General features: G+C 40.4%; 4 protein-coding genes across 7 annotated transcripts; 3 read left to right on the top strand and 1 right to left on the bottom strand.

The window, feature by feature from the left end:
* Positions 1–13,765: 13,765 nt before the first annotated feature.
* Positions 13,766–74,321, top strand: IL12RB2 (interleukin 12 receptor subunit beta 2; the record flags this gene model as incomplete). The annotated part of the gene is made up of 15 exons (XM_080931863.1): positions 13,766–13,841; positions 14,881–15,207; positions 18,339–18,453; positions 19,362–19,555; positions 20,495–20,637; positions 23,745–23,895; positions 34,575–34,654; positions 47,680–47,896; positions 56,556–56,756; positions 61,524–61,622; positions 61,704–61,862; positions 65,887–66,024; positions 66,456–66,546; positions 69,348–69,447; positions 73,175–74,321. 15 exons carry the CDS (start codon positions 13,766–13,768, stop codon positions 73,694–73,696), a joined length of 2,613 nt encoding a protein of 870 aa, XP_080787989.1. The 3' UTR covers positions 73,697–74,321.
* Positions 74,322–79,147: 4,826 nt separating this feature from the next.
* Positions 79,148–98,468, bottom strand: SERBP1 (SERPINE1 mRNA binding protein 1). Of its 4 annotated transcripts, none has more exons than XM_080932216.1 (8): positions 98,052–98,468; positions 94,283–94,433; positions 93,584–93,724; positions 93,383–93,454; positions 92,659–92,733; positions 88,017–88,194; positions 84,382–84,555; positions 79,148–82,412 (listed from the first exon to the last, which is right to left on the bottom strand). In XM_080932216.1, the coding sequence occupies exons 1-8, from the start codon at positions 98,362–98,364 to the stop codon at positions 82,356–82,358; spliced, it is 1,161 nt and encodes a 386-aa protein (XP_080788342.1). In that variant the 5' UTR covers positions 98,365–98,468; the 3' UTR covers positions 79,148–82,355. The 4 variants fall into 4 exon arrangements, with proteins under 4 accessions (XP_080788342.1, XP_080788340.1, XP_080788341.1 ...); XM_080932214.1 differs by having other exon boundaries at positions 92,659–92,778; XM_080932215.1 differs by having other exon boundaries at positions 93,383–93,472.
* Positions 98,469–130,890: 32,422 nt separating this feature from the next.
* LOC308432818 (eukaryotic translation initiation factor 3 subunit I-like) lies at positions 130,891–131,301 on the top strand (the record flags this gene model as incomplete). Its single annotated transcript, XM_080932637.1, has 1 exon — positions 130,891–131,301. One exon carries the CDS (start codon positions 130,891–130,893, stop codon positions 131,299–131,301), a length of 411 nt encoding a protein of 136 aa, XP_080788763.1.
* Positions 131,302–131,307: 6 nt separating this feature from the next.
* On the top strand, positions 131,308–131,868 carry LOC308432817 (eukaryotic translation initiation factor 3 subunit I-like; the record flags this gene model as incomplete). The annotated part of the gene is made up of 1 exon (XM_080932636.1): positions 131,308–131,868. The coding sequence occupies one exon, from the start codon at positions 131,308–131,310 to the stop codon at positions 131,866–131,868; it is 561 nt and encodes a 186-aa protein (XP_080788762.1).
* Positions 131,869–144,179: the final 12,311 nt, after the last annotated feature.

The following is a 144,179-nucleotide window of genomic DNA, read 5'->3' on the forward strand; positions in this document are numbered from 1 at the left end:
ATAATAATACACGAAATCGAAAACCATAACGTAAGAGCAAAAGACCAATAAGATGTTTTTAATGCTCAGACAAAACATATGTGACAAAAAAAATCTACACAAGCACAACTGAGCTCATTATTTTGTGTTAGTCATTTTCTGCTGGGCATAAGGCCCAGCCTTATCTATCCACTGGAGAAAATGAATTTGTCCCTTGTAAACAAGTGTCAGTTGGGGATAGATTCTTTGGTAGGAATGGAAATGGCGTCCACTTCCACATCTCAGCACTGGAAACCTGTGTGGCTTGAACCTGTGCTGGCCCTGTGTATGGTGCCATAGTCTCTGTGGTTTCATGTGTGGATCAGTCCTGCTGTGCCTGGTTTCCTAAGTCTCTCAATCTCTAGCCAATGCAGGTAAAGTCTCCAGTTAGGCAACATCTCACCTACTCCTTGTTCAGTAAGACGTGTCATCTTCAGCAATCGATTGTGCAGAACCACTAAAAGCCTTATAGCCTGGGTCTCAACTGCTTGGAAATGTTCATGGGTACCTTTTTGCCAAAAACTCAGATGTTTCTTGTCACTTAAAGTTTCACTTGGTGGCAAAAAGATATGTAGTTGGGGCATTGTCTTCCCTACTATCTGACTTTATTTAGGTTTATTTCATGCATTACGTAGTTTGAGAAATGTATATACACTAACAGTTTCCCATATAACCAGTCAAATGGCCCTTAGTGTTGTATGTCTCTGCATTCCCTCTTTACTCCCACCCTTGTCTATAGGATGAAAATTAAAGGTTGCCGTTTTCCTAACCCGATTAGTTTCCAAATAATTGAGACAAATCCTGGTGATTTCTTCGACAAGTTTTAAGCACAATAACCGAGCAGATATTCCTAACGTTCTATGTTGTCCACATCCCAGCCACACACCCCAAGTTACTTGCAGCTTAAATTGCCCTGGTTTGCTCTTCTCCATGTGTGTACTCATGGGGAACTCCCTTGGCGACTCCCTTTTCTCCGCCTCAAGGCCCTTCTTCTCCTTGGCCCTCACCTGCCTCCTTCACTCTTCTCCCTCTGCTGCCCCCTGACTGGGATTTGAAGTCCACGCTTTCTATCTCCTCTGTCAAGTCATTGGCTGTTCGGTCTTTTATTGAGCAATCAGAGACCATTGGGAAGCTTCCCTTATACCATATGGTACAGGAGCAATTCTTCAATACCCAGTGAAGTGTCCCTGTCCAGACTGTAACTAGATTGATCTCAGGCACAAAAGTTAGCATCTGAATACACAGAGTACAAAACCACCTCCAACACTTCTCTCTTCCTCCTTGTTTATCCTTCTGTTCCATTCTCCCTCTTGTCTCACCATAGCTACATATTCTATGTCCTCTTTCTTGTAAAATCTCTCCCTCCCACCCAAGTCCCTTACTAGCTACCTAATTTCTGTAGTTATGTGAATTGTAGGGTACCTACTTAAGGGTTAAAGGGCGCTTGAACCACAGTGTTCATAGCAGCCCTATTCAAAATAGCCAGAAGCTGGAAAGAACCCAGATGTCCTTCAGTAGATGAATGGATACAAAAATTGTGGTACAAATTACACAATACTACTCAGCTATCACGAAGAATGACCTTATGAAATTCCTAAGAAAATGGATGCATCTAGAGAATATCATCCTGGGTGAGATAACCCAGTCACAAAAGAACAGACATAATATGCAGTCACTGATAATTGGATACTAACCCCAGAAAGCTCTTAACACCCCAGATACAACTCACAGGCCATATGAAACTCAAGAAAAACAAAGGTCAAAAAAAAAAAAAATGAAAGCCTCAGTCCTTCTTAGGAAAAAAAAAATGTATAGCACCCTCTCAGAGCGTGGTACACCTGGACCTTATATCACTAATAATCCCAAGAGCTAAGAATATAGCCTTGTGGAAATTTTTGGTATTCAAAGATCATTATGCTTAATCTATACATACCAAGAAAACTGTTTCTATGTTACATTCTGTCCTACATGTACTTTATGTTTATGGTAACTAGTGGGATTTCAGTGCATGCTATCAAACCTCTAAAAGAATTAAGTACTGACAAAAATATATTCATATAGTGTTATGCCAAAATGCATTTAAAAATCTGTATATGTATTCCTCTTTTTTAAAAAATAAAGTTTTAAGAGAGAAAAAAATGCCAATATCCACTTACAAGAGAAGACATATTACATTGGCTGTTGGGGATCTGGGTTTTCTCATTCTGAATAAACTTTATTTTTGTTTTATTCACTCTGTATCAATGCTCCCCATCCCAATCACTCCCTTCCTCAACCTCTCTTCCCTATCCCACTCCTCAGTTCTGAAATGCCTGGACACTCTCCCATCTAGCATATCAAGTCTGTGCAGACTTAGGCACATCCTCTGACCCAGGCCAGACAAGACAGCCCAGCTTAAAAAAAAAAAAAAAAAAAAAAAACATATCCTACAGACAAACAACACATTTTGAGAAAGCCCCCACTCCAGTTGATTGGGACCCACATGAAGACTGAGCTTCACATCTACTACATATGTGCAGGGATGGGGGTAGGTCCAGCTTGTGTTTGCTCCTTGGTTGGTGGTACAGTCTCTGAGAACCCAGGTTAGTTGATTCTGTTGGTCTTTCTGCTGAGTTCTCAATCCCCTTTGGGGCACTCAATCCTTCCCCCAACTTTTTTATAAGAGTAGTTAAACTCTATCCACTGTTTGGCTGTGGATCTCTGTATCAGTCTGAGTCAGGTGGAGCCTCTCAGAGGACAGCCATGCTAGCCTCCTGTCTGCAAACATAACAGAGTATCATTAATAGTGTCAGGAATTGGTGCTTACCCATGGGATGGGTCTCAAGATGAGACAGTGATTGGGTGGCCATTCCCTCAGCCTCTGCTCCATCCTCCATCCCCGTATTTCTTCTAGACAAGATAAACTTTGTATCAAGAGTTTTGTGGGTGGGTTGATGTCCCCATTGCTTCACTGGGGTTCCTGTGCAGCTCCAGGAGGTGACCTCTTCAGGTTCCATGTCCCCACTGCTGTGAGTTTCAGCTAAGATCACCCCCATGGATTCGTGAAAGCCTCCCCTATCCCAGGTTTCTGGAATGTCTCTGGGATGCTCCTCACCTTCCCAGTTGCAGATTTCTTTTCATTCTCATGGCCTTCAGGCTATCTCTCCTGTCTTCCCCACCAATTCATGAACTCCAGAATTACCCTCCTGATCCCCTCTCCCACCCAGCTCCCTCCATCCATCCACCTTCTATGTCTATTTTATCCACCCTTTCAAATGAAATTCAAGCATCCTTACTGTTTCATTTCTCCATTTTTAGCTTCTTTGGGTCTGCAGAATGTAGCATGAGTATCCTGTATTTTATGGTTAATATCCACTTATAAGTGAGTACATACCATGCATGTCCTTTTGGGTCAGAATTACCTCATTTGAGATTCTCAAATTCTTCCATTTGTCTGCAAAATTCATGGTGCCTTTGTTTTTAATATCTGAATAGTATTCCATAGCGTAGATGTGCCATATTTTCTTTATTCATTCTTCAGTTGAGGAACATCTAGGTTGTTTCTAGTTTCTTGCTATTACAAGTAAAGCTGCTATGAACATAGTTGGAAAATTGTCCCTGTCGTATAGTGGGGTATCTTTTGAAAATATGGCCAGGAGTGATGAGGCTGGGTCTTGAGGTGGAACTATTTCTGGTTTTGTAAGAAACTGCCAAATTGATTTCCAAAGTGGTTGTACAACTTTGCACTCTCACCAGCAATTGAGGAGTGTTCCACTTGCTCTACATCCTCACCAGCATGCTCTATCTCTTGAACCCTTCTGATTGGTATAAGGTGGAATCTCAGAGTTGTTTTGATTTGCATTTTCCTGATGACTAAGGTCTTTGAACATTTCTTTAAGGGCTTCTTTGCCATTTGAGATTCTTCTCTTGAGAATTTTCAGTTTAGGTCTGTACCATATTTTTAATTGGATTATTTGGGTTGTTGGGGTCTAATTTCTTCAGTTCTTTATAAATTTTGGATATTAGCCCTTTGTCAGATGTAGGGTTGGTAAAGATCCTTTCTCAGTCAATAGGCTGCTGATTTGTGCTATTGACAGTGTCTTTTGCCTTATAAAAGCCTTTCAGTATTATGAGGTCCCATTTATCAATTGTTGAGCTTGGAGCCTAAGTCATTGGTATTCTGTTCAGGAAGTTGTCTGCTGTGCTAATGAGTTCAACAGTATCTCCCATTTTTCTGTTCTATTAGACTTAATATATGGCTTTATGCTGAGGTCTTTAATCCACTTTTACTTGAGTTTTATGCAGTGTGATAGATATGAGTCTGCTTTCATTCTTCTACATGCAGACATACAGTTAGACCAGAACTGTTAAAGTTTTCTTTTTTCCATTGTATGGTTTTGCCTTCTTTGTCAACAGTCAAGTGTCCATGGGTGTGCGGGTTTATTTCACGGTTGAAGTGGAAACTTAAGGGTTCTTTGGCAAGTCAGATTCGTAGAATGGTGTGTTGATGGAGTGGACACAGGTGTAAAAGGATAAAGCAGACTTGTGAGGGACGTTTTGCTGAAGCAGACACAAGAGAGAGAGAGGATGTTCTGCTAAAACAAACACATGAAAGGACACGTGATGTATTCTTTGCTAACAACATGCATGTACCACCGGTCCACCTTACATTGCATAGTTGAGCAGCACTTGTCAGAACTCTATGGAGAGAAACACACCAAAAAAAATTTTTTTTTTCACATTGTGCACCACTTCCACGGACTTGGGCTGATTGCATGCAAATGCTGAGGCAAGGCATGCGAAGGACACCTGATGTTTGGAGGATATAAATAGGACGAGACTAAGTGAGGGAGAGAGAGCTTAGCTTGCTGGTACAGACGGCTAGCTGTTCAACACTTACGGGTCTCGGATCTTCGCCAATCTTCACTTTGCTGAGAGCGGCACAGTGGAGAACTTCCCCTTGTGTCCTTATTGGCCATATCACTGCTACTGCTAACCCGTCTCTACCAACTCTACTGAACTCGACTGTTGGTGTTTCCATGAAGTGTTTGCAAGTGGATCGAGCTGCCACTGCCACTGACCTGTGCACTGAACTGCTGATTTCCAGACAACACAGACGGAAGTTGCACCAAAGAACCTTTCTAAACAGGTCCACTCCCCACCCTATCTTCTCTTTTTCATCTCTGGTGGGTGGTGGGCTAAAAGGTAAAGCGTTTAAGAACTGTCATTAAAAGTAAGGGTTTGAAAAAAGTTACACAGGGTTTTCCATTCAATTCCATTGATCAACTTGTCTGTTCCTATACCAGCATCAAATAGTTTTATTACTATTGCTCTGTAGTACTGCTTGAGGACAGGAATGGTGATTCCTCCATAAGTTCTTTTATTGTTCAAGATTGTTTTCAGTATTCTGGGCTTTTTGTTTTTCCATATGTAATTGAGAATTGCTCTGTCAAGGGCTGAAAAGAATTTTGTTGGAATTTTGATGGGAATTGCATTGAATCTGTAAGTTGCTTTTAGTACGTTGGCCATTTTCACTATGTTAGTCATACTGATCCATGAATGTGGGAGATTTTTCCATCTTCTGATATCTTTCTCAACTTCTTTCTTTAGCAACTTGAATCTTGTCATCCAGGTCTTTCACTTGCTAGGTTAGAATTACACCAAGATATTTTTATATTATTTGTAGCTATTGTGAAGAGTGTTGTTTTCCAAATTTCTTTTCAACCCATTTATCATTTGTATAAAGGATGGCTACTGATTTTTTTTTTTTTTTTTAAGTTAATCATGTACCCAGCCACTTTGCTGAAGGTGTTTATCAGCTGTGGGAGTTCCCTGGTAGAATTTGGGAGCTCACCTTTGTATACTATTATATTATCTGCAAATAGTGATACTTTGACTTCTTTTCATTTGTATCTCTTTGATTTCCTTTGGTTTTCTTATTACTCTGGCCAGAATTCCAAGTACTACATTGAATAGATAGGGAGAGAGTAGGAAGCCCTGTCTTGTCCCTGATTTCAGTGGAATTGCTTTCTCCATTTAGTTTGATATTGGCTATTGGCTTGCTGTTTGTTGCTTTTATTATGTTTAAGCATGTGCCTTGTATAACTGATCTTTCTAAGACTTTTAACATGAAGGGGTTTTGGATTTTGTTAAAACATTTTTCAGCATCTAATGAGATGATCATCTGGTTATTTTCTTGCTCAGTTTACATAGTGGATTACATTGATAATTTTTTTATATTGAACCATATCTGCATCTCTGGGATGAAGCCTACTTGATCATGGTAGATGATGTTTTTGATGTGATTCTAGATTCAGTTTGCAAGTATCTTATTGAGTATTTTTGCATCAATGTTCAAAATCAATAATCATGATAAATTATTCTGAATTCTCTTTGTTGGGTCTTTGTGTAGTTTAGGGATCAGGGTGAATATGGTTCCATAGAATGAGTTTGTCTAACCAAGCCAGCTCAGTCAGTCAACAGGGACTTGAGGAAGAGAGCAAGGATTACAGAAAAAAAAAAGAGAGACAATTAGACAACATTATAGTATGACTCCAGAAAATGCTGAACCAGTTTATTTTTTCCAGTGTGCCTTTATATCATTCTAGGTACATGTAAAGAATAGGGTCATTTCTAAGGTATAAACAAAGAAGTCGAGTAACAAACAAAGCATAAACAAAGGTTCATGGTCACTGTATTCAGGGACTTATCAAGAGTCTACTTCCTTGTCTTCACCCAATATCAAATATTCTTGCCAGTTTCCTAGAACCAACATCAAAAGCTCTATACATCTCCCCCTTTTTATTCCATAAACAAGACTGCATCTGTCTTAGGTTGCTCTGACAAGAATGCCTTCCTTATGTGTCATTGAAAATGCATTATTCAAGGTAATGCATTTCTGTCTTAGGTTAGTAAGACTCTGCAGGCTCTTACCATTACTGACTGCCAGCCTGTTAAACTACTGGCTTTGTTTGGGGATCAGTTTTAAATTTCAAGCCATGTATTTTGGCCACCAACATATTGATGTCGTTAAGGGCAAGTTTTATTAAAATGGGCAGGAATAAAACAATTCCCAGGACAGGAAGGGCCAAAATGATCAACCTATTCTTGAAGCTTCACCAAGATGAAAATACTCATCTTAAGCCATACATAATTTTATCAGCAGTATCCACAGTATCAAAACTCAGTGGAGCAGCATTCTTTAAACTCATAATCTCAGTATACAAAGTTAAAACATTCAGTGAGGTGTTAGAATTATGCCAAATATCCTGCAAGTATTTGAATTTTGTCCCAATTATAGTGACTGTCATTGTAAATCTTAGAAGTGACACAAATTTGTTGGTATTCAGACTAACATTCGAGATGGCTTCTTACTCGTAAACTATGAACCTCCTCTCCAATAATTTGAATAGAATTATAAAGAGCATCACTTTTTTGTTCCAAATGCCTATTCAAATCCTTTTGAATACTTTTGAGCATTAGTAATGTTTTTTGCTAAATGATTAACGAATGTGGCATCTTAATTTCTCACATCAAAGCAATTCCAGAAGCAGTGGCACTGGCTATTAATATAATCAAAACTGTTATACCAGCAATAATCAAGCCCACTACCCTCTTGTTTCTTCTTAAATTTTGACTCACTTCTTCCAGTATTTGTAGGCTATTTTTTTAATACAAAGGTCCTGTTATAGTTAGAGGCAATAAAACAAAAGCTGGTTGATAGACTACCATAACAGACATGCCAGATTTCAATACATTAGCACAATTAGAAAGTGTATAATCAATACAAATTACATTAAATACCGTAGAAGAAACAAAAGTAATTTTAATATAACCAATTAATAATAGATTAGGAGCCTTAATACATTCACTAACAGTTGTTCAAAATTCAGATCCTGTCTCAATTTTGTCTATTTCTAATGTAACTTCATAGAGAGTTGTATCTAACTTCCAAATATGCCAGTGAAAATAACCTGATTCAGACTGCCAAAGACCTACGGACATCTCCTTTTGACCAATATTTGACTGATACCTAGACCAATCAGTAAATCACATATTATTGCAAAGATTAAACAACATTGGGGATTGATTATAACATTCTTTCCATCTTACATTTTGGTTAAATGCCAGGGCCACGTTCTCTGTGGGTTCAGATCTACAAGGTCGTATCTCATGAGGATCAGGGGCAGATCCCTCATAATGTTTAGGCATGCCCCCCTCTATGTTGTGAGTTACAGTTTGTGAAATATTTCTCTTCCAATTTTGAGTGAACACAGAAATACACCCATCATTCACACTATTCCTCACAAAGCAAACAGGAATGCCATCACCAAATGCACTGAAAGTCAGGGTCTTATTAGTGGACTCCTTTGTCCAAGGAGATCTAAGAAGTTTAGTATTATTACTGGTCACGAGAATCTCTGGTGTGGACCGCACTACTGGATAAATGGTGGATCAGGAATACAGGTCCAATAGACTCCAGTGCACATGGGAACCATCATCAGCATTAGTGAAGGAATCAGTGGGAACATGGGATTGCTCCATTTGTCTCACTAGCCTTTCTGGCAGCCACTGCACTCCATTTTCCTCCTGTGAAAAACACAAACATGGCCATATGAGTACAGGGTTGGATCCGTGCCATTGGCCTGTCATAGAATCCTTCCATTTTACAACAGCATATGTAGTGGAAGTGTGAGGATGCTAAAAAAACATTCAGCCGCTGTTTATCTATGAACATCCAAATTTATAATAAAAAGATCAAGATTTAAATAGTTTTGTAGTGTGTAGGGATATAATTCCCTCTTTTTTATTTTGTGAAGATATTGTTTTAAATTTCCATGGGCCCATTTTACAATACCTTGTTCTTGAGGAGTATAAGAAATTCGAATAGTATGGGTAATATTTAATTGTCAAAAAAGCATCTCAAATGTTCAACTGCAATAGGCAGTCCCATTATCTGTTTTAATCTGATCTGGAACACCCACCATAGAGGAGCAACATAGGCAATGAGTAATTGAATTGTTAGTTGCTTCTCCTGTCAAAGCAGTTACAACAAGAAAGCCTGAGAAGGTGTCAATTTTCACATGTACAAATTTCAATTTTCCAAAATCAGAAATGTGAGTAACATCTATTTCCGATAATTGATTAGGTACAAGTCCTCAAGGATTAACACCATTTTGTGGTACAGGAAAATATTGAGGACATTCAGAAAAATCGTTACAATTTAACATGCACATTCTATAGAAATACCAAAATGTCTCAAGCTATTACTATTTTGATGATGTAAACAATGAGATTGTTTGGCTAATTGTTCCTGTGTTAGGCCTATAATCTGCATGTTATGCAAATCTGCTGTGGCACTGCCCTCACTAAGGGGTCCAGGCAATTCAGTATGAGATCTTAAATGTCCTACAAAGTAAAGAAACTTAAGTTCTCTTAAACTGAGTTGGATTTGCATAAACAATTGCAAATTTTGAGAATTAGCAGTATGTAAAAATGAAACCGTCTCAAGCAATTGTAAACCAAATATTCTGGCCAATTCCCTAGAATCAGCACCAAAAGCTCTCTCCACATTTGGCAGCATTTCTTCTGTTTCTCTTTTGCAGAACAGTTTGAGGAGAGTTGGTATTAGTTCTTCTTTGAAAGTCTGGTAGAATTCTGCACTAACCCAGCTGTCCCTGGGCTTTGTTTGTTTGTTTGGGAGACTTTTAATGACTACTTATATTTCTTTAGGGATTAAATGGTTGTTTAAATAGGTTTCCTGATCTTGATTTAACTTTAGAAATTGGTATCCATCTAGAAAATAATTCATTTTATTAAGATTTTCCAATTTTGTGGAGTACAGGCTTTTCAAATAAGACCTAATGGTTCTCTGAATTTGCTCAGTGTTTGTCATGTCTTCCTTTGCATTTCTGATTTTGTTTATTTAAATATAATCTCTCTGTCTTTTGATTTGCTTGGCTAAGAGTTTATCTATCTTGTTGATTTTCTCAAGAAATTAGTTTTTGGTTTTGTTGATTATATTATTTTTCTTATCTCTCACTGATTAGTTTCATTCTTGATTTTAATTATTTCTTACCTTTTACTCCTCCTTGTGTGCTTGCTTCTTTTTTTCCTAGAGCGTTCAGGTGTACTTTTAAATTATTGACGTGAGAATTTTCTAATGTCTTTATGGAGGCACTTAGTGCTCTGAAGTTTGTTATTAGCACTGCTTTTTTCATTGTGTTCCATAAATTTGGGTATATTGTGCTTTCATTTTCATTGAGTTCTAGAAATTCTTTAATTTCTTTACTCTCTTTCTTGACACAGAGATCACTGAGAGCTGTTCAGTTTCCAGGAGTGTGTAGGGTTTTTGGTGTTTCTGTTTTTGTTCAAGTCCAGCTTTAATCCACAATGGACTGATACAATACAAGGCATTATTTCTTGTATCTGTTAAGGCTTGCTTTGTGACCGACTATATGGTCAGTTTTGGAGAAGGATCCATGAGGCACTAAGAAGAAGATGTTTTGTGTTTGGGTAAAATATTCTATAGATGTCTGTTAGGTCCATTTCATTTATAATATCTATTTCACTGTTTCTCTGTTTAGTTTTCATCTGAATGAGCTTTTAGTTGGTGAGAATAAACTGTTGAAGTCTCCCACTGTGAAATTTAAGCAATGTTTCTTCTACAAATTCAGATGCCCTTGTGTTTGGGCCATAGCTATTCAGAATTGAGATATCATCTTGGTAAATTTTTCCTTTGATGAGTGTGAAGTGTCCTTCCCTGTCTCTTTTGATTAATTTTGGTTGAAAGTCTATTTTATTAGATATTAGAATGGCTACTACAGCTTGCTTCTTTTGCTTGAAAATCTTTTTCCCAGGACTCTGAGGTAATGCTTGTCTTTATTGCTGAGGTGTGTTTCTTCTTGCAATAGAATAATGGACCCTGTTTTCTCATCCATTCTGATAGCCTCTGTCTTTTTGGGTGGAAATTGAGTCTAATGATGGTGAGAAATATTAATAACCAATGATTGCTAATTTTCATTATTGTAATAATGGTGTTGTTAATAGGTGTGTATGTGCCTGTGTGTGTGTTTGTGTGTGTGGGTTCCTTGTTTTGGTTGGTATGGAATTACTTCTTTCCTCTGTTTTGGAGGTTTTTTTTTTGTTTTCTTTTGTTTTTTTTTTTTGTTTGTTTTGTTTTTTTTTTTTTTTTTTTTTTTTTTTTTTTGGATTCAGTTATTCCTTTTGGGTTGGGGTTCTTTTTCTAGTATTTTCTGTAGTGCTGAATATGTAGATAGATATTGTATGAATTGGGATTTGTCTCAAAATATTTGTTTTCTCAATCTACGGTGACTGAGAATTTTGCTGGGTATAATAGCCTAGATTGGCATCTAGTTATTTGGGGGTTTTGTTTGTTTGTTTGTTTGTTTTTGTTTTTTAAGGTTGTAAGATATATGCCCAGGGTCTTCTAGCATTTAGAGTCTCTGTTGAGAAGTTGGATGTAATTTTGATAGGCCTTTGTATGTTACCTGGCCTTTCCCCCTTTTCCCTTTTAATATTTTCCTTTCTACTGTAGATTTTGTGTTTTGATTATTATGTGGTAGGAGTATTTTCTTTTTTTTTTTTTTTTGATCCAGTTTAATTGATGTTCTATAAGCTTCTTGTATGTTTATCAGTATCTCTTTTGGTTGGGAAAGTTTTCTTCTGTGATTTTGTTGAAAATATTTTCTGGGCCTTGGAGCTGGGACTTTTAAACTTCTTCTGTTCCTATTATTCTTAGGTTAAGTCTTTTAATGGTATCTCAGATATTCTAGATGTTTTGTGTCAGGAACTTTCTAGATGGAACATTTTCTTTAACTGGTGTATCAATGTCTTCTATTGTATCTTCTATACTTGAGATTCTGTCTCCTGTCTCCTGTATTCTATTGGTGATGCTTGCATCTGTTGTTCCTGTGGGTTTTTCCCCCTAGGTTTTCCATCTCCAGGATTCCCTCATTTTGTGTTTTCTTTATTGCTTCTATTTCTACTTTCAGGTTTTGTACAGTTTTATTTATTTACTTCACCTGTTTAATTGTATTTCATTGAGGGATTTATTCATTCCCTCTTTAAAGATCTCTATTATCTTTATAAGTAAGGTCATTTTCTTAAGCTTGGGTTGTGTTAGAATATTCAGGACTTGCTGTAGTAGGGTAGCTGTGCTCTGAATGTGTCATATTGCACTGGCAATATACAATGCATTTATTGTATTCTCTTGAGGGCCATTAGCCATTTGGATAGCTTTGGTCTCTGGATGCTCCTATTTTAGTAGGTATTTGTGGGAGGGGGTAACCTCAATGATCCTGGTGTGGCAGACCTCTTCTAGGTACCCTTGGGTATGGTTCCTAATCAGCAGGTCTGATGAAGGTGGGCCAAGAGGTAGTAGGGGAATGGAGGTCTTCCAGTTATATGCAGGCTGCTCAAGGAAGCTTGGGGTGCCCCAGAGGACTCAGGGGTCAGGGAAGATGGGTAGGGGAAAGGAATCTAACATGTATGGTTCAGGATTTACAGGTCTGATGAAGGATGGGAGAGTGAAGTCATCTGAAAATCCCTAGATAAGCTTTCCTAACTCCATCCATTAACCTGTGAAATTTATAATTTCATTTTTAGCATTTGAATAATAATTCCACTGTATAAATGTACCACATTTCTTTATCCACTCTTTAGTTGATGGACATCTAGGCCATTTTCAATTTATGGCTACTATGAATAGATCACATAGATAAGCAAGTGTCTCTGTAGTAGAATGTGGGGTTCTTTTGGTGTATGCCCAAGTTTAGTATAGACAAATCTTGGGATAGATCTTTAAATTTGCATTCCTATTAGCAATGAATATGTGGTTGCTTTTCCTCATATCCACACTAACATGGGCTGTATAATAGGAGCATATTCTCAGTTAAGAGTCTCTCTTTCCAAATGACTCTACCCTGTATCAAACTGACATAAAAATTATCAGAACACTTGAACCCAGTCAACTTCATAAATACTTTACTATTAGGTCATAACCTTCACCTTCTTGGTTGTCCCTATCAACTCATTAATCATATTACAATATAAAACTTTTTTAAAAGAAATCTCACAATCTTTGGAAATTCAAACACTTTAATGTTAAGCCTTTTTAAACTATCTAAAGTCTCTCTAAAATTCCAGAGTCTCTTAATTGTGGTTTCCTGTAAAATCAAATATACCTTCAACATGTTCTTATTCCAAGAGGGATAAATTAAGGCATAGTCACAATCAGATCAAAGCAAAACCCAAATCCAACAGTATAAAGCTCATGGTCATGTTTCTGTGACTTATCATCTTCTGGTCTGTTTTGTCACAGCACCAACAGTGTCTTATGGGCTCAATATAACTTCAGTACAGAGGTCCTGCTACTTTTGTCATCATACCATGATACTAGCATCTCCAAAATTTTGGGGTCTCCACTGAAACTGAGCCACACCTTCTGGGTTTTCTTTGTGGACTCACCCTGCCATTTTGTGCCAAGCCTCAGCAACCTGACCACAATGAGATACCCAGCCCATTCTTAGTGTCTGCTCATCCCCAAGATGGTTCACTGAGATTGGAGGCAGAAAGTGGCTATGATTCTTCAGTGTCCCAGTTTTACAGTCTTAACAATATGAGGAACAATAGTGCTTGAGTTGTTCTGGGAGGTTGTGGTTCTGCTATTTTCTGAATGTGCTTAACATGAATGCATTTGTCTTCTTTTACAAGGAGAACGAGAGTTGCATTCTGGAGTTGACTACTCATGGCACACACTGTTAGAGAATGCCCATTGGCACTTACTTTTTTGTTCATGTGGCTGTTGATTAAAGCAAACATAGGTAAGATATAAACTAGTCTGTGAAAGGAATTGCAGTTTAAATTCTCAGGTACAATCAAATTATGCATTGTGGTAAGTGTTCTAAGTGAAGTTTGTAGTCAGTCTTTTACCATTTAATGGATAAAGCCGGTTCTGTAGTACTACCTTGTTTAGTTTGATAATTAACATAAATATATAATCATGCATTTACTCTTTAGAAACTGCCTAAGAAACATGAAGCATAATGGATGCATGTTTTATATTAAGATGCATTTTAGAACCAGAAAGATGCCTAGCAGACAAAGGCACCTGCTGTGCAAGTCTAACCACTTTAATTTGATCCTGTAAACCCACATACTTTAACCTCCAAACAAGTTATGTGGCACATGAACATACACATAAATAATAAATAAAATTAAAACCTAATTAGTGAAGCCCCATTTCAGCCTCCTAAGTGCTTGGATTACAGAGCCAGACCTGGCTTCTGATTTTCATCCATGATGCCAATTCAAAACACTCCTGAGCCTTTGAGTATTTATATTGCTTATAAAATGATGTTACTAGTTATACATAATACAGCTGATACATTGAGAGAAGAAAATATTTCTACATGTGCTTCTAAAGTCTTGTAAAATTATCTTTTTAAATATATTTATTACAATAAGCATTTTAAATCACAAAAGTGAGTGTAAACATATAATTTATCTTGAAAAGCTCTCCTTAAGTGGTTTGGTGTGAAATATGCATCTGGAAAAGTCCCAAGAGAGATTTGGAACTGCATACCAACAGTTCTTTCAGTGCTGTTTTCTTCCTACTTTCCTCTTGTGATTATGATTATAGCATGGATGTTTTGAGAAGTATATATATTTAATTAAAATACACTTCAGTATGACTGTCTCCTGTTCCCCAGTATCACCAATGCTGCTTAAAAAATGTACATTATTACTAGTTCTATAATCTAATGAGTTTTAATTTTACCCTGCTGGAGAGACTGAACAAACTTTCTCTCCAAAATGGATGTCTTCTTTCCAGCTGAGTTTTGCATTTGTCTCTTCCTGCAGATGTGTGCAAGCGTGGCACCGTGACTGTCCAGCCTGCCCCTGTGATTCCACTTGGGTCAGCTGCCAATATTTCCTGCTCTTTGAATCCCAACCAAGGCTGTCCGCATCATCCCGGTTCTAACAAATTGATCCTCTTCAAGTTTGTCAATAATGTCTATGTCGGAAGTCTCCATGGCCAAAAAGTCCAAGACCACCCTGTTCACTCCTCCATTTTTCAAGTAACCAACCTGTCCTTTGATATGACCTTGTTTGTCTGCAAGTTAAACTGCAGCAACTCTCAAAAGACACCTCCACTGACAGTGTGTGGGGTAGAGATCTCAGTTGGTGGTGAGCATTCCTTTCTGAACTCTTAAGAAGTGGCAATTTGTGTGTGTGTGTGTATGTGTGTGTGTGTGTGTGTGTGTGTGCATATGTGTGTGTGTGTTTGTCATAAAGTAAAAGAAACCCAAATGCCAGACATATTTTTGTTCTCCTATGACATTAATTATTCTGTTTTGAGAGCAGCATGAGAATCTCAGTGAAAAGTCCAGAAATCAACAGAATTAGGATTTTACTCGGCAATTGAGTCTATCCCTAGCTCTTGGCTTCACTCTCTCTTACTTGTTCTCCTTCCTCCTTTTCTCTTTCTCTGGCCATCAGGGACATTTGCTAACTCACTATCCTTGGTTCTCTGAAGCTAGATCCTTATATATTGGGAATATTGGTTCAAAGCTACAAGCTCTTAAAGAGCTGCAAGAGTCTCTTCCAACTCTTACAGCTCAGGCTGTCAGAAAACAGCTGAACACCCCCTCTTCCCTTGCTTACTGAACAGCAGGTAGTTCTTCCATCTCTACTGGCCCCTGATGAGTGGTTGTCACATTTAAGAGAGGCTTAAATGGACTACCACCATACTTAGGGTCCTTTCCTGGAAATTTGCCCATTGCAAAGCTAATAAGCTAATGCTTCAAGAAAGGAGCTGAGAGAAAAAGGAGTTAAGAAATACAGCTAATGCATCATTTCGTATTGGAGTAGTTCTAGAAAAGTCTCATCAATTCCACCATTGTGCAAACGACATAATGGATACTTAAAATAAGCTAAATGGTACCAGCAGGTGACAACATCGCACAGGACCACTCTCAGAAATGTGACCTATAGACTGAAATACCACTATGTATACCCAATGGAACTGCATAATAATGTTACTAAGCAAGCAATAACCCTAGCAGAAAAAAACTGCACACATTTTGTTCATTTATGGGCATTCCCAGGAGAAGTACATGGGACTACAAAAGTGAGGAATGGGAAAAAGTATTTAACTACCTCCCTATTAGTTCACATTTATCCTATAGAAACTCTTTTGTGTTACCGCCTTGCATGGTTGGTCCTTCCAGACAGATGCTGAGAGATCTGGGAGGTATGTATGCCTAAATAAATGTTTATAAGGAAATGCTTATTATTTTAACAAAAGGAATAATTTATTATTTTATTAAATAGAACCATGAGAGCTCTTCTCCACTGCTGGTGGGGTTGTAAACTGGTACAACCACTCTGGAAATCAGTCTGGCGGTTCCTCAGAAAAAATGGACATAGTACTACCTGAAGACCCAGTTATTCCACTTCTGGGCATTTACCCCAGAGACGCTCCAACATACAACAAAGACACATGCACCACAATGTTCATAGCAACTCTATTTATAATAGCCAGAAGCTGGAAAGAACCCAGATGTCCTTCAGTAGATGAATGGATACAAAAATTTTGGTACATTTACACAATGGAGTACTACTCAGCTATCAGAAACAATGGCTTAACAAAATTATTAAGAAAATGGATGTATCTAGAGAATATCATCCTGAGTGAGATAACCCAGTCACAAAAGAACAGACATAATATGCAGTCACTGATAACGGGATACTAACCCCAGAAAGCTCTGAACACCCCAGAAACAACTCACAGACTATGTGAAGTTTAAGAAAAATAGAAAAATATATTTTAATTAAAATATAACTGTATCACATCCCCCTTTCCTTCCTACAGCCCCTCCCAGTTTCTCTCCTATCCCCTCAAATTAATAACCTCTTTTCCTATATTATTGTTACATATATACATATGTGTATGTATATGTATCCACAAATACTTAATTATAACCTTAAAATGTATTCATATACTTTTATGCAAAAATGCTTAAAATTTTGTACATTTATCTTTGTTTTTTAAAACAAAATTTAAAAAAAGAACCATGAGAGCTATATATTGCTATAACATTCAATAGATGAAATTAAATGCTGAGATTTTAACTTGTCCAAGGCCACACATTGAACACTACTGTGCATATATGTGGTGGGTTGGATAACAAAAGGGGAGGAGATTTCAATCAGTTACAGCATTGGAAGAGATTTTGCAATGTACATCTTTTATCTTGCCTGCATGGGAGTCTCTGTACTATAGTAAAATGGGATGGCTGAGCAACTAAGCATTTTCTGAAAACCCTGCATTGATTCTGTTCTTGCAGAACAACTGGATGCAAGCTCCAGCACCCACATTGGAAGTTCACAACCATTTGTAGCTCCAGCAACACCCTTTTTTGCACTCCGTAGGCACCAGGCATACAAATGATGCCTGAATACACATGCAGTGTAATTCAAAGATACACTGTTTAAAAATAGACACCTTACTTTGTATGCTTTTATTTTGACAGCTAGACCTATGCCTGGCCAATGGCATCTGTGAACATCTGTATGCATAAGAAATAATCTATAGCTGTTCATAAAGAACTCCAGGTGATACAATGCCTTGGCAGCCCACTCCATGTGCATGGGCACAAAGACAGTTTCTTTACATTGACATTAGCAGAGATTTGTTTGTTTGTTTTTCTTCGTTGAGACAGGGACAAACTACATAGCTTAGGTTGTACTTGAAGTCATAATCTTTCTCCATTAGCATCGTGAGTGAAGGAATTACAGGTGGGTACCACCATGCCTGGCTTGAAGTTTTCTAATAACGAGTTGGTATTTCTCTGGTACTATGGGTTTACCTGGGGTAAAAGATGTTTGCCTTTCCAAAGAGAGAGAGAGAGAGAGAGAGAGAGAGAGAGAGAGAGAGAGAGAGAGAGAGAGAGAGAGAGAGAGAGAGAATTATTGCTTGCCAGTCACATCTGGATCAGAGCCTTCAAAGTTTTGGACTCTGGGTCAAATATTTTGCCTGTCTTGGTTTCCTCTTTGATAATATGAATGCTCTGGCTGAGAACTGTTTATAAAACACTGGGCATGGGGCTTAAGTCATAGAAAATGATCAATAATGCTTTAATTATTAGAGAAATGCATGCCTTGGGAGCAAACGTGAACATGATAGAATATGGCTTCAGCTAGATTTGTGGGACATGTGGAAGGTATTATCAATATACTGACAAACAATTGTACTGCGATCTTGATGTCACCTGCGGAATATATCTAACATAAAATCTTGCTCTTCCTTTTTAAAGTTGCTCCAGAGCCACCTCAAAACATATCATGTATACAGAAAGGAGAACATGGAACTGTGACCTGCTCCTGGAACTCTGGAAAAGCTACTTACCTGAAAACCTATTACACCTTACAGTGAGTAAAACACTTTGTGGCTGTTCTGTGTATATTCTCTTACATGACTTTCAGCAATATCAAATGTCTGTATTATTTGCCAAGAAGCAGCAATAGACAGCTTGCCTAGAATTTAAGTACCATTTCCAGTGTCTGTCAATGAGAACTGCCTCAGGAGTTAGAAACTAAGAGCCCTGATATCTCAGCTCTACTGTTTCATTCAGGGTTTTCATCGGATCCTCCAAGGCCTTGGCTAAGATATTCTCCCTGCAACCAGGCTAAGCTGTCTCTGTAAAACCCCACCTCTTTGGCAGTCACACACTTTTGGGCATTGTAAATATATAAATGGACCCCTCCTTGGACAAATTGCTTTTTAAAATACAGTTGGCTGATGTGAGAGTCCACAAGAAGAGGGAGTATGGGAGCCTCTCTTCCTGGGATAGATTTCACAGTCTCATCACTGGTTCAGCTGTGCCTAGGTGAGCAAGAGATAGAAAAGGCACTGAGACCAGGATTGGAGTCCTCCTCCCTACGGGATGGAGATACTGTGAGCTCACACTATGTTTCGATTCAATATAAGTCACATGCTCACAAGTCTTTTGGATAAAGGTTAGAGCTTCCCCGAGGAGCCAAGATGACAGCCATGGTTTAGAGAATTGAACAGGGTAGGCAAAATACCCCTTTATATAAACATTCAGTTAAAAAGATTTCAGCTGTATAAAAAAAAAAAAAAATGGGGTGAGGAGGAAACATGACCCTATCCATAAGAACAGGATTCAGGGATTCCCACAGAATATCCTCTGGTAATAAGACCAGCCTTAAAATGTCTGTCTGGAATTTTTGATGTTAGAACAGTTTGTTCTTTTGTGGTGATTGCAGGACACAGTGTGAAAAGTATATTGCTAAACATGATTTTGTTTGGGTTACAGGTTAACTGGACCAAACAATGTGACCTGTCAGAACCAATGTTATTCTGACAGTCGTCAGAACTGTACTCATCTGGATCTTGGGATCAATCTAATCCCTGATTTAGCTGAGTCCAGGTTCACAGTCCATGTCACGGCTCTCAATGATCTTGGAAATTCTTCTTCACTTCCACATGTGTTCACGTTCTTGGACATAGGTAAATTCTACTGCAGTTCTTCAGCCGTCATTTACTGGCACATAAACATTATTTTAAAACTCATTCACATCTTCTGTATGTAGTTCCTTTAAAGGAGACAGGAGGTAATGGAAAGTAACCAAAAGCCACAGGTGAAGTACAAGACTATTCTGATGCATGTAAAAGGAAGCCTGGCCTGTAGCCACATAGAAGCCCAACAAAATGGGACTTTCAGAATCATTCTCTTAGAGAAAGAGGCAGCCACCAATGACGCCATTGGCTGAAGGGAGTTCTGGGAGGTCATACAGGTGGCTTTTCATCTCACTGGCTAACTCACTGTGTACACTGTGCATATAATATGCCAAGATACAAAAGTACCCGCTATAAGAATGCTAGCCACATTTTTTGGTAAAGATGAAGTTTGGTTAAGGGCAATTATTCCAATGGCTGAGAAGTGAAACCAACATCTTTTTTTCTTATTCACTTTATGTCCTGCACACTGCCCCCATCCCAGTCAACCCCCATGACAAACCTTCCCCCTTGTCACTATCCACCTTCTCTTCTGAGAGGATGAGGGCACCCCCGGGTATCCCCTCACCCTGACATTTCAAATACCTTTGAGGCTAGGGGCTTCCTCTCCCACTGGGGCCAGACAAAGCAGCCCAGACAGAACATATCTAAGTACAGGCAACAGCTTTTGGGGACAGCCCCCGTTTCAATTGTTCAGGACCTACATGAAGACCAAGCTGCACATCTGTTACATATGTGTGGAAGGCCTAGGTCCAGCCTGTGTGTATTTTTTGGTTGGTGCTTCAGACTCTGAGAGCCTCCAGAGTCCAGGTTAGCTGACTCTCTTGAAACCAACCTTTTCAGTAGCCCGTGACAGTACTTAAGCAATCTCTGATCGCAAAGCCTGACTTGCACTTTTTTTTTTTTTGCACACTTTGTCTTGGTTACTAGTGAGACCTCTCCCCCCATGGGACATCAGAATCGACTTTCTAAATGCTTCTGGGAGGAGGTGTACACTGCAGTGGGAAGATGAGAGGCAAGTGGTACTCAATCGACTCAGATACCAGCCTCTTAACAGCACGTCCTGGAATATGGTAATAGTCTCAAGAGGAATGGGAGAAAATCCATAAGGGCCCTTGACATTGTTCCACAGACTCACATACTCACGTCAACTAGTAATTAGTTTAAGAACCTTCAGCCTGGAAACACATAACTTGAAATCTATCAGGAGGCTGTATGTACCTGTCTACTTTTTAAATTTTTATGTGCACAAGTGTTTCCCCATATGCCTTGTGTCCCTGGAAGCCAGAAAAAGGCATCAGATCCCCTGGGGCTGAACTTGCACATTGCTCTGAGCCACCATATAGATGGCCGGGAACCAAAACTGGGTCCTCTGCAAAAGCAGCATGCATTCTTCATCACTGAGCCATGTCTCTGTTTGTTGAGAAATATTGACATTGGAGAGATTAGTCAGTGGGTAAAGGGTTTGCTAAGCAAGCACAAGGGTCTGCTTCTGGACCCTCAGCATCCTCACTGAAATGTGGGGCATTACAGCCTGACCGTGATTCCAACTCTGAGGTACAGAGAAAGGAGGATACCTGGAGGGCACTGGTCAGCCTGCCCAACCAGTCAACAAAAGGCGGGTTCGGTGAGAAATGTTTTCTCAAATAGACAAACCCTGGATAAGCAGTTGAGGAAGACACCTAGCCTTGGCCTCTGGTCTCTACATGCATACACATGAGCATGCAGACACACAAACATACAAGAACTATGCTGATCCCCGTCTGAGTTGTATTTTAATCTTTTACTTTTGTTTACTTGAGTGTGTGTGTGTGTGTGTGTGTGTGTGTGTGTGTGTGTGTGGTTGTGGTCAAAGGCCAAAGGAATAACTGATGGGAGCTGGTTCCCTCCTTTCACCATGGAGATCTTGGTGATCAAAATCAAGCTGTCAGACTTGTCAGCAAGCCCCTTTACCCACTGAGCAATCTCACGACTTCACAGAAGTCTTTTCTTTAAAAGGCAGTTTTGGTTGTTTTGTTTTAGGAGGTGCTGGGAACTGAACCCAAGGCCTTCCTGTGCCACTCACCTGTGCAACCACCGTGCTACTCCTGACTCTTACCTTTTATTTTATGATTGTTACTGTTAGTGTGTGTGTGTGTGTGTGTGTGTGTGTACACATGCGTGTGTGCACGAATATTCCACATTCACCTTGTTTAATAGGGTGTGTTTGCTATTCACAGACACTTATCCCAAGCCAGCCCATACCCCAGGCTAGCAGCCTGTGAGCTACTGGGATCCTCCTGTCTCCACACTGTACTCACTATCGGAGCCTGGGACTACAGGTGTTTGTGTGTAGATTTACACAGGTCCTGGAGGCTTGACTCAGGTCTTCACATTTACTCAGCAGGAGCTCAACCTGCTGAGCCATTACCTGTCATTACCATTTTTTATGATTAAAAAAAAAAAGTAGGACTATGGTTTCTTCAAGAAGTTTATAAAGTACCGTGGCTTATAATAATATCAAAGGATTGGCTCCAGATGTAGTTGATACCCAAAAGACTGTAACTAATGTTTTTTTTTTCCCTAAAACCAGTTTTATGTCTATGTTGAAGCATTCATTGTATTGTTAATTATATATAATATAGAAATTTCTCTACATGGCTTTAAAAACTGCTACATTTTTGAACTAGTGTAATGACATATACCTATAATCCCAGCATTTTAAATACTGAGAGAAAGGCTAGAGGTCCAGGACAGCCTGGTGTGTCGTTGTGTGTGCCTGCTGTGTTGTGTATGCCTGGTGTGTCATGTGTGCCTGGTGCTTACAAGGTCAGATCCTCTGGGACTGGAACTGCAAGTGCGAGCCACCATGTGGGTGCTTGGAATTGAACCGCATTTGTCTGGAAAAGCAGCTGGTACTCTCAACCACCGAGCTCTCTTCTCAGCCCACGACAGATAGGTTATTAATCCCTAGAGAATTTTTATTTAGAAACTCTTATATTAGGTTAACTTCCCATATTGAGTAACCCTAACATTATTTATTCTCATTATTTATGGTAGATCTGGAGAATGTAAAAGGTCATCTTATCTAGTTTGCCCTTTCATGTCAAAATTCTCTGAATGTGGATGGGGAAATGCCCCAGCAGCAGAGGACCTGTTTTTGGTTCCCAGCACCCATGCTAGGTGGCTCTCAACTGCTTGTAATGCCAGTTCCAACTCCTGCACACACACAATCCATGTACAAACTCACAGGCACACACATAAGCAAACAAAGAAACAAATGAATAAATAAATCTTTCAAAAATTCTTATATTATCCTTTGACTATCCTTTCCGAAAATGAGTTTGCCCAAGCTAAGGGCAGCATGTACTACCAAGCTACTTCCTCTTTCTATCCATTTGCTATAGGAACTTAATAGACTCTGTCCTGCTCTTTCGTTCTGTTCTACAAGAGTGCCTTAATGAGTAAGAACCTGGATTTGTCACTAGAGCCTGGGGAGGGAGGGAGGGAGGAAGGGTTGTCTGAATTAGGAGTGAGGTCAGTCTCACCCTTAGCACAGTAACACCTAACAGCTGAAGTAACCTCTGAAGTACTTCAGCGTGGTCAGCAGTGTGAATTCCCATGAAAATGCTTGCTATTTTCAGTTGTGTTTTTTTTTTAATATGTATAATTAGTTGTTTCACCTGATTTACGCCTGAGCACCACATGCGTGCTTGGTGCCTGAAGGGGCCAGAAGACAGCAACCAATCAGAACTTCTGGAATTGAAGTCACAGATGGTTGTGAGCTGCCATGTAAGTCCTGGGAATCAAACTCAGGTCCTTCGTAAGAATACCCAGTATTGGCTCAGTGGTTAAGAGCCTTGAGTGCTCTTCCAGAAGTCCTAAGTTCAATTCCCAGCAGCCACGTGGTGGCTCACAACCATCTTGTAATGGGGATCTGATGCCCTCTTATGCTGTGTCTGAAGACAATGACTGTGTACTCACATACATGAAATAAATATATCTAAAAAAAAAAAAATACTCAGTATTTAGTCACTGAAGTATCTCCAGTCTCGAGGCTTACTGTTTTATGGGAATGGAAGGCTTGTCTTCTTGCTTTGGCCATTGCATACTGTGTGCCCGTTATGAATTGTCACAAAGCTCTCTCTATATGTATACACAAATGTTGCATCTCAGTGAAGCAAATCTCATCTGATTCAAGGTTAATGCTACAAATGCCAAAGGAAGATATGACCTGCAAGATCTGAGACCATTTACAGAGTATGAATTTCAGATCTCCTCTAAGCTACATCTCTCTGAAGGAAGTTGGAGTAATTGGAGTGAATCACTGAGGACACGAACGCCAGAGGAAGGTAGGCATCGAGAAAGAAAGAAAAAGACGGGGGAGGGATCAGGGAAAGGGGACTGGAAGAGGCCAAGTCTTCCTTGGAGCAGATTCTTTCAGTACATGCTATACAGAAACTTCCCGGAAGGTAAGTTGTATGATGCTAAGAAGTTTAACAGGCACAAAGAAGTCCTGCCCCAGTCTGCCATGAGTCAAGCCACCATGTTACTACTGTTAAGTTAAATTCGTTCTTACTTCTCCTACTGCCTCAGTGACTGCTATTCACCAAAGCTGCAGCCAGAATTAATCTCACTGCTTTTCCACATTTTTATCTCTTTGGTTCTTTGAAAATTATAAATTATAATTTTGAAACGATAGCGCACACTAAAAGCTAGAAAGAACTTCTGAAGACAATATCCTAAAAATAAAAGTGATGCCCAACAATGTCTCTTTTCTCTTAAAATTATAAATTATAATTTTGAAACAATAGAGCACACTCAAAGCTTGACAAAAACTTCTGAAGACAATATCCTAACGATAAAAGTGATGCCAATAATGTCTCTTTTCTCCAAATGCTACATTTCGCTTCTTCAAGCCTTCCATGTTACACTGCTCAAGGGAGGCCCGTTGTACCAGGGCCAGGAGACCCATGACAAATTCAAGTTTTAATCTAATGAATGGGCTTTTCCTTTTGATAATTACTGAGAAGTCAGTATCACTGAAATATAAGCAAATATTTATTGAAACAGAAATTCTTATATAACCTATCGTCATATTGAAAATGTTTTTCTTGTTTTTATTAGTTCTTTAAAAGTCTGATCAGATTCACCCTGCCTTCCCCAACAACTCCTACCAGATTCATAACTAACCCACACAACTATGTCCTTTTGTTCTGTTTGTGTGTGTGTGTTTGTTTTTAAAAAACCAAGTACAATTTGTGCTGCCCATATTCTAGATGGCATGGCCCTCACTGGAAGGCAGTCAATCCACCAAGAAACACAAGCTTTGAAGAAAACTGACTCTCCCTCTCCCAGCAGTTATCAACTGCCAATGGCTCCTTAGCAGGAGGTGGGCATGATGTCCTATCTCTCCATGCTGGAACTTTGTCTATCTGGACATGCTGTCTCAGCTGCTGTGAACTCAAATGTATACCTGCCATGCTGTGTCTACAAGACACTTCCCAATCATAAAAGCCTTTAAATTCACAAGAATAGTCTTCAATGTGTGTGTGTGTATGTGTGTGTGTATGTGTGTGTTTGTGTGTGTGTGTGTGTGTGAGAGAGAGAGAGAGAGAGAGAGAGAGAGAGAGAGAGAGAGTTTTAAGCACTTGTTAGTGGCATAGTATAGAACTTTTCATACAGTGCCGGGGATCCAACCAGAGAAAACTGTTTGGACATGGGTTCAAGCCAATAGAAAGTCTTTATCTGCTGGCTGGATACAACATTGGGTGTTTGGGATCCACAAGGAAAGAAGGAAGGAAGGAAGGAGGAAGGGATGGAAGGAAGGTCCTGGGTTAACACACTTCAGCTAACAAGAACCATTAACCAGAATCAGAACTACAGAAGCTAAAAAACAAAGGTACTACATGTGAGACATTCCCAGAACTATATGGATGCTAATGAATTAGGCCTTTGTGTTAGTTTGGCAGGTGATGCTGTCTAAGAGTTGAGTTTTACAGCCTAAATGGTACTTCCATCATGAAGTCAGTTGTGCTAAGGTCTGGTGACCTGCCAAGTTCTGGAGCCCTATTACAATACTTTGTGTAAATCACAAAGATAAATTACTGGCATATAATCAATGGATTATTACTATCTAGAGTTTTATTTTGTGAGACAAATTCTTACTGTGTAACCCTGGTTGACTTGGAACTCACTATGTAGACCTTGGTAACTTTGAAATCAAAACCATCTGCCTGCTTTGCTTCCATCTGCATTTGTTGAGATGCCCACTCGTGTGAGTGGCTAGAACTTTTATAACATTAATGTGAACATCTAAGTGGTTCTTTGTGAAAGTGAGGTATGTGTGCATAAGAAGCAGCCTTGTGATTGGCCTGTACTCTTTGAGCTCCTAATAGTTGGGGGCGGGGGTGGGGTGGGTATTGGTCTTTTTGTCTTGAGACAGGTTTTTACTGGTAGTTCTGTCTAGCCTGGAACTGGATATGTAAACCAGGCTGGCCTTAGACTCAGAGACCATCCTTCTTCAGCCTCTGCCTCCCCAGTGCTGGGATTAAAAAGGCTTGAGCTACCATGCCCAGTCTCTTAATAGTCCTTTGGTAAGTGATGACACTTAACAGGGATGAATTGGTTGGCATCCAAGGCCCCAGAGAGCCCTGACACCTACTATGAGACTATTATACCCAATACAGAGTGTGAATAATTATTTTCTTGTCTTCTGATAATTGCATTTCTCCATGTAAAAAAATATTTTAAATGGATTCATCTAGCATGTGGTAATTTTCTGACTAAATGCTACAGTAGTGACCCACACGACCTCTCTGTTGTCCAGAGATTTTTCTTAGCACTATTTAATGTATTTGAAGTAATTTTTGTTGTTGTTTCTTCTAGACAAGGTTTCTCTGTCTGCCTGTTTCCCTGGCTGTCTAGAATTCACTCTGAAGATCAGGTTGGCCTCAAACTCAGAGGTTTGTCTGCCTCTGCCTCCTAAATACTAGATTAAAGGCATGTACCAGAACACCCAGCGTAAAGTAATATTCTCTTTAAATACCTCATGGGTTAGATTTTGTTTGAAAATGCTGGTAAGATTTTCCAAATTGGTCATATTTGACATTCAAATTCAAGATAGTAAATGGGTCTACAGTATTACATCCAATGGGGCTGAGCTACAAGCTACAGAAACTTGGGGCTTTATGAATCTTTGTCATTTTACACTGATTAGTGACTAACTTGGATTCTTTTTTTTCTTCTCTTATTTTCTCAGCACTTATCTGACAAATTAAAACCCCTCCGAGGCAAACCTAGTAACCCTAATATGCTGTAAATAAGCCACCAGTCACTGTGGGGTGTTCAGGGCAGAGCAGGCACTGAGAAAGCAGAAACATGGCCCAGCTCACCCGGCTTGCTTCCTCTCCGTGCCGGCACCTCGCTTTTCTGGTTTGATCTTTCCGTGGGCTGTCCTGCACTCCGCTCTTACTTGCAGCTGTGTGGTTTACACCCCTTACCACCCTCTTGTCATCAGTTTCCCTTTGAAACACCAACTGATGCAAACCCAAACGTGTGAAGTTTTTTTTCTAACACTTCTTCCCTTTAACCCTTTGAAGTGTATAGTCCCACGTAAGGCTCCGAAACTGTGAATGATTTATGGTTCTTTTTTTCTGTAGCCTCAGCTTCTAAAAACTGGGAGGAGCAGTATGGTATCCCCTGGCCGCCCTGGAGTGGCTATGTGTGTCATTCCACCTTTGAGGAGGCTCTCTTCACTCCACGTGGGCCCCTGCCTTTGCTGTTAAATCTGACTCCAGTCATGGTATTCCAGAGAAATAACCGCTAAGGAAGGGGAGAAGAGAGGAAACCATGTGACTTTCTGAGAAACAATCTATAATTCTGTACCCATCAAAATCAGTCCTGGCTCACGAGGATCGAAGCTGTATTTTCTTTCTAGTAAGGGAAAACTCATGAATTCGAACTCAGAAGTATCTAGACCTGTGTGTACTCATCACTCGAAACACCTAGCAGGAGGCTCCATTCCGATGAGTAAGCCTTCTATATGTGTGTCTCTCAGCTCGCATTCTGAGTGCCCCTCACCTCACATAATTTGGGGAGTTAACTGAGGGGGCATGGACTGCTCATCTTCAGCCCAGAGGGGCAAAGAAGTGCTTCATGTTATAGTGACAACACATACGAGTGAAAAATATCTTAAGGGAGAGATGCAGAGGCCTATTAAAGCCACATCTCCTCACACTGAATAGCTAGGAAAATTCATTCATTTCTTCATTCATTCCTTCATATGTTATACTAACCTATTATCGCCACTGAGATGGAGGTGAACAGTCTAATACTAGAGTGATCCCAACATCGCAGAAAACAAACCTTTCATCACAGTGAAGCTTGGGAGTTTGCAGTTTATCTGCAAATCCAGAGAGTTAAACCATGGATCTTTGTGTATTGTATAGTCTCTGGAATTATTAAAAGTTGTTCTTGAAGTGTCTGAGCAGTCAAATAAAGACATGGCTGTGCTCCGAGAAAACTCCATGTATGAATATCAAAATTTGGATTTTACAAAGTTTCCGTATGTTACTAAAAATTCTATTTCTCACTCTATAATGTGTTAAAAATGCCAAGGTATTATTGTTGCTGTTTGCTACTGTACAAAAGTAGGCACCAGGCTGGATTTGGCCCACAAATTACGGTTGTCTAACCCTAGAATAAGCTCAAAGATTGTCATACGCCCATCCCTTTGCCTAAGGCTGAAGAAAATGAGAACAAAGTGATCCGTAGAGTACTAAAAAAATTCACATGCAAACATTTTATTAAGGAGGAAATCATTCGTGATTTGGCCAGAAAACCAACCTTTGCCCCTTCTTTGGCCTTTCTTAAGCATGTTACTCTCCCTGAAGACGAAAATGCCTGTACATTATTTAGTAAATATTGGCCATCCCACTATTGAAAAGTGCATTCCCTTGAAATAGAAATAAGTTTGCATCAGCACCAACACCAGGCCATGGGACATAATGTCAACCTGTAAGATAAAAATAAATCAATTTGCATTCTTCTTCATGCAGACCACCAGTTGATCCAGTACTTTTTTTCTTTGGTTTGTTTATATAATAAAGTATGTTGATGGATTTCCATATACTGAACCATACCTGCATTCCTGGGATGTAGCCTACTTGATCATGGTGAATAATAATTTTGATGTGTTTTTGGATTCGGTTTTCAGGAATTTTATTCTTTTTTTTTTTTTTTTTTTTTTTTTTTGCATTGATATTCATAAGCAAATTTGGTCTGAAGTTCTCTTGTTTTTATTGGGACTTTGTGTGGTTTTGGTACCAGCATAACTGTTGCTTCATAAAACAAATTAAGTAGTATTCCTTCTGTTTCTGTTTTGTGAAATAGTTTGAAAAGTATTGGCATTAGGTCTTCTTTGAAGGTCTGATAGAATTCTGAACCAAACCCATCTGGCCCTAATTTTTGTTTGTTTGTTTGTTTGTTTGTTTGTTTGTTTTAAGGGGATTTGGGGGGTTTGGTTGGTTGGTTTTGGTTTTGGTTTTTTGGGGGGTTTTTTGTTTGTTTTTTTGGGGTTTTTTTGTTTGGTTTTTTTTTGTTTGTTTGTTTGTTTGTTTTTGGTTTTTGGTTTTGGTTAGAAGACCTTTAATGATTGCTTCTATTTCCCTATTTCCTTAGGAGTTGTGGGACTGTTTAGATACTCTATCTGGTTCTGCTTTAAGTTTAGTACCTGGTAACTGTCTAAAAAATCACCCATTTCAAGCTATATTTTCCAGTTTTGTTGAGTATAGAGTTTTGTAGTAGAATCTGCTGATTTTTTTAGTTTCCTCGGTTTCTGTTGTTATATCTCCCATTTCATTTCTGATTTTGTTAATGTGGATACTGTCTCTGTGCCCTCTAGTTAGTCTGGCTAAGGGTTTAGCTATCTTGTTGATTTTTTCAAAGAATCAGCTCTTAGTTTTGTTGATTCTTTGTATAGTTCTCTTTGTTTTTACTTGGTTGATTTCAGCTGAGTATATTTTCTGATTTCTACTCCTCTTGAGTGTGTTTCCTTCTTTTTTGTGCTAGAGCTTTCAGGTACACTGTTAAGTTGCTAATGTAGGATTTCTCCAATTTCTTTATGAAGACATTCAGTACTATGAATTTTCCTCTTTGATCTGTTTTCATTGTGTCCCATAAGTTTGGGTATGCGGTGCCTTCATTTTCATTAAATTTCAGAAAGTCTTTCATTCTTTCTTTCCTGACCAAATTATCATTGAGTAGAGAGTTGTTCCATTTCTATGAGTATGTGGACTTTTTGTTGTTTTTGTTGTTATTGAAGACTATCCTTAGTCCATGTTGATCTGATAGAATGCATAAGATTTTTTCAGTCTTCTTGTATTGGTTGAGGCTTGTTTTGTTTTGGACAAGGTACTATGCGGTGCTAAGAAAAAAAATATATTTTTTTGATTTAGGGTGAAATGCTCTATAGACATATATTAAATCCATTTGTTTCCTAACTTGTGACCTAAACATTTTGTTTACTATGTGGAAGGAGAAATTTCTATTTGGTGTTATATAGGCTTCTTGAATACAGTTCAGGGTCATCTCTTTCTTTAGGTTAGGGAATTTTTCATCTATTTTTTTTTGTTTGTTTGTTTTTTTTTGTTTGTTTGTTTGTTTGTTTTTTGAAGATGTTTTCTGGTCCTTTGAATCAGAAGCTTCACTCTCTTCTGTACCTGTTATTTTTAGGATTGATCTTTTCATTGTGTCCTGCATTTCCTGGATGTTTTGAGTTAGGAGTTTTTTGCACTTTGTATTTTCTTTGACTGTTGTGTCAATATCTTCTATGGTATCTTCTACACCTGAGATTCTCTCTTCTATCTCTTGTATTCTGTTGGTGATGCTTGCAATATGTAACTCCTAATTTCTTTGCTAGATTTTCCACCTCCAGGGTTACCTCCCTTTATTATTTCTTTATTGTTTCTATATCTATTTTCAGATCCGGGATGGTTTTTTCAATTCCTTCACCTGTTTGATTGTGTTTTTCTGTATTTCTTTAAGGGATTTATGGTTTCCTCTTTAAGGATTCCTACCTGTTTACCTGTCTCCTCTATTTCTTTAAAAGAGTTATTTATGTCCTCATTAAAGTTCTCTATCATCTTCATTAGATGAGATTTTTAGGTCAAAATCTTGCTTTTTCAGGTGTGTTAGGGTATCCAGGGCTTTCTGTGGTGGGAGATCTTGGATCTGATGGTTCCAAGAGGCATTTGTTTCTGTTGATTATGTTTTTGTTCATGCCTTGCCATCTATTTGTCTCTATTGTTAACTGGCCTTGTCTCTGACTGGAGCATGTCCCTCCTGTGAGCCTGGTTATGATACATCTCCTTGAGTCAAGCTGTCACTGGGTGTGGCAGGGACAGGGGGAGCTGGAACACCTGATCTGGAGTGCAGTTGCAGACCAGAAGAACATGTGTCCCCTGCAGGATAGATAGGTCTCATATCCTCTGGGTCCCATAGTGGTCCCAGTTAGGTCTGGTATTAGGACAGGGGATCTCACCCATGATCCTTGCTGTGACAGACCTCCTTGGAGTCAAGATATCTCTGGGTTTGGGGGTGAGGAGGACTGGAGCACACGATCTGCCCCAGACTGGAAAGAAGATATGTAGGATATGGGACTTTTACCAGTAATTGGGTTATGAGTATGGACCCTTCATGTATGGGATCCTTACCCTCACAAGAAGCAAAAACCAGATCTGTCTCCTACTCTACCACTTCCTGTTTGAGAGTTCAGCAAAAAGGCCACCACACCAAGCAGGCATTAGATCTGACAGCACCTGAATCTTTACTTCCCAACCTCTAGAACCATATAAATGGATTTGTATTATTCAAGCCATCCATTCTACGGTTAGTTCCTGGGTTTCTTCTTTTGTTTGTTTTTGTTGTTGATGTTGGTTTTTGTTGTTGTTATTGTTGTTTGGTTGGTTGGTTTGGTTTGGTTTGGTTGTTGTTTTTTAAGAGCTGTCTGACTTAAGATGCTTCGTCTGGAATTTATAGCCTTCAATATCTTGTAGTGAGGAAAAAAAGATATTGCCCCATTGTTGTTGATATTGTTTTATCCCTTGTGCTGTCTTTCTCTTCTCAGTCTCATTTGTAATCTCATTGAGAGTAGGGGAGCAATATTAGTACTTCCAGATCCAACATGTCTCAAATACCATTACATTACAAATATGTTCTTAACCTTGTTATAGCTTCCCACTGGTAGCACTGTCCTGGACTGTACATTTCTCACCCATGTGTCTCTAACAACATCTAGCTTTCCTTGTTTGAGCTTTATGGAAGTTGCATTCTCTGTATAACCTGCAACCCACCTTTCCTCTTAGTACCCTAACAATTCCTTCATTGTAGGGTGGGTGACTCAGCATGAGAAAACTTTGTTCCTTCATTTTCTCACATATAATTGTGTCTCCAAAAAAATAAAAAAGTGACAACCACCTGACTTGGGATGCTACAAAATGCAATGATATAAGTGCAGAGAAGTGACCTTTAAACCTAGTGAGCTGGACAGCCACACAGTCAATGCATGTGGAGAAAGGGATTTCACACAGCATGGGCTGGGAGAAAATACAAAGTGAGGGAATGAAGACAGCAACAATTTCTACCTCTTTCCTAAAAGTTCAGTGAAAGGCAGACATGTGGGGCAGTAGCTGAAGTATATGGTACTAAAATTTTCTTTGTTTTTTTTTCTCTTGGGAATCAGAAACAATCCAGTTTATGTGTAAAGGTATGACAAGAGTCCCGGGGAGGGGCTATGAATGATCCAGGGATGGCAGTCTGAGTCCTGTGCAGAAAGAGAATACCACTAGAACTTTACTTGTATTTGTTCTTGAGTTTCTGGAGGGGACATAAGTGCAAAATTTGATTCCTAGTCTATAATAGTCTGTTAGGTGCTGGATCTTTAGCAAGCAATCCAGTGAGTAATGCCTTCAAAACTGTTGCCAATATGTAATTAGCTGAAGGCATTACTGAGAATAAGCCAACTGATTTTGACATGGAACACACCCAGTCCTAATTACACGGTCAATGCCTGGACTGTGTAATTTGTGGAATTTGTTCAAGACAGCAAAATGCAATGGGAGAAGCAGGCTCTTTGGTGATAGGAAGAGTGGCCTCACTTCTCAGCTTTGCCAGTTATCAGATTTGAGTCTTGTCCAACTGGTTTCATCAAGTTCCTTGTCTACAAGTGTGCAGCAGGTGTTACCACGTGAGACATCTGTATCTGAAGAGGGCTCAGTGAGACCATGCGCATGGTAGAGGCCAAACTTTATTTTGTACTATGCACTGGCTAGTGTCGGTTGCCTGTACTTTGCACCTGGACTATCAGATCTTGTGTCACCCTTCCACATCCTGAAGAACTAAGACCATTTCAGAATGCTTTATGAAAGTTTTTTTCTCATCTTGCAATCCTCACTGCGAGGGCTATGTTACCCCTAGTGGGAAAAGAAGGAGAAGAAAAAAGGATTTGGGTTAAATATAAAAACAAAAACAAAACAAAAAACCCACAAGTAGATTGTTAAGAAAAGAGGAAGAGAGGTAGATGGGGAGATGTGGGAGAGGGGGAAGGAAGAAAGGAGGAGAGAGGGAGGGTAGGAGAGAAGTGGGGACTGAAGGTTACAAAGAGAATAGTTAGAGAAGAGGCCCAAAGGCTCACCTGATAGAGAAAACAGGTTTTACAGAGAAATCGAAAATGTTTTCAGAGCCAAGTCACTGCATAGTGCAAACCATCCCAGACCGGGCTATGGAATAAATCAGACTTATGCTCAGAGGCTGATTTCCATAACTATTAATTCTCAGTTTCTTACTCACTCAGCAATTCAGTTTTCAAATGAGAAAATGGCAGCAGCGACATTTCCTAGCAGTTTGCCCTGAGGTAGCATTCTGCTCAGTTCTCAAGACAGCCACCATTACAGTTACCAGCTTCTGTTTGACAGATAAGGAAACCCACTAAAAGGAATATTTCTTAATGATCATGCAGCAGCATTTTGTGGCAAATAGCCTAGCTCCTTGATAATCCTTGCACCATGTCTAGTCCCATGAGGCCATGAGGAGGATAAGAGGTGTTGCTGAGAAGAGCCCACAGGCCCTTAGACAGTGTTGGCACAGGGCTGCCCCAGCTTGGTCTCCTTTTCTCACAGCCAGTCTCTCCCCAGCTGATTTAGCTTTTGCTATCCAGGTAGGTGACTGGTGTTAATAGTTTGTAAATTTTGTTCTGGTTGAGAAGAACTTTATTCCAGAAGGAACGCCAGTGTAGCCTCACTTCAAACACACAGAGATAGAGAGAGACAAACAGACAGACAGACCGCACGGTTGATATTCTATCATTTTGAAAGTGTGTTTACCTTTCTTAAGTTCATTAATTCTATATTCAGACATTGTCTTAGAGCATCAAGTTCAGCTTGCGTCTTGAAATCAAATACCTACCATTGTCTGGTTTGTTCACGTATCACTGAGCAATGCTTACTACATCCTAGTTACCGTCCTAGGTACTGTGACTTTTCAGGGAAATAAGATGTGCCGTCCCTCCATGTAAATCACACCAGATAACCACACTTCAGTCTAAGTTTAAGACTGGGGTGAAGATATTTCTTGCCATTTTTATTTGTGTTTTATGTTCTTATGATACCTTGATTTTACTTATGTTTTTATTTTCCAACATTCTAATAAAAAAGAGAAAAAGAACCATATATACCTTGATTTTTTTACCTTGAATAATTATGTACAATGAAACATGAGTCAATACATTTTAAAGGTAAGTCAGGAAATAAATTTGCTTCTCAAAATTTTTAATTGTTTTCAAAGTAGCCATCTTTTTTGTGCCAAAAGTATACATGTTTGCTTTTAAGAAAAAGAAAACAGAAAATGGTAAATTACAAAGACCTTGAAACTAATCTATCATAATTCCAATAGCCAATAATGTTATTGTTGACTTATTTTTCTATTGCATACATATTTATGTGAAAATGTGCTTTTGTCCCCTTCCTCTCATCAGAGCCTGTTGGGACATTAGACATCTGGTACACGAAACAGAACATCGACTATGACAGGCAACAGATCTCTCTTTTCTGGAAGGTAAGCTTTCCATGTGAAACTCCAGGAGACTATTAGCTTAAGCGAGTCTGAGCACATGTCCCTATGCTTCCACTGTGATTTGGAAATCCCCGCTGGGAACACGGGAGCTCAGAGAATTCCAGGGTACCTGCTCTCACGCCCTCAGCACTCACCCACCTCTGTGGCCAGCATTTCTGCCTCTGTATTATACCTTCCCCTTTAGCCGCCACTCTTTCAAAAGTGTGCTCAGCAGAGACTTTTTATCCTGTTGAGTCATCCTTGGGGAACAAAAGATGAGAAAGTGGTGGGTGTGGATGTTCAGGAATTTTTCCCACAGTTATTGAAAGAGCAAAGGTTTTTAAGTCGTTGAATTATAACCTACATGGTATTAGAAGGCAAGGTCTGTTCAGTGGTAAAACAGGAACGGGATCCTGCTTTTCTTATAAAGAATCAAAGATGCACCTGAGCTGGATGCCACTGTTACCACCTCATTTAGCTCTCACAAGCCGGGTGGGTTAGGCACCAGATAGTCAGCTACCAGATGAAAATCCAAGTGTCCAGGGAAGGTCGTGTATGCCTAGGGTCATCCAGACACTAGAGATGAGTACTTGGGGGCCTCTCTAAACCTTTATCTGCTCAATGAGTCATCTTTGTTGAGTCAAAACACAGTTTGCACTCAGCTTTGACCTGCATACCCGCAGGACAAGGTTTCCAGGTGAGGTGTTCTATATTTGATTTCTCAAAGCTACTTCCCAGTTCTCCCTAACACACACACACACACACACACACACACACACACACACACACACACACTATGTGGTACAAGAGAATCTATTAAAAACTAATATGTTGCATCATGACCAAGCCCTTCACTTTCAAACTATTGATGCAATCCAAAATGGCGCTGCTTTCAAGAACAAAGCTCAAAGTAAGCTATGCAGAGAGTCATAAGTTGTGAATGAAAATTCAGATTTCGTGCTGTTCAGTAATGCTCGGATGATACCACACTGGGGAGAGGGCTAGAGGACATGCACATGAGTTTTCTTCTTTAACAACACAGGTACACTCCATAACTGCAAAGAGGGATACCAAGGAAGTCCAAAGTACAACTCCACTAGCCTGTGAAGACAGTGACAGAGTTGTTATTCTCAAATGAAAGGAAATGTGAAATTGTTCTTACACTTTCGTAGGGTGCTTATCTTAGAGGAATAAGTAGGTGCGGAGTGAGTGCAACCCCTGCAGGAAGTATGTATGGATGCAGGTGTAAGTGTACTCATATGCATATCTGTGGGTAGGTCTGTTATGAGATTGTGCTGTGGGTGTGCTGTGTGTGTGTGTGTGTGTGTGTGTGTGTGTGTGTGTATGTGTGAGTGACGATGTGAGAGGGTAGGTTTATAAATGTGTGCAGAGGATAGTCTAAAGTATGTAAGTGTGTGGGTGTGTGTGAATGTATGAATGTGTGCCTGTGTGGGTGTGTGGATGTGTACATGTACAGGTGTGTGGATGTGTACATGTACAGGTGTGTGGATGTGTGCCTGTGTGGGTGTGTGGATGTGTGCCTGTGTGGGTGTGTGGATGTGTGCCTGTGTGGGCACAAAGTTGAGAAAGACTTCACTTCATTACCTTCCCACAGTTCATCACTTTCTCATATATCAGTTTCTCCTGAAGACTATTTCTTTTTTAAAAAAAAACTTGCACTTTGTAATATTTTTAAATTTATTATCATAATATTGTGCACATGCACAAATGTGTGTATAGAAGCCAGAAGAGTTGATAGAATCATGGGTCACAGGGTTCAAACTCAGGTCCTCAGCCTTGGAGCTCGTGCCTTTTCCTGATTACACCATCTAACTATCCTGAAAGTTTTTAGCCATAGCTATTTTTAAAAGTGTTATCGATCATGAAGTCCAAGAGTTTGACATAATGCAAGAAAGGTAAGAAAGGCGGAGCCAAAGAAATGCTGAAGATCTGTGGCAGGCTCTTCACTGGCGTGGCCTCTTCACCGGGGTGTTCTGACAGCCCCTGCCTGCTGGCCACGGCTACATGCCATTTGTTCTGCTTGCATGCCTATTTGAACCTATGACTCCTTTCTACCTTTCTCCCAGGTCAATACACCACACATCCTTTAAAAGAAAGCTACCTTCAATGTATGGGTTTATGTACGAGGACTGAAAGAAATATGGAAATGTGTTAAAATCACACTTGCCTCTTGCTTTCTTCGGTCTTGACTGGAAAAAAAATATGTGTGAGGCCTATTGATGTAGAAGAGTAATATCCATGTCCAAATGAATCTTCTGCTCACTCATGAACTCAACCATTGTGCCATTCAAACAAGGAAGCAGAGCTCTACAGAGCTAGACACTTGGTACCTGGTAGGATGTGGAACACCCTACCCAGACCTTGAATCCTGAGGTTCACAGGCCAGCAGGGGAGGATAGAAGCAGGGAGACAAGGATACTTGGTTAGGAAGAGTTCAGGGTTAACCAAGAGATTCTGGTCAATCACCCAATGGATCAAGAATAAATAGTAAGAAGCCAAGGAAGGATGACTGAGGCTAAAGCTAGAATTAGACTCATGGTTTCCCCAAGACAGGGGTGAGAGGGTATTTATTGGGAGACCTGGAACTGAAATCCCATTATGAAAAGTATTACCTTAGTGGACCACTGTTCTGTATAAATGGAAGACAAGCCACTAATAGGAGCTCCACGTGTGCTTAAAACATTGTTCTAGCCATACTTACCGCTTTTGAGTCAGTTTCTAGTTTTAGGGAATTGTATTTTTTGTTTGTTGTTTGTTTGTTTGTTTAAGACAGGACTTCAGGTTGACCTTGAATGCACAGCTGGACTCCAGGGTGGCTTAGAACTTGAAGCAATCCACCTGCCTCCAGTTTCAAAATGCTGAGATTACAAACCTTCTGAAAACAGCAATGGTGAAATGCTGGTTTTGCTGCAGGATTTCATACTTTCCTCTTTCCTTTCCTTTGCCCTCTCGCTTACCAGCAGCATTTCAAAGACAAATATCTTGGGAAGAAAAGAATGCTCTTCTCCAATTGCTAATTATACGTTATTCCAGCTAAAAGGTAGGGGGTTCTGGTTAGAGAGCAGAAGGCAGCCACGGACAAACATGAGACCATCGAGAGCAGAGAATTACCAAACTAGAAAGCAGAAACAGAAAGGTTCCCATACTTTATAGCATTTCTAGCTGCAAAGAAAAATAGAAATGACACCCTGACAATGCCCATGAGATTTCATTCTTGAGTCAGTCAGCTCAGAAGCAGAGCACCTTGGGTACAACTCATATAAGTGCTAGCTGGTCCAGCTAAGTGCCTATCTTCTGGTATAAAGAGAGCTATGCTAGCTGGTCCAAGTTCTGGTTCTCTGTCATGTGATGTGTGTAAGTATGTATGCACATGTGTGTGCATGAGTCTGTGTGTATGTATATCTGTGTGTAAATACTGTGTGGTATATGTGAATGCAAGTAATGTGTGTGTGCTGTCTATGTGTGTGTTATAATTTTTTAGTTTATTTTGACCACATGTACATACATAACATGGTTATTTAATGTTATGTATGCACACAATTTATTTTGCCAAGATTGACACCTATTATCCTCAGTTGCCGACCTCCTGTCCCCCCCACACACAAAACTCCTTATTTCTTTTTAACTAGCTCTGCTCGCACTTTCATGTCTTTGTTCATATGTATGTGAACCACTGGGTTCAATTGAGCTTGTATACATGAGCATGGGTAGATGTTAGCATGGAAGTTGTGCAATTTACAGTGGCTACACCACTGAGGAAAATGACTCCCATGCCATTAAATCCACTAAAGATCAAAAGGAGGGGTAACCACCCACAAATCTCCCCTATCCTTGATGGAATGTTGATGGGCTTAATCTTCCACGGGTCTTGTTTGGGAAACCACGGCTGCTGTGATTTTATAGTCACAACTGCCATGCCATTCCAAAAGACTGTATTTTACAACATTCTTCCTCTCCCTACATTCTTTTTACTTCCTTTTCCCATTTCGCTGGGCCTTGAAGGGAATTATATAGATGCCTTTCAGGACTAAGCACTCAACAGTCATTTATTCTTAGCATTGTTGCCAGTTATGTTTGCCTTAACAACTGCCCGCTTCCCTTCTGCTAAAGGCTAAGAGCAGCACTAATCTATGGGTAGAAATAGAAATACTGGGAAGGCATTTTGACAGTGTGTCCACTTAAGAGACAACTAGTACGTTCCCTCTGTGCGCTCCCCAACCATGGGCTTTTGACCAGTTTATAGTACTGAGTATGAAGTCTCTTCTACAGAAAAGTTATTACTTGATTTCTTGCTCCCAACATTCATAGCACTCTTCCATCAATGAGCAAATTTGCCTCACAGGAGCCACATCATGGCAAGACTGTTGATGGCATTTCTCCCTAGTAGCCTGAATTGTGTCTTCTGGGACTGTGAATGTTAGACAGCAGGAGAGAAGATTACAACTTGACTTCTCTGTGCCCTACCACCAAAGTATGTGGTGTCTTCAACAATACCATCAACAATCCAAATATGGCAGTGTCTTAACATCTATCTCATCTATTGGGCAACCAAGTAAAATTGCAATAGCCTGAACTGTTCCAGGGGGGCCTCTGGGATCTCCCTGACCAACAATTCAAAGAAAGACATCTTACACATGGCACTGGAATTTTCATTTAATACCATTTGGCTTCTGATGCAGCATTATTCACTCAACATTCAAATTCTTTTCTTTTTTTTTAACCTCTTTAAATCATATTGTAGTTAGTTATAATATAAGTTTCTATATTTTTTCATGCATATATACCTCCCTTATAGCCCACTGATCAAAGGTAGAAAGAGGAAAGATTAATAGGAGACAGGGGAGGTTGACCTGGTTAGAATTAGTTCTCTGGGGCAATTCCACACACGAATCAGTAATGGCAGTCCAGTCCAGTCTGCAAACACCAAACACAAATCAGTAGCAGCAGCTTGATCAGAAAAAAAAAAAAAAAAAAAAAAAAAAAAAAAACTCAAGGCTCTGCCAAATCGGCACTAGTACGTGGAAGCAGCGAGAAGCATATAGAATAACACAAGACGTTCTTTGGCACTTTTCTCTCTATGAAGTCACAACAAGCGAAGATCAGTGAAGACCAGCAAAGTGTTACAAGGTGAACCAATGCAAGAGCGTTGTTCATTGTCTGTGGGGTTCTGCTACCCTTTCTGAACATCACACATCCTCTCAACTGTCTGCCTCAGCAAAACATCTTCTCGTGAGACGGCTTCCAGAAAAACATCATATGACATGACTAAGTCTCCAAAGAAACTAGAAATTTCCACTTCATTTGTTTGTTTTAGCTAATATTCTGCTACTGTACTGACTATGAGTGGATTCAATAGACATGCTTACCTTGTTCCTGTTGTTAGTGGAAATGCTTAGCATCTATCTCACTTTAAATATAATGTCAGCTGTGGGTATGTCTTATATATACCCTGTATTGTGTAAGATATTTTTCTCCCATTTCAAATTTCTTCAGAGCCTTTAACATGAAAGAATGCTGTATTTTTGTCAAAAGCCTTTTCAGTCTTTATTGAGATGACGTGGTTTCTGCCCTCGAGTCCTTTTATATAATCTGTAGCATTTGTCAGGTGTTGTTTATTGAGCTGTTTCTGAATATCTGGGATAAATGCTACTTCATCGAGGTAAATAATCATTTTTATATGCTCTTGAATTTGGTTTACAACTTTTTTGTAATCTGTTTTTTGTTTGTTTTTATTTTATTAACTTTAGCACTACTTCTTTTTCTTCTTAACTGTTGCTGTTAGGTTTTGGTTGTTTTTGTTTTTCCAAATCCTTAAGACTTATTTTTAAATTGTCTATTTTAATGTCTTTGGGGGTTTTTGGTTTTTGTTTGTTTGTGTTTGTTTGTTTTTTTATGTAGGTACTTAAAACTACAAAGTTTCCTCTTAGGACCACATTCATTGTATTTCACACTCTTTGGTGTGCTGCATTTCTATGTTCATTTGGTTCTAGAGTTATTAAGTTTGGGACAATTCCACACACAAATCAGAAGTGGCAGTCTAGTCCAATCAACAAGCACCAAAAATGAGTCAGTAGCAGGAACTTGATCCATAAAAATGGTTCTCTAGTCTCTGCCGAATTGGCACTAGTCTGTGGAAGCAGCAAGAAGCAGCCAGAACACCACAGGAAGTTCTTTGACACTTTTCTCTCTACGAAGTCATGATGAGCGAAGAACAGTGACGACCTCCTTAATTTCTTGACTTACATATTCATCATCCCAGAGTGTGTTGTTTGATCTCTATGAGTTTTTTTTTTTTCCCCTGTAGTTTTTCTTGCTGCCAATCCCTAGTTACAAACCACAGTGGTAATGTAGAATGCAAGAAGTGATTTCAATAGTCCCACCTTTATTGAGACTCCCTTTCTGTCCCAATATGTGATCTATTTTAGATAATTTTAGAAAGCTTAGACAAAAGACTGTTATGTCGTGTTCAGGTGGCGTGTCTATAGATGTCTGTCAGGAACATTTGATCTCTGGTGTTATTTAATTCCAGCGTTTCTCTATTTGTTGTTGTAATTGTTGTTGGCATGACTTACTTATCTTTGGGTGACAGTCAGGTATTGAGGTCACTCCCTATTTCTGTGTTGTTAATCTGTGACTTTGCATCTGGTAAGAGTTGTTTTGTGAAATCGAATGTGCCTCTGTTCAGTCCTCACATGCTTACAATTATCATGTCCCTAGATGGATTGTCTCCTCAATCAGTATGAAGTGATTTTCATCTCTTCTGACTAATTTTGGTTTGGAGTCTAAATTGTCTGGTATCACAGTAGCCGAACCTGTTTGTTTCTTGGTTCTGTTTGCTTGGATACTGTTTTTTATCTTTTCACCAGCCTTAAAAGAGTTCCTGTTTTCTAACCCAGTCTTCTATCTGCACCTGGTGATTGGGAGAATGAGACCATTAATATTCAGGGTTGGTATTGAAAGCTGTAAACTGATTCTCGGCACTTGGTGGTTGTACTGTGCTTACTGTTCTTAGTCTTGTGTACAGAACAACCGTTAGCATCATTTATCCCACTTCCTGGAGCCTCCTGAATGTGTTTATTCCTCTTCTGTCCATAATCTTCCTCCCAATATCCTCTGTTGAGCTGGCTTAATGCTCATAAATTTCTTTAGCTTGCTTTTTTATAGGAAGCTTTTCTTTTCCCTTCAATTTTGACAGTCTTGGGTTGGCATCCGTCATATTTCATAGATTAAATATATCTTTGCAAATGTTTTTGGGCCTTTTGTTGTTTTGTTTTTCACCTAGGGTTTCTCTGTAGCCCTGACTGTCCTGACCCTTGATCTGTAGACTATGTCAGCCTCAAACTCAGATATCTGCCTGCCTCTACCTCCCAAGTGCTAGGATTAAAGGCATGCACCACCACTGCTTGGTTGGTGTTTCTAGCTTTTAAAGTTTCTATGTTTGCTATGCCTTTGGCATGACTTTCTTTGCTTTCTCTTATTCCTAAAGTACATACAGTGACTATTTGAAAGTGTCACAAAGATCGTGTGTTTTTAATAATTTTTCACTAGGGCTAAAGAGATGTCTCAGTGCTTTTAAAAGTACTGGTTTCTCTTGCAGAGGTCAGGGGTTCAGTTCCCAGCACTGACATGCCCCCATCTGCAAACACAGTTTTAGAAGAGCCATACCCACTTCTGACCTCTCTAGGCACTAGACATGGATATTATATATATATATATATATATATATATATATATATATATATATATGTGTGTGTGTGTGTGTGTGTGTGTGTGTGTGTGTGTGTGTGTGTACATATACATATATATAGTATGCATACATGCATGTAAACACTCATAATAAATTTTTTAAATTAATCAATTTATTTAATCAAATTATATAGTCTTATAACTTATCTCAAGTCCTGATATTTTGTCCTGCACATGGTTCATTCCATAAGTGAGGTTTTCCACTGAGATTTTTCTTATCTGACTTATTTAGTTTTTCATTTCTATTCATTTCAGGTTGCTTTGTTCCCAGTATTTCTATTTCTCCGTTTAACTTACTTTTGTATCCTGAATTGACTTCTTTATTTTACTCAAGCTGTTTACACAAGCAAATTCTCTTAGAATTCATTTAGGAGTTTACTCCTGCCCTCTTCAAATTCATTCTGGACAAAATTATAATTCTGTGGACTACTTTATCTGGGATTTCACATAAGTCACTCTCACTAGGGACCATCACTATGGGCTGAGCAATTCTGCGAGGTAGCATAGTGTCTTGGTTTCTTGTGTTGTTTGACTTATTGTGTTGGAATTTACACATCTGGAGTTAGTTCACTGTTTTGTTTTTGTTTTTTGTTTTTTGTTTTTTGTTTTTTTTTTTTTTTGGTTTGAGTGTCTGGCCCACCTATTACTTGTATCATGGCTTATTAACCCAGCTTAACTGGTCCTGGGTCAGCTATGTGATGCCTGAAGTTCCCTCATGGGAACACTCAGTGCTGGTGTGTGGTAGGGTAGCTGAAGTGGCATCAGCTTGGCTAGGGGGTACACAACCTCTAACCTCACAAGTAGATAAGCTATGTCTGCTGGCAAGGGAAATGCCTGAGCAGTGGGCGTGTGGCATCTGGCCTCATGAGCCAGCACTCAGTGTGTTTCTGAAGTATCAAAGAGACAGGGTACCAAAGTCAACTGAGCTGCTAGCCTTTGGCCTGAGAAGCTGATGGGATCTCTGTACACTGCTGTGGTAGCAGAGTTGTAGGGTTTCAGGGCCATCAGGAGTGCTGGCCTTTGAGCTGACAAGCTCCTTGACTCACTGCATGGTTCTGTGGCAGCTGAGGATGAGGTACTAGTGTCAGCAGGAGTGTCAGCCTCTGATCTGAAAAGCATCCATGATTTCCATGTGGCACCTGAGACAATGGTGAAGTTTTGAGTCAGAAGGGGCATTGACCACTGACCAGACAAGCAAATGTTTGCTACATGACTGGGGTTTAGATTTCCGAGTCAACAAAGGTGCTGGCTGCTGATCTAATGAATCAGGGCCTCATCTCTCATCCTGTAACAGTTGAAGGGTATGCCAGGGCTAGCAAGCATTCTAGCCTCTGACCTAATGAGCAAGCAGAGCTCTCTATGTGGCTCTCTTGCAGCTAAATGATGGTGTACCTCATGCGTTCTTGAGCAAGGTGTTTAGCCTCTTGGTAAATACTTTCCTTATGAGCAAACTTAAGACAATACTAATGTACAGGACATGAGACTATCATGAAGATTCACAAGGTAATTAGAAAAAGTCAGAGCAGCATTCCTGTTATGAGGCAAGCATTGTGCAAACCCATGAGGATTATCAGGTGAGCTTGTAGCCTTCGGGGGAGGGAGAGCACATACATGGAAAATTTCAGTGGACTGATGTTTACATTTTTTAATCAAAATTAGAACACAGTTGGCTTGTGCCTGCAGTTCTGACTGCTAAAAAGGCTGAACCAGGGGAATCAATGAGCCTAGGAACTTAAGGCCAGCCTGGGCAACACAGTGAGACCTCACCTCAGTAAGGAAAACCAACAACATGACAGCTTCCTGTTATTTCTCCACTTTGTAATAGGGTTGCTGAATGTAAGTCATGAATCCAAATGAAGGCACTAGATTTGTGGGGGGTGGTTGGTTTTGCTGTTCTTGTTTCTATATTTACTGACTTGAGGTTGTGTGCATGTGCCATTCATAGTGTGAATGACTGTTCTCTCCTTCCACCATGTGGGTTTCAGAAATTGAACTCAAATCATCAGGCTTGTTGGCAAACACCCCTTTACCCACTGAGCCATCCCGCCAACCCAGTATTCAGTTTTCAACTCACAAATTATAAGTACTTTATAAATAGCCCTAACATTAGTAGACATTTCATAGTGATCCAAAGGAGAAGCCAAAAGTTATTATTATCCTTATTTTGAAAATAGGGATATTATGTCTCAAAGCGCTAAAAAATAAATAAATAACTCAGTGTAACAGATGTTACACAGAGAAGTGAGAAAACCAAAGGTTCTTCCTACTAAGGAAGGATGCATGTCAGTGTGAAGGGCCCATACTAGCAAGCACAAGGCCTGTATTCAGTCCCCAGCATCACACATGCACAAGATCGCAACAATCCAAAGCTGAAACCAAAAGAGGGAAGAACTGAGCCTAAAGTATCCAAACACCGGGCTTTGGAAGGGGTCTTGGTCAGAGTCACTCTTCTCTGATTAGCCAAACTCTAATGGTTTTTCCCTTCTGACATCAGAGCCAGCGCTCTGTCCGATGTGCCACAGAGCACATTACCTGGTTTTCCTTCTTCCATTGTTTGCACAGAGGAGTCGAGCTTTACTTTAAAACAAATACAACGGGTTTTGTCTGAGTAATAAATAGTTTATCAATTCAGAGGCTCCTTCCTCTGGTAGAGTTTTTTAACTTAAAAATTTCAAATCAAGTGTGTCATGTTCTGAGATATGTCAAATTTTGTGCTGTCTCGGATTTTGTTTCCCAAGTAATTTATGATGCTGAGAGCCTTTACCGAAGGATTAACCAGGGAGTGGTTCATTAGCAGTGTTTCCATAGAGCGCATAGAAAAAAGTAGAGAAGGAAATCAAAAGGACAGCATTGTCTTGTAGCATGTTCTCACCATGTAGGAACACATATTCTTAGCATGTATGAACACTGGCCTGAGGGCCACACTCAACACTACTAGAAGAGCTCCAGGTATTAGAAACCCTACCAGGATTGACACTACACACCCCAGATAGCACCCCTCACCACTGCCTACCAGGGAGCGTTCTATAACCTCATATGACTTCTCCCTGGGTAGGGCTTAAGCTGGTTGCTCAGCAGCTCTAAGCCTGAGCTCACTCCTCAGAATGAGAAAGGAGAAGACCTAAACATGATAAGAAATGTAAAGCTCATGATTAATAAATTGTTCTTTTTCTCCCTTATCACTAACTCAAATGAATCTCACTGAAGCGCAAATCCACTTATCTACAGAGCCAATTCTGGTCTCTTGTAACGCAGAGCCTTTTGGCTCTTGGGTAAAAACAATCTTGTCCCCACCTATTCCAAATTGCTAAACGCATGTGTTTAGTTGACGCTGTGTGTCAGAATAGGTCATAACCTCTCAGCTGGAGAAGGTGCTTTGCAGATGGAAAGGTGATTCTATCTGTTCATTGATGGCCTGAACCCCCACTCTCTCAGGCCTGGGGGGAAACACATCACAACTGAGGGAGGCAAAAACATTACATATGGAAATGAGTGCCTGTTACAGAATAGCATCCCCTTAGCTGTCTCTCATACCATCCTTCCCTGCCAGCCCTGTAGGTTTAAAAATAAGTGTATCTAGCAGACTGTCCAAGTTCTCCCATTCGTCAGACTAACTGTTCACAAGGCTCCCTATTCCTGCCAGTGGTTGCTTCCTACAAGCATTGTTTCGTCCGTGTTCTTTTTCTCCTTTGATAAAGGCCAGGCTTATTAATATTGTGTTTGTTAGAACATCATCCTTTAAGATGCATTTGCATGGCTGGCTGTGGTGGCACACACCTACACTCCCTGAGGCAGGAGAACTAACACAAATTTGAGGTTCTATAGTGAGTTCTAAATCAGCTAGGGTTCCACAGTGAGATCCTATGTCAACACACACACACACACACACACACACACACACACAAAACTGGGGACTATCATTAAAAACAAACACTTGCTTATATAATCTTCAAACAGGCAACGAGATTGATTGTAATGGACACTTGAAAAGATAACTTCAGGATAGTGTTCAGTAGTCTCCCAAAGTTCCCCAGAAGCACTGTCTTCAACTACTACACATGACCAAGGTCTAGTTTAGGACTTGAGGACCAAAGAGTTCCCCCCAACAGGCTTGCATCTCACATTACCTAAGCTCCCAGAAACAGCAACATACAGTGCTGAGAGCTCATTCATGAATTTGCAGTAAGAATGCAGCCACTGAGCCAGCCAGAAGTCTTGACTCAGCAAATCAGAACAACCTTTCTCCTGTGCTAAATGTCTCAGAATCCAAATTACAATCAGAGAGCTGGTTTGTTCACTTAAAGTGAAAGAACTGACGTGTGCCAGATGTTCATGTCAGCCCAAACTCGTCTGGCAGAGAAACTTCATGACCAAGTTATTCAGACTCGTGGTAAATGAGAAACCGGAGCAAGGGCATTGGCTGGTCCTCGGGTATGTCTTGCAGTAAACAGTCTCCTGCCATGAACAGATAGCTGCGCCCAGAAAACTATGTCCCGTAAACCTGTAAGCGATGTCTTCTCTCTGCAGTAGGTAGCAATGGGCACCCCAGGGTTAGACCTGACAACTCTTCGAAGTTCTGTGCTTCCATTGGCCATGGCCATTTGAAAAAACACTGAACAGACCAGAGATAGACAACAGATAGTTTCTGCTACCTCTGTGGGTTTGTTCCTAAATGATCTCAATCAGAATTTTGCCGTTTGGAACTAGGTTCCCAGCACAGATGGCTAATTCAAGTATCAGTTTTACTAGCTGAGCTCCTGGAAGCCTTGGATTTGCTGTTTTATGCAGCATTGCATTTTCTGTATTTAAGAAAGCACCTTCTCCCCACACCCACCCACCCAAGGTCATGCTTTCTATAGTTGTTTTTCTCTGTGTGTCTCTCTGTGTACCCCTGTGAGTGACTCTCTGTGTTGTTTTTAAAACAGAAACCTGGAAGAAAAGAGTGTTTGCCTCCACATCTGAGAGATGGTAACTTCACAACTCAGATCCCACGCTTCTCCTCTGAGTTGTGTTTACAGTTAGAAAGCTTCACTGTGAAGAAAGGAAAGTCATTGTGCTTGGAAGGATTATCTTTTTAAAATGTTCACTGATTTTATTTTATTAACTAAATAGAAGGTGTGGGAATGTGAATCATCGAATGAAAAACATACAGTGGAGATGAGAAGATGAAAAGGTCACACAGTAGACCGGACAGTCCAGCCACACAGAACACCCATGCTCTTGTCTTGCGATTAAGGATATGTGCATACATTTTGTTGCAGAGTCTAGATCCATTAGAAGCAAGGGGAAAGATCCTCCACTATCAGGTGGCTTTACAGGAGGTAACGAAGAAAACTACACTGCAGAATACAACAAGACACACCTCCTGGACCGGGGTCATTCCCAGAACTGGGACTTGGACTGCATCTGTGTCTGCAGCCAACTCAAAAGGCACTTCTGCACCCACTCACATCAACATAGTGGACCTCTGTGGCACTGGTAGGTACCCACTGACCTTAACACATGACCTGTGGGAAACTGTCTCCTTCACCTTTTGCCTCCTGCAGGTACAACCCAGAGCCTGGTATAAGTAGCTAAGAGTTTAAAGTTAGAGTCCACAACTGTATTTTCCTGTTATCCTGGGATGACCTTGAACTAGTCAATTAAGTACTCTGAGCTTCCATTGCCTCATGAGATTGTCTTGAAGATCACTGAGGAGATTATAATTTTACATAACTATTAATAAAGAAGATTACATTAAATTAGAGTAATATTTTTCAACTAGACCAATTTTTACAGATTCAATAATAATATATATTGTTAAATTCTATTAAAAAAACACTTATAGACCTATATTTAAAAACCAAGAGTATTGAAATGAAATTCTGACCTTAGTGAAACTTAGTGAAATTCTTTTCTTTATTACATGTTTAAATATATATTCAATTGTTTTCAGCAAAAAAAAAAAAAAAAAGATCAACTCAACTAGATGTACAGTCTCACATTTATAATATCTTCTCCAATTTTATTTTAAAAGAAAAGACCATGAATAGCTAAGGGAATTGATCTCATGTTATGTCTCAAGGTTTGCATTGCTTAAAAAAAAAGAGTCTAAGCATTTTTTATAAGAACATTATAATTGTGTCCTTTCTTATAATTTGGTATTATAATGTTATTATACAAAGGTCTAACAATCATCAGATTGAAAAAATTTCTACCAAAACATTAGAAGTTTTAAAGTTTTTTGTTTTTGCTTCTCTCTTTTTTTTTAATCTCTCACACACTATATCCCAACCCCAATTTTCCCTCTCCACTCCTCCAAGGTTCCTTCCATATGTCTGCTCTCCCCCAGAAGCACTCCTCCTCTGCTTTCTTCAGAAAAGAGCAGGCTTCCCAGGGATATCAATCAAACGTAATATAATAAGTTGCAATAAGACTAGACACAAGCCCTGTCATTAAGGTTGGCCAAGACAACCCAGTAGGAGGAAAAGGGTTTCAAGAGCAGGCAAAGAGTCAGAGACAGCCCCATTCCCAGTGTTAGGAGTTCCACAGCATCACCAAGGTACACAACCATACTGTATATATTTGGAGGACCTAGCACAGACCCATGCAGGCTCCAGGATTATCTGCAGTCTCTGTGAGCCTCTGTGAACCCTACTTAGTTGATTCTGTGGGCTGTGTTCTCGTGGTGGCCTCAACCCCTCTGGTTCATAAAATCCTTCCTCATCCTCTTCACAGGACTCCCCAAGCTCTGCCTAATGTGAGTCTCTGCTTCTGCTCTTAGCAGGTGCTTGATGAAGCCTCTCTGAGGATGATTGCCTCAAATGTTTGAGTATAGCAGAATATAATTAAGAATCATTTCATTATCTTTTTTTTTTTTTTTTTTTTTTTTTTTTTTTTTTTTTTTTTTTTTTTTTTTTTGCCAGTTGCGTTTGGTCCTATTCTATAAAGATTTACAATACAAATAAAATAAGGCAAATTAGTAGTATAGTCAAATTGGTTTAAACTGTGAACTGAGTGTGAAAAAAAAAGATTTACTTATTATTTTATATGTGTAGGTCTTTTGCCTGCGTGGATGTTTTTATACCATCTGCAAGCAGTTCCTTTGGAGAGCATCTGATCTCCTGGAACTGGAGTTACAGATGACTTATAAGCCACCATGTATGCTGGGAACCTAACACGAGTTCTTTGGAAGAGCAGCCAGTGCTCTTAATGGCTGAGTCATCTCTCCAGTACCAAAACATTGTTATTTTCGGTGCAGCATTAAATCTTGGTTATATTTTAAGAACATTCAATGGAATTGCTAGAAGAAAATACAAGTAAACGTGGGTATCGGTGACTGAAGGCCTGACTACTGTGGCTTATTTGCCCTCTCAGAAGGAGGTTCACAGACGGATAGCTCAGGGTTGTTCTCGCTGTATTCCTGGTTCCTCTATTCCCTTCTACCAAAACTGGCATTCATCCTCAGATGGAAATAGTCCAAATAGGCTGACAGTGGAACAGAGAGGGGGTGGAAGGGTGTGTCTCCAGTCTCAGAGCTCACCCCAGGGCACAGCAGCTTAGTGCATGCCGCCACTTGCTGGCCCACACCGCTCACCTGGCCACACCCAGCTGCAGAGAAGGCACAGAAACATATTTCTGGCAGCTACATTCCCTTCCTGAAGAAGATGAAAAGTTGTTTGGTAGGCAGTGGGCAATCCCTTCCTCCAGTGGGAGAAGCACTCAAGGCAGAAACATAAAAGGAAAAGATATTATAAATGTGAGGCTGTTGAGATTTTTTTTCCTGAAAACAATTTATATATACGTATATATATACACATATATATATATACATATATAATAAAGTAAGAATTTTACTAACATCAGAATTTCATTTTAATAATCTTGGTTTTTAAATATAAGTCTACAAATGTTTTTTCTAGAATTTAACAATATATATTATTATTATTGAATCAGTAAAAATTAATCTAGTTGGAAAATATTTTTTACTATTGGAAAACACCTCCATTCTCGTGCACTGTGAAATAATTTTATCTTAAGAAACACAGTTAGTAGATGTAATAGTGCATGTTATAAGGAGGCTGAGGCAGTATCTTTGCAAGCTAGAAGCCAGCATAGGCTTTGTGGTGAGGTCCCATCTCAAAAAGAAGAAAGATGTGAGTGGAGCTTAAAACACAAATGACATGGGCTAGAGAGATGGCTTAGCGGTTAAGAGCACTGACTGCTCTTCCAGAGGTCCTGAGTTCAAATCCCAGCAACCACATGGTGGCTCACAACCATCTGGAATGGGATCTGATGCCCTCTTCTGGTGTGTCTGAAGTCAGCTAGCTACAGTGTACTTACATGTAATAAATAAATTTTAAAAAATGCAAATGACAGTTCTGTTATATATTATATAATAGTCCATATATAATAGTATGCAACATTATAATATATAATATATAGTACTATATAATTATATGTGTGTATTTTATATAATTAAATTATATATTTATATAATTATATAATGTATCTGTATTATATATTATAATTATATAATTAATATTAAAATATATTAGGTTATATTGTAAATATTATATAATATATAAATAAATGTTTATATATCTCACATTTTAACATAAAGACAACTGATAGGTGTCTATATATTTATGTCTCTACTAATCTATGTATTCTTTTTTTAAATACATGGTACGTCAGAGATGTGAATACACATCAACAAAAAAAAGAAGTACAAGAGCCCAGCCTGTATAGGTCATAGAGCACTTTTTAATATATACAAGGCCCTAATAGTGTTATACACTCAGTATATATCCATGTATATATCTGTACCCCCCTCCCCGTTATGAAAGGAACAAGAGATTAATGGAAATGTCTTCTTAGCTAGCAATCAGTGAGATGCAAATTTTGAAAAACCATGAAAAATCAAGTCAGACTGACATCGTGAGAAGACTGTGTTTCATGCTGGTAAAATATTATTTTTACGTGCCCTTTGTGGGTGTGTACATTGGTTCAAATTTTTGTAAAGCGATTTGGCAATACACTAAAAATGCTAATTATAAACATATCATTTGACCGGAGAACTTCACTATTTAATATGTATTGTCAAGCTAGGTGTGGTGATCCTAGCACTTCCGGGCTATACAGTGAATCCTAGACTAGCTTGGATTACAGAGTGAGACTCTTTCAAAAATAAATAAGAAAGAAGGAAGGAAGGGGGAGGGGAGGGGGAGGGAAGGAGGAGAGAGGAAGGAGGGGGGAGGGAGGGAAAGGGAGAGAAGGAGGGTAGAAGAAAAGGAAGAAGCAGAGAAGGGAAGAAGGAAGAGAAGTATGTCCTCAAGAAATAATAGAATGAGTGTTAGAAATGTAAATGCAGATGTTTATTGAATACCTGCTTGAGACTGGGAAAGGCTGATGACCTGACTTTAATCACCAAGACCCACAAGAGAGGGGAAGACGATAACTGACTCCCAGAAAGCATCCTTTTACCTTCAAACCTGGTCTTGGGATATGCACATGTACAACATTAATCTGTTAATTAGTTAACTAATTAATACCCTATTTTTAAACATAAAGAATTCCGATGCAATATAATACTATAGCTGACCTAAATGTACAATCAGGGACAGACTATTAAAGACATCTGACCTTTGTCTTAATCACACACCAGCTTGTCACTAATTGTTCCATGGTGTACATTGCAAGTAAGAAAGTATCCTTTTTAAAAAGTATATATGGTCTTAGCACTTGGAAGCAGAGGCAAGCAGAGCTTTGGGAGTTGAAAGCCAGTCTAGTCTACGTAGGAAATGCCCGCCATTCAGAGATACATAGGGAAACACCCCACACACACCAAAGAAACCAAAAATATATTTAACAATTCTATTTTAAATCTACATTTATACGAGCTAGGTTTTTTTTTTTCCTGTAGTTAAAAATAAAAAGCCAAGTAGAAGCCATGGGCGTGTTAACAGAAGTTATCTTTGCCTGTGTGAATTATAGGTGACTTTTCTTCCCTTTTAGGGATTTGTTTGTTTATTCCTTTAAAAAATTTTTTTTTTAGGGCTGGAGAGATGGCTCAGTAGGTAAGATCAGTGACTGCTCTTCCAGAGATCCTTGAGTTCAATTTCCAGCAACTACATGGTGGCTCACAACCATCTGTAATGGGATCTGGTGCCCTCTTCTAGTGTGTCTGAAGACAGCAACGGTGTGCTCATATAAATAAAAATAAATTTAAAAATTTTTTTAAGTTTTAAACTGGGAATAGTGGAACATATCTTTAATCCCAGCAGCTGGAAGGCAGAGGCAGGCAGATCTCTGAGCTAACCTGATCTATAGAGGGAGTTCCAGGACATCCAGGGCTCCACGGAGAAACCAAAATAAATAAATAAATACCTTATCTTTTACATTAATTTATTTAGTGTATATTTATGTGCATGTCACAGTGTACATGTAGGTCGGAGGACAACTTTTGGGAGTTGGTTCACTCCTTCTACCAAGTGCCTTGGGGACCAAACTTAGACTTAGCATCAAGCATCCTACCTTCTGTGCCATATAAACTACAGCCTCCTTTCGATTTTTATGTATAATATTTCTCCTCTGTGGATAGGTATTGTACACAGACTTTTTAAAGGTTCGTTTTTATTTTACTTGTAGTATGTTTTACCTATGGAATACATACGTATGCATGCATCCAACAACTGTGCTTGGTCCCTGCCCACTGGAGTTATAGATGGTGGGGAGCTGCCACGTCAGAGTTGAGAACTGACCCTGAATCCTCTTCAACAATAGTAATCACTCTTAGGTGCTAAGCCATCTCTCTGGCTCCTGTACACAGAACGTTAAGTGAATTCTGTAGTAGTGTCATGCCGTTTTTAGGATATGATCCGTCAAAGTCAGTCATATGGCTGGTGCAGGCCTCTTATCCCAGCTTTCAGGAGGCTGGGGATTGAAAATTTTGAGACTGGCCTAGGTACAAAGCCATCTCAGCTACGTACGGAGCCAGTACCAAAAGTTCGAGAAGTGATGATGGGGAAATATCACAGTACACACAGAGCTCACCTTGCAAGTAGGAGGACCTGAGTTCTAGGACCAAAACTGACATTTGAAAATCCAGGTATGTTTGACATGATGGTGTACGCTTGGAATCCCAGTGCTGGGAGGCAAAGATACGTGTATTCCTGGGGCCTGCTTGGAAGGCAGCCTAGTGAGAGTTCAGTGAGAGACCCTGTCTCAAAACAAAAGGTGGATGAGATCTCAGAAACACCATCCAAGGCTGTTCTGAGCCACATATATACACCCGAACACACACACCCACCACATATGAGCATGTACACAATGCACTCATATATATATATGTGTGTGTGTGTGTTTGTGTGTGTGTGTGTGTGTGTGTGTGTGTGTGTGTGTGTATTGTGACTAGGGATGTATCTCAGTGGTAGAGCATTTTCTTAACAAGGGCCTAGATCCAGGTAACAGACCATTGCTGAGGGAACTCAGGGCAGAGATTTAAGCAGGCAGGAACTGAAACAGAGACCATGAAGGAGCACTGAGGCCATGGTCTAATTGACTTGCTCCTCATATAATGTTCATCCTGCATTCTTATGCACCCCAAAACACCCTGCCCAATGGTGACACAACCTAAAATAGGCTGGGCCCTCCCACATCTATCAATGAAATGCCCTAGAGCCTCCCGCACAGGTCAATCCTACGGAGGCATTTTCTCGATTAAGCTGCCTTCTTCCCAGATGACATTACCTTGGGTCAAGTTGACATAAAAACTGGCCAGCATAGTGACCCACACAAATGTCAGAGACTGTGGTTCTGGAAGATTAAATGGCAGTGTGGTAATGCAGTAATCTGAAAATATATCTTACATACGACGAGACTGGCACTTTTGCTGGACCTCACGGCCAGAGTAAATAATACACCTTGAAATCACTTAAGACTGTTAGCCTACTGGGTATTCAAACTGTTTGCTTAACCTGACTTTTACAAGAATGGTGTCACAACCAACCTCACTTGGTCTGGATTTCCATGTAATAAACTTTTTCCACCTAGGTTTAATGCATAAATAAAATCTTAAATTATAGACTCTTAAATGCCCCTGACCAAGACAATGCATGTGTATTATTTGCTGAAAGCAGGAAATTCAGAAGTTGAAAGCCACTTTGTAAAAATCTACTATAAAACTTGAAAGCAACTATGTATGGATATTGGTTGATAAATAATAATGTTTGTTATCTGAGTCAGTTGGGATAAGCTGGAGCCAGGCATTTGGTCCCTTGTACAACTCTGTTAAAGACTTCTGTAAAGGTTCCCACTTCTCCCCGTGTGATGTGTTCTGTGCTGTTCAATAAACACAGAGTGAAGCCCTTTGTGAGGGACAGACACCATTCACATTCAAGACACATACATTATACACGTGTATATATATACACACACAGATACACACACAGGTCTTATAACAGACACAGCACATACAGAACAGACAAACACACATGAACAGACACAGGTACAAAAGCTCATAGCTCCAGGGTGGTGCAATTTTACAAACAAGACTCAAAACTGGGGTAAACTGGCCAACACCCATGTAACTAACAAAGTTGTCAGAGAACTGACTAACTGCATTAATAGTTGAAAACTTCTCCATAATTAGGAGCATCAAAGCTACCTGCTGATCAGAAAAAGGCAGAAATACGGAAAAATGAGCCAAATCTACAAATAATCACAGAAGAAAAGTCAGTGAGAAGTTTGGCCTTATGAACCCACAAACATGAAAATCTAAGGAGAATCTTTGTGCTGGCTACTCTTGGTGGAGTGCCAACATGCCGTTGGGTTTTATTATCTTCTGTGCATGTGTTCTGTGCCTCTGTAATGCCAGGCAAGGGCTCCGTCCCTCTCTCATCCATCTGTTTAGATCAGTCAGAGGACACTCTCACCTAGCAGTTTTATGTGTGTGCATCCAGAATGGCCTGACACGTGCACCAGAGGTGTCCTATCTATGAGGACACTCAACTACATCTTCTCCTATTGGCCATTAGTTCTGCCTTTTGTGCTTAGGCTTTCCATCCAAGTATAAGCTAAAAAGAATTATTTTATTCTATTTTTGTTTCATTTTTTTGCTGTCCAGGGAGAGTTATTTTTCATAAATGTTATTATTATTAAATAAAATACTCATGCTGCTGCTGCTGGTCCACGGAGAGTAGATGAGAAAGGGCTTAGGCGGAAGTGTGAAGGAGGAAGCTAAGTGTTCAGGAAGAAGGGGAATGGATTCATCCCAGAAGCAGAAGGCTAAGTGAAATGTTTGAGAAAACACAGCACACAAGCAAGTGGTTCCATTGCTTTTTGGTGGCACATTTTTATACTAAGAAGACATATGGGAAGTGTGTTCAAAGGAGATATAGATATTACATTTAACACAGCAGTTTGGGAGAATACAGTAAGTGAATTCAGAAGAAATAAATCCACAAGGAAAGCTACACGGAACTATAGTACAAGCTGCTGAGGCTAATTCTCCATGAACTGAAGAAATATACCTTGGCATGGAAGTCCCTAAAGAGACTGACGCATCCCAAAACTTAGTTGGGAATAAGCTGTCATGTGTTTTTATCTGTGTGGTGTTCATGTATGAGCAGATGCATATATGCACATGTAGCCACAGGATAACCCTGGGTGAATGTCATTCCTCCACTATCTACCTTGATTTTTCTTTTTGGAAAAGAAGGAAAGAAGGAAGGAAGGAAGGAAGAAAGAAAGAAAGAAAGGAAGGAAGGAAGGAAGGAAGGAAGGAAGGAAGGAAGGAAAGAAGGAAGGAAGGAAGGAAGGAAGGAAAGAAGGAAGAAAGGAGAGAGAGAAAGAAAGAATAAAAGTGAGAAAGAAAGAAAGAATAAAAGTGAAAGAGAAAGAAAGGAAAAGGTCATTCACTGGCCTAGAGCTCATTTATTAGGTGAGGTTGGCTGACCAGATAACCCCTGGGATCTTCCTGTCTCTACCTTTCCCAGCACTGGGATTACAAGTGTGTACTGCCCTGCCAGATATGCCTGGCTTCTCCCAGTGGATTACAGGGATTGAACTCAGGTCCTCAAACACAAGATGTCTCTCCAGCTCCTGCTTTCAGCATTATCCATTCTTGTTTTGTCTTTTCTCTTCCTCACCCCCAAAGGCTTCCTGACTCCTCAACAGGTCTCTGCAAAGTCAGAGAGCATGAACAGCATTCTGGTGACCTGGCTGCCTCCTGGGAGTGCTGCCTCTGCTGTTAGGGAGTACATAGTGGAGTGGAGGGCTCTCCGACCGGGAAGCATCGTGAACTTTCCCCCACATTGGCTTCGAATCCCCCCCTACAACACGTCTGCTCTGATTTCAGGTACCTCACTATTCGTATTTCTTCTAGAGGGCCACCAAGGTCCCATTTATTTGGTGTGCTGGCTAGTTTTATGTCAACTTGATGCAAGTTCGAATTATCTGAGCAGAGGGACTCACAATTGAGAAATGCTTCTATAAGCTTGGTAGTAGGCAAGTCTTTCAGGTATTGTCTTAATGATTGATGTGGGATGGCCCATCCCACAGTGGGTGGTGCCACCCCTGAGCAGGTGGTTCTGGGTGCTTAGATGTCTCCATGCTTTGACCATGGTGTTTTATCAGAGCAATAGAAACCCTAAGGCATTTGGGAAGACTTCAAGCAGAGTTTTGCCTTCAGTTACAGGGGGAAACATGGTATACTAGAGTCTGAAACCATGGGTACTTAGAGTTCGTCAAGACTGTCCTGTAAGTCAGGTGTGGGGTGGTGTTGCACATCTTTAATCCCAGCCCTTGGAAGGCAGGTAAATCTCTGAATTCATGGCCAGACTGGTCTACATAGTGAGTTCCAGGAGAGACAGAGCTATGAGACTTTGTCTTGAAAAACAAAAGCAAAAACAACAACAACAAAAAAAAGCAAAAGACCGCCCTGAGGTCTAACTTGAGGACCAACTAAGTCTCATGTTTTTGCAAGAATTATGTGCCCTAGCACCATGCCCAATAAGATGAAAGAATACTTGAACTAATACAGCAGAGACCTAAGTTAACTTGTTAATATAATACCCTCATCTTTATAAAGAGATTTAACTCAAAATAATTTTTGTACGCTACGTCATTATTTTAAACCCATCACACAGATGACAAAACCAGGAGGTCCTCATTCCCAAACCTGCTCTTTGTCATTTGTCTCATAATAAATCTAGAACTCGTATGTGATCATTAGGATCTCTGTTGCTAAGTAAGGTTTCTGTCAGGGGTTACAATCAAGTGAAATTTATCTGAAAACATAGTGCAATGACTAGAAAGAACTTAGTGTCAATTTAAGTGTAAGGTTTGAATCGTGGCTCATGGTCTGGCTATACGGACAGCCTACCCAGGTCTGAGTCGCGGTTCCTTCACTGAGAGAAGTGAGATGTAGGCAGGTTACTGCTGTGTTCTTCTCTTCATCTCAGTGATCATGGGGACTGACTGTATTAATAGATAGAAAATGTTCTGAATAGTACTTATCCTATTTCTAGTACTGGATTCTTTTATCTAACAAGTGATTATTATCAAATCTTTTAGAAATAAGAATTGAAGGGGTATGCTTGTACACCACAGCACCCAGGAGGCAGAGGCAGGAGGATGCTGAGTTTGAGGCCAGGCTGCTCTACACAATGAATTCCCTAACAGCCAGAGGCTACGTAAAGAGATGGAGACGATCTCAAAAAAAAAAAAAAAAAAAAAAAGCAAAAAAACTGAATAGGTTTTCCAGCTAAACTATATATTTGTTACATTATGAAAATCATTACCTCTTTAAGGGTATGTATACAATCTGATTAAGGTAAGGTGTACTTGGAGAAAAACACCATATTAAACAGCAATATACGAGCTGATCTTTGACTGTGTGCCTCTTGTTTGGCCTGCCTGCCCAGACTTATCGCAGACTAGGATCTCCTTAATAACCTTTACAGAGGAGGCTGCATGCAGTGAGCATCCAGAGAAAGAACGGGCACTGAACATCTAGTAATTCTCATTGGAAACCATGTAGCCTATAGAAGAGACATTTGGAAGGGGTGTGGCAGGCAGTTTTAATTGTTGTTGGTGGTTCCAACGTGTATGCAAGCCAAAGTGTATGCAAGCCAAAGTGTGTGTTTCCTTGGTTGTTCTGGAGAGCAACAAGACTCCAACCCTGAAAGGAAACAAGAACAGAAGGCGTTGATTTTGTTGTTTAAGGCCCAGAGATCCTCCTGCCTCTGTCTTCTGAGCGGTAGAACTAAAGGCATGCATTACAACACCCCAGCAGGAGGCTTCAGTTTTGAGATCAGCTTTGAGACCTTCTGGGATGACTGGAGGCTTTCCAGTAATACCAGTTTCCCCCAGGAGCTATCCCACCCATCCAATTAAATGGAACACCAAGAGGAAGAACATTGACTGACCTGGGAAGCAATAGCAAGACCCATCCCTCCTGGACAATCTGAGCTGTGTCTCTCCTTCGGAAATCAGATAATTCTGTACGAATACCATAGAGTAGATGAAGAAAATGCCCTTCGCGCTTAGTGGAATTAAATATTCTGAATTGCTTTTGAATTATGCATCTGAATAAAACCAGCTTAATAAAGCTGTAAAATAGCATACTAATATTGTTCTGCCACTTGGAAATACTTGGTGTCCAATTACTTTTTGTTAAACTGAAAGTTTCACCAATTGCTACTTAGCATAAATTATTTTATTTAATTATTAAGTATTATCCCCAGCGCCACTAGGTCCTTACATGCTTTTTCTGACTCTGGCTGGACGGACAGTGTCAGCTGTTCCAACATGAGCCAGAGTAAACCCGATTCCTGAATCGGCTTGTGGACCTACAGACTCTCATTACCATCCTGTGTGCCCACTGGGTCTCAGTGTCTGGAAGTGTAGTCTCCGAGCCTACAGAATGACTCTCGGTTACATTATTCATAGAAGAGCTGCCTGCTTTGTCCCACACCTAAAGTGAAACTAAATCTCTGCCAGGAAACTGTAAAACAAATTACAAACATAGAGACAGGGCCTTTGCCCAAGGGTGCTGCGTAGATGTAGGTCAGCATAGTGGCACGAAAGCTTGGAAACTGGGCCATAGTGCAAAGGCAACTTCTGCACAAGGGCTTCCTGAAGATTCTAAGGTGGAGAGCAGACGCCACTGTGGGATGTACATTCAGAATCATCCAAAAACCAAAAACAAAAACACTCAGCTTCTGATTGATACAGTAAAGCTCTTGCTCACATTTTGCTTTGCAAGGCTCACCAGGAACTCCCAGATCTCCACGGGGCACAATGGTTAGTTAGCTCCTCCCAAGACAACATGAGGCAGGAGAGCAGAGAGCCACCCGCCAGAGCCTTCCAAAGAAAGTATGATGCCATATCTTTTGATGCCCTTCAGCCTGAGTCTCATGGCACTCCACAGACAGAGCTGGCAAGGGCTCCCTGCATGTTCTCAGGTTTAAGAACTCAAGTTGGAGCCCGCCCTTGTGTGCACCCGTTCTTGTCAAGCTCTCTCCCACGATTGACTGAATGATCATTTAATGGGCTTTCGTTTTTTTTTTTTAAAAAAAAAAAAAAAGAGCCATACCCAATTTAGTCAGTAGTTGTGTGAGGTGAAATCCCTCTGCACCCCCAAAAGACATTGAACCTTGTGAATTATATTGTAAGGGACTCAATTAAGCAATTAGCCTGCTCCTAAGCTCCTGATACTATTTCCCAGTGGGAGTGAGCTCTCGCTAGGTGATTTGGAATTTAGGGGGCTAGAGAGATGGCTCAGAAGTTAAGAGTAATTCCTGATTTCCTAGAGAACCCATGTCAGGCAGCTCACGATTGCCTATAACCCCGATTTCAGAGGATCTGATACCTTAATCTGACTCCCACAGACACACCAACTCACCCATACCCACACCTACACCCCACCCTCCACCCACACACACACAAAACTGAAAATACGCTGTGAAAAAAAATGCGGATATTTATTTATTTATTCATTTATTTAGAAATAGGATTTCTCTGTGCAACAGCCCTGTCTGTCCTAGAACTCACTTTGAAGAATAAACTGGTCTTAAACTCACAGAGATCTACCCTCTGACCTATCTGACTCTGCCAAGTGCTGGGATTAAAGGTGTGCACCAGCACCCTCTGGCAAGATTTGGAATTTTAAAGGTACATCACAAGCAATGTTATGAAAGGACCTTCACTGGCAGTACAATTGGGGCTTTGGGCAGGGAAGAGACAATTTCTTCAAGACTGTTAGAAAATTGCAAAGTATGGCACTTACAAGCTAGAAAGGAGCACTAACATTCCTGGAAATCACCTGTCTTTGAAGCTCTGAGGCATCTGAGATCTAACTGGAAGGGCCCCGAAAGCCGAGGGCAGGCACCAGGGGCTGAACTCCTCTGAATGCACTCCTTAGTCACATATCAGGGTAGCATTGGGCTGCTGCGGACCTTGATGAGCATTGTGGAACTAGGAAAGCCACTGGGTTGCTTATGCCCGCAAAACTCCAGCTGCTCTATATAAACAGCAAATACATGATTTGTTTATAGAAGTCCAATATTCTGTGTGCTTGTATTTGTTTGGATATGCTTAAATCTTTGTGGAACGTCCCAAGCTTTTCTCGTTTTTAAGAACGATTACTGTTCTCTTAAATTAAGAATCGAGGCATGGTAGCGTATGTCTGAACCCGTGGCCTAAGGAGGCTGCTATGAATCTGAAGCCAGTTTGGGCCACATAGCAAGAATTTTATATAAATAAAATCCATCTGGAGAAATGGCTCCGTGGTTAGGAGCACTGACTGCTCTTCCAGACGTCCTGAGTTCAATTCTCTGCAACCACACGGTGGCTCACAACCATCTGTAATGGGATCTAATGCCCTCTTCTAGTTTGTCTGAACACAGCGACAATATATTAATAAACATAAAAGTAATAGTTAAACCTTTTAAAAATAAATAGGACTCATCAGTTTTCTTGGAAATCGTGGGAAACGGGAGACAGGGAACCTAGCTTAGGCCAGTGCTTTATCCTCAGTTCACATTGCTCTTTCATCTGGAAACAACAAAAAGATAGAAATGACTTGGATACAGGTATTAACATGAGTCCCTCTCCCTGGCAGAGAACATAAAGCCCTATATCTGTTATGAAATCCGGGTACATGCACTGTCAGAGGACCAAGGAGGGTGCAGCTCCATCAGAGGTGACTCCGGTCACAAAGGTGAGCCTCGGAATCTTTCAAGCTTCTGTTAGTGTTTTAGATTTGGAAGGTGACAGAAACTTCTTGTGTCCTTTTCCCCAGCGCCACTGAGTGGACCTCCTATCACTGCCATCACAGAGAAAAAGGAAAGTCCTTTTATTTCCTGGACCCACATCCCATTCCCCGAGCAGAGGGGCTGCATCCTTCGTTACAGAATATACTGGAAAGAACGAGACTCTACTGCGCAACCTAAGCTCTGCGGTATGTGTGAACTGCTAGCGCGGTAGGGCCTCTTGCTCAGGTGTTGGGAAAGCACAAGATGGGGCATGTCTTCCCTGCACACGAGCGAGAGCTCTAAGTCAGCACTTGCCAGGTGAGTCGAATGAAGAAACATAAGACACCTAAGTTCATACGTGCAAAGTTATCGAGTGCGCGCTACCTGCGGAGCAAACTGCTAAAGACCGAGAAATAAAGTGAGTGGACTAGGCTCTCAAAGCGCCTGCTCAGAGGGAGAGACAGCACCAGGATGGCTGGGAGGTAGACCTTGGTCACACAGTGAGATCCCGACTCAAACCAAATGACAAAGAGCAACCCTTGTGTTTTTGTTGAACTGGCGAACAAACACTTAAGACGGGTAAAAAGAAAAGCACAACCCAGTTTTGCAACCAAAACTCATAGTTCAGCATGAGTTTTTAAACTGGTAAGGAGGACTATGGCAACTCAAGTTATAATGGCACTGATGAGGTTAGTTCTAGGAGTAGGGCTTGAGACGTGAACACCCAGCAAAGGCACGTCATTACCAATCATATGCATCCTCGAGGCTCAGGAACGCACCTGGACAGTTTTTAACTCTTCACACATGCAGTTACCATCATATTTCCTTCTTGGAATGGATAAAATCCAGCACTGTTTAAGTAACTCTCTATGATTCACAATTGTTCTATAGCTGAAAAAAAGCAAAACAATTACAATAAGTCCTGGGTCGGAGCGTTATCTCAGATGGTTTCATGAGATACTCATTTATCTAACAAGTCACTTCTGAGATCTGCTCTTCCAATCTTTGATCTAATCAGAGCTCTTTTGTTTTTATTTTTGCCGCTTCCTGGCTTGCACTTCTGCTTCATAAGCAATTGGCTTTCTTTCAAGTACGATCTGTTAGAAAGGGGCATTTCATTGGAGCCACTGGCCCAAAAATATAAGAAGGCCACTTGAGTGGCAGGGCCAGAGTTCTTTTGCTGCAGGAAAGCTTAAAAGCCTTAACACGTTTGTCTTTTATCTTGACATTTCTTTCAGTTATGACTCTCACAGTTAACTGTTCTGAGAGAGAATAAGTTCTTGGGCTATTCTGTGTGCATTCCTTCAGAAAAAGAAATTAATGCACACACAAAAACGTGCTTCGGACCTTTTTCTTTATGGGCCTGCACTTTCTATGATCTTTCCACATCTGTCTCTGTGAAGTTGACTCATCCTTAATTAACAGCTCTGTAGACTTCGTCATTTGTTAATCTGTCACCAGGTCTATCAGGGTAAGTCAGTTTTGAGAGGTCTCCTAGGTTGGCAAATCATCTGGCCTTTCCATGGGCTCTATGGGATCCTTCCTGAAATATTTGTCCCAGAAATGATTTCCTTGCAGCAACATTTGAACCAGTGCCTATTTATGAACATGAAGATCAGTGCGGTCAGTTGGTTCTGTAGCCATTGCTGCATATGTTGAAAATAACCTACCTTATTTTGCCATAGAGCTGATGCATCTAAAGCCTACACAAGAGTATTCTAAAGTAAGCTAAAAGTCGAGATTTACAGTCTGATTTTATACAATCCTATATTAAATCCCTACTTACTCCAATAAGTACTGACTGGCAAGCTTCATTCCCTATCCTCAGAGCCTTCAGTGTGTCAAGAGCTAACAAAGTCTAAACAAACACTACTGTAGGGCAGTGCAACTGGAAAGCACGAAATTTAATACCTATTCTAGATGGTAGGAAGGGTCAGGGAGAAACAAGACACCCGGAGAGAAAGGGCCCCGATAGCAAGAGAAATGTTGCCAGTGCCAAAAGAAAGGGGCTGGAGCCTGACTGTTTGCTTTAGGTACCCAGTCCCAGGGAACTGTGCAAATGCACGTGGAAGTATCAGTTGTTTGGCACCAGCCTGGGCAGGTGAGGTGAGGTGAAGAACTAGCATGCCCCAGCATCTCAGTGCACACAGCCTGTGGTCTGATGGCATGCAGTAATGCTCTAACAGTAAGCACACCTCCTCTCTGCAGGACACATAATACTGCCTGGCTATTTTTGCCAACAAATTCTAAGCAGTCAAGGGCACAAGTTATAGCAGTTTGATCACCTCTCTAGAACTCGGCAAGAGAGCTGGTAGGTGCACTTACTAAGCATGGTATTCATTGAATGGTTGAATCCGTTCCTAGTAACTGTGTAATTGTTTGGCCTGATCTTCTTGAGTTTCAAAGCCACTGTCTTTCAGATGGATGACAACAATTACATCCTCTAAATTCATTCCTTTATCACTGAACCACCAGAGTTTAAAATTTCATCTGCTGAGGCTTGAAGGAACCCTTTATCTCCTCTGGGGATCACAGCCCAGAGGCAGCAGGACCTGTCTTTCCTGCTGGACTTCTCTCATTACATAACTCAGCCTATTTTGCTAACAAAACTGCTGACTCTACCATCCTCAGCTCCCCACAACAGCTTTTTTTGTTCTTCAAACATGCATGCACGAATGAACATTACCAGCCCAGCAAATCACAGAAATCCCTTCCATTCTGCTCCAGTGTCTCATCCCTTCCCCAGTTCAGGACACCTCACACAGTTGGACAGCCAACACCCTGGTACCTGCAAAATGAACAGAAGCTCTTCCTAAAGTTCATTTTTTTAAAATTCCCTGCTTTAGAAATAGAGAACACACATGGACACATACACATGATTGCTTACACACATTGCTTAAGTCTGGATAAGCAATTTCACCAAGTTATATCAGACCTTAGGATTTTCCACAAGCTGTTTTTCTTAACAGGTGGTAAAATATAGAGCTATTCTGGTAGAACCTTTGAAATGACCTCACCCTTTTTCAGTGGGGCACAGGGACTATTCCAGGGCCCCTTCTTACTGCCTTTGTAAAAAACAGAGTGGACAAAGGATGTTCTTCATGTTACATGGTTCTCTGCCTTGATGCAGCCAAAAACAATCTGTGACTGTTCATGAGTCTGCTTATGAAATTAGATACAGTGCTAAGATCCAGTTCTCACCACTGTCCTCAGCATAGGCACAGGCTGACTGAGTGAACCAACAGCTACTACTGCTCAAGTTCAGGCCTTGTTGATAGTGGGAATCAAACCAAGGAGATTGTATGTAGGAGGCAAGCACGTTAAACACAGCTACAGACTATACCCACTCCGCCTTGATTTCACAGCCCTCTCTCCTTTGCCTCCCACATACTGAGATTACAGGTTTGTACCACCATATTCAGCATTTTCCCCCAGCGGTTGAAGGTCACCCTATGAGCTACCCCAGAACACTCCAGAAGATTGTTTCCTAAAGGCTACCTCAACTCACCCATGTCTTAAAGAGAAAAGCAGCCTCATACATTGTCCCACACACTCTACTTTACAGAGAAACTAAAGGAGTGTTGAAAGCATGAGGAACTGCGATCTGGGAGCCAAAGCTTCATCTCTGTACCATGGCTCTGGTTTCTCATGATTTTGTGTCAAATTGAACCTCGGCACTGTAAGTTCAAGAACAGAGCCTAACAAAAAGAAAACAGCAAAAGCACAACAAAAGTACAATCTATCTGGTGCCTACCTCTCCTCTGGGGACACTAGACATCCACTTGGTACACAGACATACATGAAGGAAAAACACCTGTACACATAAAATTAAATGAATAAAATTTTAAATGTTTCACTAATTTGTAAACTTGGATTTTTAAAAATTCTATCATCTTGAAAATAATTTTATACTAATTTCCTCAGTAATTAGCAAGTGACCTGATAAATATGAGGAATGCAGTCATGGAAAACAAAGAATTGCTCCAAATAAATAGTTTCACAGATAAGAACAATTCTTTCAGAACATTTCTATCATAGAAAAAACTGTATGCTACACTAACAAGACCTCATAAATGACCATATTTCTTGAAGTATTAAGTGCTTATGGATGTCAATGCTTTTAAGATAGAAATTTGCTTCTCTCTCAAATTAAATGATACATTAAAAATAAAAATAGGTGAATAGCCCCACTCAATTATTCCTTATACTATGATTTTATCTTTCTTTCAGAAATTCAGTACAGACACTCTCAAAACTCACATCCAGTAAGAAGCCTACAGCCCAGGATGACATATGTCCTATGGATGACAGCTGTGACAGCTGCTGGTGAAAGTCCCCAAGGAAATGAAAGGGAATTTTGTCCACAGGGTAAGAAACTAAAGACTGCCAGTCCACCGTGGGCTCTGACATAGACACACTCCCATGGGACTTTTCTTACCTCACTTCTTGACTTCCCTATAGGCACTTCACACTTGCCGCTACCTTTGAGTTGCTCTTCTATCCCACTGTCTGCCTGAAGAAAATGTCAACTCATTTTTCAAAATGCAGAAGAAATCCTTTCCCTCATGCAGGGAGCCCAGTGAGGCTTATGTCCACTACTATATACTCCTTCCAGGCTTGTGAGCTCGGGAAGCCCTTATAGGGCTTAAGAATCTCTTAGAATTTACAATGGCACCCCACAGGGTCCCTCTCTCAAGCTAAACAGTCAAAAATGACTAAGCTCCAGGGGACTCAAAAAGATCAAACTTCTGAAGAATTCGCTGAAGATAACTCAGTAACAAGATTTGCTAACTTTCCAGGAAAAGCCAACTGGAAAACGTTCGTGGTATCAAGCATCTGCATCGCTATCATCATGGTGGGCACTTTCTCAATTCGTTACCTCCGGCAAAAGTGAGTTGGTTGCACCCCCCCAATTTAATACATGGACTGTGCTTTCATGTGTGAGTGTGTACATATAAGGGGAAGAATGCAGCTATGCATAGGTATGTGGAGGGCAGAGGAAGATGTTGGGTGTCTTCCTATACACTTTCAGCCTTATTTACTTTCAGGGTCTTTCATTGACTCCAAGGTTGACATTTTAACTAGGCTGATGGACCAGCCAGCTCCAGGGATTCTGCTGTCTCCCTCCTGTAATGCTGAGTTTACAGGCACACACAGCTGGCTAGACTTGGCTTTTATGTGTCCCAAGGAAGTGAACCAGATCCTCATGCATGCCCAACAAATACTAATACCCACTAAAAACCATCTCCCCAGTCCTATAAATACATTTTAAAAATATAAACCATGGCTGCTATGAGGCGGGCAGATAAATCACTGGTAGGAGAATAAATTTATTCAACCTTTTTGGCTGAATGTATGTCAAAATTTTAAAAGTTGACATTTAATTTTTAAATCCCAAACAACAGAAATATATGTATATGTGTGTGTGTATATATATCTATACATGTAAATACATATATATATATATATTAGATGCATGTATATAGTTGAAGGAAAATATGCTTACTAAAATACTGTTCAGTAGGAAAATATTTCAAAGAACCTAAATGTTAGTCAGTGAGACTAGTTTGATTCACCAAAACACCATACGAAAATAACTTTCTATTATCCATAATATTGAAATTAGTGTAATATTATTTTTTAAATTTTGCAGGACAGTATTTTTACATTTTGAAGTGAAATGCATACAGAAACATGTCACATACACAGTCGAGGAGCAGGCAATCTGGCGGAAACATCTGACACCCCACTAGTCATCAGGGTGACTCAGCTCATCTGGCTACCTAGGAAGAGGTCTCCTTCCCTCATCACTGTGCAGTTCCTTCTGCATGCACAAACCCCAAATCACTTCCCCAGTGGAGGACTGGCTTTCCATCAAGGGTACATGAGTAGTTGTGTTCCTGTTAGAACACAAGTTCTCAGTATGTAGTTGCTGTGAATACTCTGACTGCCTGAATCCATGTAACTGTTGTAGCAGGTTCTCAGCTGGATAAAGAAACCTAGGTAAAGGGCTGCTTTCATGGCTCCACAGTTGGCCTGAACAACTTTCCTATGGCACTCTCCTGATTGGATGAGATGTTACCCTGTCTCATCCTACAGCTTCTGTGTGTTCTCTCACTCTGTGATCTTACAGCTATGGAACTAACAGCCACTGTATTCTACAGTCAAGGAAAACGGGAAAGGGGTGTCAATACTTCCTCTTTAAGGAGCCTTAAAGAAGTGGTACAAGATACTTTTAGTCATATCTCAATAGACAGAACCTGGTGAGGCAGAAGTGACTGACACTGTGGCCTTTTACCTGAACTTTCTGTTATTCCAATAAAGCAAGACCCTGAATAAAGAGGAAACAGCCCATGGCAATGAGCACTCTGCTCCAAAGATGCACTACACAGTATTAAATGGTGGTTATATTTGGTAACAATAGGTGACTTTAATTTTATTATTTATCTCATAAAAATTGGGCTGACAAGATAGATCTCAGTAGATAAAGGCACTTGTCACCAAGGCTGATGACTGAGATTGATTTCTAGAACCCACTACCAAGCTGTTCTTTGACTTCACCTGCATGATAGCACATGTGCACCCACACCAATACAAAATAACCATTTTTTAGATTGTTTAAAAAATACTATTTTGCAAAAGAAAAATAATCAGTTCATTTTTCAACACAAAGCTGTCTTCAGATGCCAAGTGTTAGGTGCCAAATACAACTAGCTCAGTGTTCTGCCAGCCAGTGCACTTCATCTGGCAAATCTACCAAAAGAGCCTCAACACAGAGGTCTTTAAAGACTTTGGAGGGGGCTGGAGACATCAAACTACCACTAACCACCACTGCCAGACAGCAAATCTAACATAGTGGTTCTCAGCCTGTGGGTAGCAGCCCCCTGGGGGAGGGTGTTGAATAACCCTTTCACAGTGGTTGCATATCAGATATCCTGCATATCCGATATTTCCAGGATTCATAACAATACAAAACTAGAACTATATTAAAGGGTGGCATTAGGAAGGTTGAAAACCACTGATCTAAGTTAAATCCTATGTGGCCTTTTCTCATCAAAGTTTATCTTTTTTTTTTTTTTGAACAATACTTCAGATTGGTTTAAATAATGTGTATTTATAAGCTTCTTGAATTTTTCCTCATCACATTATAAGACCAAACTTTTTATGTAACTATGTTATGCTATGTTAACAGTATAACCAGTTAACTGAGATTTCTCTAGAATACCCTTTTTGTGGCATCTTAAACATGATTATATTCAAGTTATTACTCTAGTCCATATCCTTCATTGTATCAATTTTATTATAAACGCTAAATATTTTAATTAGTTCATTAGTAAGGTCCCTAGGCATATGAACAATGTCTTCTGCTTGGTGCTTCCATTTTCAGCATGTGCTGCTGTAATGGTCACATATTTAGTTTAATGATATTTGCTGAGATAATATATGGCTAGTGACAGACTGCTAAAATATAGGTGAAAGCAAAAAATTTTTATTTAGCCAAGCCAATTCTAAGTGGCTACATCCTGTCACCAATCCAAGAAATTCTAGCCTTCAATAATGTTCCTTTCGGGGGACTGTATTTTGCTCTTTCCAAAGAGTCCTCTCCCCTGAAATAGCTGCACTGAAAGCCTGTGCACCTGTGCCTTCGTAAACATATTCAACCAAATGTCACTGTTTTCTTTTATTTACAGGGCATTTGATCTACTCTCTACTCTCAAACCTCAATGGTACAGCAGAACTATTCCAGATCCAGCAAATAGCACTTGGGTAAAGCAGCATCCCATTATGGAGGTAAGGCACCAATCACACTGGCTGCCAGTACAGTGCTAGTGATGAAAACATCTAAGGAACTCGACACCCCAGTAATGAGATTCTGTGGGTGAGCCAAATTTGTAAAGAGCCATCATGAAAACTTCTGAAGCCCATGAGTATAAAACCCACCTACCAGGCTTTATTCCCTTATGAGCTTTCATGATCTTCCTCACTTCAACTTACTTCAAAGAGAAAGCAAGTGGTTTTTGCCAATTGGACCAGTACTTAGATAAGTGAAGTTAACTTTCCCAGTCCTGCTGAAGTAAAACAACAGAGAAGTAAAAGAACCACTGGTTTTGGAGTTTGTGGAAAGCTTTATGTAAGAGCTGGCTCAGCAGACAAGGGAATCTTTCCTGCTGCTGTAGGCCAAGACTTTCAAGATTCTTCTCTTGAATTATTTCCTTAAGCCAGAAGCCAGTGACTCAGCCTCTGCTTAGAGGAACTGATACTAGCCATCAGTGCTTTAAAAGTGTAAATCACTTTAGCGTTTTTTGCAATTGGGTCTGGAAGGTCCTGCCTGTTGCGTAACTTGTCCAAGTATCTGAACACCAAGCATCACTGTATTGTATACTGCAGTGAAGAGTCAATAAGATAATATCAAGTAAAGAAAATGCTTTTCACTTTTTTGTTGGGCTTTTGTTTTTTTAATGGGGGGAGGTTAGAATAGGGTGTTTGGGTTTTTTTGTTTGTTTGTTTTTTGTTTTGTTTTCTCTATAGAGAAAAGGCCAATCTTTAGTTGGCCACAAACTCAGAGATCCCAAATGCCTCAGACTGCCAAGTGCTTGTATTATGGGCATTATCCACCATGTCCATATCTTTTCAGTTTTCATTTTCTTCCCAAGAACAACCATACTTGAAGACTTCTATTAAGGGATTTTTGTTTGCATTAAGTAACAAGAGCAAGAATAGGGACAAAGACAGATGTACATTCACAATATACTACCTACTATGTACTTCTTTTAAAGTACGTAATTATAGTGCATTAACATATTGTTTATATATAACCTACATACTACTTCCCTTGTAGCAGGCACTTTTAATTTCATGCATTGACAACTTGACAGCTGTCATACTATTATCCTCATCTTTCAGATGAGGAGACTGAGGCAAAGAATAAAATAATGTGCCCAATACTAGTGATAAATGATGGAGCCTAAATTCATTTCCAAGCAGGATATGAAGACATTTTAACCTTAGACCATAACTCTCAGCTGAACAGACTTACTAGGGAGGTATCGATATACCAGCCCTCATCATGAGATGACACAGTGGTCTACGGAAATGTACGATAAAAAGCCACAAAACCTTAATAGTTGCCTTGCTGGTGTGGATTCAAGAACACTTGATCCAATCGAGCTTGACATTCTAAAACTAAAACAGTGAGAGGGGCTCTGTCTTGGGTGAAACACCGCCCTTCATGCTATAACCATGAACTCTGACCAGGAAATATTAACACAGAGATGCTACAAGCCTTGATGAAATGCCAAGGTGCCCAAAGGTTTAGAAACAGTACAGTAACAGAACCTGGCATATGATCACATGCCAAAAGTTGCATGGCAGAAGTACATTCACTGCAATTTAAGTACAAGTAAAACATGCATTGAAACACCTATATTGCTTAAAGTATTTTTTAACCATGTCTAAGTGTGTGCGTTTGGGGGTTGGGAGGATTAAGACCTGTTTCATGAATTTATAACAACTGCTTAATGTAGTGTTCCTGGGTATGCAGATGGCCTTTACAGAAGCCAGCCAAACGCAAACATTCATTCTTGCGTAGCCACCTCTGGAGAGAATAGGAAGCCTTTTCATCTTTATTGCATATTCTTGTTGACCTCTTAACTATGTACTTGTATTACTTTGTACAAGTAATCAGGGAATTGTGGGGGAAAGTAATTCACCGCTGCAGAGATGCTCAATGGTTAGTTAAGCATACACACTTGCTGTGGACTGTTGGCCAGCACCCAAAATGTAGCTCTAGGATCTGATGGCTTCTGCAGGCACTTCATTCATGTAGTACAGACATGCATGCAAGCTAAACACTCCTACACACAAAATAAAATAGCCTACTAGCTGAAGGTTTCAGTGCAGTCCAGGTCACTACATACTAAAATGCTAGCTAGGCTGTACTAACTAAAAGCAGAGTAGATGATGTTCTTGAGCCCTGGGGTTAAAAGAACTTTCCAGAAGCCAGCCCCAAAAATGGGCTGGGGAGTAGCTTATTTATATTGCCCCACAGAGGCAGAACAGCTCACCTAGTAAAACAGCCTTTCCCATTATCTTGTTCCCACAAGGTAGCCATGCCTTTGGCACAACTGCCATCCATGCATATCCTAAGAAAAATCTACATGCCAGGACCAGCTTGAGAATAGTCATAGGAGAGCTGGCACTTTTAAAGGATAGAACCCCCTTGTGAACAGCACCATCATTTCTCAACATGCCATGCCAAAAACAAAGCTTGCCATATCAGAGGCTAATTATACCAAGACTCGCTTGTACAACTTGTCATTTAATGCCCCCCCCAACCCCCGCTGGACGGGCAAAGATAAGGTGATCAAATTTTCCCAGCCAAAGAATATCAAAGCAGGACTTGTCTTCAGAATTTTCCCAGTTATATTTGGATCCTCATGAGTGGTGTGCTGAGTAAAATGCAATGAAAAATAGGGGCTAATGAGCACGATGAAGGGTTGGTGACACTAACAAACTATGTTGAAGTAGTAGATAGATGTAGAGGTAAGCAGACTAGGAGTTGAAATCTTTGTGAGCATGTAATAGCATGGAGCTCTACCTTGGAAATCCCACGAAGAGCGAGTGTGTTAGGATGTAAAGACTCAACCAAACCCTAGTAGGAGAAACGTACGAAGTACCAAAGACTTGATTTGACAACTGGCAGTAAACTTTGAAAGTAGAAGACATAAGTGGGGAGTAACCAAAGGGATCCTGAGAAAACTATCAGAAAAATTAAGTAATGGATTATATAAACTAGTCAGAGAGGAAAAGATGAAAACCTGATACAGAGAAGCTATTCAAGTAGTCTTTCTTAAATGTCAAATCTAATAAGAACATTACCTTACCTGAAACCATATAATTCCATCAAAGCCCAAACCCCTTAGATTGCTTCCAAAGCGCCTTCATGATGAAGATGATGCCTTTAATCACATTTTTAATCCTAACACTGAGGAGGCAGAGATCCAAGCTAGCCAAGGCTACATAACAATGATGCTGCCTTTAAGAAAAAGCACGTCATGAGTAGCCTTTCCCATTTCTATCCTTCTTATCTTTTCTAGTACTAACATCAGGGTTAGGGGTGATTCAGTGGTAAAGCACTTGCCTTATCTTGCATAAATCCGAGTTTGATTCTCAACGAAAGGTAATGGGCAACAAACCAGAAGGCTTAAGAATACCAATTTCCTTCTACCACCTCCAACCTGGAAAATACTCTTAATCCCTCTCCACATTGCCCTAAGCTTTTCCTTTCCATCTCCATGCCTTTGAGTGAAGGTTAAGCTGAGCAGTCAATCTGTCCTTCACTGGAGAATGGCAGTGATGGGAGTAGGGGGTGGGGATGGGGGTAAATCTGGCTCTGGACTCTCCAAAATCTACAAACCCAGTTTCTCACCTGAGGCTGAAGCAAGACAGGGTGTGAGATTTTGGAAACCTGGAGAACTACGCTATCAAAAAATAACCAACACTTCCACTCTTCTCCCAGGAGAAGATCCAGCTACCTGTTGACAATCTCCTGATGGCCTGGCCCACTCCTGAAGAGCCTGAGCCCCTGATCATCAATGAAATTCTCTACCAAATGATCCCAGTCGTCAGACAGCCCTATTGCTTCAAAAGAGGACAAGGGTTCCAAGGTTACTCTACCTCCAAGGAAGACACAATATATATTGCCACCAATCCACAAGCTACAGGAACTTTCACAGCTGAGACAAGACAACTAGTGAATCTATACAAGGTGCTAGGAAACAGGGACCCTGACCCAAAACTGGGTAACCTGACAGTCACCCCAGTGAACTACATTCCTAACCACGAAGGCTATTTGCCCTCTAACATAGATCTCTCCTCACATGAAGCTGACACAAGTGATTCTTTAGACCTGGAGCGTCAACATATTTCTCTCTCCATTTTTGCATCAAGTTCTCTCCATCCATTCACCTTCTGTGGTGAAGGGCTGACTCTAGATAGGTTAAAGATGGGCTATGACTCCCTTATGAGTAATGATGCTTGATACCTAGAAAGTCAATGTGCTCCATTAGTAGAATTACAAGGGCAGCACAATCTACTGGCCCAGTTCCTATCTTTGGTATTATCAGGCCTGTCTATAAGCTTCAGGACAGTGCAGACAAGCCAGCTGTTTCCAGATAGTTAGCTTCACTAACAATAGGAACTAAGTCTTATGGATAAGAAGATGCCAAACACCGACGAACATCAGTATTTCAGAAGGGCCCTCAAGATAGTCATGTGTATTCACACACAGCAGGTGTCTCAGCTTTAACTGTCAATCAGTATCAGCTTGATGAAGAATTGCCTGTGTTCTTCCTCAGTAACTCTTGTTATGGCATGTGCCACCTTCAACACCAGTTACCTCTTGGTCTAAAACCTCAATCTACAAGAAGACTTTGTTGTTCTGTTTCTTCACCACTGTGGCCTGGCTCAGCACCCTCTCCTGGCGTACCACTGCAAAGTCCAGTGCCAGTTAAAGTCCAAGAAAGTTTTTTCTTAAATGTCAAGCCTGAGATCTCCACCCCATTCTCTCCAGAAACACCTTTTCTGTTCAAAGTATCTATTGCAAAGCTGTACTTTTCTAACCTAACAAATTACCAACATGTCCTTAACCCAGCCCTATAACGTATTCTTAGCATACTTAACAAACTTCCCATGCACCCCTAGAAATTGAAGCTATTAAATGAATTTTTGCACATAAACAGTCCCCTGCCATGAATGGCAAAGATACCTTTCCTCGGGCCAATTTACTCGAAATGTAGTGAATTGCCAACTGTGCTCTTGCTCTATTTTCTCTTCCTCCAAAGCCTTATGTGTGTGACTTAATCCCTTGAAAAGGTTTTTCAACTCATGAAAAGACCCAAGTAAGACTGAAAGCTTCTTCCACACTTTCCCTCATTAGACTCTTACCCTTAGCATTATACTACAACCAACTTGGCAAGTGCTTCCCAGTAGCGTTGCTTGTGTTACCTGTCAACACTGATCAGCTCTTGCTTCCCACCATCTACTCCAGCGCAAGCTTTATAACATGAACACGTGAGGGCTCTTTCAATGTACATTACGCATGTATCACTTTGCCTAGTAGATCAATGGCTATCAGAGGACTGTGTAACTTTTCCTGACCATTACAAGTAATTTCTGTGATTTCTTGCAAAACGTCCTCCCCTTGATTCAGATGGAATTCCAAATAAAGTTACGCTTTTCCTTGGTATTTGTCAATCCTAAAGTATATTCCACCAACAACATACATCATCGTTTTAATCAATAAAATTCCAGTTCTCTGGAACCTAAATACCAGTGTATACCACAACCAAAGTAATTCATGCAAGTCCACCCCCCCCCCAATTTTAATTTGTATGAGAATTTGGAGCACAACCTGAAATGTCCCTTTTCCAGAAGCCAGGCTCTTTTCTAGCTCTATCTGTAGGCAAGTGGAGTGCTAAACTTCATTTCATAGATTCTCCCTAGTCCTAAATCACCAACCACTTTTTAGCTATATCCACAATTCACTTATGTCAGGAGCCAGGAAGAAAAGAAATGCCTGTGTTCTGTTCTTTTTCTTTCTCACTAGGATGCTTTTCTGAGTCACCTGAAAGTTGTATACTATTATGATATCAAAGGTGAACACCTCCAAAGATTTATTTTTCCATCTAGCCTACAGAATTTATGTTCACTTGTGACAGGAAAAACTCGTACAACAAAGCATCTTCATCAAAGTTTAAAGAAGACCTTCTTTCTTTCCTACAATAGAAAATCAATTCAGACTAAATGTGTCCAGTGATACAGCACAGCCTACCACACAAAAGAGTGGGCTAGACTCCCCAGAGCAGATGATGAGCTGGCATTTCCAATTTGAGTAATGAAAAGAATCAAGTGGAAATATACAGCTTATGCCAAAATAATGTATATAACAGATAGAAAATAGGTTCCTTAATTGGGCTATCACACAGATAACTAAATCTGCACTTCAATGACACAAAGTACATAATATCACCTAAGTATGGTCAACTGTAACTAAAGGAATGAAAACCAAATACTACTTGATATTTTAGCCAGCTAGCAAAGATTTCACAGCATAGCAGCCAGTATTAAGAGAAACTGGCATTAGTAGATTCTGAAGGGCTGTTGGAAATATTCAACAAAATTCTAACCACCAATCCGATCCTCAACACCGGTAAGAACAGTTTAATATCCTGATCCTCAACACTGGTAAGAACAGTTTAATATCCTAAGAACCCATGATTTACCAACAGTAAGTCAGAATGATGGCCACCTGAAGACAAATACTGGCTATATAATAAAAATACTACAGAGTTCAAGGAATCTGACATTATTTTGACTTAAGAAAAAATCTGAACTGTACTGTGCCACTGGTTTCAATGATTTTTTTAGTGATCACTAGAGCTAAACTTAGCCTTTTACATTTTAATACCCAATTTAATATAGGGCACAGTTGAGTGGTTTAGAGCAATTTGCTCTTGCTACAGTTTCTACTCACAACACCACATGATGTCAATTCTCCAGTTCCACATCTGAAGCCGTCTTCTGGCCTCCGTGGTCATGGCATGCAAGCAATGTACATACTTACATTCAAAACACCCATACACATAAAATATAAACAAGTTTTACACTGTTTAACTTCCTGTTAGGGGCACGCTATGGAACCAAATGCCTCTGCCTTCTGCACTCGTGAACATAACCCCACAAGTCCACTGGACCTGTCTGAGCAGGTTAACTAACGATATACAAATCCTGATACCAATTTCTGCAGGTTTGCTTTTTATCGGTATGGTAAAACATGACCAAAAACAATGTGGGACACAAAGGGTTGGTTTACGTATCCCAATCACGGATCACCAAAGGAAGCCAGGAGCAGAGACCATGGAGGAACACTGTTTACTGGCTTGCTCTCACATCTCCCACAAAACGAACAAAAAAACAACACATTAAGCTTTGAGCACTTCCACCTTCTTCCCCAAACAGGTAATATTCCACGCCTGATACTAATCTGTGTCCTAATTTGCTTTCTCTGGCTGTAATAAAACCCTGACCAAATGCAGACTTGAGAGCAAAGTATTTTTATATTCCAATCACTGAAGGAAAACACCTTGGAGGCAGGAACTGAAGCAAAATATCATGAACACTCTCCGATGGTTTGATCACCTTACTTTTTAGAGGGGAAGAGGCATGCAACATAGAGATACAGGGGTAGCATCTCCCCCTTTAAGTTGGGCTTTCTCACATCAACCATTAACCAAGAGAATTTTCACCAGACATGACTATAGGCCAATCTAATAATATAAGCAATTCCTCAGTTATGCTCCCTCTCCTAGACAACTGTGCCAAGCTCACAAAAGACCTAACCATTACACTGATAAAATATATATCTTACAGTGTGGAGACCTGGCTTTAAGATAGGGAGGGCCTTGCTATGTAACAAGACTTCAGCTTTTAACCATAAATTCACCCTCAAGTATCACTAAGCCTCGCATGTGCCCTTTAAACACTGAGAATAAACTTTCACCCCATAATTCTACCCAACTTAATGCACTTTGAAGAGTAGCATAAATTATTTAAGCCAAAATTAGATGTCTGAATTTTGGTCCATGAATAAGTCTAAAATCATTTTCCTTTATTATACAGTATACTTACTGGGTAATTTTCTGAAAAAGGGTTAAGGATCACTGTACAGAATGATTCTCATTTACTTAATAACCCTAGTTTAGAAACACTAAAATGTCTACTGCAGTGGCTCCTACTTCTAATCCCGGGACTCGTGAGCTAGAGGCTAACCTAGCTTGGTCTACACAACAAGTTCTCAGTCATTAAGCATATTGCAACTTTTTAAAAACTAGCTCTAAAACTGAATATAAGAACAAAACCCCTGTTCATTATTCACTTGAAATTCATATTTAATTATCTTTCACTAATGTGGTACTCTCCAAGATTTCACTTAGAAACAGAAGTTGTAAGTTCTATTCCAACCACAAGAAAATCCACTATTTGGTTTTTTTTTCTAAAATTGTAAAAACTGGTTTCTCTCACCTTGCACAACTCAATTTGATTATATTCTTTTCAATTGTTGTAAATAGTAAAACTTCCATATTTATATTGTCTGCCATTCTTAGAGAAATGACTACTTTAAAAGCACAATAAACCCTAAATTTTAAAAAAGAGAGGCTGATAAAGCTGAATACACTAAGTATCTGTGCTTTCTCCTAACTAGGAAGAACTGGTTAAGATGTTCAAGTTTACTGGCCATTTCTTCTACTTCAGTGAAAACTACCTCCACCTCTTGATTTTTAAAATGAGATGCATTGAAGCTAGGCCTATCACTGTTAATTTAAAAAAAAATCTAGATTCTTTATGAGATGCATGTAGGGTAGGCTTATTACTACTAATAAAATAATTAGTTTTTTTTTTTAATGTAGTGACCAGTTCTCACTTTCTTTTGAAGTCACAGTACTAACTACTGAGACTATGGATTCACCATTCCATCTCGATGCTGACAAAAGGTGGATCAAACTGCCTAGGACTCCCCCATAGCAAAGTTGTCTAACTTTATGTTAGATGCCAGCACCTACGTAAACCCTTCATGAATACATATGGAACACACTTAAAAGGCATATAAAATCAAGTTGGAACTACCAGAAAATATGGAATTCAGGAAAATTACCGGGAAAAACAAGCTACCACCAGACATGGTAATGCCTGTTTATGACCCTCTCAGAAAAAAAAATCAAACTGGAGACTTCCAGTTGCAATACTGACCAATATACTCAGAAAAACTCAAGTTCCACCCAATTTTCTGTCTTTCAAGATGTATTTAATTTCTCCAGTCAGGAAGACGTATGCTTGTTCATGTTTATAGAACTGTTTATAGAATTCATCCCAAAATCACTGAATTACTAAGAGCTCCATTTCTTCGACACAAACTCACACATTAGATCTCTATGGTATAGAAGAACTGTGTATACACTCCAAAAAACAAAGCCAAAGACAGCACAACAAAATTAGCTCTGTTAGTACTCACTGGCTAGAAACATACTTAAAGTCCGTAACACTCTAGTCAAATTAACTTTGACCAGTTTATGTGTATGAAAATAAAATTCACATTAGACATTAGGACTTAATTTTAGAAATGACAACTACCAAAAAGCAGCCAAGAAATGTAGTGTAAACCAATTTAGGCTGCAATATCTTGTTTAAAACTAGCAAACTCGAAAATTGGAATTGTAATTCCAGTTCTAAGTAATCATTGTCCTCTTCTGAACTTTATGGGATAACCTGTATACTCACATGATCAAACACAAAGACAGAAACACATACACTAAAATCTTACAAAAATAAAACCACTACTGTCTCTTCTTTTTTTGGGGGACTATGGACAAGTGCCTACCTGATGGACATCTTAAAGAGATAAAGGCTGCTTAAGAGTAGCATGACTTAATGCATATAGAGGTAAATAAATCTTTATTTTAAAGGAGCTCTTACATTCGGGCCTGTAGACAATCAAGACAGCTAGCAAAACCTACTTCAGCAACCACTTATCCCAAAAAACCCCAACAATTCAAGTTGAGAATGTTTGATGACAGAATGTGTCCAGGACACACAAATCCCTAGCACCTCAAATCAACCTTTAAAAAAAAAACCACAAGTCACCTGACAACTCCTTTTGCTTAGTCAGGTGACACCCTCCGACCTCGCTAGTCAACATACTCATCGAGCCGTACTAGCAATCTGGCTCTGGTCTTTTAGTTAACATGGGATATGACTTTTGTTCAATATTTACATTATAATTTCTCTACAATTACAAAGGTTAGGGGTAGAATATATTTTCTGGACATTTCTTTACTGTGGTTATAGTGAAGAAACTTGCCCAGCATGAGCAAGGCCCTGGATGGATACCCAGCACGAAGGTAGCAGGCTGGGGGAGGCGAAACTGCATGTATCACAGGAATTCTATACCAGTTAGCACAATGTCTGGCAGCTTATCCACAGATATCCCTACAATGTCTTACCTTTAAATCAATAAGTAAGGTTCGTGCAGCTTCACATTTTTAAATTTTAATACCTGGTTTCTTCCACCTGCTAATGCTCTTAAGACATTTTTTTTTTAAATTTCAACACAAAATATTTGCACTTCACTTGCAAACTCAGTGTAACATGTTTCTATTTCATCAGTCTTCTCTAGTAATTATAAAAATAACAATCAGAAGGAATGAGCAATCATCTCTCCCCAAACCCATACCAAAAGTAAACCAAATACATTCACAACTCTGCAAATGACGTATCTTGAACTGAATAAAATGAACTATAGAACCTGCTGGGTACATTTAAGAACACTCATCACGCCCAAATAAAATTCAACTAGTAATGATACCCTCCCTTTAATCAGAGCTGAAAATGTCCTACAATTTTCAACTGATACCATTTATATTTAATAGCATTCAAGCCATTATATCCACTCTTGAAATTACTGCACTAACTTCCCCAACTTCATCATTAAGATAGGTATCCTAGCAAATATAGGACTCAGCAGGTTTATCAAATAAAAACTTCACATGATATCTAAACATTCAAAAATCTTAAAGTAGCATTATCTTAGGATAATGAAAAAGGGAAACCAAGAAACATATAAAACGGGTTCCCAATGGATTGCTTTTATCTTTTAGGAAATGAGCATGAAAATAAATTGTTATTTTCAACAAAGTTTAAGTTTAGCTATCGACATAAAGTGATCCTGAAAGGAAATTCACAGGTATCAGAACTAGTTAACCAACGTCTTCATATTCAAACTACCCTGAAAGTCTGCAATAAGATAAATGCTGCTATGTTTTCTGATTAGTGACTCAAGTGAGTAAAACTTGTGCTTCTAAGAGCAGGTGAGTTCTAAATGTTGCTGAATATCTGTAAAGATGTTACTATTAAAGAATTAAGATACTTTAAGCATACTAAACTTAAGGGCATACAATACAATCTCAAGGGGGCCAACAAGTCTACATGGACTAATCCTTGCCTCTGAAAAGCAGGGTCTGAACATGTGAAGCCTCAAGCAGCACTGGTAAAGAACATGTGCAGCCTGGGTCACCAGCTCAAGTCTATCCAAAAAAAGAAAAATAAAAGAAAAAGAAACTTTTCAGGCTGTCAAAATTGCTGGCAACAAGATTAATAAATGCAACGAATAAATGTGGTATACAGTAGCTTTTAGATGTGTACAGGAAACTGATCATTTAACTAGCAAAATGATCTCCAGTATTTTTTAATCACAACAGAGGTTTAAGAACTTGACAGCTGACTAGTCTTTAAAGCTTTGAATAAAATTCCTTCCCTATTTAATCAATAAATGTGGATAAAAATACCCTAGAAAACCTGGATTTTTTTAAATCATTCTATATACCTAACTTTTTAATAAGCATTAATGGATAAGCAGTAAGTTTAGTGAATCCATCAATTAATCCATCAATTAATGAAGGAAATGGAAACTGATTACCAACTGAAACACCATCAGCTCAGATCAGGTTATAAGTTCATAAATAAACGTCTTCAATTTTATGGATGGTGTTGCTGTTCAAATTAAAGCTGGCTTTGAAATACTAAAAGTTAAGACACTTTCCATCTCAGCACTTACCAATGAGTGCCCCTCTGTTTTTATAAAACCAAATAAAGATTGTTGATTATGAATCAACATTTTGATTTCAGGGACTTTTACACACAGATACCAAATGGCTGCCCACTTATTTTATACAAGTTTAACTATTAGGCATTAACTAACTTTAACTTACTCTGCCCACCTTGTTTAAGGAAAGATAAAACCCACACCCACAAAACTATTTCACTGAACACAGGCTGTATCTATCAACAGTTAAGTAGCTTACAAGTTCCAAAAGCAGTGTTTAGTTTTACTTTTAAAATGAAGAAGCCATACATTTTAAAAGTAAATATAGGTGATTCAGATATAATTTAAACCTAATAAACCATGCATGAGCCAAATGTTAATAAACCAATGTGTTTGAATCTGTTCAAGTACTGACATTTCTGTATAAAGATTTAGTATATCAGCTATCATAAGATGTGAAAAGAAAATTTTCAACTCCCAAATGAAAATATATAGTTAAAATACATAGTGGTTAGTATTCCACACAGCATAAAATCTTATAAGTCAGAAGTTTACATGTCCCAGCTGACCATGTGTGAAAATGCAAAGCAGGTATTAAAACCAGTATTATATCCAATATTTAAAACCAGCTTGTAATTGAAGGAACATCTAAATCCTTAATTAAAAAACACAAATGAAGTGAAAGCTTTAAACTGGTACACTGTTCACACCTATATTTCAAGTTTGGAAATGCATATTTGCAAGCAGCAATACAAAAGTATTCATGAAGAATGCATAATCTCTGAAAATTATGAAAACATCCCTGCTACCAATACATTTCTAAATACAAAACTGACTAACATATTTGTTACTTCTGTGTAGCTAGAGAAGTTCGTTTTCAAAACAGATAAAATTCAGTCTTTAGGTGTGAATGGTATGAATGACAGTCTTTTTTTTTTTTTTTTTTTTTTTTTTTTTAATTCTTAGTTGTTTGGGATCCTTAAGCATGCAAAAGCTTTGAACAGGAGGGTCCACAAAGGAACCAGTGTGGTATTGTGGCATCCAGTTAGGCCAGAGCTGGGAATGCCTCTGGGTCATCTACATCAGGAGCAGAAGCACTTGACTGGGGAGGAAAACAAACAAGAACAAAAAATTAGACACAATTTTCAAATGGTGAAAATAGCCTGTTAAGTGTCTGTACTTAGTGTAGACACTGAATTCTTTAAAAAAAAAAAAAAAATTGTGTTAAGACACTACCCAAAGTAGACCAAAGCTTCTACTTTAAAAGCAAAATTATAAACCAGAATAAAACATGAGTTTCTTTCTGCAATGAAATACTGTAATTTTTCTGAAGTGCTATGGATCATACGCAGTGTTTGTACATGCTAGGTTACATGTTCTACCAGAGTTAGATTTCCTTCCTTCCAACCCCTACTTCTAGCCCAGGCCACTCTCACATTCATGATCTGGGCCCATCTCCAAGTACTGGAATTAATGGTTCTGTGCTATCACACCAAGCATACTTATGATTTCATATAATTCCCATGCAACACATGAGTTCTCACTTTGGTGCTAACTGTATGTGTTTCATATTTTGCAACATGATAGTATTATCAATATAAAAGCAGGTTTAACAATTAGTGGGCAATTATTTAAATAGCTCATTCAACGCTAGAAAAGAATCCAATTACTTACAGTTTTGGGGGAAAAAAACCAAGTTACTGAAAATCCTCATATATGTAACCTTCCTCTTTAGAAAAGTCAGGAAAAGTGTCACTGATGACAAAACCCACTGCACTGCTACCACACCACTAAATGCAGCCTCCTAAGAAGCAGTTGGGTGGTGGTTCTCAACCTGTGGGTCATAACCCCTTTGTGATTACAACTGTAATGACCTTTTCACTGGGGCTACATATCAGAGATCCACATTACAATTCACAACAATAGCAAACAAAAGCAGTCATGAATTAGCAAGAAAGATAATCTTATTTTTGGAGACTCACAACATAAAAGTATTAAAGGTTTGCAGCATTAGGAAGGTGAAAACCACTGTGGTAAAGCTACTTAAAAAAAAAAGCAAATCAAAACAAAAACTAAGCCAGGTTTGGTGGTGCAGATCTTTAAACCCAGAGCTTGTGTGGCAGAGGTCAGCCTGGTCTACAGAGTGAATTCCAGGACAGACTAGCTGTAAAATGACAGTTTCAGAAACAAAAAAGCCTCCAAAATAAGTAAAATTTCAGGATTCTCTGGTTTATTTCAAATTGGACACTGAGGTTCTTGATACTCGGTCATCAGGCAATTCTGAATTCAAAATCAACCCCTTGGGGATCTTTCAAAATTCTCATTGCAAACTAGTTTTAGAGTGGGCAAAGGGCTAGTCACAAACCTTGGAAGGATGAGGCCTGACTCCAGGTTTGGGGACAGTCTGATAGAGAGCACCCATGAACAAAAATAACATTGAATTCCATTTTTTATTCCTTTTCAAGAAGGCATTTCTCTGTACAGCCCTGGCTATCTAGAACTTATTTTGTAGACCAGGCTGATCTTGAACTTTCAGAGACCTATCTACCAAGTGCTGGGATTAAGAGCATGTGCCGCCACCACCTGGCATCAACCCATTCGTAAGTCATGGCATAGACTAGAGATTCAGGGGAACTTTTGCAATCCTAAATTTTTTCTATACCTGGATTTACTTAGCAGTGAGGATATCCCTAAAGTAAAAATAAGTACCAGAATGCAAAAAGTGTAACACAGCGCCCTGACAGAGAGTAAGAATTCAATAGTATAGTCAACCTATTTGCACCATTACTCTAATCATTTAAGGTGCTTTAAAAAAAAAAAAAATCAAAACCCTAAGGCCAGATGTGGTGGTGCACAGCAGAGGCAAGCAAATAGAGTTCAAGGACATCCTACTCTACATAGTGAAGTTCCAGGCCAGGTAGAGCTCCACAGTAAAACCCTGTCTCAAATGGAGTTTCTTGTGAAGTTAATTCTTTCTTTAGTTCTGTTTATGCTCCTTTCTCCAAAATATCTAGCCAGTATTTCTTACAAGTTTTAACTTACTTAAAACATAAAAGGCATCTTAAAATTACCTTATCAGTCCTGCTGCCACGGTTTGGACGACCACCACGCCCACGTCCACCACGTCCTCCTCTGCCACCACGTCCTGGGCGGCCTAGGTCTCCAAAATTGATCTCCAGTTGAGACGTTATATCATTTGCTGGCTTTCGGAAATGATGGTCCATAACTGAATCTTCAGCATGAGCCTAAAATGTTAAATAAAGGCCCCTGAGTAATTAATATAAAAGCCACAGTGCAAAATTTTTAACCATGCTTTCTTTTTGCCCTAAAAGACAATCATCAATCCTATACTTAGTGTGCATGAATATAACCATTATCTAGCTTAACAAGTAATAAATTCATTTGGAGCTCAGGCAGTAACCTTGAAGAATGAGTTCTCTTTAACAAATGTGATACAGGTCCTTGATTACTGGCATATAATACAAGTGACAAGTTCCCATTCTAGTTCTGAATTTTCAGCAGTATTTATAACATTTAAACAGTTCCTTCATATTGGGATTCCATGAGGAAACATGTAGTTTCTTGTGATTAATCTCAGTTTATTTTTAAATCTATATTTTTTCAAAACCAGGAACTCCTACCCAAGGCTGAATGTACACAACTTTAATTTTCATTGTTTACATACACAATTACATAGATTCAACCTATATACTAAATGTTTTCTGCACCATGTTTAACAAAACCAGGGTTGATCTGTGCAAATATTCTTCAATCCATGTGAAACTTTTTTTCAAGCATTTTAGACAAGAATTACTAATACTCAACTGTTCTGCCATCTAAAATTTCCCTAACTTCAAGTCCAAAAGTTTAAACTTATATTAGAGACTTTTTAAACTATAAGTTAATCTACCAAAGACTTTACTAATAATGTGTTGCAAAATTAAGATCTTTATACATAAGCTACGTGTCTCAGCATAGAAGGAATAAATAAAATATGGCAATTTCAGAATTTTGATTTTTTTTTAAAAAACACAGAAAAGATGGTAATTTGTTTTTGTTTTGTTCTCAGGAGTGACTGTTTTAGATTGAACAAAGCAGCTGCTGCAAACAGTCTATGTGATTTTGACCTTTAAAATTCTGGGTACTTTTCAGAGGATATATAAATGCTAGGACTCCCCAAGAGGCAGTGTGGGTTGATTAGCTGGAGTTTAAAGAAATTAGATATCCTGATTGCAAAAATCAAACTTGTCCCAAGGAACTCAACATCCTTAATTAGAAGAAGTCTAACATTATCCCCCTTTCCAATCTCTGAATATATTCAGGGATCTCTTTCCTTTTCTCTCCAATATAGTGTTAGGAAGATAAAAAGGTAGAAGAAAAAAAAAAAAAAGAACCCGCAAACTTTCCTTAACACTAATCAAAGTTATCTTTTTCTCATTCTTAATACACATAAAATCTATTTTTGAAGGATGTTTACAACTATCCTTTCTAGCTACCTGAAATATCACAGCTGACATTACCTCAAAACACAAATGAACATTTTCTTTACACTAGTTTCTGTATATTGATACCCAAATTAAATTCCATCCCTTAAGTTATGATATGGTTTAATGGCACTAGATCAACAAATATAAATTTTAAGGAAATCTAAAAGTCATGCATATGAAGCTAGAACAGCACCAAATAAATAAAATTCATTTTTACAGCTTGTGAGTTTAAATGTTTGGTATTTCAAACAATTGGTGCCTTTCATTAACTTTCTAGAACACAGAAGCACACATTTGAACCTGGATGGGTTTACTACAAACGAATTGATACTCAGAGCACTTTCCTAACTTTGGGTGAGTTCTAGAATGTGATGACACTAAACATATAAGCCTGCTCATATCTCTCTAGGGCACCTAGGATGTCAATCCTGCTCTGATCTCAGATCGGTCAATACAACAATTAAGTTTATATGTTTTATCATTCCCCAAAGCTCATTTCTTCCTTCTCAGGACCTCCTGATTATGTGTCATATAAGTAGCATCAGTGTTAAAATAAATCACATATCTAAACAAGTACTCACATCACAAAGATAAAATAAATGTATTGACCCAAGTGACTTGATAAATAAGAATGTCAGTTTCAATGTTTTAAATTGTGTATATAATTTTTAACATACAGCAGTCGCCAATATTTGCAGAAGATATTAAAATATAGGAGATGCCTGAAACCAGACAGTAACAAACCCTACACTATGCTTTATTCCTATATATGAGCTATATTAGGTTCCCAATGAACAAGTACACACAATGCACATATAGCTGTAAATCAATAATTCACACCTCAGCGAGACAGTATAGGAAAATGAATGCTAAGCCTTCTATACTATGCAGAATGAAATGCAATATAAAATTATTAAGTTCTGCAATTTTCGATTTAGTATTTTGGACCTTAGTTGATTAGAGATTAACTGAAAAAAAGCAGAAGGCAAAACTCACATATAAAAATGCTGTTGTTTTCTGTCAAATTCAGAGTAAAATATTTTAAATTGGGACACACATCTTTACTACATTGATGAATTACCTAATATCACAACTAGCTTTTTCATACACATTTTTAAATGGCAATTTCTACAATTTGGCAATTTTCATGGTTCAGTCAGGATTGCCATCTGTATCACTCTACTCATACAATGTAACAGATTATCTGCAAAAACTCTGGTAAGAAAAATTTATCCTAATGAAACAAGATGTACTTTTTAATACTTGACATTTCAAACAATTTCCATTTATATCTTTATGGAGTAAATCTTAAAAATCATACCTTCTCTAAAACTAACTCTACTTAGCTTCAATTCTATTTAACAAGGTTTCTCATATTGGCCTCAGTCATCAGTATGTATAATAAACTAAAATGTAAAGAAATTGAGTGCCAGGGGCTATTATCATTCAGTGGCAGAAAATATAATCCTCAATATCAAAAACATTCGATCCCCAGTAAGTGGATAAACAAAATCTCATTGAATCTTGTGCGTTATAGGCTTAACATTTAACTTTTCACCTTTGCATGAGTCTGAATTTCTGATACAGCCCAATTTATGACATGAATAAACTCACGTATCAAAAAGACCAGCAAAAACAGAAAAATAATTTGTAAGAAATGTACTTGGCCAGATTCATATTTACATAAGCCTTAGCCATCAACATGACTTTCTCAAAAATTTACATTAGTTCTCTTGTTTATTAGATAAGAAAAAATATCAACATTTAATATTTTTCTTTCTGAGCAAGTTCCTATATCAAATAAGACTACATGCTTAAGAACTGGAAAGGTGGCTCAGAAGTTAAGAGCACTGAGTGCTCTTCCAGAGGTTCCCAGTCAATTCCCTGCAACCATCTGTAATGGGATATGATGCCCTCTTCTGGTGTGTCTGAAGTCAGCTACAGTGTACTCATGTAAATCAAACAAATGAATCTTTTTTAAAAAAGCTTTAATGTTATTATCCACATTGGCCAGGCAGTGGAGTCCTTTAGTCCTAGCACTGCTGGTAAATCTGAAGGTCAAAGCCAGATTGGTCTACAAAGCAAGTTCCAAATCAGTCACAGGAAGAATTCCCTACCTCAAAAAAACCTCAAAAAAAAAAAGTTATCCATATGAAAATTAAAAGCAAAAAAAAAAAAAAATGTAATTCAAGTCACATCTGAACAAATATAAACAATACCTCTTCACTTTTTGATTTATGCAGAACAAATCCCTTTTTCCATTGTCCATCAGCACCTTCATTTGGTTTTCGGATATTAAATTCTACTTTTGCTCGGTCTTTATTTTGAATAGCTTTCCATTCATCCAAAGTCATCTCTTTTGGACCCTCTTCCTTAACCTCTTCAACTTCGTTCTCCCTGTGAAAAAAAAGATTTAAATGTTACACCTGATGGCAGATACTAAACTGTAGAAAACTGGTTAAGAGCACTCACTAACTTGGTACACATGACAGCTCACTAGTCCCTGTAGCTCCAGCTCCAGATGTAAAGCCCTCTTCTGAACTCCACAAACAGACAAGCAAATGGTACACATACACAGGTGTAGGCAAAACACCCATATACACAAGCCAAAATCTTAAAGAGTGTATTTCAAATTGCAATAACTATTTTTAGTAATCTGATAGAAAGTATCAAAAGTAGAATCACAGCTTTCTATATAACCCAGTAACCATGACCGACATGCAGCATTTACTGTGTATACAAATTAACATGCCTTCTTAAATATTTACCCTAAACTGCCCTTAACCCATTAATACACATTTCTTTGAAACTGTATTTAAACTTGTACCATCTTGTATAAATAATTTCATGTTCTATCTTCTACTAAAACAGTACAGGTGTTTTTATGTGCATGTGCACACATAAAGGCATGCCAAAGATTAATGTTGGTGTTTTCTTTGACCTCTAGAAAAATCTCCCAATCCTCACTAAGAGGGGTACAGATGTGCACCCATGCCTGAGTTTATGTGGGTACTACAGAAAGGTCTTGAAGCTCAAGCAGCAGGTGCTTTAGTGACTAAGCCAACACTACTCCATCCATTTTATTTCCTAAAGGAGACCATTATATTTAATGCTCTCCTACTTCATAGCACTCAAACGAAGTATAAAAACCCAATTTTCTACAAATCTGAAATTCTACATAAATCTCAACTCCATCCAACCTCTAACACATGAACAGGAGGCTCGGGTTTCACTAAGTAATGGGACTGTCCACAAAAACTGGTTTTTAGTATTTATACTGAAATAGTTATTTCTCAACTAAAGTAGTTAAAACCTAGAAATTACATTGTCTGTTCCCCTTTTTACATAAAGCTCAGGCCTAGGCATCCAATATCTTAGTCTAAGTCCAAATGTCACCAAACAAATCATTTGCTATTTTTGGGAGCTCTGCTTCCTTCCAAAGATAGCAAGTGATTTAGTTTAGCAACATTGCTAAAATATCTTTATGCAGTTCTTTATATCTGGACAGATTCTATCTTATAACTTCCTGAAGTAAATTTACATTCAATCTTGACAGGACGTTGAATAAAGTTTATCAGACTATTTTCCAAACAGAATTATAGCCCTGGAACTGTCCTAATTTACCAAATTGACAGTAATGCCTTCAAAAACTATTACAAGTTTTGCTTCTTAAATTTATCTTTCAAATATTCTTACATTTGGTTTCAACCTACTTTACTAAGAGTAGATTAACATAATGACCATCATCTTCATTAGAAGTAATTACCCCAACTACTCCTAGGCCCTGACCAGAGAAATCCTTTCTAATATTCCATGAATATATAATTTTCTCCTGAGAAACATTCTTGGAGAATCAATCGAAAGTGCCTCTAATTTGTTTAATAAAGAAAAAGGATATGCTTAGTACTGTGGGGTACCATTAATCCCCATTCCGCTTACTCCTCCAAAGTAACACATTTCATGTAAGTTTTTGTTATATTTTTCAAAACAGGGTTTCTGTGTAGCACTGGCTGTCCTGAACTCTCTCTCACCTCAAACCCAAGAGATCTACCTGCCTCTGCCTTCCAAGTGTACCACCAACCAACATAATAAAAACTCTCAAAGACAATTATTTCCATTTACTTCTGTATATTCCAGTGATATTCCTTAAGCCAACAATCTCACAAAATACAACACTTCTCTCTTAATTAAGAGTTGCTCACCAAAATAGCACTTCATATTTCTATTTCTTTTTCTCATGTAGCTCCAGAGGGTCTCAACCTTGCTATCTAGCCCAGGCTGGCCTTGGATTCCTGACCATCATGCACCCCTCCGAAGTGCTATGACTGTGGGCTTGTGTCATGCCTAGCCATCAAAGCTTAGAAACAACACTGCTTTCTGATCGATCCAATGTGGCCTAAGAATTGCTGTTCTGTATCAAATGACATAGACCCAACACAGTTCCAAGTAACAAAATAGAAAACCTCAAAATGAATCTGTCCATTTACAGTGAATTGATTTTTTTTACATAAGATTCCAATATACACACTGAAAAATGACAATCTCTTCAATAAATGATACTAGGAAACATAGGCTCTCTCCTGTGCTCTATGCAAAAATCACTCAACAGTTACAAATTTGAAATAAATGGACTGAAATGGAGAGTGGTGACACATGCCTTTAATCTCAGCTCTAGAAACAGGCAAGCAGATCTTGTAAACTGAAGCCAGCCTAAGCTACATATTGAGTTCTAAGCCAGCCATTTCAAAATAATGAGACCCTCTATCAAAAAACCAAACAGGACTTGAGAAATGATTCAGCAGTTAAGAGCCATTTTCTCCTGAGAACCCAGATTTAAACATTAAATGACCTCTTCTGGGTACTGCATGCATGTCTTGTATATACAAACATCCACATAAAGCATCTGTACATTGGTCTGGCCAATGACCCCAAAGGCAAAAAAACAAATGCAATGGAAATCTAACCAATGGAATTACATCAAACTAAAAAACAATGTGCACATATAGAAGAAAATACATCACAACCTATTTACCAACAAGTGACTAATATAATGTAAGAAATTCAAATAGCTCAACAAACGGGGGGGGGGTGAGTAAATGAGGGAGCTAGCCTTGTCTACAAAATGAGTTCTAGGGCAGCCAGAGCTGTTACACAGAAAAAAAACCCTGTTCCAAAAGGGGGGATGGCGGGGAATCTGCATCTTTTTTCAAAAAAAAAAAAAGATATACAAATAGCCATCAAGTATATGAAAAAAGGCTCAACATCAGTAATTATCAGTGTGGGGAGGGAGTAGGGCTGGGGATGTCCCACAGATGGCAGTGTATACACCTAGGTCAGATGAGATCCTAAGAGTCCTGGTAATTCGGACTAGACATTACTGGCACACCTGGAATCCCTGCACTTGAGAAGGATCATACACAAGCAAATAATACTTCATTACACAGTTCAAGGGAAGTCAGAGCTACAGGACAAACTGCAGTATAATTTCATTCTATTTATAATTGACTATTAACAGAGAAATAAAGGCTGATTCATTTATTAAATAAGTGAGGTTCAGAGAAAATACCCTCAAACCGTATCAGAAATGTACATCCATACACCACAATGGAAGCCAAAGACTCTCAAAAGAATATAAACCTAGAAACAGACCTGACAACATCACCATTTAAAATATATTATGTTGAACTTAACTTTTCCTGGGGAGACATAAACAAACATGTACTTACTCCAGATCAAGTACACACAAAAGAAAATTATTCTAGCTGCCTGGTAAACCAATTAAGTTTCATTAGTTGTTTATAGGAGTATGGGTAAAGGTTTATTTACAGTAATACAAGAAACTTATGAGAAGTAACACCAAGAGCTTTCTGCCCACACTTCAGCAATCATTAATGGCTACAAACATTCAGAAGGTAGGAGTCATTACAGCACCTGAGCAAGCTCCACTAGAACCAATGTTTAGCAGCAGCTACTCTAATTTCAAGGCACCAATGCTCATGTCATAACCTAGTAGATTGAGTTCCACAACATATCCAAAGAAAATAAAATCAGCGTGCCAAAATTATACCCATATCCTGTTGTTTACTGTAGCACTAGAATAGTCCAGGGAACACAACACCCTCTTCTGGCCTCTGTAGATACTACATGAATTCAGTGCACTTAACACACATGCAGGCAAATACTCATACACATGAAATTTTAAAAGAATGCTAATGAGCTATAACATTCTCACTGCTTTTCATAGTTTCAAATAATTTGCTGCTTAAAATTCACATTAATAGAAAAACTTAAATTGGACCTAATTTACCAATTCTTTTCAAGTTGTCTAGTCTTAGGATGTATTAACTGAAAATGTTCAGAATAGTTTGAACTATGAGATTACCATGACTAAACACTACAACAAATACCTCTCATACCAAAATGTGGTCCAGTTTTTAACAGTCCTGCGTATTGGGAGTAGAGGAGCTACCACTAAATCCTATCACTAAGTTCAAATACAACGTACTTTGTCCCTTTTCCCTTATCCATGAGTAGCAGTGCATTTTTTTTAATGATTAGCTCTAAAGGGCTTCACTTAAAACCCATTTGTTCCCTAACCTTCCTAAGGCGTACGAAAACAGTACAAAAAGTACAACTATCAAGCCAGTATGGCAGTTACACTTCTACATCCCCAGCACTTGGAAAGTGAGACAGGAGAAGCCTCAATGCCAGACCACCTGATCTACACAAGACAAGGTTTCAATCAAGAAAGCCTCTCCTTGTGCTAGTAAGATCAAGTAACTGCATTAAATTAGTTACCTTTCAGTAAAAACTCAGACAGTTCCATGTTGGAGTATTACCTCCTCACACAAAACCACTTACTTATTTTCAGTGTCTGCCACTGGGTGCTCTTCACCTTCAGGTGTTTCCTCAGTCACATTTGATTGATCCAAATCACTGCAATTATAAGATATTTGTTTCTGAATGTATTTGGGTGACTCTCTAAGGAAAGAAAGAAGAAAGGCATCTAGGTCCATTTACATGTAGCCAAAATTCCATCATAACAAAGTAAACTTTTACATTTTATATATTTACTGTTTTTATTTTATTTCTACTAGTTTTACTCTCCAGTAAACCTCCATGAGAAAACAAATTATTAAATTAGCTCACTTTTAGAATAAGGCTTTCTACATCAGACACAGCAATAGAGCGCTGTAATTACTAAGCAAGCTCAAGGCTAGCCTCAACTACAGCAAACCCATCTCAAAAAACCCAAAAGGAAAAACCAAGAGGGGAAAAGGGCTCATCAATTTTTGTATGAACAAGACTATACAGCAGCTACAATTAGAACTATTAGTCATAATATTCCCAGCATCCTCATCACAGGACTTTCTGAACTATATACACATCCATTATCAAAATAAACTTAATATACATAAGTATAAAAAGGCATTTATTTAATATAAACATCTTATAAGACACTTTAAGACAAAACATCTTTCCTTGCTTCAGAAACAAAATCTAAGTTAGAGATAATCCACTAATAAGCTAGCAGTTTCGTTTTCATTAAAAATATGTAACTTTAATAAAAAATCAGAATACCAACGTTAATTCATCTTTGACAGTTCCCCAGTTGTGAGATCCGCTACCTCCGCGTTTGTCCTCATGCTTCAGGCCACTGTAATGTGAAAAAGAACTAACAAAACTGAGTTAACATTATACTCTTTAGTTCTAGAAATTCAAATTTTGTTTTTGTTAAATAAGCACATTAAAATCTCATACATACAACAATCAATATAAGACTTACGATCTATCACTTCCACTATGCCTATCAAATTCACGCTTGCCACGAGAATCAAATCCATCACCTCGGCCCATTCCACGTCCACGGCCTCCTCGACCCCTTCCAAGACCACCTCGGCCTCGGATAGGCCGTTCGATAATCGGTCTACAAAGCAAATTAAAAAATTATGTATCTTTATGTTTCCAGAATCTGGAAAAATCCATTCTAAGCTCAAAAATATAGCATATGCTTACTGGCTCATAACCCAACAACTAAATATATGGTTGGTGTAGAAGATTCCAAGGTTATTTCTACTCACAGATGGGAAAATTAGAAACTGCTTTGCTATTCTTTAAAGCATTGCTGCTAGAACACATTTACTTATTGAATCGCTGCATGTCATACTGCTATTTACCTACCTATATACAAAAAATTACAATCACCACACGGAGTTTGCGTGTGACATGAAGGAGATACCACTGTCCTTTCTTTTAAACTCAGTATCTGGACAGAGCAAGGAAAAACTGGATGCTGACTTAATTAAAATATTACTATTAAGAAATCTAACTTAAACATGTTATCCGAAATGCAAATAACATTTTACATTTCCCTAAAATACAAAGTAATCACTCCAACTACTCTGGCAAGTATGCCCAACTCATAGCTTTACATTAAGATCTAACTATAAGGCAATAAAGCAAGAAAACCTTATTTAATGCTTACCTATCAACTGAAAATTCACCTCCTTCACCTTTTTCTTCAAGTGGCTTTTCAAATCTTCTTTCACGAGGTGGTCGCCTTTCTGGTCTCCTATCAATTATTTTCCCATCACCCTGAAGTTGTTGATCGGGTCTTCTTCCAACTCGCCTTATTCCTTATGACAAATAAACAGCATAAGCAAATCACTTTCACAATACAAAAAGTTTAGGCTGGACTACTAAAGCTGATGGGCATCATAGATGTACATTTAACAAAGCAGAACATTCTTATCCACCAGTGACTATTTCAAACTTCATCCACAAGTGCTCTATAACTGACACAGAAATCATTGGGAACCATCACTCCTTTACTTACCAAGTCAGTCTCTTACTACAAAATTTTAAACTTACAGATAGTTCAATCAAGGGATATATTTTGGCTTTTAAGATATCATTTAAGACTAATACCAGTAGCCATTGATAAATAGCCAAGCACTGGATATTCAATAAATATCAGAAGATTTTTATCAGAAGAATGAAATTCATCCTATTATTCCATGTAATCTGAACAGGGAGGCAATAGAGAACTCTTGATTCTATAAAATTGTAATTCTGAAAGGAAAACAAAAAGCACTTATGGGTTCTAGAAACAAATTTAAGACAGTTCTTTGAACTAGGCAGTCCCTATAATACCAATACTAGACTGAGCAAGACAGGTTTACAAACTTAAGGCCAATATGGATTACAAAGAAACCATGTCCCAACTCCATCCCAAAAAGGCAGAACTATTAAACAAGGGGGAAAGGAAAAAAAAAAAAAAAAAAAAAACCCACCTTCCTCAGACCAACTACATGCTAAGGAGGCTGCATCGGTATCATTTAGGCTGTTAATAAGTACCATACACAGCCCTGAGTTCAGTCACAGAACCCACTCTTCAAAAAAAAAAAAAAAAAAAAAAAATTAAAACTTATGACACTAAGTGATAGTTAAAGCACTAATTTTCCTGCATTTATTTTTTTTTTTTGATAACAGGAAACTCACCAAGAAGAACCAATATAAATTGAATTATTGGTAGTCTTATGGACAACTTGTTAAACACATGCCTAACAGTTCAGATATGCTCTAATAGGTGGACAGTCCAAAAAATGCTATCAGCTGAGAAACTGTTTATATAAAATCTTAAATAATGTAACTAATTCTAAAGAAAAAAAATGGAACACCATCAGGATATTTTCAGTTATCTTTAACTACATACAATAAAGGTGCAATTCCTTACTATTTAAAGCTCACCCTCTGTAAATTCTCAAGGCAAGACTCAAAAGTAGCCCTTCTATCAATGCATTTGCATAAATTTCATCAGAGGTATTGGGGTGGAGCTATAATAGAACCAGCTCAGTCCTAGTAATGATAACCAAGCTAAACACACCCAAGGAACAATGCTGTGCTTCCCCACCCAATATTCAGTATGAGGCCTATATAATCAGAAAAAAACTTACTAAACTCATCAAGAGGTTGGGAGTGTAGCTAAGTCAGAGCTACCTTTGCTTGGTTTGCAAAATGCTGGGTTCTGCCACTATCATCTCAGAATATAAATTCATCTACTGGAAAATGATACTTTTAAAAAAGCATGCAAGGTTCTTTTACTGTACTTACCAGATACTTGAGTTCTTAACTGCATTAATAGTTTTTTTTCCTTGCTAAAAAAAACTTGGTCTATACTTAATGACATTTTGCCAATTTTCAAGTTCTTCAAATAGACAAAAGCTAAAGTTTATGTAAGAACAACATTACATGCCAGCATTGTTATGGAGACATAAAACATACCTTAAGTTAAACAACTTTTTCCATTCTTAGAGGTAGGTACTTTGTTTACAAGTCTACCAACCACCACCCAATACACCAACACTGACTAGACCCCAATACACCAACACTGACTAGCATTTTTATTCGAAATTCCTCTTATGTATATATAACCTTGTTTAAAAGCAACTCTGGTTTAAGAGTGATCTAAGGGTTTGGAATTCAGAATGCAAAATTTTCCCCAGCGTGGACAAGGTTCTGAGTTCAATACCCAGCACAACACATGAAAGACTTGGCGATAACCCAAGAAAAAATGTTGACTACTAATGTGAAAAGGTTTTCTGAAGGAAATAAGTAAATGAAAAACTTAATCCTGCCTACGAGTAAAAATGTCCTACATTGATGCCTTACAATGCTAGTTTACAGGCAAGAGCATAAATTGGCTTCGTGGTGAAAACTGAATAATTTAAAATCGTGCTTCATGCTTTAAACATTTTTATTGGGTTCATCTACCTGAAGTGTTTTATTTACTCAACTTATTCATGTATGTTTGTGAATTAGTAGTTATCAGGAAGTAAATTTTAGCAGTTTAAAATACACTAACCAGGCTTGGAGAGTTCAAATCCCAGCAACCACATGATGGCTCACAACCATCTGTAATGAGATTTTCTGATGAGTCGGAAAACAGCTACGGTGTACATAAATAAATAAATAAATAAATAAATCTTTAAAAGATATACTAAGCAGTGTCCCTAACACAGGAATTAAATGTATTATTCAACTATGTAATGTAAAAAAGTTAAAGCTTACTCAGCTCAGTACTTCTGCCCAAGTGATGTTTTCTAACACTCCAGACTAAACTTCCAAATCTATTATTAACAGGAAAATTCTTTCCTTTTTATAAATCTACTAGTTAGTTACTGGACGTTTTACTCTAAACCTTTACTAAAAAGGCACCAACCCCCCCCCCCCCAAAAAGCCTAAAACCTAACACAAGCTAATGAGAAACAATTCCTTTCAGGAGCACGTGGCAGCAAGAGGCACTTTAACATAATAGCAATGTTTAAGATTCACAGGTTATTCTATACTTACTCCCTATTGATTTTCCACTTTCCTGGCCCAATTGCTTTTTCCTTTTCACCCAAAATAAACCAGTGGTGGAGAAGAATGCTAAAATCAAAACAGCTATGAAACTTCTAGTGCCCTGAAAGAAACTATGAACAGCCAATGAAGACCCGACCACGCTTTACGCACGTGCGGAGGAAAAGCTGCAGACTGAGCTTTGCTACCGGGACGTGACAGGCTGGGGCACTCTTTTCGCCCACGAGGCCCAGAGCAGGCAAGGCCCTATGACCTGGGGGACTCCAGGGAGTTGGAAGAAGGGATCGAGACTTGAGATCAGTCCTGCTAATGCCCAGACTGTACTCAGAACTCACTCTAAAATGAGTGGGGCCATATTCCTCTCCGCTCCAACACTTTAATTCACGCCAGCAAGTTACAGTTAAGCCCTAACACAGGAGCGCGCAAGGGCACAAGACGCACACGTGGGACACAAGCAGCAACTCCCTCCACTCTCAACGGTGCCCCAAACACAGACGCAGCCCAAGTGGAAACTCCCGAGCCCAGGCCTTCCCTTGAGGGTCCGCGCCATTGCGGGACAAGATGGCAGGGCAGGCAGCGGCAGGCAGAGGCAGCCAGGAGCTCGCCGGGCAGGAAGGAAGCAGTGCCCGCGCTGCTCCCGGGCGCGTTGAGCCAGGAGGCAAGCGCCCGGCAGGAATCGGCGGGAACGCCCGGGCCGCCCTTCTCCGAGCACGCTCAGTCCGCCCGAGGCGGGAAGGCTCCCGCCGAGCCTGCGAGCAGCTTGGACCTGAGACCAGCCACGCTCCCGGCACCGAGAAGGGCTCCGCGGCCCCTCGAGCTGCACGAGCGAGCGGTGGCGCACGCCCCCGTCCTGCCCGCCAGCCCGGGTTCCCCACCGCCTCGCCCGGCTTTACCTTCTTTCTTAAGCGCCACCGGCGGCTGCGTCTCCTCCTTTTTGTCAACCACGCCGACGCTGGGGGGCAGCGGGTTCTTGCGGTCTTTCTGGGACTCTTTACGCAACTGTTTGCCTGCCGCGTTGGAGTTGGTCTGGGCCGCGGCCTGAGCTGCGCTCTTGGCCCCAGGGCCCCCAACGCCGCCCCCGCCGGCTTCTTTTTTCTTGTTCTCTGCTGCCTTCAGTACCTCGAAAGGGTCCGATTCGTCGTCAAATAGCTGGTCGAATCGGTTGGTGACCACGCAGCCGAAGCCTTCCTGTAGGTGCCCAGGCATGATGGTGGCTCGGCGGCGCGTTCCTCCACGGATTGCAGCGGACCGCGCCGAGCCAAAAGCGCCTGCTTCAGCTCTTCCCACAAGATGGCCGGGCCGAGAGAGGGGGGCCGCCTTCTCTTCCGGCGCCAGGCACACATCCGGGAGCGGCCTACGCCGCACAGCACCATGGGGCTTGTAGGCCACAGCGGACTATCCTACGGTGTCTGTCTACTCCTGAACCACAACTCCCAGCGTGCACTGCGCAGCAACTCTTCGCGCGCGCCTGAGAGGCGGGATCTCATGGAAAGAGTGCAGCGTGCTCGCTGAAGGTGGAGAAGCGAGTACGGGGCGGAGTTCTGCCACCTGCTCTTGTCACCACTAAACTCTCGGTCTTTAGATACCTCTGAAAACAGAGAAACGTGAGGGCGTCTTCTCCTCGCGAAAGTGTTCCCTGTCTTTGGTTTCACTCACTCCTTTACCAGCCGAGGACTTTCTCCACCTTTCTGGGAGGGTCAAGGTGACTCCCAGACCTAGTAACTGGAGGCTCAAAAACTTCCGGGGGGTGCGGGGGGAGGGTTGCCACTCTAGCCTCCAGTAGGTTGCGACCACAGGGCTGGACATCCCTGACTGTTGGGTTTCTAGCGATGTCCTCCACCCTTCGTAACAAATCAGGACAATTCGGTTTAATGTGGAACGGGATTCCAGGGTTGCCCTTACCGATCGTGAATCTGCGTGGCAGACCGAATCCAAAAGAGAAGTTGAACTATCTGGGTTGCGCGCCTTTTCCGGTCATTGCCACCATGCTTTAAGGGCTGTTAAGCCCTGAATGCAGTACTGGACTGCCTGGCAATCCTCTAAAACAGTGTTTCTGGAAATGCTTTCTAGAATCAACGCGATTAATTGATCTGTCGGTATCTGGCCAGCCAAAGCTTAAGAGTTAGTAAAATATTAAAGTGTTAAGTAAAATGTGCCCTAGTGCCAGAGGTGTTGGCACATGTCTTTAGTCTGAGCACTTAGGAGGCAGAGGCAGGCGAATCTCTGAGTTCGAGGCTAACCAGGTGTACATAGCAAGTTCCAGGACAGCAGGGATTACATAAGAAAAAACCCTGTCTCAAGCCCCCCAAAATGTGCTCAAGAGAAAATTTTTCATAGTACATTGAATATTATGTGTGAAGGAAGGAAACTTAATGTAGTTGTGCATGCTAATATTGTCATTAGCTGGGAGCCTTAAATCTCATTAAGACAGCCCAGTGCCAATACACATTACAGTTTTCAATCTTTTCCATTGACACTGGATGTAATAGAAAACGTATAGGAAGTAGCAGGTGCTAGGGATGTTTCATTGTCAATGGATTTAAATAAATAGCCATCCCCTTTTCACAGTGATGAAATCCTGTCAGAAGTGATAAGACTTACCAAGGTCACACTTACGTGGTGAAGTGCCAGGTGGTAATCTAGCTGCACTATGAGACTGTTGACACCAATTCTGTAAACGAATCTCGGTCCTGATAGAAGTTAAGTGTTGAAATTGCAATAACTAATCAGGCTTAAACAACATGGTTAGAGATAACGATTTCTGAGCAGATTTAAGTCAATGCCTTGAGAAAACTAGAAATGGAGTTATATTGCAGGCATTAGCAGCACGCCTCTTGCTTTTATGTTCTGACCTCCTTAATGCCAAAATCACTTATTTCTGCATTGCTTCATTTCCCTCACATCCACACTTTCACACTCCCTGTGAGACAGCCTGTGTCTCTTACCCAGTGCCCAACCAGCAGCTCTTACCCATACTCTTTCTACTCTTTGAAAATAGTTCAAAAACACTGTGCAAAATTACACTTAACCAAGCCCGTGCTCTTCACCAAGTAGAGTAACTACCTTTTTTTGACCACTATCACAATAACCTATTAAGAGCTAAGACAATATTTTACTATATGCCTAATGCATTTTACACATGAGATCTCATTTAATCCTCACTGGCTCTGGGACTAAGTCTTGTTTTAAAATAAACTGACCATTGGGGATGTCTCTCAGTGGTAGCACATGTGAGGTACATTGTTCAGTCCCCAAAGGAAGGGTGGAGGAGGAGAAAAGTGAAGAAAATAGAGGACAATGAGGTAAAGTGACTCTCCCATTCCTTAGTTCAGGAGATGGAGAGGGCCTCTGCTAGTCATTTTTTATTGACAGATCATTAATTTCCTCAAACAGATCTTTGCATGTGCCAAGCTTGTTTGTCCTAAGAATATAGGTTATACAGAGAATTGGCTACGTAGATATGTATAAGACTAACAAACTTTTTCTCAGAAATTTACCTATTGTGTAAATGTTAGGAATAAACAGTTGAGAGAACAGTGAGAATCTTTAAGGAACTTATAACTCTAGATTTTTGGTTAATGCAGAAAAAGTTTAAAGCCCATTTTTAAAGTATACAAATAAAAGCAAGACTGGTAAATCTTTACATCTTAAAATCTACTATTGAGTTGTTTTTATTATTCAACTATTAACACTAACTTTGCCTTTATCCTAATAAATTAAAGTGGTCTTTAGAACAAGTACATAGGTCAGTGATAGACCATTTGTTTAACATATAGAAGATGCTGTGTTTGACTCCAACACCACACATGCATGAAGTATACACACATGTAAACCTTAAAATATAAAATTCCAGGGCTAGTAAGATTGCTCAGAAGATAAAAGGGGCCATCAAGCCTGACACTTTGGATCTGTCTCCTGGATCGACAGGATGAAAGGCAAAAAGGGACTCCTACAGTTGTTCTCTGATCTCACACTCAGCTGGGACACTCATGCTGTGACACTCAGACACACACACACATAAGTAACAGATGAAAGTGTTTTTTTTTTAAATGTCTAAAGAATGTCTGCTACTCTCAGTAAGAACATTATAGGATAATTCTCACAGTACGAGCAAAGAAGACTCTCCAACACGCTTACTCAAATCCAGGCTCCACGGCATGATGTGACCCACAGTACTTCCTCTTAAATCTACCCATGCACCGTCACAGTTTCTGTATAGCAAAGCAAGCGTCTCTCACTCGACTAAATATACAGTGCATGTGTCTGATACTGGCCTGATAGGAAAACTCAAAGGCACTTGCTGTTTTGACGCTAGTACTCAGTTGTCAGCCACGTTGTTTTCAGCCATTTCTTCGAGCGTACATGTGGGCATGCGCCTGCACGCACGCACACGTGGAGACGGGTGGATGCTGGCAGTTTTCCTCATTCGATTCTTCACCTTACTTGTTGACATAAGAGCCCACCCTGAACCTGGAGCTCACTGATTGGCTAGATGGGCTGGCTAGCAAAGCCCAGAGGTTCTCCCTAGTGTTCCTTTTCAGTGCTGGAGTAACAGATGCCCTCAACTTTCTCCTGGGTGCTGGTGACTGAACTCAGGCCCTCGTGCCGTTGTGCAGCAAGTACTTTACTGACAGCCATCTCCCTATCTCTGTTCACACAAGTTAATAAATCTCAGCCCCCTATTGCTGTAACTTTAAGAACTGGCAACAGTCCTTTTAGCAGTCACAATGTTCAATTAACAGACACTGCTAAGTGTGTTATGCCCCTCATTTTCCTTACTTCTCAGAATAACTGGAAATAGTACTTACTACCTCCAACATTTTTTTTTTTTTAGTTTTGGTTTGTTTTTCTTTTCTTTTACTATTATTCATTTTATATGTACAGGTCTTTTGCCCTACATGTATGTCTGTACATCACGGTGTTCCTGTGTCTGTGAAGGCCAGAAGACAGCATTAGATTCCCAGGTATTGGAGTTACTGAAGTTTGTGATCCTCCATGTGGTTGCTATGAACTGAACATATACACAGCCCTCCTCTGGAAAAGCAGCACACGCTCCTAATTATAGAGCCATCTCTCCAACCCCTCTATCTGTTACATTGAATGACAGCAAGTTTAAGAACTCTGACAGATTTATAGTGACTGAAAGCCCAAACAGTAAATTTGCATGGGCACCACGAAGGCTAGAAGAGGGCAGTGGAAGCCTTAGAACTGGAATTACAGATAGTTGTGAGCTAACGTGTGTGCTAGGAACTAAATCCTGTTCTTTTGGAAGACAAGAAATGCTCTTAACTGCAGAGCCATCTCTTCAAAACTGAACAGTCTGGTTTTACAGCTGGGTAGTAACTCAATATTTATAATTGTGAGGACCATGGTGGAGGAAAGAAGTCTATATATACATTGTTACCACATGTACCAAAATAAAGCTATAATTCTGTTCTATCAGAACACACTGGGGAGACAGGCATCACATAAAAGTAGGAGACTGATATGTTTTTAGTGTTTACCTAATGTATAATTCATTTTTAAAAATGAACACATTAAAGATGATTGCTATGAAAGGGGCTAATCTTCTGTGTGTGAGGATGGAATGCTTTCAGCATATTATTGTAGGCTTGGGTTCTTACTAAAATTAGAGCCTATCAGAGCTAAAACCAGAAATATTGTACTATTTTGCTACCTTAAATTGACTTCAAAGGGTGAGCCTTTTGCTTTTAAATTTTAGTTATTTTTATTCTCTATTATGCTTTAAAAAAAAAAAAAACTAAAAACCAGTGTTGACAAAACCCACAAAGCCTGTGTTAGAGTCACACCTCACTCAGTCCCAGCACTGGGGAGGTTAAGGCAGGGGTGCTGCCATGAGTTCAAGGCTAGCCTGGGCTGCAGAGTGATACTGTGTCTCAAAAGAACAAGATAAAAAAAAAGCAAAAAACTTACTAAGATACAAACTTACTAAGATACAATTCATTCACCGTGTTATTCATTTATCTAAAGAGTGCTACTGTGTAGTTTTTGTTTTGTTTTGTTTTGTTTTGATAGTGAATTTTTACTGTATTCCCACAGCTGAGACTCATTGTCCTCAAGGCAAGGAAAGCCCAGACAGTCCCTAAGCTGCTTTCTCTGCGGGTGTCCACTCTCTGTGTATAAATAGAACCATACAGTGTGTATGTAGCCTGGCTGCCTTCTCTCACCTATGTAAGGTTTTCAAGGTTTACACTTGTAGCATGAATCAATCCTTTACTGACTGAATTTCATTGCACGAATAGGCTGCATCTTATTTCTCTTTGTCAAGTTGACAGAAGTTAAGGTATTTTCACTTTTTGTCATGCACAAGCAATACTTTATGGATGTCGATTTACAGATTTTTGGGTGACTATATGTATTCTCTGGGCTACTTCATTGTCTATAACAAAGTAGCATTTCTGGGTTACACAGTAACACTGTGCTTAACAGTTTTGAGGAACTGTTCATCTATTTTCCCAAAAGGCCACTCCATTTAAATACCCGCCAACCAAGAAGAAAGCCACAGACCTTCATTCTTAGCCATGGCTTGGTCTGGTTTTGGTCATAACCATCCTGCTGGGTATGACATGAGGTCTGTGTGTCTTGGATTTGCATTTCCTTAAGAGAGAGGGGAACCGGGCTGGAGAGATGTCTCAGTGGTTAAGAGCACTGACTGCTCTTCCAGAGGTCCTGAGTTCAGTTCCCAGCAACCACATGGTGGCTCACAACCATCTGTAATGGGATCCGATGCCTCTTCTGGTGTGTCTGAGACAGCTACAGTGTACTTATAATAAATAAATCTTTAGAGAGAGAGAGAGAGAGAGAGAGAGAGAGAGAGAGAGAGAGAGGAACTGAGTACCTTTGCTCCTGCTTATTAGCCCCTCTTATATATTCTTTAGGAGATGTCTACTAAGATTATTTGCCTTTTAATAATTTCTATATTTATCTTTTGTTGTAATGCTGTAGGGCTTCTTCATATGCTTTAAATGGTTCTCTCATCAGATATGTTTTCTGAAAATATTTTCTCCTAGTCTGTGGCTGACTTTTCACTTTTTTTTTTTTCTCTTATTATTTTCACATAAAGTCTTCAAGGGACAACAAGATGTCTCCGTGGTTAAAAACGCTTGCTGACAAGATCTGTAACTTGAGTTTGATTCCCAGGTCCACAAGGTAGGGGACAACTGACTCTGACAAGTTATCTTGTGACCTACACACACTTGCTAGAGAATATGCATGTGCTTCCACCCACCCCACAAATAAATAAATAAATAAATAAATAAATAAATAAATAAATAAATGTGATAAAACTGGATTTTAAAATTCCCAAGAGTGGTCACAAAATTCCATTTCCTTAGATGTGCCTTCTATATTAAAGCTGGATATCTGTGTTTAGAGTTCTAGTCTTACATTTGAAAATATGAAGTACTCCCCAAATCTGCCTACCAACCTTGCAGTAAACATGGTTACAGTTTTTCCATTTTTTTTTTTCCAATCATAGTTCATGTGCTATTGAAGCTAATGTTGACGTTTGGCTTTCTTGGTGTTCTTTGAGGCATAAAAGGCTCTTTATGATGAAGCACTATTATTTTGTTTTGTTGTTATGCTTCTGTTGTCTCAACAAGGCTTTGCCCCACCCAAGTCTATACAAGTTTTCTTTATGTGCCTTCTGCTATATATTGCCTGTAAGACCACTGAAGAGGCAGAGAGGCACAAGGAGCCTGTCTTAAAACACCAGGGTTGTAAACATAACACAGTGGGAGCATGCTTGCCTTTAAAAAAAATTATTAGTTTTAGGTCGTGGGACTCTAAGGATTAAATTCCAGTTATGCAGTTTATATGGCAAGAACTTTTATCCATTGACTAATTTCCCCTGCCCAAGGTTTTTGGTGTAAATGCATCCAACAATGTTCTCATTGTGGTTATTGAAAGCATTTTGAAAGTAGGTAATAGATTTCATACTTCCTGCTTTTATGTACTTGTAGTCATTCAACAACTGTATGGTTTAATAGTTATTTAATTCAATAGCTGCTGAACATATTCCAGAGTATTTTTCTGATTCAACAGATTCTGTGAGGAACAAAGGCCTCTATTTTGTTTGTATTTTATTGTTATTTTTGAAAATAGTTTTTATACAATATATGTGATTATAATTCTCCTTTCCTCAGTTCCTCCTAGCTCCTCCTTGTCTCCTGGCATACCCAAACTCACACCCTTTTTTGATCTCTCTCAATAGGAAACAAATAAGCATAGAATAATAGTAGAAGATAAAACAAACCAACAAACAGGACAAAAGAAAAAAACACAGGAAATGCATATATACCATTCTCAAACAGAAATTCTAAAAGAAACATCACAAAATAAGAAATCATAATATATAAGCAAAAGACCAGTAGGATAAAAATAAATAAAAAGAACAATGCCCAAATAAACATATGAGACCAAAACCAACCAACCAAACAAACAAACAGAAATTAGTAGATTCATTTTGTTTTGACCTACTCCTGGGCATAGGACCTGGACTTATGCCTGGTTGGTATCCTAAGTGAGACTCCATTGGAGAAATAGAATTTTTTAATGGCAAGCAGTTATCAATTGGGGACAGCTTCTGAGTTAGAGATGTCAGTTGGAGATAGCATCTGAGGTAGGGGTGTGGACTTGTGTCCATTTTTACTCTAAGCACTGAGGCCCATTAGGCCCTGATTTGTGCAGGCCCTGTGCACAGTTTCTGAGTTCATGTATGTATTGATCCTGCTCTGTCTAGGAAGGCCTTGTTCCCTTAGCATCTTCTATCTCCTCTGGCTCTTACAGTCTTTCTGCCACCTCTTCCACAGCGTTGCTTGAGCTCTGGGGGAAGAGACTTGATGGAGTCAATCCCATTTCAGACCAGGTGTTCCAAGGTCTCTCACTCTCTACACATTGTCCACTGTAGGTCTTGATTTCCATCTACAGTGGGAAGAAGCTTTTCTGATGATGGATGAGCAAGACACTGATCTATGGATATAGCAGATTTCTGTTAGGAGTCATTTTGTTGCTACATTCCATTTGCAGATGAGTAGTATTTGGTTTTCCTCTAGGTTCCTGGTCTATCTAGTCTCAGATTCTTGGCCACTGAAGCAGTTTCACTGTATGGTGGTATGAGAGTCTCCCTCCCCCAGCAGCTGTCAATCATCAGTAGCTCCTTAGTAATGGGTGGGGCCTGGAATCACCTGCCCCATCTATGCTGGAAATTTGGCCAGATTGGCAATATGTAGGAGCCAGAGCTCCTATGAGTTTCTGAGTGTTGTAGCTATGTCACTATGTTAAGTATAGAAATTTCCATGTTGGGCTGCTCCTTCCCCCTCCTTCAGCGTTACTCCAGTTACAGTCTTTCTACTCCCTTTATAAGCCTTGATGCCAGGCCTTATTTTCCAATCTCAGAACATGCGTAACTATCATAACTCTCATACTCTGAGTGTTTGCTATGTGTTAGGCATTATATTAGTCACTTTACATATAATTAATCAACAGTCATAACAATTAATGAAGAAAGCTTGTTGTCTATACAAAACATGTAAAATACAAAAAAAAAAAAGAAAAGAAAATATGTCTAGTTAGACATAGAAAGGATAAATAATAAGTTGTTGCACGACCTTGGGCAAGTGATCTGCAAGGCTGCAATTCAAACAAAGTCCTTTGGTTGCTAGCACCCCTAAAATTATTCTGTGTCACTCGTGTGTCTCTAATTGATTGGCACGTGATGAAATTAATGAATGCAAACCTTTCTAGCGTCTATGGGAGCCCTGGGAGAGGCGTGCACAGACACATGCACTCATCTACATACGGAGGCCAGAAGACAAAATTATTCTTCTGCCACACACCTTCTTAAAAAAATAGGTGCATAGAGCTTAAGACATTCAACAATTAGGGTGTCCAGACAAGATTGGTCTTTTGAATATGCTCAGTTATTCTCACAAACATACCTTAAAGTATCATGCTAAAATAAGATTCAAACAGACATCTCACCAAGCAGGGGACAATTCTTTGGACAGACATCCCACTGCAGGGTTCCACTGGGTGTTCTTCTCTGGTGAGGATGCTTCAGAAGCTTGCAGGCTTCAAGCTACATCTGTCATGCATGATGTGGCCGGCTGGGAGGATGGCACTGATGGAAGTTCAGGAGGTCACTGAGAGAGCAAGTCAGTGGCTAGAGCTGACAGACACACCTGTGTAGGCCCAGGAACAGTGCTAAAAGTTCAGTGGTCATTAAAACCAGCGCCAAGCACAGACTCTTGCCAATAGGTATCAATACAGAAGATGGGCAAAACTGAGTCTCCAGAACATAGCAATGAGATCCTAGAGACCATTTCCAAAGTTCCAATTTTTGTATCATTCCATTGGCCAGTAGGTTTGCACTACCAGGGCTACAGCTTGGGGCATCCCTAGAACGTTTACACCATTTTAGACTTAGCTCATTAGCATCTCAAGGCCTGATTTGGGCTAGGCTATTTCAGAGCTGCCTGGTTACCTGTCAGGGACTTGTTTCTGAGTACTAGCTCCTATCAGAGCTACCTGGTGGCAAACTTCTCCCTCACTAGTATTGCATTATTCCAAGTAACACAAAATGGTTCTAAGCTACACAAAAGGGTTTTTAAGTCATGTTCCTTAAAATAGGACTTCCCAGTGCACTGAAACTTGCCAGGTAGGCTAAATTGGCTAGCCACTGAGCACCAGATATCTGCATGTCTCCACCTCCCCAGGGCTCGAATTACAAATCAGCCATCACTCTTAGCTTCTTTTTGTAGGTTCTGGGTATCAGATTCAGGCCCTTCTAATTTCAAGGCAAGCACATTACCTACTGAGCTGTCTCCTCAGCCCTTCCTCTGTCTTTGAAAGCAGTCAAGCTAAAAGCAGCATTTGTAACAGGCATGTATTTCATGTCTTATATGGAAAATGTTGTGTATCTCCTTGAAAATAGTTAAAATACTTTGAAAGTTTCTGGTATATGACACTGGAAGCATTGTGAGTGAGTAGATTGTTCTGGGATGTGTCATAGCATGGTATAGATGTGAGATTGTTCTAAAATAAAGACTTCTACTAAAGGATCACCCTATTGCATGCCCTTGTGGCCTAGGGTGTAGACCTAAATGTCTCTAAGCCTTCATTTTCTTGTTTGTCAAATAGGAATGTAATCCTTAGGACTGAGAGTATTCAACAAAGTAACACATTACAGCGATTTACCAAACAGAGTTAGGAGGGACTAGAGAGAAGGCTTAGGGCTTAAGAGCACTTGCTGCTTTTCCAAGGGACCTAGCTTTGATTCTCAGCACCTGCAGGGTGGCTCATCTGCAACTCAGGTGGTTGTTTTGTTTTGTCTTCCGGCCTTTGCAATCACAATAGATCCACGTGGTACACAGACATACTGTGATAGGGAAAGACAGTGCAGAGGTTCCTTCATCTTATATTCTTGTGGAGGCTATTCCAGGCTGAACAAGAATTTGATCTGCCTAATGGAGAATCCTATGGAAAATTACCCACCTCTGTTCTAGGAACCCAAGGTCAAGACGCCCCTGATAACTTATTTTAGTATCTGTTAAGCTGCTTACTTGTGCAAACCTCCCTCTGCAGTAGCTGAGCAAGATTCCAGGATGTGGTTTTTACCTTTAGGAACCCCTTTGTTTAAATGCTTGGGGATTCACTTGGGTCCCTGAATACCTGAGTGTAATCCCAGCTGCCTGGAATAAAGACTTTATATAATGTATAGGAGTACACTGTAGCTGTCTTCAGACACACCAGAAGAGGGCAGTGGATCTCATTACAGATGGTTGTGAGCCACCATGTGGTTGCTGGGATTTGAACTTAGAACCTCTTAACTGCTGAGCCATCTCTCCAGCCTCCTGGAATAAAGACTTTCAATTGACTATAAACTCTGTCTGAGTGGTCGTTCATGGCAAACTCCCAATGTCTGTCCCAGTAAGGTCCCCAGAGAGTGAACCCTGACATGGAGGGACTAAAGGACCCTCAGGCATAGGGAATAGCGTGCCAAGTAGAGAGAACTCTTAGGAGATACATACCCTGAGATGTTCCAGGGCTCCAGAAAAAAAATTATCACTGACCTCACTGCCAAGTGTTCTAGAGGTACCCTGATGCTGTCACTCAAAAGGAAAAAGAGTTAAGTCAAAAGTCATCTTTTCTGAACACCTAGGGAGGTAAGTTTGGTCTGTAAGTATAGCGAACTCTTAGGAGAAGAGGACGTGGGAGGTACATTAAAAGAGCATAAGTTGACAACACCACACAAGGTATTGTTTACAGATGGGAGCAATTTCATCCAAGATCAGATCAGGTATACAGGGGCAGTGGTACACAGTAGTGACCCAAGATAAGACTGTCTGTGCACAATCTTGAAGCAAGTGAACCGCAGCTCAAATGGCAGAGCTTCGGGCCGTGACTCAAGCACTCTGCTAGGGGAACAACAAGGCTATTACTATATACACTGAGAGTTGTCAACATGGCCCATGTCCATGGGTTATATACAGGGAGAGAAGATTGCTAATTTCAGCTAGAAAAGATATCTTAGCCCTATTGGAAGCTATCTGATTACCCAAGAGAGTGGCCATTGTCCATTGCTAAGAACATGAAAAAGGAATTCCCTAGAACCAAAGGCAATAGAGCAACCTAGGAAATGTGTCTGGAACGAGTGGGACCTCTCCAAGTCTTAGTAGCCCTGCTCAAGCCCAGTCTACAGCTGCTTCGGGCAAGACTGACTGGGCAAAACAAGAGCTGGCCAAACAGGATAGACAAGGATGGTGAATGATGCTGGGCGGCCCGCCCATCCTTCCTGCAAGCCTGGTAAGGCAACTGGTTGTGGATCTCCACCAAGTCACCTACCCATCTAAGGGCCTCAGAAAGTGTTGAATTCCTCATACCCAGCTATTATGTTTCAAATCAGGGAAGACTGATTAAAAACCCCCACCCCACCCTCTCTAGATTCACCCCCCTGTACCTGTACTCAGATAAACCCTAAAGAAGGAAGGAAGAGATCCTGGCTCAAGAAAATGGGCCTAGAAGACATTGGGTATTGCACTTTACTGAAATCCGGCCTAGTGCTTTGGCTACAAATATTTTTGGGTGATTGTAGACACCTTCTCAGATGGGTGGAAGCCTGTCCCACCCCAACAGAGGTTGCTCCAATAATTACTAAGGAACTTCTTCAGGAAATAATTTCTAGGTTTAGATTGACCTTAGCTATGAAGTCCAACAATAGCCTGGCCTTCACAGCCAAAGTGCCTCAAAATATGACAATTGGTAATCATATTGTGCACATAGGCTACAGAGGTCAGACAGAAAGGAAGAATAGAACTCTTAAGGAGACTCTGGCCAAATTGGGACTGCAATCTTGCAAAAAATCAGGCCAACCTTCTTTGCCTTGCTCGGGGCCCAATGTACTTCTTACTGGGAGGGGTTTTGTTCTTTTGAAATTATGCGTGGGAGACCACATCCCATCCTCCCCAAACTCCAAGATGACCCAAGGCAGCAATGTCTGATCACTCCCTTTTCAAGTTCTTGCAGGTTTGCAGGAAGCTTGCCAGGTCATTGATCTGACTGTGAAGGGAATTCAACCATCTTTCACCTCTGAACCCACCCACCATGTCCAGCCAGGATATTTGGTTTGAATAAAAACTATCCCTGCCTGGACCCTGGAACCTGTCTGGAAGGGATCCAACAAGTCATTCTCATCAGCCCAGCTGCTATCAAAGTAGCTGATATAATTAATCCCTTGGGGGAAAAGGCCAGAAGAATGATGACAGGTGAACTTGACTGTGGACTTCTTAAAGATAAGACTTAAGAAAGCTTACTGACCCAGGTTAGTCAGCTGACAATGGTGGGCCATCTTGACAAGGATAAGGTACCTCCATCACATCTTCAAATTATTGGCTTGCTTGTACTAACAATTTGACTAAATGTGCCTACTGTGACTCACTGAAAAGTCACACCCCCACTCTATGTCTACTGATCTATGTTATTCCCCAAGTATATGCCTATAGTGAAGAAGAAAGGACACTTCATATTGCCCTCCACTCAGTGTTAAGATCAAATTGGCACCAATTCTGTTCCTGATCCTAGTAAAGGCAGGATTAGCTAGTAAAACTGTCATAGGCACCTCAGCCTTGATTCCTGGGAACCAAGACTTAGGGAAACTCAGTTCCTAGATAGACTTAGACTTAGGCTATTTGGGGAATTCTATTTCCATGCTGGTGAGCCAAGTTAACTCACTCGCAGAGGTGGTTCTACAGAACTGAAAGAAGCTGGACCTCCTTCTTATGAAACGAGGGCTTTGGATGCCAAAATAAAAATAAGTAAATAAAAAACTTAAAATGTCCTAATATATAGAGGAAACCTACTCAGGTATTAGTTATTACTGTGAATAGTGCTGCCGGACCTTTATGACCGTCTAGGGAACCAAGACCTCCTCCATTCCCAGTATACACATTTCTAGAGCATGCCATCGTTGGATGCTTTCTATTATGTCTGCAACAGTAAGTTGTTCCAGAGAATATGGGCAGGTTCAGTAACTCAAACACAGGGTTTGGGGAGGAAAGGAAGAGTTAATCCCTGAAAGCAAATAACCTGAATTAAAAACCTGAATTAAAGACATGTGATGTGTTGTTTGTTACCTGTCACCTTGTGAGTACCTAATCTATTATCGTAATGAGTCATCACAAAAACCACATGGGAATTTTGACTCCCACTATCATTTTGTTTGTTTGTTTGTTTTGTTTTGCTTTCTTGACTTTTTGTTTTGTTTTTTTTTAGACAGATAGCCCTGAAAGGCTCATTCGGTAGCCCAGGTTGCTCTCAACCTCACAACAATGCTTCTGCCTCAGTCTCCCAAGTATTACAGGCACATGTCATTATATCTAGTCCTTTCCCTGTTTGTATAACTAAATAAACTGAGGACTTTGGAGGCTTACAGTAAGTAGTGAAGCTGGGGATTATTCCGAGATTCAAACTCCCAATATCCTTTCACTGACATCTTAGAGAAGAAATCCCTAGGGTTCAGGAATCTAATCTAGAAAAATTCAATGTTTTCCTCAGTGTGAATTGGTAGGAAGGATTCAAAATGTAACTGCTCTCAATAGAGAGCACTTGGAGACGAGACTACAAGTTCAGAGAGAGTAAGGAAGCCTAAAAACAACAACAAAAACAAAACAAAACAAAACAAAACAAAAAAACTCAAAGTGTTAAGGAAAAACTATCTCCCCCCCCCCCCCTTTCTCTCTCTCTGTCTCTCTCTTCTCAACTAAATACATGCTAGAGTTAACTGGGAAGAAGAACCTCAGTTGAGGCTATTTTGTAGGGCATTTTCTCAGTTAATGGTTGATCCCACAGTGGGTGGAGCTATCCCTGAGCTGGTGGTCCTGGGTGGGATAAGAAGCAGGCTTGAGTAAGTCAGCAAACAGCACACCTCCATGACTTCCTGTCTCCGGGCTCCTGGCTTAAATCCCTGCACTGGCTTCCCTCAAGAAGCTGTGACTCAGGATATGGAGGCCAAACAAACCTTTTCTCCTCAGGTTGTTTTTGAGGAAGGTGTTTATCACAGCAATAGAAGACAAATTAGGAAATTTATAGGAAGGAGGAAAGAAAACACTGCTTTTCTGAATAATTCAGAAAGGCAGGGCCATTTATGATCCTACATGTCTATGACCTGTAAGATTCTGTTCTAGGGGTGGGGATTCTGGGAAGGGACAGTACAGTATCGAATTAAGGAGCTAGTTATTCCATCTATCTTTTCAACATGGCTTCTGTTGAGTCCACCTTCTTAGGGGTAGTCCCTTAGCCAAAGTGACTGAACCAGCATAACTGGATTGTTGGGTCTCCACCCAAGCCAAAGAGTCTACTCTCTTGACCAGGAGATTTTCAACTCTCACAGGGTACCCCAAGAAGATATTCAATGAGTTTGTTTCTTCCTCTCTCTCTCTCTCTCTCTCTCTCTCTCTCTCTCTCTCTCTCTCTGTGTGTGTGTGTGTGTGTGTGTGTGTGTGTGTGCGCGTGTGTATGAGTATATATGTGTGTGTGAGTGTATATATATATGTGTGTCCATGATATGTGTGCATGTCCCTATACACATAGGTAGAGGACTGAGGAGGATGTTAGTTGTCCCAGTCCATCACTTTCTGCCAATGAATCTGGAGAAGCCATTCAATAACAGTGATCCTGTCTTAGCCTACACTGGGGCTATAGGTGTGCACACAGACAGATCCAGCTTCTTATCTGGGTACTGGGATTTGAACTCAGGTTTTCATGCTTGTGTAGCAAATGCTCTTAATCAATGACCTTCCTTTTCTGCTTGCTTGCCTAACTCCCTTCTATTCCTTCCTTCTGTTTTTCTTGAGATCACTGTCTTACTATGCAATGAAGTCTGGTCTCAAACTCATGGCCATCCTGCCTGTGAGTCCCCACAGTGCTAGGATTCCACATGTGTGCATTCTTGCACATACTTCTTTTACACATTACAGAAAACTGTAAATTCCTTGAAAAAGGAAAGGATGTTAGTTCCTGACATATAGAGCTAGGTGTTTTGTATTGTGAGCTACTAAACAGTTACAAACACTGTAAAAGTCAGAAGGAATAGCCCCCTAAGATAAACTCCTTGTTAGGGGTTTGATCATAGGATCCTTTCCATAGACTTGTTGCTCTTACCATTTTTCTAGTCAAGGGCAGCTATAACAATTTTGTGGGCATTATTACTACATAAGAAACTTATGCCTAAATTTAGTGACTTCCCCCAGTAGAATGAAAAGTGCATCTTAATGAAGGCAAGCTGACATTTACTAGCAGTAATCATCATTTCTCATCTAGGATGGTCATGAAGTAGTTCAGCAGAAAATCTGAGGCTAATTACTTATATTCAACCCTATTGATCCAAGACAAGTGGATCTGCCTGCCTCTCTCCTCTGAGTGCTAAGATTTAAGACTTGCACCACCACACAGTTCTTTTGTCTTTCTTAAGCTCAGTTGATGGCATTGAAGACTGTACACTTATGACAGAGTCTCAGACCTCAGTAGCCCACCCCCCCAGACCTTATCACATCTGACTCTGTGGTGGCAGTACCAATGAGGCTGTTAAATTTATCACGGAGACAACACCACCTGCCAAAATGAAAACAGACCTAATCCATCAAAGTCCACATAGTTCCAGGGAAAGTCTCTAACTGTACTAACTGTGTTTTGGCTCTGGCTCACTGTTCTATTTAACTGAAGTATGTCAGTACACAGGACATGATTTTTGTGTTTAAGAGCACTCTCTGAAGAAAGCTCAATGCTACAGTGGGATGCAGACCACCTAAGGTAGTCACTGGTGGGCTAATCAAGACTTTCTATTGGCTTAAATTCATGTCTAAGCAGTCTTCTCTGGTGAATACCCCACAACACTATGGGAAAGTCTGGGACACCTAATTCTGGGACTTCTCCACTGGCCTATCATTCCTACTAGTCCTGTGGTTGTGTAACCTAGAATTGTAATGGTGGGGAACGCCCCTTACTTTCTAGTCACATTTGGTCATTTCGAAACTCAGAGAATGCTCCAAGTGACTGAATATTGACCCTTGTTTTTATCTTGATCTTGGACCTGGCCATGTGTTCCAAATTCTCCACTCCAAAGTACATTCCTTCAGCCTGGCTAAGCTAAAAAGCTCCATTTGGGATGGGAGGCCTCATACCAAATTCCCTTGTCCGGTTCTCAGGAGAAATGTGGCCTCGAAATACATTGGCTAAAAGGCCATTGCTTGCCCAAATTCAGAGATCATGATCTTAAATAACTAAACTAATGTAGGTAATTCCACAAGATGGAATGGTAGTGTGGTCCCTTCTCCATATGACTCACAGTTCACACTAATCTTTCTTAAGGTTCTGGTTTACAACCACACCCAGAGCTGGAATGCCCGTCTTTATCCCAAACTTGAATCTTTACAATGATTCCTAAGAGATAGAACTTTTTTTTTCTTTATACCTCTTTTGCCTTATCTTTTTGGCCTATTAGTGTATCCGATTCTCCATGTCTAGAAAATCCTGTTTGTATATTTATCAGCTAAGAGCATTACAGATTGTCTGCTCCCGTATGCAGACACATACAGACTGGCTATGGATCTGTAGATCACTGGGTTCAGTCTTACAGAGATTCAAGTATCTTTGGAGTATGGATACTATTGGAAAACAGAAGGCTGGCTCTGGAGTTGGCCTTTGGTCTGTCCACTCCAGACCCAAGCATTGCTTGTTTAAAAGTTTCCCCCAAAGTTTTTCTTAGGTCAGGCTGACCACCTGACTCTGTGACAGGGAGAAGAGCAAAATAGAACAGCCAGAAAAAGACACTTTGTGCTTGAAAACAAGGAAGAAGTACCCACAGCAGTTACAAATGGCAGGGGTTAACCCTCTTAATCCCCATCTCCCAACCCCCATCCCTTGGTTTTGTTTACTGTCTGTAAAACTTCTGTGAAACTTTTAGCTTTCTGTCTCTTGGGATGTGTGAATTCATTGAGTGTGATTTTAAAAGTATATTTAGATAGACTAAGTTCTCTATAACATAACATGTACATAATTTGGATTCAACTTTTCTTTAGAGAAAGGTATGTGCTTCATAGGGTACCATCTTGGCTAAAATGATGTGGCAACCATGTAGCCTGTCATCATTTTGGCTGATGATGTAGCAACTGTGTAGCTGATGGACCTCATCAGGATAGAAACATGTCATGTAACTATATCACGATCTTGGTTAAGATGTTCACAGAGCATCTCTCTGCTGACCATTGTATCCCCACATGTTTTTTTTTTAATTGGGTCATATAAAAGCTGTATTTTTTTAAATTTTGTAATTATATTTATGTAAGAAAACTTAAGTGTACATTTAACCCAGTTTAGTGGCGAGTTCTTTAGCCTTTGCCTTTTCTAGCTTGGCAATTCGAGCCATGGACTTAGGACCCAGAGCACTGCCTCCCCAGTGGCGGCGAATCTTGTCGCATCTGTCATTATAATTGGTCCTAATAGCTTCTACCAGCTTAGCCAGAGCACCCTTGTCTTCTGAGTTAACCTGTGTAAAGGCAACGGTGGTTCATGTCTTCCTGTGGACCAGTCGCCCCAGCCTGGCCTTTCCCTTGATGATGCAGTAGGGCACCCCCATCTTTCGACAAAGGGCAGGCAGGAAAACCACCAGCTCAATGGGGTCTACATCATGGGCAATCACCACCAGCTGAGCCTTCTTGTTCTTCACCAAGGTGGTGACTGTATTGACTCCTGCTCGGAGGACAGGTGGTCTTAGTTGGGACGTCCCCTTTGCCAGCAGCTTTCTTCTCAGCACGGGCCAGTAGCCTTTGCTTCTTCTCTTGCTTTGTCTCTGACCTGTACTTGTGGACAAGCTTAAGCAGCTAGGTAGCTGTTTGCCTGTCCAGGGCCTGGGTGAACTGGTTAATGGCAGGAGGTACTTTGAGCCGCTTATAGAGGATGGCTCTTTACCGCTGCAGCCTGACATAGCATGGCCATTTGACAAAAGCGTGTTAGATCTCTTTTGGGCTGGATGTCCTGCCCAATGCCGAAGTTCTTGGGCCTTTTCTCAAACAAAGGATTGACCACCTTTTTGGCCTCTTGCTTCTTGACGACGGCGGGGGCCAGGGCCACCTTCTTCCCCTTAGCCTTCCCTTTGGGCAACCTGCTCGGCTGGAGGAGAGAGAAAGAAGAAGGAATTGTGGGTGATAAGTAAGCGTCTGCAGAGATCGCGAGAGTTGGCCAAAAACTGTATTTTTTTTTAATTTTTTTAATTTTTTGCTATCTTTGCTAAGCTAAGATATTTGGCAAAACTTAGTCATAAAAAGGTGATGTTTTTGCTGTCTTGGTTAAGCTTTAGTTACTTGGAGAAACTGAGTCATATAAGAAAACTGGCATTTTGTAAAAGTACACTATAATAGAATCATAAAAATGAGGTTCTCAGTCTCTCTGTGAACTGTATCTACAGTTTAAAATTTATTTTCATTTTAAAGCATGTTTACTTCAAGAACATAATTTTAAGGCTCAATCTTAACATGGATAAAAGTGCAAAATTCTACCTTATAAAAGGTACCAACTTATAAAGTGTTAAAGATAATCAAGATATACAAGTTAATGGTCAACCATGCTAAGTACAAACACAATTTACTTACAGAGACAAGCTTAGAGGGCTAGATCAATTTATACCTCCCATTATATAACTTTTTGTGTATATTGTCAAGGTTAAGTCCAGAGCAAGTAACTGAAAACTAAGCAAACTTAGTTGTCTAGTGTAGAATATTTAAAATCAGGCTTAAAAATTTGGTTATTAAAAAAATGAATGCTTGAGTAAAATGGATTTAATTTATAATGCACTCTCATGTCAGAAACTCCTCAGCTTAAGTCATTCTTTTGGATAGAGCTCCATCCTACCAGAGTAAGTTACATGCTTACATGTCCTCATTACAGGACAAGGAAAAATTGGAAATAAGACCTCACACAGGTCTGCTGCTTCTGTCTCTGGCTGTGTAGAACTGAATAGCTCTAGCTGTGTGGGGCCAACCAGCTCCAGCCATGTAGATTAAACCAGAAAGAAGCCTCCTCCTATCCAATTATTCCTCATGTCTCTCTCATATGACAGGGAGATGGATTCTCCGGCCGCGTGGAAGATCTCAGAGTCTCCACTCACATCCTAAATGTCTCAGACAATGGCGTGGCAAATGGCAATTACTCTGCCCTCAATGTCTCCTGAACTGACATACTAGGATGCTGTGGACTGGGAATCTTGTATATAAGTGACTGATGTGAGACCTGCTTGCTAGTTCAGTTAGCCATGTTCTTTACCCTGGGGTTCAGTTCTTCCCCTTAGCAAGGGCTACTTCCAGGATCCACACTCTAGCCACCCATCTTCCCTGATTCAGGGAGAATGCCAGATACTCTGTCAGCAAACTCATAGATTTGGAAAGTTATTCAGGATAGCCAAGCAGAGACTTTGACAGTGGTTTTATAACTGTAGAGTCAGCAAATGATTCTATTAAGTGATGTCCCAAGCCTTTAGATTACCCAGGAGGAGATGACTTGGATAAAGAGTCTCTCCAACCTGGGCTTACCTGTGGCACTTTGGGAATATAGTCTAGTTCTGCCCAGATAGAGAGCTCCAAGGCCAGCCCTTATGCTCTTGCCTTGAATACAAGAAGCACACAGGCTTTGACAGTGATGTTTGCCTAAGTGATATCAGAAAAGTTGTCTAAAAAGTTTTAAAAATTTCAAAATTAATTTAAATTAATTATCTTGCTTAACAAGTAATCTATTTAAAAATAGAAGGCTGTTAAGTAATATGCTGCTGTCAGTATGTGGGGGCTTAGAGCTTTATCCTTGGAGAAAAAATAGAGTTGGCTTTTTAGCCTTGCTGCAAAGTCCACGTTACATGTAATTTATGTTACAGACTTGACATGGCTGACTGCTGCTGTCTTTCATATGTTGGTTGAGTATATGGAATAAAAAGGTTGCAGAGAACTTTTTCAAAGGTTCTGTTACTAGGGTTGATTTTAGAAAGCTTTGTAAAATGAGTCATTTACTCTCAACAAAGAACTCTTTGTCTCTGAATTTTTAAACTGGAAGATGGAAATCAATTCTTTTGAAGAAATATAACTTAAAATTAAATTGTCTCTTCATGCAGCCTGATACTACAAAATCTTGGACTACAGGCATAATAATTTGATGTTTAAAAAAAATATGTATTAGGTTGTCCTAGCTGCCTGAGGATGCTCAGTCTATTCCTGGCTTCCTTTAGATGAAGATATAGAACTCTCAGCTCCTCCTGCACCATGCCTGCCTGATGCTGCCATGTTCTCACCTTGATGATAATGGACTGAACCTCTGAACCTGTAAGCCAGCCCCAATTAAATCTTGTCATTTATAAGACTTGTCTTGGTCATAGTATCTGTTCACAGCAATAAAACCCTAAGACGAAGTTGATACCAGGGACTGGGGTGTTACTGGGATAGACCCCGCCATGCTTTAGTTTGGAAGAATGTGGATTTGGGGACTTTGGATTTGGAATGCAGTGGAATGCTTTACATGGGGCTTAATAGGCCATCCTAGCAGGAATATGGAAAATTTTGTTGCTGGCAGTAATTTGAACTGTGCTGACCTGGCCCAAGAGGTTTCAGTGAAGAAGAATTTCAGAATGTGGCCTAGAAACTGTCTTGGTGGTATTTTGGTGAAGAATATGGCTGCCTTTTGCCATTGTCTGAAGAGTCTATCTGAGTCTAAGGTAAATAGATTTATATTGGGGCTGGAGAGATGGCTCAGTGGTTAAGAGCACTGGCTGCTCTTCCAGAGGTCCCGAGTTCAAATCCCAGCAACCACATGGTGGCTCACAACCATCTGTAATGGGATCTGATGCCCTCTTCTGGAGTGTCTGACGACAGCTACAGTGTACTTATATATAATAAATAAATAATTTGTTAAAAAATAGATTTATATTAATTGCATTGACAAAGGAAGTCTCAAAACAGCATGGTGTAAATTCTGTTGTGTGGTTACTATAGTTCACTTTTATGAAGAGCATCTTAATGAAAAGGAGCAATCTGAGAAAGGAAAAATATAAAATATATGGTTTGAATATTAAAGGAACACCAGGAAGTGAAATGCAGCTGAATCTAGTATTCAAGGATAGTGAATTAAGAGAGTAATGACCTTGGGGCAAGATCCGAACCAGCTAAATTAGCCCCAGGCAACTTAGTGCAAACCTTTAATCCCAGGAGGCAAAGACAGGAAAATCTCTGAGTTCAAGGCCAGTCTAGAACAGAGCAAGTTTTAGGTAAAGAAAAGCTTAAATACACACCACACACACACACACACACACACACACACACAAAAGCTGTGTTCCAAAGACAGCCACAGTTGTACCTCACGCTGCAGCTGTACTTGATAATATCTGAGTCACCCAGGTGGTACTGGTTTTGTAGGTGTCATGAAGAACAGCTGAGGCTTGGCACTGTGAGAGGCCATGAAAGGCCATTGGTGAAAGTGCAGCCTCAGGTGTAGTTGACAGTCCAGGACCAAAGGGAGTCATACAAAGGATTTGAGGTTTGGCATCATGAAGGGAGCCTTTGAGAGGCTATTGGTGAAGTCAAGTTGCAACAGAAGACTCCAGTGTATTGGAGATGCCAGTACCATAGGATGATCACCAAGAACAGCATCCACAGTGTAGTAGATCAAGTTGAGTTTAAAGTGATACAAAGGGCAGAATTGGAGAAGTGAAGTCAGCCCTTTGGAGGAGCCCAGAAGATCATGTGTGGATCCCAGACATTGAAACAAGAAGCTGTAACACTGAGGCTGCCTTGGATACCCAAAGATGTTAAAGATGCCAGAGCCATGGGCTGCTGAGGGAAGCTGCTAACAGGGATTGGGACCAGCTCAGAAGAAAGAAGTTTGTGGCAGTCATCAAAGATGAAAAGGAATTGAAGATCCGAAGACCCTTTGACATCAGCCATGGAGATGCAGAGTTTAGAATTTACCCAGCGGAGTGCCTGTTTTAATTTGGGAGTACAGTTAAATGATTGGATGGATCTCAGAAAAGACTTTGAACTTTGGACTATTAACATTGTTGATAGTGCTATAGACTATGGGGACTTTGGAGTAAATGTACTTTTTTATTATGCTATGTTTAGGTATGGCTCCCATAGACTCACAGGTTTGAACAAGCTGATGGGGGCCAGGGATGGAATGTGATGGTTTGCATATGCTTGGCCCAGGGAGTGGCACTATTAGAAGGTGTGGCCTTGTTGGAGGAAGTGTGTCACTGTGGTGGTAGGCTTGGAGACAGTCCTCCTATCTCCCTGAAGATGCCCAGTCTGTTCCTGGCTTCCTTCCAATGAAGATGAACAACTCTCAGCTTCTCTTGCACCATGCCTGCCTGGATGCTGCCATGTGTTGTAAGACCCCGAGGAGTCTTAGCTCAGGAGCACAACCCACAGAACACAATTAGACGATAGACCGCTGCAATAACAAGAGGTTTTTATTCCACATACATGGGGTTGCTCATCCTCAAAGAGAGAGTCAACCACAAACTCAAAAAGCACACATCTTTTTTACTTTTTTTTTTGTGAGGGGGTGAACTACTATTTTACCATTGGTCAGCAGTATAATTTTCAGAAAGAGGAAAGGAAGGGAGGAGGAAAGGGAGGAGAAACTTTGGCAGTAAGGTTGTTGACAATTTGCATTCTCCTTGGAATTCAGTACAGGGAGGGGTAGGGGAGATTTTCCTAAAGCAGTCATTTTTGTTTTGTCTTAACTCAGCTTGGTCAGTATAGCTTGACCTGTCCACTAAAACTTTGTTTTTGCATTTTCAGAACCTTGTTTATATATTTTAAAACTTTGAGGGGTTTTGTCCTTGTTTTCTTTCTCAGAATTGGGTGATTGGGGCATGAATTAACTATGACATGCATCAGGACCCTATCTAGGGCTTTTAAGAAGGCCAGGTGGCTATCAGTCAGTATATTTTGTGGTTTGTTTGTTTGTTTGTTTGTTTTTTCTGAGAATTACTATGGGCCATTGTTTTTATTTGTCAGGCACAGGCGGGATCTCATAGCCTTGGGATGACTGGAAAGTCTCTGAGTCTGACTTTTACCATTTCTGTGTCTTTAGGGTCTCACATTCTAAGAATGGGTGTTTTGGAAAAGTTTCAATGCCCCTTAAAAACTTTGTTTTTTTACTTCACCATGCTCTCACCTTGATGATAATGGACCTGTAATCCAGCCCCAAATAAATCTTGTCATTTATAAGACTTGCCTTGGTCATAGTGTCTGTTCACAGCAATAAAATCTAACTAAGACAGTCATGATTTCAAATACTAGATACAGCCATTAAAGTAATAGTCCAAAGTTTGAAAAAATTTACCTAAGCAAAATTGTTTCTAACCAAAAATTGTATTTTACTTGAGTTACTCTGGTTTTGCTCATTAAATAAGAGCTGGAATTGTTAACATTTGAAACAAATACACAAAGTTTAACATATGTAGAAGCAAGGGATATTACTTAGATTCTTTCTGTTCAGAGTCATTCCTTAGATGCTGACTTCAACTGACATCTTTTATCAAGACTTTCAGCTTCTTGTCTCTTATACAGTACTCTGAGGTAAACAAAAGCCTAAGTCCAGTAACCTTGCCCTTCTACAGAATTCTGGTGCATGGTTCAGCCAATTCTACAATTGGCACTTGATTCATGTTGATATAAAAGTTTTCTTCATGTAACCTCGTCTCTTAATGCTCCCTACAAACTTGCACAGCTATTTTCTCCTGGCTTATGCTCCGAATCTGTACCAACTTAAGTTTCGTCACGGTCCTCTGGAGACCCTCTTCAGAAGCTCTCTAACTGCTGCTCCTAGCATCACCCTTCTTTCTGTCTTCCTTGAAGCAGTTACCAAGAGATCAACTACTCCTAACCCTAAATGCAGTTCAGGGGACTACGAGGCAGGGGCCATCCGACTGTACCCTTTCCTTGCCACTCTAGACATTGTTTGCGGACTCAGAAGGAGAGCAACAGGACTGAAGGTTTCTTTGCTTCAACTAGCCTTTCTGCCTCACCAGCTCAGTTCATCTTATTGTCCTTCAGTACCAGCTCAACTCATTCACTGCTGTGGTATTCAAAGATTTGTGCCCTCCTCCTTGAACAATACCACTTCCATGCCAACAAGTTCTAACTGGTTTGAGCTGTTGCCTACAGATATAAGCTAGATAAGAATTCAACCTCTTTGCATGTATGGGCTTCTAGTTTCCTAGTCCTCTGGGTGCTTCGATGGATCACCTTTTTCTTCCTTATTATCTTCATAATTATGTTTCTGCCCAGTCCCTTAAATATTTTACTTACAGAACTTCACCCTATACTCAAACAAAACACTCCACACAAGCTCTCCCAGTAGCTTTCACCCTATCACATCTCCCTTCGTTTGTTCCTGGTGCATTTGCAAACAGATCTTGCAGATGCTGTGGAGAAGAAACTCTAAAAGCTAAAGGGGGCTTTCATTCCTTTCACCGCAGGCCAGAAACAGTTCTTTACATTAGTCCTCCATTTTCTCCTGTTCCCTTCCTTTGATGCTCTGTAGCTCAATCCGCTAGCTCATTTCCAAGCAGCGGCTCAGGCAATAGAACCAGTCCCTGTTGCTCCCAATCTATACGCTCACTCCCCCTCACAGGCCCACTTCATATACCCCAACTTCGCTCCGCCCCCTTCTCTAACCTTCCCAGGGAAAGGCCAAATCATGTGCTTACAGACCTTGAATAATTATTTTCCAAGACTCCTCAGGAACACATGATGACAACTGCCTGCTCCCTCACGGTAACAAAGACTCAACCAAACCAAACCAAACAAACAAACAAAAACCACCCCTGCCCTGCATTTTTTTATATCCTGTCACGTCACAGTTAGGAATGATAGTTTCCCGGCTAAAGAACTACACTTTACAGCTTCCTTTGTGGACTGAGGAAGTCATTTTCACCTCATAAGTGCTACATTCCATCTTCTTCTGTGGGTGCCTGTCCCAGAAGGAGAAGCCACACATATCCACACACTCCACACACGGGTGACGAAATGCTCCCTTCACAGTGAAACATTCCCGCTTAAGGTCAGATGAAGCCTCTCTTTCTTTCCACCTTCCATCTCTCTCTAGGTGCTTAAATTACCAAACAGTGGTGATGCTGGCAGACATTTATGTGTTGGACATAATCAGATTTTATTTCTGCAGAGAAGTGTGGGAAGGTTCCAGTGCTGTGGGAATATGTATGTATTCTATACCTTGTGGACTTAGTTTAGGTTTTAGCACCTAATGGGCACAGGCCATGTTGTGTCTAACCGCCAAATGACTTCTAAACAGACCAAAAACCATCAGCCAACTTCCAGCTGAGAACTCTTCCAAACACAACCCTTAAACACACAGCTTCTGTCAAATGAAAATGTGTGCTTACCTAAGATGTTCACGATGGTGTGCCTTGCCCTTTGTGGTTTTTTCACTGACCATTTTTATTTGTTTGTTCTCAAGGAGCCTTAAGGTAAGAGAACTCCTTCTGATGCAGAGAGAGGCACAGGTACCTACAAAACCAGTTTTCCATTTACAGGGATTCGGCCTTGTCCTGGGAGAGCTGCATACCTGCAGATCTGGCGTCTCATCTCTTTTGCGGCCCTCACAGCTGCTGACCCTTTGTCCTTATCTCCTGCTGACCTGACCACATTCCTGGGATAGTTTACTTCCGGTGTGTACCCTCTTCCTCAGGCAAGGACTTTTTCCCTGGGGAGAGCAAAGCCTTAAGGGCTGAGGAAATCCGGCCCTGAACTCTGCATCTTCCCTGACAAGGACAAGCATTATAGGACAAAGTATGGCAGGGGAAGCAGGTATCTGACCCCCTGATGACTAGTTTTCTCATGTATGAAATGCTCAGGTATTAAAATGCTTACTGCTAGTAACTGCCAGTGAGTAGTGGGGATAAAGAATGAAGCATTCTAACTGGGGGAGCTGCAGAGCCCATTTCTCCTTTCAGAAACCATGGCATCCTCAAATGGATAGAGAAGTTTTAGAAGGCTGGTGAAGCAGGCAAGAGATGGCAGGGCCTTGGAATTATAAGCCATTGTACCGGGACCTAATGAGAAAGTTGGCTGAACAGCTTTTGTTTTTATTTTTTTAGAATAGTTTTTATTGATTCTCAAACCATTTCATACATACACACACACATCATACATACATACATCATACATACACATCATACACGCATACATACATACATGCATGCATACATACACATCATACATGCATACATACATACATACATACATACATACATACATACATGCACATATACACATATATAGTCCATCTTGAATATGGCTACACTTTTTTCAGGTGTGAAAATACCAGAAGGGAGGAAAAGAACAATTTACCAGACTATCCTTACTTTGTCCGGATTGTCTGATGCTTTAGACACAGCTGTTGCCTTTATCCACCCCCCATTGCCATCCAAACCCTTCTAATAGAAGCATATCATGGCTGTAAAGGATTGTCTCCAGGATCCTTCCTGTGGGGTATGAGGTCAGTGTTAGACTTTCTAGTCCAGCTCAGCCACACACAGTATGCCAATGAGCTCATCTTGCTCTGCTCAGAACAAGAGGGTATCGATGCTACTTCATTCACAGGATAACAAATTCACTCATAAACGAATGGGGACACCCTTCACACATACTGTTAGAGGGTGAAGATGGATAGGCAACAAAATGAAATCCTTCCCTTTGTTTTCTGACAATAACCCAGGTGGTGTGGCAGACATTAAGTAGTACAAACGAGAAAAATAAAGAAAGCCAGGCTTTATTGAGGACTGAGATTCAGGGAGCAATGTATCAGTTGACGTACCGAGCTCTTAAAAGCCTCCATAATTAGTGGAACCTCTGTGTAGAGTCTGAAATGAGAGTGAAGAGTCTCCTGGGCTGAGAGACCCGTGAAATAACGAGGGAAGTTTAATGCAGCACTTGTGGTACACTGGATGCTGTGTCCATGTTGTTTATATAACCCAGAAGGTAGCCTGTGTTATTGCAGAAAACACTACGTGTGTTAAAAGTAAGTTTGGGGGGCAAGGAAAGAGGTGATCATTTCAGCTTATATGTCTGGACATGGCAGACTTACTTTTGATTAAGACGGTAGGCTGACAGGGGTACTCTTGGTTTTTATTCCAAGGAAGGCGGTGACCATTTCCATTCCCCATGGGCTAGGGTCCTCACAGGCTTTAATTGGCTGCCCCAAGGAGAAAAGGGCAAGTGTGCCAAGCCATCAGTTTTTAAGAATGGAGAGCAGTGGGCCTTTGGGGATACAAAAGTTTTACTAGGTGGGGAAGATGAAAACATTTTCCAGTATCACAAAGTTGGAAAGACTAAAAGATTTTAATTCCTTGTCCTAAACATGAATTTTATAGTCCTTGATAAGCAAAGACTCATAGATGACGTTTCCTATATGGGTCCATGGGAATAACTGAAAAAGAGGTGGCTCAGATGGTTTGGTACTTTGGTATTTTGTTGCAATTTATAGGTAAAAGTACCTCTGTGGGAGAGATATGTTTCAATCCAGCACAAAAGATGCTGGAGTGGGGGGAGACTGTTCTCCAGCAGTTCTCAGCTTCAAGTTCCCAACTCTGAAGTTGCCATGTGCATTGAACTATTTCCCATCATCAACCATAATAACGCTGAGAAGGACATTAATCATGATGTTTATAGATTTGTAAATGCATTTCTTCCAAAGGCCTCGGGTGTTTAATGGACATGACCTAATTTCCCCCTCACAAGTCTAGCCTCATTTAATAGATGAGAAAACCGAGGCAGAAAGAAGCTGAGTAACTTCTTCATGGTCAGTACCTAGGGAACTGATCCAGATGCCAAGCCTCTGCTCTGTCTCTCGAGACTGAAGGTGACGTGCGTGTATCCCATGGCATGGGATGCTTCTGTGTCTACCCCTCACCTATTGCATAGACAGTGATCAGGACATGGCTATTTTATGTTCCTGAGGAAGGAATTTATTTAATATTGCTAAAATATTAACTATATAGCATGTTTCTTTGAGAAACACATTCTGCTTATATGTCAAGATGGCATAAATAAATATAAACTTGGGTTGGCAAGGGAGGCATAGTTTGGAAAATCTTTTTCTCAGTAAAAGCCAGTCAACAGGAGCCCCTACCAAAGGAGGGCATCTGAGTTGATCATCTTTTCTTATGCTTGGCATCGGACATACTTGAGTGTTGTTTACTCTTGACAATAAACTGTTACAGGGAGAATCTTCAACAATACTCTATAAATTAGAAAATAAGTTATTCAAAATTTAGGGTATTCATCTAAGGCTGCAGAACTAATAAATGGCAAAGCTGAGATTTAACCCCCCCTTGCCCGCCCCCTATCGTTGTGTTTACTGAATCTCCAGGTCTTCCAAGAAGCCAGACAACCCAGATCACACATCCCATCCCATCCTGTGATCTGATGATCCGGGATGAGGGGTAAGTCATCGTCCTGCAGAAAATATTAGCAAAATTTAATAATAAAATCATCATGCAAAATGTGAATATTTAATTGTTGCTATTATCAACCTTCCTAGTAAAAATGTTTAATAGGTTTAAAAGTTATACAACTAAAATTTGGAATTTTGTCTTGATTTTAATGATCTAATTTATCACTTTGTTCAGTAGCCTTCGTAATGATCAGCTTTCTGTACTGACATTTTAGAGAATCCTTTTTTCTATTTCTTATTTTGTGTGTATGGATATTTGACATAGATAGGTCTGTGCATGATGTTCGTGCTGGTACCCCTGGTGGGGCTCAGATTCCCTGGAAGTGGAATTATAGACAGTTGGGAGCTGCCACTTAGGCACTGGGAATTGAACCCAAGTCCTCCTGAAGGAATAGCAAACGCTTTTAACACTGAACCATCTCTTCAGCCCCCGGGAGCATAGAGTTGCCTCCGAGACCTGAGGAAGTTCTGAAATTTACACACTATGGCATTACATCCTTCTCAGGAGGAGCCATGTACTGAACTGCTTTGAACACTACATATACTTGGACTATTTCCATCATTCAAACTGATCACATGATGTAGAAACAAGACACTTATGTCACTGGGCATGGCGGAACACACCTTAAGTTCCAGCACACAGAAGGCAGATGCAGGTGGATCCATGTGAATTCAGGCCAGCCTGATCTACAGAGCAAATTCTAGACCATTCAAAGTTACTTGGTTAAGAGTCTGTCCCAGGAAGACAACAGCAAAAAGGTGAATTGTATGTATATAATCTAATAACTCAAGCAACTGCGTGTGTGTGTGCACAGGAACACATACACCACAGTGCTATGGGAAAAGATACACCCCAAATAGTAGACAAATAGAATGGAATCATAAAAATAAAAACGCTCAGCTACTGGATATGATGGTAAACACCTGTAATTTCAGCATTCAGGTAACCAAAGCAGGAAGATTATACATTTGAGTTAATTCTGGGCTACACAGTGAGATTCTGTTTCAAAACAAGCAAGCAAGCAAATAAACAAACAAAATATAACAAAAGTTTTTAACTATCTCACATGAATGCAGGTTAGAGAAAAATAAATAAATATGAAATAAAAACATGTCAACCAGGCATGGTGGTACCTCCCTAGTTCCATCACTGTAGAGGCAGTGACGGGGAAATCTTACGTCAGATTTTCCTATGTACTGAGTTTGAAGCCAGCCTGGGCTATATCACAGCAGCTTCTCCAACCAGAGAAATCAAATTAGAATAGCAGGAAGATAGCACGCATCTCCAAACAGGTGAGCATCTGCAGAAATAATTCCCAGATAAAAAAAGGAAGTCCCAAGATATATATAGGTGTAGCTAAGATCTTGGAGGCTCTGCTCTGTCCTCCAAATTCCTTAGGACTTTTGCATTTCTCTGTCGCAAAATAGGAAAGTTTCTGCTTTAAATCATTTTCTCTGTATCTTCTTAGCGACTGGGCGGGCAGTGCCTTACTCTTTTATGCTGCAGTTGTCTCGGTGTTCAATAAAAGTTGTTTTAACAAGTTAATGACTAGACATACCAAGCTACTTAGCTATGTGGAATTAAGATCAAATCAATTCCTGCCTAGAGTTGGTGTGCTTAGAGCAACCCTGTGAGAGATGGATACTTCTTCACCGGGAACCACTGCCCAGGTACCAGTGTAAGTCACTGCCTAGTCTGCTGTAGGATAGTCTCCTTAGCTGTAGAGGACCCAGCTTTGAAAAACTGTCAGGCTCTACTCTTCTCCCTCGCCTGCTTCAACTCTAAATTTTCCCATGCCTCCTTCCTGTTCTTGTTCTATCCGTCTGCCCATAAAACCTACCTTCAAAAGGGCCATAAAGGTCATTTATTACAGCTTCCCATTCAATAACTGGATACATTGTAGTCAGGGAAGCATTAAGCTACAGGCTTAGTTTAGAACTGACTGGACTGAGAGTACTCTTGAGAAAAGCATTTATCATGAATCAAATCATAAAGCATAAGTATGCTCAGTAAGTAAGTTAGTACGTATGGAAATGACCCTGAACCTATAAAGACAGACTGAAAATATAGGTATCCTCAAAAGGTGAGTGTGCCAGAATTTGCTGATAGTATTAGAGTTGGACAAGAATGATAAAGCCCTAACTTCACACAGTCTTGACACTCTATCTCTAAGACTCTGTAGGTGCTGTGAAATTTTATTTACTTTTTCAATCAAAAAATAGTTTATTTGTCCATATATGGGTGTTTGGCTGTATGTAGGTGTGTGCAGTCTGTGTGTGCAGTACCTATGGAAGCCAGAGGAGGATGGGATCCCATAGAAAGGGAGTTAACATGCTAAAGAGCTGTACTACGGGTGCTAGGAATTGAATCCAGGCCCCCCTGAAAGAGCAACGGGTGCTATTAACTGCTGAGCCCTATTTTAACCCCGCTTTAAAAAATTAGCAGGGTTAGTGGTGGTGCATGCCTTTAATCTCAGCACTTGGAAAAAAGCAGAGGCAGGAGGATCTCTGTGCGTTTTGGCCAGCTTAGTCCATAGAATGAGTTCCAGGACAGCCAGGGCTATCCAGTGAAAATAAAGAAACAAACAAAAACAGCCCATCAAAAAAGAAAAGAACCAAAAGAGTCAGGTGTTGATAGTGTACTCCTCTAATCCCAACACTCAGTAGACAAGGTCAGACAGATCTCCAAGCTGGAAACAAGTCTGGTCTACAGAGTGCATTCTACAACAGTCAGGGCTATACAGAGGAACCCAACCTCTTTAAATAAATAAATAAACAAACATTACACTACATCTAGTTGGGTGTGTATGTGTAATGGCATTCATGTGGAGGTCGGGGACAACCCATTGAAGTCCATTCTCTCCTCTTACCATGTGGATCCTAGGAACTTAATTCAGGTTATCAGACTTGGCAGCAAATACTGAACCTTTTCTCTAACCCCTGAAAGCTTATTCTTCCATGATTGATAATGCATTCAATCATCTGATGCATCCAGTACACTGAAGTTATGTTTCTCAGTGAGAACAAGTAAAGGCTGTCTAGAGTGTGTGTAAGGCGGTGTGTGTGTGTGTGTGTGTGTGTGTGTGTGTTGACTTTGTAAGTTTAGTCCATTTGTGTCTGATCTTTTCTTGGTGTATTGATCATTCAGGATATGAGATGCCAATGTGGGGAAAATTTGATGATTATATGCAAGTGATGTCTCTCTGGCATAATTTTGAGATTCTCAGTCATCTTGCCTTGCTTTTTTACGACTGCCTCCTAATAACATTTAACACCAAGTTCTTTTAGCTCCTGCTAGAAAGAGAGCAAACTTGGGATCTGTAAGGTTACTCTTTGGGTCTCTCTCTGTCAAATAAGGAAAAGTATTTACAAATGTTAGGCATGGAAATCAGTCTTTGATTTATTTTTTATTGTCAGTATTTCACATTATTTTGTTTCTTGTGTGTGGTAGTCAAAGGACAACTTGTGGGAGTTGGCTCCATGACATGGGCTCTGAGGGATCAACGTTAGGACTTCAGGCTTGGTGGCAGGAAGGCCACCTGAGCCCTTCTCATTCTTTTGTTTTTTGATGTTAATTAGACCCAGAGACCTGTGACCCTTAGGTGCTGGCTCTACCTGGAGCGACATAATGGAGCCACCCTTTTAGTCCCAACTGACACCTTTAGAAACACTGAAACTGGCCTCTTTCCTCGTGTCACCGCCAGGATGAAGCCCATCCTGCTGCAGGGCCATGAGCCGTCCATCACGCAAATCAAGTACAACCGCGAAGGAGACCTCCTCTTCACTGTGGCCAAAGACCCTATCGTCAATGTGTGGTACTCTGTCAATGGCGAGAGGCTGGGTACTTACATGGGCCACACTGGAGCTGTGTGGTGTGTGGATGCTGACTGGGACACCAAGCATGTCCTTACTGGCTCAGCTGACAACAGCTGTCATCTTTGGGACTGTGAAACAGGGAAGCAGCTGGCTCTACTCAAGACCAGCTCAGCCGTCCGGACCTGTGGCTTTGACTTTGGGGGCAACATCATCATGTTCTCCACGGACAAGCAGATGGGGTATCAGTGTTTTGTGAGCTTCTTCGATCTTCGAGATCCAAGTCAGATTGACAGCAACTAGCCCTACATGAAGATCCCCTGTAATGATTCCAAGATCACCAGTGCCGTTTGGGGTCGCCTGGGGGAGTGCATCATCGCAGGCCACGAGAGCGGAGAACTCAACCAGTATAGCGCCAAGTCTGGAGAGGTGTTGGTGAATGTTAAGGAGCACTCCCGGCAGATCAATGACATCCAGTTGTCTAGAGACATGACCATGTTTGTCACTGCCTCCAAGCACAACACAGCTAAGCTCTTCAATTCTACAAGTCTTGAACATCAGAAGACTTTCCGAACAGAACGTCCCATCAACTCGGCTGCTCTCTCTCCCAATTATGACCACGTGGTGCTGGGAGGTGGTCAGGAAGCCATGGATGTAACCACAACCTCCACCAGGATTGGCAAGTTTGAGGCCAGGTTCTTCCATTTGGCTTTTGAGGAAGAGTTTGGGAGAGTCAAGGGCCGCTTTGGACCTATCAACAGCGTTGCCTTCCATCCTCATGGCAAGAGCTACAGCAGCGGTGGTGAAGACGGCTATGTCCGCATCCACTACTTCGACCCACAGTACTTTGAGTTCGAGTTTGAGGCCTAAGGAGCTGGATCTCCATCCACAACGGGGAAGCTGCTCACAGAAGGTTTTAGACTCTGAGAAATAAATTAGTTTGTTAAAAAAAAAAAAAAGAAAAAGAAACACTGAAACTTGTCTCTATTCCTTAATCTACCCTCATTCTGTTCTTTGGATGATGGTGAGAAAACTTGAACTCTGGTGTAATTAAGCCAGTATTCAAAACCTAAAATGTCAAGTAAAACTGAAATGAAATAACTATAGGGCAGCAAGCACTAACAGAGTTTTGCTTTTCTTCCATAATCACGACAAAGCAAGAAAAGGGTAGACTCTTTGACCATCGCCCCATCAAAAAACTGGCAGGAGGCAAGATCCCGGTAAACCAGGATCTCCAGGGAGCCTCGGCTGTAAACCAGCAGCAATTACCTTTTTTTTTTTTACCGGACTGGAGGCTGACTGCCTCCCGAGCCTCATGCTAGGTGTGGAAGAACTGGTATTATTATCGCTATTTAAGTGCAGTCTGTCAGATTCTGCACTAAGAAAGAAAATAACCAGTGGGACTTGTCAGTCAAGAGCCCAACTACGAGGTTTCCCAGGTCACGCGCACTCATAGCAGTGAGTAAGGCAACAGCAGCAGCAGCATTGTGGCAAGAGAGACTAGTTGGAGGCTACCCTCAAGTACGGGAGGTGAGGGGTGTTCCTGTTTCAAAACTCAAAACGCAAAGCAAAACAAGTCTATGGTCTTAAAGCTTAAGGCACACCAGCGTGAGCACGCTGTTTTGTACGTGTGCATGCATATTCCAGGGTGCATGTATGGAGGACAAGACAGCAACCTGCAGGAGTTTTTCTGCCCGTGGAGCCCGGGCACTGACTGCAGGTCTTTAAGGAAGGCATTCTGGCAAGTCAGTCTCTTCTATTTGAATTTTCTTAGCAGCCGAGATGCTAAAGAGTTTGAGATCTGTGAGGCTCTCTCAGGGCTGTGAAGCATTTGTGGCTGTGGCTCCTAGAGTGATGGTATTTGGCACTAGCTTACTGTCACTCCCAGCCCATCTTCCCCAGCTCTGTGTCTCAGCATGCTGTCTGGATTACTCTGTGAGAACGCTCCTCACCCAGGCTGAAAGATCAGTGTTCGTGTCCTTCATCTGTCTCTTCTGATAACCCACTGATTTTACCTGGGAGAGTTCTCATGGCCGAGTCTCCAGTTCTATTGCCAAAACCATACATAAATCATTTCACCAGACCTCCAAGCCGGGGGAAAAAAATAATCAAAACAAAAATTCAAAGAGGCATTAATAATTTTACCTTGGAGCAAGAACCTGAGACTTAATTTTTTTTTTTAAATCTATACATTTACGTATTCGGTTATACTCCTAACTAGTATGAACACCTTTGTGATTCCAAACACATTTTAAAGGGCTTTAGGAGCGGGGTGTGTTCGGAGAGGAGTGTTTGATGTGATGGAACGAGGGTGGGGCTGAAGCATTTGGGAATAAATACATTTTCACACGCGACATAATCCAGAACCAAACTCTTTCCCCACGGGGCTGAAGTGGCAGGACTGGCTTCTATAAATAGACAGGCGAGCTCGGTCTGGATTCTTGTGCAATATCATCTGACAGACTGGCCGGATAAAACGTGCTGGGAGCGAACTGAGCAGGGGCGAGGAGAAGAAAGAGAGGAAAGTGCCTAGCGAGTCAGAAGACCTCTCCGCGGGAGGCGCTTGCCGCTGGGCTGCCTTGCCCAGGTTTCACCGTGTGGGCTTGCAGAAGAGCCAGCAGGCCTCTTTGGACCTCTCCCTTTCGCGCGCGTCACAGGTGCTATTTACAGAGATGCCCCAGGGGTTCAGCTCCGCGGGGCGCTTTTTGATGTGCTTTGCGAAGGCCAGACGATTTCTAAGACAGTCAACAGCTGCCACCAGTTTTTAAAGGGAAGTGCTAAAACGGCAAGAGAATCACACAGACTCCGGGAAGTAAAGGGCTTTTCATCAAACCTTGCTCTGGCTCCTGGCTGGGAGCTATCTCAATGGCTTCTTAGCAGCTGTGGTGCTTTGTATATACTCGGCCCAGGGAGTGCAGGATTAGAAGATGTGGCCTTGTTGGAGTGAGTGTGTCACTGTGGACATGCCCGTAAGACCCTCACCCTAGCTATGTGGAAGTCAGTATTGTGCTAGCAGCCTTCAGATGAAGATGTAGAGCTCTCAGCTCTTCCTGCCCCATGCCTGTCTGGAAGCCGCCGTACTCTTGCCTTGATAATGGGCTGAACCTCTGAACCTGTAAGCCAGACCTAATTAAATGTTGCTCTTATAAGAGTTGTCTTGGTCATGGTGTCTGTTCACAGCAATAAAACCCTAAGACACCAGACTTTCACGAGCCCAGTGACCAAAGGTTGAGAGGCCTTGAGTGACATCCTTTGGGCTGTGCCTCAGTCATTGCTTGGTTCCTCTTCTCTGCAATTAGAGCTTGTGGGGACTCTGCGATTAGGCCACAAGCTTGTGTTTGCTTCCGTGGTCAAATGAGTTGCTGAGGTATGGAGAAATTTCTAGAAGCCTTATGCAAACATGTGTTCATTAATGAGTACCTGCTTCATCAAAAGCACGCGGATTCTATTTAGAATGAGTAAGGAACTAAGAAAACAAGACCCGATAAATATCTATTGGGCGACTAGTGTACGTGGTGTTTAAAAGCAAGCACTTTTAACCTCGGTGGGGTTCAAGCTAAGCGCAGCTTAATGACCTTTGTCAAGTTCAAGCTAAGTAAGAACATTTAGTTTCTAGTCTAATCACGGAATATGCAATCCATTTAACTTCTCTGAATCTTTTTCCTTTCTCATCCATAAAACGAGATAATTATACATGCCTTGTCCTCAAAGTTGTCAGTAGGATCAAATGAGATAATGTCATAAAAGCCCTTTATAAATTAGAACATACTATATAAATGCAAACTATTATTATGCTTAATTCTAGTGACTACTGAATAATAAGCTGGTAGAACCAATAATCCTATTGTCCCCGACCAGTTCCACCCACTCTACCTTCTAGGCACCTCCACCTACTTCTGTCTATGATTTAGAGAAAGATGGGGAAGAGAACTCCACAGATGTTTTCCTAGTTAAGTTTCCCATCACAGATCATTGAAGACATAGCTAAAAGAAAAGAATGTGTAGTTGGGGTGCCTACTCTTTTTGTCACCTCCTAATCTTTTTCTTAATTTTATTATTATTTTTTTATTATTTTCCTTTATCCCAGTGTTCTGCATCCGAATTTATTGTTGTACCACACTATGGAAATACATTAGCAGGTTCTTTCAGTTCTAAAATTCTACAATTGTTTATGTTTATTGCTGGGCTTTGAACACATGTGGGCCAAGCACTCCACCGCTGCCCAGACAATTCTGCCTCCCCTCCTGCTCCCAAAAATGTCCTCAGCCTTGTGGTGATGTATATGATCTGTGCTGAGAAGGGACCGGAGACAAAAGGCAAAGTCACAAACACGGTGCTCTCAGAGAGCAGCTTCTGGGCTTCTCTGAGACCCTCCTTTTATCTCTGCTCTGGCTGGTCCAGAGATCCTCTAAGAAAGAAGTGAAAGCTAGTTTGGGAGGCTGAAGGAAATTTGAACTTACCTTATAATAAATTATAATAAATATAAAATAAATAAATAATATATATACTGCAGAGCTAATTATATATATATATATATATATATATATATATATATATATATATTATATATACACACACACATACAGCAATTCTGGTCCAAGTTCATTAGTTTAAGTCTCAGTCTCTTCACCTTTAAAATGGAACTTTATCTATTTTATAGGCTGTTGTAAGACATAAAAGAAACTTCTCTGGCATCATTATTTATAATGCAACAGATGTTGCTTCTAATTAAGGGCAGAACAGGTAATGGAGATTAATCCAGATTGAACGCCAGAGATAAAATCACAGTCACCCAAAGTCTAGAATTAGAACAGTTACCTGTCTTTCCTCACCCAGAGCAAGTTCTGCTATAGCTCACAGCAATTTTCCCTAAGACTTTATACTGAGTTAGTGTTTGTTTTATCTATCACATTTATTTATTTTGTATATTTGTGTGTTGTGGACATACATATGCCACAGTAAATACATGGAGGTCAAAGGAAAACTTGGAGAAGTTGGTTCTTTCCAGTCCCAGTACCAGGGATTGAACGCAGGTTGCTAGGCTTGGTCGCAAGCACCTCTATCTGCTAAGCCATCTCAATAGTCCTTGAGTTAGTTCATAAATACCACAGTTCTCAGATGACTTAGCATTGCATCCTTTAAAATAGCTTAGATGTCCATCACACAACTCCCAATATGTTTAGGGAACTCTTAACAGGAACCCGGAATTTAGAGTGGCTTTCTGCATCCGAGTCCAAAGCACAATTAACCAGTTCCCTCAGTGCATACCAGGTTGATTTCACCCTGCTGATAGAGACAGGAATAACACAGGCCAGCAGCAGGTGTTCCTACTGGCTGGAGATTTGAAGAGGATTAGCCAGGACAAGTCAGCTCACCACTCAGTGTAATTGCTTTTGGTGGTTTTGGGCTGCCTAGCTGAGTTCCTGTAGCACACTTGCCTCCCCACTCACATCTGCTTAACTTCACACATTCTCAACCTTTCCTGCTGATTCCCAAATCTCTATCCCCAATCTAGGGGTTTCTCCTAAGTCTAAGTTATTATCTGTGGTCTTCTGAGGTCATTTGGAGGTCCCACTGGGACCCCAAACTCACCAGCTACCAGGCTGATGTCCTCACCCATATATCCACACACTGGCTTCTACCCTGTGTTTGGTGCCTTCCACCCAGAGATCTCTATCTTAGTAAATAAAGCATCCTCCACCCATTCGTTTTAACAGCAGGTGGTTTTTGACATCTTCCTCCCACAGCTGCCCTCTCAGCAAGCCCAAGCCTTTCTACCTGCTAAGCGTCTCTGGAATCCACCTGCTCTCCACCCCTGCTTCTATTAGCTCAACTTCAGGCTGTGGTTATCTTTTGCCCGAATTATTGCAAGAGCCTCCGGACTGGTTGTCTTTTACTCAGCCCCAGCACCAATCTATGGTCCACAACACAAATGGTTCTGATGTAAAGTCTAACCAGGTCATTGTTCCCTGTAAAAAGAAATGTTTCGTTTCCAAGAGTTCAGAGAAGAAAATGCAAAGTCTCCTAAGCCTCCTGGGTTCTCAGCATCACCTTTCATTATTCCCCCCCGCCCCCCTTTTTTTTCACCGATGTTCTGATTCAACCTTGGGTACATGTTAAGGTCACTTGGAAAGTATTCAGACAGTCCTCAAGGCTGGGCTCTGTTGAAGATAAGTAAAACCCTCTGCACATGTCGCTGGCTTTACTGAAATACTTTCTCACGGTTTCTCTTCCTGTTACTTAGATGTCACACTGTCCTTCATCCCTCGACTGGGGCATTATGTTGTCCTCACTCTCCCAATCTTGGTGCTTTGTCCAGAAACGAATTTAAACATCCTCAAGTGAAAAAAAATTCCCCACAATTGGGTTTTGAAATGTGTCTGGTTGTGAGCCTAGCCTTTAACGGCTGAGCCATCTCTCCAGCCCTTGAAATGTGTCTGAAGAGAGCGAAGGACAGGGTCTCACCATTTAATGTGGATGAATCATAGAACCAGAGCCAGAGTACGTGGGCAGCTTCTTGGCTTGTGCCTCTCTTCCTCCAGGGCACCAGAATCTGAGAATAAAATTTAGAACATGGCTATGCTGTGCCTGTATGGGGAGGAAAGAATTAATTGCCTTCAAATGAATGGTAGCCATCAAAGAGGGTAGGGAGTCAGAGTGTCCTTCACTTTTTTGTCTACAGGACTTAGACTCAGCAACACTCTACTGTGGATTTGTGGATTCGGTGGTGACAATGACAGATCAGACCCAGGAGAATAATAAGCTGAAGTCAGCATGCAAAGGCCCAAGAAAAAAATGTCAGAGAGTGAAAACTGCTGATGACCAAGAGTGAGGACTTCAGATTGGGCTTTTCTGGAAGGCTCCTTGTTTATGTGGACTAGGAAAGGCGGGGTCAGCCATGCCACAATCTGAAAGAAGAGAATTCCCTACTCAAATAACCGCTGCTACAAAGGCCTACACAGAGGGATCCCAGGGGGAAGACACCCAAGGCAAAAACAGTGCAAACACTGAACAGCAGGAAGATGCAGAGAGGAAGGCAGACTAAGGACTCAGGTGAGCAAAGACTGGATCACGTGAAACTCATGGTCCACAATTTATTATTTGACTTTTGGTATGAAGGCAGCAGGGTTTAACTGGCAGGGAAGGGATCTGGTTTATGCATAGTCTGTTCATTTATAAATGGTATCTTAATTCTGTTATTGTGATGAACTAGAGAAGGAAAATGGGGCCTCTTGAAGAAATAAACAAGTGGTTGCTTGGCCTGACTTAATTTGGATTGATCGAATCTTATGTTAAATGTGTTTTCCAAGAGTCCACTCCCAAAGTTTCAGAGTCTGAAGAGTTGGCTCCCATGGCTGGTGTTGAGGAAATCCAAAAGAAGTAAGGAGTAAACCACTAATTATGGAGGAGAGAGTGTGTGTGTGTGTTTATCCTTTCCCCTAAAAACCAGGAAACTAAAGAAATATACTCATTGGAATCCCTCTCTGATGACATGGTAAATTCTGCTCCTTTCCCCAAGGCACCTGCAGTCCCTTTCGTAGTGTTCTTCCAAAGGAGTAACAAGTTAACCCCTTTCTAGTTTCCTGAAGTGATTATCCAAAACTTTGGGTCCTGTCCGATTTTTCTATCCTGGTTGTTGGCTTTGTTTTCCTTCTCTGCCTCTCCACGGAGCCCTGGAGATAGCAATTGTTTGCCTAGCTCTACAATTCTACCAGCCTTTGGATTGTCCCTCTGTGACTTCTGTCCTCTACCTCACTCATTTCTACCACATTTCGCCTGGACAATATTCTGAGTGACAGAGGAGGGATTTAACTACAGTAGCCCATAGCTATTCCTCTGCTTCCCAGGCAACTACTACCCAGCTCCCCAAACCCGGGGCAATGACAGAATGTGCCTGGTCCAGCCTGGCTTCTATAAATAACCCATCATAAAGTTACCAAAGGAAATTTTGATGACTCAGAGCACAGAGCCAGGCTTTCCTGTCTCTTGCTTCAGTGCCGGTTGCCATGACATTGTGTTGAAAGTCACATATACGAGTGGTTTGCATTGAGTGAGAACATGTTATGGACCTGGCTCCATACAAGGATCCCAGTAACCCCAGAGGTTTATAATCTTTTTACAGTACAGGGTTTGTCATCATTTTTATTGTCTAGGCTCTGTGGAGTTGAGTTTCCCATTTGATGAAAGTAATAGAGATGAGCTTCTAGCTGAGTTGGCCTGGCTCCAAAGCCTCTAGGGACTTAACTACAGCTTGCTTATCCTGGATTTAGCTGTCACATCTCTCCTTCTATGAGTTCATTGCCTGATATAATTCTTTCAAGATCATAATTGCAAAAGATTATCCACTGTGAACTTAATGGTAGCTACTACTGACTGTCAACATGACAGAATCTGGAATCACCTCGCAGCCAGGACTCTGGGTATGCCTTTCAGGGATTATCTAGATTAGATAATTGAAGTGGGGAGAGCCACTTTAACTCCAGGTGACATCATGGCATCAGCTAGGGGCCTGGACTGAAGGACAAAGAGAAAGTAACCTGAGCACAAGTTCTCGTCACACGTTCCTTCTTGACTCAAGATGCAATTTGACTCCTCAAGCTTCTGCTGATGACTTCCGCACTATGGCAGTCCTATGTACCTTCAAACAGTGAGCCAAAATAGTCCATTCTCCTTTAAGTCACTTTGATCAGAGGATTTTATAACAGCATTAGGGACAGTAACTAATATGAACTTGATTATCCATGCTGAGATAGTCTTCTTCTGAGAATATGTGGCAGAAGGAGGGTCTAGTTGATGACAGACCCAAAGTGCTGGGTTTCAATTCAAGCAATCTTATTTCCTCTTCTCAATGAATAGACGTCTAAATATCACATGTGGAATTGTTAATTTTGGAGTTGTATGGACTGCTCCCAATATTTAACTATTATATTTAACTATTTAACTTAAAAAATGCACTTGTTTTCCCATCAGGAAATAAGAAAGACGTTAAGGTTACAGGGGGGAAATGGAGGCATTTCGTGGCCCCCGCAGACAGAGAACATCTGTGGAAGCTGCGTCAGAGGGGATCCAGTGCGCCTGTCAGAGCGTTAGGATTTGAGCTTCAGCCTTTAGAACTCAGGATCTTGAAACACATAAGTGATTCCTGTCCTTTGGACTGTAAGCTTTATGTAGGAATCTTGGAAACAGTTGACACAAGACTGAATTAATTGGAACAGGACTGAATTAAAACCGGCTTTTGGGGATTATGGACCACTCCAAAGTGTGTGGGTTGCTAGAAACCCTCCTAGCTTTGCTTTCATTGAATTTGAGGATCCCCAAGGTGCTGGGGGCTTTTTGTTTGTTTTCTCTCTCTCTCTCTCTCTCTCTGTGTGTGTGTGTGTGTGTGTGTACATTTGTGGAGGTCAGAGGACAACCCATGTGGGATGCTGGAATACAACTCAGGTTGGCAGAGTTGGCAGCAAGTACCTTTACCTGCTAAGCCATCTTGCTAACCCTTTAATGTCATATTTAAACTGTTTTAATAATATTCACAATTTAAAATTTTGAAGTTTTAAAAATATACATAGATCTTGTCTATTGTGTTTTATAAAAATAGAGAGAGAGAAGGAATATGTTTGGTGAATGTGTAATCAGGTGTGGGGGAAGGGGTGCCTCTGCAGGCCCATACTGACACAGCTCTTCCTCCTGAGGGACCAGCCACATGATGGTATAGTATAGAGTTTATTCAGGGCACGGGGAGGGAAGCTGAAGGGGTAGAGACAGAGAAAGGCAGAGAGAGAGAGAGAGAAAGAGAGAGAGGGGGGGGAACACAGAGAGAGAAACAGAGAAAGAGAAACAGAGAATAGGAAAGTAGAGGCTGCCCATGAGCCCTTAGAGGGGGGGGGAGGGGAATGGGAAGAGAGGGGAGGCAGGAGCAAGAGCTTTGCTGAGATCTGAGAATGGGGGGTAGGGGAAGTGAGAAGTCCTGGCCTACCTCCCTCTTGGGGTGATTACCTTAGGAGGAGGCCTCCACCTCGGCACAGATCTCCAAGAAGGAGAAGCTTTTCCCAAAGTTGGAGCAGGTCACTTTCTAGAGATAGGAGACGAGAAAGGTTAGTGTTTAGTGAGAGAAATCACAAAGAGTCTCTAGATCCTTCTCAAGTTCTCATAAATCAAATGAAAGGAAACAGAAGACCAGTTAGCCAAAGAAGTGGTGTACAGAAAACAATTTCATTTGACAGGAGTATGTACAAGATATTAAAGTTTCGTTTGAGACTTCATAAGCTTGGTGCAATTTTAAGATGTTTTAGCTGTTCGGATTTGTCTCTCAGAACATGACAAAAGAGTGTAATTCTCTATGGTTTCAAATGGATCCTATAGGCATGTGATATCAAGAATTGTTACTTTACAATGTTCCCTTAAGCAAGATTGAATTTGCTTTGAACTTCAGTTTTTCATAGACTGTTCAAGCCCAGTTGATGTGTGATGTCCTAAAGACATAGAAACAACTAGCGGAGATTAACTAAAGCTCCCATTTCTCCAGAAGCTGAAACACAGTGTGGTACCTTGGGTGAATTAATAAGCAGTCTTTCAAAGCTGCTGTGAACACAAGCCAACAGCTAAAAGGTAGGAACGGCGCTCTGAAGATTTTCAAAGCGGTTCCTTCCTGGTTGTTAATCTGTTGTAACATCTTTATTTGGAAATGTAAAAACTAAGATAACCGCTGTCTTATTAGTTTAAGAGTACATTGTAGAGTTGAACTTTTGAGTTGCTGTGCAAGACTTGTTTTTATGTTGGTGAGAATCCTTGGGATTCGAGTTTTGGTTGCAGATTGTTGTTTAACTTGAAAGCCTGTTTTTCCTTGCACACAAATCTGTGAGCTTGGTGTCAAGTCCTGGTATAACATTCCTATTGGAAGCCATACTTACATTTTCTTGTGAAGTGCTTTCAAATGAATAACACACTGGCATAACTGTGTAGTAGTCAGTTGAGCAAACCCACCGCTGCCATTGTTCTTACCCCTGGGAAAGCAGCTACTACCCAGTTCGCCCAGTAAGTAAGTTGGTAAGAAACACAACTGAGATGAGGTTGTTTTCTCCCCTTTGCTTGTCACCTGTGAGAGTTAGTTAGTTTTTAGGAGTTGAAGCCAGTTCAGTATGGTGGCAGTGAGGACTAACTTTCTAAAGTAAGCACCGGTATGGTGTATTGTCACTCTTTAAGTTGCCCATAGAAAAAGTGGCTTTGATCTTCAGCATTGAAAGCATTCAACGGAAGTTTTTAAATGGATTTCATTTTATGACTTGAGGGGTTTGCATAGGGTTCCAAATTGACCCACCATGAGGTAAGATCCACAGTATGGTTAAATGTAATGCTGCACAGTTGAATACGTTTACCCCTTCCCTTAGGAATCTGGAGGAGTTGTGGTCTCAGGGTTTTTGTTTTGTTTTCCTGCGTGTGATTAGATCAAATTACAATGCAACAGTCTCATGGCTTTAAGTTCTCTTAAATGTGCTCTTTTGAGATAGTTTTCTGGATTCTACTGTACTGACTTTGATTTTTAAAGATGCCATTGTACTAAATTCAATCTGTAAGCTTATAAATGCCCCCCCCCCCCATTATTTGGTATCTTCAAACAATAAATCTCATCAAGAAAGGGGGAAAAATGAAAATCAAAGAACCATGGAATGGGGAAAGTTCCTTTAGATTGCTTTAAGCGAGCTGATAAGTTACTTGTGTGGAAGCTCAGATCTGACCGTAGTTACATACTCCTGTAGGTTGCAGATCCTTCTTCCTCCCCACCCCACTCCACCCCCAAGACAGGGTGATCTTTGTGATCTACAGAGATCACTCCACAAATCAGGCTGATCTCAAACTGATAGAGATCCACCTGCCTCTGCCTCCCAAGTGCTGGGATTAAAACCACCACTTCCTGGTTTCTTCTTATTGTGAATTCCTAATTGGTTAAAGGTTGACCTCTGTGTCTGCAGAGGTCACACGTGTGCTGAACAAGAGATAGAACTTAGGGATGCTAGCTAGTTTCAGTGACAGATTGGATTACATTAGATAAGGCATCTCCCACATTTTAAAATATTGCTCTGTCTGTCTTAAGAGTTTATTGCTGTGAACAGACACAATGATTAAGGCAACTCCTATAAAGGACAATATTTAATGGGGGGAGTCTTACATTTCAAAGGTTTAGTCCATTACTGTCATGGCAGGAAACATGATAAAGAGCAGGCAAGCATGGTGATGAAGGAGCTGATAATTCTACATTTTGATCCAAAACCGCAGAAGGAGATTGTGTCTCATAATAGGACAAACAAAAAGCAAGGGCAGGCCTATTGCAGCAATCCCCAGTACCTGGTACCAAGTTCTGTCTTAGTTAGGGTTTTATTGCTATGAAAAGACACCACGACCATGGCAACTGTGGTAGTTTGAATAGATATAGCCCCATAGATACATGTGTTTGAATGCTTAACTCATAGGGAGTTTTGCTATTAGAAGATAGGTGTGGCCAGTGGGCGGAGCCTTGTTGGGGGAGGTGTGGCCTTGTTGGGGGAGGTGTGGTCTTGTTGGGGGAGGTGTGGCCTTGTAGGAGGAAGTGTGTTGTTGTGGAGGTGAGGCTTTGAGGTCTTCTATGTTCAAGCTATGCCCAGTGTGGCACACAGTATTTTCTTATTGCCTGCAGATCAAGATGTAGAACTCTCAGCTCCTTCTCCAGCATCATGTCTGCCTGTGTGCTGTCATGCTCCTTACCATGAAGATAATGGACTAAACCTCTGAAACTGTAAGTCAACCCCAATTAAATATTTTCTGTTATAAGAGTTGCCATGGTCATGGTGTCCCTTCACAGCAATAAAACCCTATAAAAGCAACTCTTATAAAATTATAAAAACATGTAATTAGGGCTGGCCAATAGTTTCAGAGGTTTAGTCCATTATCATTGTTGGCATTAGGATAGCCCCCTCCCCCAGCAATGGCTCCACCCACAGGTGACAGGAACCTAGCACATCAATTGCCATGGAAACAGCCAAAGCATTCCCAGAAGACATCAGTTCTAAATCCCATCTCCATCTGGGAGCAAGTGACGTCACTACCCCTACAAAAGACGGAAACCCTTCCTCCTCTCTCTCTTTCCTCTTCCTCTCTTCGCCCGGCCTTGACCCCTGCCCTATCCCGCTCTATTAAACCTCTCCACGTGG

Source organism: Micromys minutus (assembly GCF_963924665.1).
Source record: "Micromys minutus genome assembly, chromosome: 18".
Lineage (NCBI taxonomy): Eukaryota > Metazoa > Chordata > Mammalia > Rodentia > Muridae > Micromys > Micromys minutus.

Coding starts and splice junctions, on each gene's coding strand:
- SERBP1 (XM_080932213.1), bottom strand. CDS start 98,364: ATGCCTGGGCACCTACAGGAAGGCTTCGGCTGCGTGGTCACCAACCGA. Junction 93,473..93,583: donor CATAGTGGAAGTGATAGATC/GTAAGTCTTATA, acceptor CAGTTTTGTTAG/TTCTTTTTCACATTACAGTG. Junction 88,195..92,658: donor GTGGCAGACACTGAAAATAA/GTAAGTGGTTTT, acceptor TTTTTTTCACAG/GGAGAACGAAGTTGAAGAGG.